Source organism: Thunnus maccoyii, chromosome 7 (assembly GCF_910596095.1).
Source record: "Thunnus maccoyii chromosome 7, fThuMac1.1, whole genome shotgun sequence".
Classification (NCBI taxonomy): Eukaryota; Metazoa; Chordata; class Actinopteri; order Scombriformes; family Scombridae; genus Thunnus; species Thunnus maccoyii.
Window position 1 is genome coordinate 7,126,890 of NC_056539.1, and position 116,690 is coordinate 7,243,579.

Sequence of the window (116,690 nt, forward strand, 5' to 3'; positions counted from 1 at the left end):
GAGCCTTCCCGATTGACTGGGGGAAATGCATGACCCTCCCTCCACCATAAATAACCATATCTTATTATATTCACAACAAAGGTAGGTAGTATTGGAGGAAATAAAAAGTAAAGGCTGACCTTTTCCAACCATTACGTTTAATAGTGAACCGTGACTCTTAAACCTTGGCAAACTACCAGGGCTGGTAGTTTGCCAGTCCAACTTTAAGTTAGCTCCCGGGAGGGTCAAGATAAAAACAAAAAACAAAGTCACAGTCAAGGTGCTGTTGTAGCCCGTCTTTGGTTGGAGACAGGAGCACCAGATCATTTGCAAACAGTAGGCATTTGACCTCTCTGTCTGCAAGGCTGATGCCAGGCGCTGCAGACTGTTCTAGTGCCCTCGCCAGTTCATTAAAGTATATGTTGAAGAGGGTCAGACTCAAGATGCATCCTTGTCTGACTCCCCGGCTTTGGGGAAAGAAGTCTGTGTGTTTTTTGCTAATCTTGACAGCGCACTTGTTGTTTGTGTACATTGAATTTATGTCATAGTTTTTTCCCCCAACACCACTTTCTAACAGTTTATACAGCAGACCCTTGTGCCAAATTGAATCAAAGACTTTTTTGAAAACAACTAAGCAGGAGAGTAATTTGCTTTTGTTTTTGTTTATTTGGTTGTCATTTAGGGTGCTGAGGGTGAAGATATGGTCTGTTGTACGATAATTTGGTAAAAAGGCAATTTGGGATTTGCTTAGGACATTATTTTTAGTAAGGAGTTGTAGGAGTCTGTGGTTTATGATCATACAAAGGATTTTCCTGAGGTTGCTGTTGAAACAGATCCCACGGTAGTTGTTGGGGTCGAATTTTGGGTCTCTATGTTTTTGGTTTGATAAGTTTCTTAATTGCTTTCTGGTCTAAGAGTGATTGGACTTGTTGCCTAATAGCGTTTTGGTAGGTTTCCACAATCTTCCTTCCTTCGATTTGTATGTAGTTTGGTTGGCTTTGATACCTCATGATTGGGTGTTGATCTGTTCAGGTGGACTGTGGTTTTGCTGTGGTCTGACAGGGGTAGTGGCCTTACAGTGAATGCTCTGAGAGACACCAGGCTAAGGTCAGTGATGATGTAATCTACTGTACTGTTACCCAGAGGTGAGCTGTAGTTGTACCTACTGTAGGAGTCCCCTCAAAGTCTACAAACAGGAGGATGTTTTTCTTGGTTGAGGTAAGATCCTTATTTATTTCTAACCAGTAATAAAAAGCTCCTGTTTTGATTAGCTTAATGGAATGGATTAGTTCTGATTTGTACCATATTATCATGCCTCCCGAGTCTCTTCCTTGTTTGATCCCTGTTAGCTTAGTGAAGTTAACAGGGCAGCCAGTGGGACCATCTCCTCTGTATCATGTCTCCTATAGGACAATGATGTCGGCAGGTAGGGCAATTTCATTTGTGAAGTCTGGGTTTCTGCTCTTAATATCAAAGGCAATCAACCTCAGACCTTGTATATTCCAGGATGAAATACTGAAAGATTTGTTTTCCATGGTTTATGGTATTATTATTCCAGTAGTTTTAGGCCTGGACCATGATTGCAGGGAGCTCACTGAGCATTTGTTGTATGCTCAGGTCACAGAGTGGGGCTCTACCAGGTGTAAGGTTGGGGCTTGCTCTGCTCACAGCCTGTGAATAAGTGTTGTATGGGGATGGTAGGAGTGGGGTGGGACTTGACTGGAGCACAGCAGAGTGTCCTCTGTGTATAGCAGGAGGGTGTCCTCTGGGTATTGCTTGCAGCGTGATGCCCTCTAGGCATTGCAGAGTGTCCTCTGTGTGTAGCAGCAGAGTGTCCTCTGGTTGCAACGGGGTGCCCTCTGGGTGTTGCAGGGTTCCCTCTGGGGGTGGCAGCAGGGTTCCCTCTGATTGCAGCAGGGTGTCTTCTGGGTGCAGGCTCTCTGGGTGTTGGGCTGGGTGGGGTGCTCATCTCTCTGTAGCTCCTGTAGGATGTGCTTGATCTGCAGTTGTGTTTGATATCCTTCAGAGTCTTTGCAAAAGTTGGGACGGTTGCCTTCAGGATGTGCACTTGATCGAACAGGCTGTGCTGGCCCAGAGTGGGGTGGGGCGCCAAGTAAACATTTGGCTTTATTGCAAACTCTCTGGAGGTTTGTGCATTTACCCTTTAGATGAAGGCAGGGTAGAAGTCCCATCTAGGTAGCACAGTAGAGATGACTACCTTTGTGTAAGGGAATGTGGATGAAGCTTTTTCTGTCACTCCCTTGACAGATTTTTTCACCTCTTCTCCCTGCATTCTTATGTTGTTTGTGCTGGTGTGGATGATGATGTGGATAGGGGACCCCAGGTGGTCCTCCATCAGCAGCTTCATAGCATGACTGGTATTCTGGCACTTGAGTTAAGCAACTCTGTGGTTTGGGAAAAGTTTATTCTCTTCCACATGCCAATTTGTGGATTTTGTGTTGGGTTGCTTTCTGGAGGTCTGATAGTGGGGTTTGGTGGAGGAGGGGTTTCTTGGGTTTGTGGCTCTTGACTTGGTGGTACTGTTGATTGGTTGGGTCTTTTGTCTGGACTCTGTTTTGTTCAGCTGTATCCTGTGGTGGGGTAGACAGCGCTCTCATAGGTTGTTCACTGGTCAGCGTCCTGGAGCTTTAGCACCTCTTCCCTGAGCTGCCTCTTCTCCTGCTGTAAAGCATCCTCATTATCTTGGAGTCTTTTCACTGCAGTCCAGGGAGCTGACAGGTCTATCATCCCCTCTGTGTTACTGAGTCTGAGTGAGGGATTGTGTTTATTCTGGACTGTTGTCTGTCCAGATTGGAGTGTGTTGATTGTGTGTTTAAATCTGGGTGCATTTGTACTTATAGCTGCCATGTTATCTGTAAATGCCTTTATGTCCTCTCTCCCTTTTCATTAGCCACTTAAATGCCCTCATCATTGACTTCATTGTGAGTGAGAAAGGTGAGATTGTACTATAATAAACTTCCATAATAGAGGTTTAAATGCTCTCTTACCACGATGGTCCATTCTAACTAGAAAGGCTTGGCAAAAGAGGAATAACTATTATCACTATCAGTTGCTTCATGATTTCATCAAAGACACACTGGAAATGTTGTAACAAAGATGTATTTTCATGCATTCTTTTTAACATCTGTACACCTTACATGACCCACAGACATATGTCAAACGAAATGGTTCACACTAATGCTCTGCTGATTCTCTAACCTTGAAATGAGAGAGAGTAAACATGGCCTCTGGCACTGTGGAGCAGAGAAATAGTACTGATCAGAGCCCCTATCACCCGCATGGTGGGCCATTTGGTGTTTGGTTGTATATTTGCTGTTGAATCTTTTTCCATTCTCAGTTTAAGCAAGCCAGTATTGACTGTACACTTCTGTTTTGACCTTGATATAAAATGATCAGAATCTCCCATGTACTGTGAAGTTGACATCAACTTTACTTGAATAAAAGCTATAAAATAGGATTGTAATATTTTATTAGGAATTTACATGCTCTGGCTGTTGTTGTTGAGGGTTTCAATCAAATCACCAAATAGTCATGATAGGTGTCCCACAAGGATCAATATATGTTCCCTTGGTATTTACTCTATAATATCACATGTACATAATACATAATATTTATTTTCCAACTGAACATTGCAATGTCCATTTTGATGCTGATGATACTGTGTTGTGTATTACCTACTGCAAATCAGACCTTCTTCAGGTTATTGTTGCTGACCTATTGATGACCTCCAGACCTCTTTTATTCATTTAAAGCTTGTTCTATGTTAGAGCACCAATTAGTCAATTCATTAATTACGTAGTCTATCGACAGAAAATTAATCTGCAATTATTTTGATAATCAAATAATCGTTTGTCTTTTTTCAAGCAAAAATGCCAAATATTATCTGGTTTCAGCTTCTCAATTATGAAAATCTGCTGCTTTTTTCATATTTGACAGTGAATTAAAAATCTTAAGGTTTTGGACTGTTGTTCAGACAAAGCAAGACATCACCATGAACATCTCACTCAAAGACTAAAAAATCAAATTGGATTTTTAAACCGGAGCAGAGCTTTTTTCTCCCTACAAAGCAGAAAACCATTATACAAACCACTATACTATCTACACTGGATTATGGAAATACTCTGCATTCTCAAATTAATTTGACTTGCTGATATTTTCAATAATATGAGTAACTATTTTAATTAACTGTCTTGTTGTGAACTGTCATTTGTCCTCAGGTCTCTATTGTAAAATAGCTCTCCCTTTTTGCTTATGAACTGTAAATGTAAACCTCTGCCCAACCCAATAACACATGATGCATATGGAAAAGTTGAGGAGCACATATAAAGGATATTATTGGTCTGAGGTCTAGATTTGTAATCTAGATTTGAGATCTTCTATGTGTCCTGTTACACTAATCGCTCTGTACTCAAGCTTAAATGCAGCCAGAAAGATAAAGGTGTCTGTCTGTCTAAGGACAAACACAGCTGGGGAACTGGGCGAGCAGAGACTGCCTTATCTTTCATTGTCTTGCTCTCGCTGTGCCCAAGGCTAGACGTAGTGATAGAAAGCTTACTACAGCTCTTCAGGCAGTGGAGTACTTTTCCATTACACACTGCCTGAGGAGGATCTCTGTGCCAGCAGTACATATGCCAGAGGGGAAGATGTGGACACACCTATAGATGAAAATTTAGCCTCAGGTTTTATCCATAAACAAATAAAAGTGAGAGAAACTTTTGTATCACTAATCTTTTCACATGTGGTGTGATTCCAGTGCTGCTGAACACAGAGGAGGGGAGCAAAGTCTGACGTGGAGGACATTGGCAATCAGAACAATTTGTCAAGGAAACTGAGCTTTGCAGCACAGAGGTCATGAATGGATGATGATGATGTAAGAGCTCACAATCATGCCTCTGCTTATGTCACCACTTTCGCTTATCCTTCAGTGCTTTGTTGTCTGGCTGGCTGAGAACAACTGACATTTGACGGGCATTTACAGCAAACTGACGGTAATGCAGCAAGTGAGCTGGTTTCTTTACAAGCCTTACAATATCCTGTACTCTTTGAGTGTTAGAAGAACACAACAAATCGTGATTGTTTGAGAAAGTCTGTGATGAGAAAATACTTGTTTGTTTATTGAAACGTCAGTTTGGGAGTCATGAAACCTTGAAGGGTATACACTAATTTTATTTGTTCAAAATTCATGATTGGTGTAAGACAACTGACATTTAATACAACTAGTGCAGTGCCCATTCAAAACATGCCTGTTCGCAACAAGCCAATTGCTTGTTATTTCTTGAGAACCACATATGTATGTATCAACTGACAAATGTATCAATTAAAACGATAATGAATTGATAAATAAAATGGTTTAAATCCAGACAGAAACTTCACCAGTGAGACTAGACAGAGGTTTAATTGTAGAAGCAGTTTACAGCCTTCCATTGGTTGATTCTGCTGCCAATCAAATGTGTCTGTGCTCCTATTGGCTAGTTTTACTGCCTCCACCTGTGTTTGCGCTCTTTCTTCTCTCTCAGGCAGTTTATCTGAGCAGTGCACGTGCCTTTGTCCCGCTCAGCAAATCAGAGCCCAGAAGCCCCGCCCTGCAGTGATGTGACGGTGTTTGTATCAAACGCAAAGTTAATTAAATGTATTGTGTGTCCGAATAACTTCACGCTCGACACTGCACTTCCTTGGGTCCTCAGCAGTACACCTGCCAAGTGTGAAGTCAGGTGAGAGCCCAAAAGCCCCACCCCGTTGTAATGTGACGGTGTTTATATCAAATAGTCCCTGCTGCACTCAGACACAGCGCTGAGTGGCTCGCTGTTCACTTGTTTATTCAAAGCTTACTAATATTAAATGTGTCGCGTGTCCAAATTGCACCAAAGTCGACCCTGTATGTCCTTGGGTCCCCAGCAATACAGCTGCCAAGCGTGAAGTCGATCGGATGAATGATTCTCGAGATATACAAAGGACACACACATACATACAGACAGACAGACATTTCTTGCTTTTTACTTAGATGAACTGCAGCACCCGTTCAAAACATGTCTGAGACATCTTGCAGTAAGTCTTGAACGTACATGCCAAGTTTTGTTCAAAATACACAATTCAATAGTAGAACTTAAGTCTCTTAAACTTTTTCAAGTCATTATCACTATGGATGTCATCCCACCTCCAACCACAATATGGGTTGCAATGGCAGAGTGGTGCTGTCCGTACTTCCACATTTTGACGCCACGGGCAGAAGAAACAGATGCAACATTGTTTATGAGGTATTTTTATATATTTTTCGAGAACTGCTCATCCAAACAACTTCACACTCGACACTGCACTTCCTTGGGTCCCCAGCAATGCATCCACCAGGTATGAAGTATATCAGATGAATAGTTTTCGAGATATGCGAAGGACAAACATACACACAGACAGACAGACAGAAAAAGATTCCTTGCTTTATATAGAGATATAGAGAGACTACATGTCCAAGTCCACTTGGTCATCAAACAAATAAGAAATGGTATAAGTGTAGGTACTTTAGGAAGACTGGTGAAAACTCATGAACTCAAGTCTATGCAACTTTTGCTGAATGGTACACCTGCATTAATTGATTTTTTTTGGCCACTTGGGCACTTTGTTGTTGGTGCTGGGCAGGAAACAAACAGTCAATTGTTTGAGATTTTTCACTGAAAACAACTGCCCGGCGCGGCACAAAATTACTCTGAGAGCAGTGAAAGTGAACCAAAAAAGTAAAGTTCAATTACCTCTAAACTGTACTCAAGCACAATACTTGAGTCATTGTACTTAGTCACTTTCCACCATGGAATAAATTGATATTGCACGTTTTGGTACTGCAAGTTGTGTCACTTGCAAGAAACAAATCTGAAAAATAATCGATGCAGCAGAGGAGATTTTTTTTTTTTTTTTTTAAACTTTTTTGTCATTTTTGCCTTTATTAAATTGTGGGCAGTGAGGAGACAGACAAGGGGAGAGAGAGATGGGTATGACATGCAACATACATCCCTGGCTGGAATCAAACCAGGGACATTGCGGTTATGTGGCATGCACAGTAACCATTCGGCTACTGGGGCACTCCATATGGAGATATTCTTAATCTTAGTCCCCATATAGATCCCACAATTCCCATAATACAAATAGCATATCCCTTTGTCCATGACTAGTAAATGATCTGACATGTAAAATCTGTGTAGTAAAAGTTTCATCAGCCATCAAGCCAATTCAAAAGCCTGGTTCCCATGCCCATTTACAGTTGTGACTCTATTAGCTCACATTTATATACAGTATAAATATGCTCTGTTTATGGGAAAAAGACATACAAAAAGTTGTCATGACAAGAATGTAATATTGCATCCTGTGAGCTCTGTCCTGTACCTTCTGATGTATTTTCTATATTCTGAGTAAATCCGGGAGTGTATCTACACTCTGGGTCACGGTTGGGCTCCACACAACTAAGACACGAGTATGTGCTCTATGGTGTGAGAAGTGCCTGTTTTGTGTAACACAATACTGTTAGAGTCTTGCTCTTCTCTCTGCCTGGGCCTCCAGCCAACAGACAGATTAACACGCTGACAAGCCTCAGTACATTTTTTACACTCACAGCCTTGACCTTTCACCTGGAGGGACATCCAGTAAAAACGCAGAATAAGGTCTGACACATCTTTTAAAAACAAAGACTTTGCGCTGTGTGGCACCATTTGTTTAGTTCCAGGAAATGCAGCCACAAGCTCATCATAGCTAATGAGGGAGACAAAACTGGTATTGGAAATATTGTGGTGTAACGGAATGACTGGAAACACCAGATGCAGGGTCCAGTCAACTCTTTTCATCACAGCCCATAAACTGCCTAATTTATTATGTGCTGTTTCACTAAAAAGAATTCATCAGTGAAGAATCCAAGAGTAATAACAACGCTTTTGTCTAGAGGTGCGCTGCAAGCAGAGAAAGTGAGAAAGCCAAAGGAAAGGCTGGGAACCAGTAGGTCACTGAGCTCACCTTACACCTCTTGTTCCCACAATGTATTGGCTGCCTCCCAACTCATAAACTTATTCCTTCACGGACCCAGAGGGGAAAAAGTGAGTAAGCTGTTATTCTTAACTTTAAATCTCAACTAGCTTCTATTATCTGACACCATAATTTTGTGATCACAGGACGAGCATGAGTTGACTGTGTAAACACAAGTGCAGAGCTCCCTCCTGAGTCCTCAATGCAAAGAATCTTTCCCAAGAGCCAGCGACTGGGAACAGCAACACTTGGGAAGTAAAAGATTCCCATCAGCTTATTGTTCATGTTTATTTCCAAAAAAACATTGTTTATAGATTGACAGTGAAGAGTCAATGAATACATTCTGACTGAATAATCTGTCTGCTGTTGTTCACATTATATCGGCTGAATACTTTTCTTCTGAATGGTTTGCAGAGTGAGACTAAATATGATTGAACTCTTTGAACTCTTACTGGAAATGCCAAGGAGACTCTTCCGTCAAAAGCCTTCATGAATGGGAGGATCTCAGATGAACACTCAACACCATGTCCTCATTAGTGTCTAGAAATCACTTTATCTGCAGGAGTAGAGAGAATCACAGCAGAGGACACACCCTACACTATTAATCTGTGCCGTGCCCTGTGTCAAAGGCTGACACAGACTGTTACTTTGTCCCTCCCATGGACAACAACCCCCATATTTGCTGAGCTCACACCATCAAATATGACTGATCTATAGTGTGCAGATTATACTGTACATGCTGCCACATGTAGGCCAGGTCAGACTGAGGTAGACTGTCAAGATTTTCATGTAGTGATGTCTTAAATTAAATCCCTTGTTGGTGGTCTTATGACAGCCATTTATGTGAACAAAACCAATTAAATTTTCAGAAAAGCCCTAATCCAGTCATTAAGGGGCTTGGTTAACCCAAGATACAAAGGGCATATGTGCTTACTTACCCATAGAGGTATTTAGCCATGCATATACTGTAGTTGTGGTCAAAAGTTTTCAATGGAACTACTTTCTACCAAACAATTAGTCCCTATTAAAATTCCTGACATTGAGGTCTGTGGATTATCCAAAGTACTGAGGGCACTGTTTCTGGGAAGAAATGTTGCTGTTAAATTTTCAAATGTCATTTTGTGATTCTGTAAGCACTACAAGCTAAATTCCTTTCACCTCACTTGTACTGGGGTGAAGACAGAAATCTCAGACACTCAGATATTCTGGGTAAAGTGACCCTTTAAATTGCTTCCTCCCATTTGATATTCTCTATTGGGATGAATTCACATCATTATAATTTGTTAGAAAAGTGGTACAATTCAGTTTGGCAAATAAGGAGTTGGTCAAACTGAGTTTTGGTGAGTGTACCCTGCACTGCAACCCTTGTTGTCAGACATGAAAAGAGGCAGCTGTTTTTGTCCTCAAGTGAGAGCAGTGAGAGCGAGCAGAGGCTCCCTAAAATAAACAGGCTATCTGTGCAGCCCCAGGGCTGGGTCAGGGTCACACTCCATGGTGCACACTCACTTGGGCTCTCCCTGCCCACATCCAAACACAGCCCCTCACTTCTTCACTAGCTGTGAGCAGAGCACTTGACTCAAATTAAGTAGGAAGCAGAACGTTAGGATTACACAATTTAAAAAGAAGGAAAAACATTCTCATTACATTGTTAGTTGACTGATTTGGGAGATAAATTATTTAGTATGAGAATGACAGAACACACATCAGTCATGCACAATTACAAAACTTATACAGTGTAATATTAAGTGCTAATAGTGCTGTTTTTCCATTCTGTTGTTGGTAATGTTTCAATTTTATGTGTCACCCAGCGTTGCCAGATGGGAAATGTTATAGTATTGTACCAGAGGCTTAAAATTATCTTATTTTGAGGAAAATTACCATACGCGAGTCATATCCCATAGAACAATTAGGCATAAATGTGTAATTTCAGGAAACACAAATTTATTGAGACAAATGACTTTTTGACACCACCTACAAATCTAGCCACATAGTTTTTAAAAAATTGCTGACGTAGTTATATGATGCGTGGAAGACTTTCGGGACTCACTCAAATAAAAAGGTCCCAACATTGAAAACAAAAGCATCTATTCAATAAACTAAAGGCTATAATAGTAAACGATAAACACACAAGTTGTAGCCAGCATCTACATGGAAATTAAATCAATAACATGCTTACCTTATCAGCTCAAGCTCTCTTCAAATGAGCAAGCCATCCAATCATTCTTGTTGTGATGATGAACGTCACATTCATCATCATAACAAGCATGATTGGCTGGAAAGATGTCATGTGAGAGGAAATGCATAAACACAGATGTAAGATCCATATTTTACTATCCTGATCGTGTCAGGAAATGAATTAAAATGATGATGATGAAAAAAATGATAGCCTAGAATTATTTCAACTACTAATATTAAGTGTCACAAAATGATCAAATTATTGTACATTATGGGACTTTTGGCATTATTGATTGTACATCGTACAGAGGGCAAAATTATCGTATAAATACGATAATCATTGTACATCTGGCAATGCTGGCACAACCCTTTGTGTAAAATGAACTTCAACAAAGATCACAATATTCAATCATGATGTACTGTATGTACAGTCCATTAAAAAACAATGTAGTGCATTTTTAAACAAGACTAGAGTCAACAGCAATGCTATAGTTGGGCAACATTAGCATGCTAACATGCTCACAATGGCAATCCTAACATGTTGATGTTTAGTTGGTGATGTTTACAATGCTTACCAACTTAATGTAGAATGTTAGCATGCTTACATTTGCTAATTACTGCTAAGCACAAGGTACAGCTGAAGCTGATGGGAACGTTAGTAGTTTGAACGTTAGTAGCATGAACATGAAACTGTGCACTAAATTTCATGGTAATTCATCCAATAGTTGTTGAGATATTTCAATCTGGACCACAGTGGTGGACCAACTGAAAGCTTGACATACAGATCGACAAACTGACACTGCCATTCCCAAGGCTATGCCACTAGCATGGCTAATAAATATATATTTTTAAAAATGTATGTATTATAAGAACTGGATACCAGACTCAAAGATGGCACCTACTCATTCGAATGAAAATTGCTTGCCTGGAACATAAGCCAAAAAAGCCCACTGAATATGTGCAATAGTGTTTTTCCCACTGGCCCTGCTCGTGCGTTGACATTGGGATGATATCACAAACTTTACAACAGCTTTTCTATGCTCTCGGAAAGGTTTACAAATATAAAACCTTCAAATCTTACTCAAAGTTGAAGTCAAAACTTATGATATATGAACTTACCAAAAGAAAAGTGAAAAGTGAACTTCCATGGCCACTGCTTTCAGAAAATTTCCACTTCCGAAGTCATGAATACCACGAGAGGGGGGACTCTTCTTGTGAACATGGTAAACACGACCCCATTTGAAGGCAGCATCTTTTCAGCTGGTAATTAATTTAATTAATTACAGCTGTGCTTTTCCTTCTATGACATGTCACAATGTCTGTAGCTTTATGCGCTGGGTATAAAGTATCATTTTGGAATTGTTAGAGAAACTCAGGTTTAGTTTTTTTCTCCAGTTCTGAGCACTGAACAAACTTGATTTGGAGTGCTAAATTAATTTTAGAAAGGATTTTCTGTATGAATGCTACAGCCTCTTATTGTGAGAAGCTGTATTTGTCTTATTCTCAGCTCTGGCTGCACGTAAGCCTCACTTGATCACAACTAATGAACTCAGGCATTTACTGCTCCAGCTGGCTTCAGCTTCTGAGTGGAGAGTAAGACATACTCATGGATTGGCTGTGAGTAGAGAAACATCCCATGCTCTCTTTTCTATTCAGACTTGAATGATTTTTGTTTGCAGAGGCATAATGGTTAGGTGCTCTTGTGGTTGATTATTTTATTGTTCTATAATTGATAATATAAGTGCTTTTTAAATCTCACTGGTTATTGTGGGTGTTCTGTACGTAGTGTAGTGTATTCTGACAATCAAAATATACCAAATAATGGCTTACTTAACGTCATTACCATATTATCATTGGGGGCTTCTTTTAACATGTATAACATATGAAGCTAGTTTATTTATTTCTATGTAATTTAAATTGAATGTTATATCATTTTCATCATTATTCAGTAGTTGAAGTTTAGTCAAAAGGTATTTGTCTCTTAGTAAGTTGTCCAACAGGTGATTTTATTTCCCAAAGTGCTTGTGAAATCCCGGAGGATGGGGACCTTTAAGGAATACACTGTAACATCCATACATGTAATCCCCACGCCTACTGTGAATGTATATTCAAAACTACAAGTATTTAAATAAATGTGAAAAAAATATGCATTAGATCTACATATTTAAATGTTAGAGAGGACATATTATGCCACTCTTTTGTGTGTGTGTGTGATATTAGATAGCATGCCGGTGTTCCAGAATCAGAGGCATAACGTGTAACTCAACAGCGTTTGGGCTAGTGTGTGTAGTCACGTGACGTGGTTTAAAAGAATGGTTGCATAGGGAAGGGCTGTGCCCAGCCCTGCACATTGCTGCAGGGCTGGGCACAATCCTGCAATTAGCTTTGAAACCTGACAAAGAGCCCAGTCTTCTTTGACTTATCTGGAAAAAAGTTGGCAGTACAGTGCAACAATGCCAAACAGTACTAGAAGTTCCATGAATCCCTCAAGAACTGGCTCCGGTGGAGTGGCTAACGCTAGCCTAGCTAACCAGAGGAAATCACTGCCTCGTGAAGCACCATATACCGATGCACCTGTTGCCAGCTCCATCTCCGGCAAAGTAGCCAAAAAGTTTGCTAAAATCACTGCACTAATCTAGACCCACGACTAGAAGCTAGAGGCTATCTGGGTGACAACAAGTGCTACAAATAGAAAATTGGCTTAAATTTCTAACCACATTTCTCAAGCCAAGAGCTGTCTATACTTCCTGGAGGAGGCTAACGAGAGGCAGCAGGCTAACCACCCAGCAACAACCACAGAAGTGGAAGCCCTCCAACAAAAGCTGGATGACATTGAGAACTAGGAACGAAGAATTTACGTAATTTACGTTTCATCAGGTTTCCAGAGGGCAGCAAGGAAGGCGAGGCCCTGTCATTCCTGGGAAAAATTTTACCGGAGAACATTTGAAGTCTGAACATCAACTTCCCAAGGGGACTGGAAATTGACAGAGCACACAGGATTGGGGTATTGGCGCAAAAGCCCACATCCTGAACAACCCTCACCACTGAGACCCATCATCACCAGATTCTTGAGATTCCAGGATCGGAACCGCATTGCAGATGCTGTGCGATGGGTAAAGTTATCTGGAAGGAGCATCGCGTCATGGTCTTCGCCAAGTACTCGAAGATGGGCATTGAGAAGCACATGAAGTTTAACAAGTGCAAGAATATGCTCCTTGAAAAACACATGAGATTCTCTCTTGACTATCCAGCAGTGCTCACCATGAGATCAACGCAGGGCCCCTGCCAATTTGATGGCCATAAAAAGGCCCTGACATACACTCATTCCCTGGGATAACTTGGTGTTCCTTTGCTTTGGGTTGCCATCATTTTTGCGCCTTAGTATCACCACCCTTCAGTGATGAGGCGTTAACCCCCTTCCCAAATATGATCCTGTTGGCCTACCACTCACCCCTGAGCCCACACATGTATGGAGGTACACACACACACTTTCCCTGTATTCCTGTTTAACGGATGATTTTGCAGAGCCTCCCTAGGCCGGATGTATGATAGTGTTTCCCCTATAATAGTACAGGCCTGGCGGGCCACCAGGCCAATGAGAACCCCCACCAGGCCAAAAAATATTTTTATATGCCAAATATCTATTCATTCGGAAATCAATAGAGTTTTGGAGCTTCTGAGCTGTGCTGTTTCGAAACGCGAGTCAACATCTCTGTTGGTGCCTGGGAAACTGCAGGTAGCGTAACTCCTTTTAAGGAATAGGGCAGTACCAGCAAGTTAGTGGTTAAGTGAGAGAGCGAGCATCAGAAAAGTGACAGTGAATGTGAGCAGAGCAGAAGAAAAAGTTAGTTGTAAGGCCGTATTCAGACCAAATCAGGCGGTGCGGCGTTCAGCCGCAGGATCGAGCGGAGGTGTGTGGGGGTGTGGGCGTGTTTATTTGTCCAAGTTCAAAATGTTTTGCTCGTTGTTATTACAATTTATTATTATTTATTAATGGTTACGCTTGTGTCAGGCAGAGAGGAGGATGTATTGCCCTTGCTCTCCGGTGTTGGGCACAAGCTCAGAAGCAACTCTCTAACTTCAAGTTTGAGAGAGTTAGTTTTGGGCTATGCAGACGGATTTTCATAGCCTTTATTATATGTATGTTTTACTTTGTTTTTTGTCTGTTATTTGGTGATGTCAGCTCATTATGGAAGTTATAGCAAAACACTCACTATACATTATCTCAGTCAGTAGCAAAAAAGGTTTGAAGCTTATGAGCTGGAACGTCAGAGGTCTCTATAACATAGTTAAGAGAAGAAAGTATTAACTTTCATCAAATCCAAGAAGTGTGACATAGTATTTATGCAGGAGACCCACCTAGTAGCACAAGAATCCCAGAAGCATCATCTTGACTGGGTGGGCTTTGTGGGGGGCTATTTGTGGCAGTAGTAAGAGCAGAGAGGTGGCAACATTAATCAATAAGCAATTACAATTTAAATGACTAAGAGCGAGTGCAGATGAGGCAGGGAGAATCCTGTTGATGCTTCGTGAGATCCATGGTAACAGTGTCATACTAGCAAATATGCTCCAAATATAGATGAACCTGCATTTTTTGGACTACTTGAGAAGAAACTGAATGATATTGGAGACTACCTGATCATCATGGGTGGCGATTTTAATTACGTAATGGACCCAGTATTAGATCGTAGCTCTCCATCAGCCCACACCTCTAGAGCAAATATGGTGCTCAAAGATATGTCCAAAGTGTCTGGTTCGGTAGATGTCTGGCAGTTGCAAAACCCATCATCAAGGGATTATAAATTCTTCTCTTCATCCAATAGCTCATTTTCTTGAATAGATTTCTTTCTGGTATCTCAGTCATTGATATCCACTATAGTGTCAAGTGACATTGGTGATATACTTCTTTCAGATCATAGCCCAATATTTCTCCGTATACTGTCCTTTAATAGGCCAGATAGATCCACTAGATAGAGATTAAACTCTAGCCTTTGATTAGATGAGACCTTTAAGGAATCACTAAGGTCACAAATTAATCTCTACTTAGGAACTAATTTAACAACAGCTCCATCAACAGAAGTAGCTTTGGAGGCTTTGATAGCTTTTTTGAGAGGTCACATAATTCAATACTCTTCATTTAAGAAGAGTCCAGGAGCTTAAAAACCATCACAATTGCAGAGTCAAACTTGAACAAAAACCCTGTCCTCGGTAAATCTTACCAGGTTGACTAGACTGAAGCACAAGTTCCATTCAATTTTGATCCAAACGACAGAATTCTCTCTCTTTTGTATTAGACAGAAATATTTTGAGGACGGAGGTAAGGCTAGTAGATTACTTGCCAGTTACATTAAACAAAGAAAAGAAATGAGCACTATCCCAGCCATCAGGAGGGATGATGGGCACCCTCTGTCTGATCCAAGGAGATAAATGGGGCTTTTAGAGATTTTTATGTAAAACTTTACACCTCTGAGCCAAAGGTGGACAAAAAAGACATTACATCCTTTCTGTCAGCTCTCAATCTTCCATTGTTGTCAGAAGACCAGCTCGAACGTCTTGACTCATCCATTGCTATTGAGGAGATAACGGACGTTATCAAGCACTTACCTTCAAGTTAAGTGCCAGGTTTAGACAGCATCATGGCCAAATTTTTTGTTTCAGACCCTGAACGCTCTCTTTTCTCTCTATTTAAAATTATTGACAAGTTGTCATCAGTTTCGGGTTACAAAGTGAACTGGACAAGTTTGAGGCTCTTCCTCTTACACCACATTGTCCCAAATTCCTTTTTCAATCAGGCAGTCTCGCTTGACTTAAGAAAGGCATTAAATATCTTGGTATATCTTGGTGTGCCTAACTTGTTATTTTACAATTACGCTTTCACTCTCAGGCATATGGCACAGTGGTCTTTGCCCTCGGAGAGAGCCCCCCCACCCTGTGGTTCAATCTGGAAAGCACCATTTGCATCCCTCTGACGTCCTTGAACTATATCACAGCCAAACTAGCTGCACAGAATAAGTCACATCCTATTTTGTCCCATATTCATTGGGTTTGGAAGAGAATAGCTCAGATCTTCAAATTCGACCCCTATCTTCACCGGTCTGATGGGTTTTGGCTAAATCCCAAGCTCTGTATAGATAAATCATCCTTCCTCTGGAAGTCCTGGTTGCAAAAAGGTATCACAGTTCTAGGGGTCTTGTATCAGGATGAAACAATAAAATCTTTTGAGGCACTTAGAAATTCGACTTACAGCACAATTAATTTTGTAAGTATTTGCAGTTAAGACACCTACTAGTACAAACTTTTGGCTCCCCCTCAATAGCCCCATCTGGCGTTGGCACTCTAGAGAAGGTCCTAAACATTTTTGGACTTGGTCATGAAGCCTCTGCCTACTATTCTATGATCCTTATGACCTCAGATTCCAATATATTGTCCCTTAAATTGACATGGGAAACTGATTTAAAGGTAACGTTTACAGAGACAGAATGGGAAAGAATTCTTAGGAATGGGAAAAAAATGTCAAGGGAATTGTGAACAAGACTGATCCAATTCAAAATTATTAATAGAGTCTACTGGACGCCATCCAGGCTGCATAAAGTGGGTTTTGTTGACAGCTCAGAGTGCTGGAGGTGTCTTGACACAGATGGTACTTTAGTACACATGCTTTGGAGTTGCCAAAAAATTCAGGAGTTCTGATGTGCTATACATATCATTGTGGAAAATATTGCCAGCCCAGATATTCCTTTCTCCCCCAGTCTGTTCATTTTGGGTGACCCCTCTGCATTAAGTGACTTGGCTCCACCACTTGCTGACTGGATCCAGACTGCCCTTATGTTAGGATTGAAATTTCTGGTCAAAGAATGGAAAGCCTCCTCTGCACCAGCACCATCTTTGTGGCACCCTTCTCTTGGTCAGCTGGCTGCCCTAGAACAATTATCATATAGGCTACTTGATAAGGTGGAGGAGTATCACTCGAAATGAGGGCAGTACCACTCTTATACACTCACTGGCCACTTTATTAGGTACACCTGTTCAACTGCTCACACAAATATCTAATCAGCCAATCATGTGGCAGCAATTCAATGCATTTAGACATGGTCAAGACGATCAGCTTAAGTTTAAGCCAAGCATCAGAATGGGGAAGAAAGGTGATTTAAGTGACTTTGAACATGGCATGGTTGTTGATGCCAGACAAATACCACTTGTTACAACCAAGGTATGCAGAAAAGCATCTCTGAATGCACACATCTAACACATCTAACCTTGAAGCAGATGGGCTACAGCAGCACAATTCTACACTGGGTCCCACTCCTGTCAGCTAAGAACAGGAAACTGAGGCTACAATTTGCACGGGCTCACCAAATTTGGACAATAGAAGACTGGAAAAACATTGCCTGGTTTGATGAGTCTTGACCATTCAGATATTAGGGTCAAAATTTGGCATAAACCACATGAAAGCATGGATCCATCCTGCCTTGTACCAACGATTCAGGCTGGTGGTGATGGTGTAATGGTGTGGATGATATTTTTTCGGCACACTTTGGGCCCCTTGGTGCCAACTGAGCATTGTTTAAACACCACAACCTACCTGACTATTGTTGCTTAGCATGTCCATCCTTTTATGACCACAGTGTACCCATCTTCTAATGGCTATTTCTGACAGGATTCAGTTCATTGTATTAAAACGGCCTCCACAGTCACCAGATCTCAATCCAGTAGAGCACCTTTAGGATATGGTGGAATGGGAGATTCACATCACGGATGTGCAGCCAACAAATCTGCAGCAACTGCATGATGATATCATGTCAATATGGACCAAAATCTCTGAGGAATGTTTCCAGCATCTTGTGAATCTATGCCATGAAGAATTAAGGCAGTTCTGAAGGCAAAAGGGTGTCCAACCCAGTATTAGCAAGGTGTACCGAATAAAGTAGGCGGTGAGTGTATATTGGGCATTTAACGGTGTTTCCAGCTCATAAAAATATCAGTAAACTATCATATAAAATGTGAATAACTGGTATATTTTGTTAGAATACTGGTTAACAAGCAGTTAACAAGGTTTTCTATATGTATATATATATGTCTGGGTATCTGTGGTCAAGTTTCTGTTTATTATAGTTTCCGATTTATTTTGTTTTGGTGTTGATCTGGCAATGTGACTCCACTGCTGGTTTAATGGCAGAACAGCAATGCCCCCCTATTCCTTGTTCATACCAAAACGGCAAGGCGGAATAACGGTGCAACATTCCCGCCTTGAACGGGCTGTGTAAAAAGGGGCTTATGTTAAACATGGTCAAAGTTCCAGAGCTTGAGGTTAATGTATGTAAAAAATGTTCCCTGCAAATCAAAAGCCAGGCCTTCCACTTGCTCTGCATGCTTTGTTTGTGATGTTTTTTTCTAGCTTGCTCACAAGCTGATGTTTGCTCGTCACGCATGCCCATAAACAGCCATTCGTTCCATAGCCTTTGTTGTTGTTTGTCCATGTGTTATTTGCTTTGTCCGTTTTCATGTTTTGGATCTGATTTCGGCTTGAACATGTACGGATGTATTTGAGAGGTTGACTGTTGAGAAAGAATGAGAAAAAGTAGTAAAATCCTACTACTATAGTTTATTTCATGATTTGTTGACGTAGCTTCCGGAGTGGCCGAAGTCTCCCAAGGGGCAGCTTCTGAGAGCTGGCCAATCAGAACAGAGTGGGCTCCTCGGGAAGGGTGCCTTAAAGAGTCAGGAGCGACTACTATATTGCCTGTTTCACACATAAACTGAGGGGAACTGAGGGGCTGCATAAAGGGTCATATGAGTTAAATAAGGAGGTTTTTTTTTAACTGTAAATCATGCAAAGTTATTCCAATAGAGCCCAAGATTTAAAATATAGACCTGTTGATGTGCATGGCATGTCCCCTTTAATAGTCAGGTCATATCTCATGCATTCTGTTCAAAACAGAAGCATGTTTTCATCTGAAGTTAAATCTATTTTTTTTAGGCTTTGTTGCCATAAATGTATACTTAGCTCTTAATTATAAGGTGGCTAACTGCAGATTCTAAAGTGATTGCAGCGAGGAGACTTTAATAGCTTTGTGGCTCCTCCTATAAACTTTAATTACAGCCAGTGTGAATATTGTTTTGAAAGGATAGTTTTTCATCCAGCTGTAATGAAAACGTGTTGGAGGGAGAAGAGAATGTAGCAGGAGAATATATCCCCCTGTTGTTTCCAGCGCAGGAAGGAGGCTTCCACCACAGGGACTGTGGGTCTCTGAGGGCAGGAGGCCTCTGAAGGCGTGTGGCTTGCCATCGGCCACTGGCTCAGGGGACAACTGTGTCAAGCCGCGGTGTTTGGCCCTGTGCCCTGACACAGCAGTTGCCATAAACAAACAGTGCTGAAAGCTACTGGCCCAGTCCCCAGCTCTTTTCAAGACGGTGCAGTGAGCCTGCTGACCTTCACTCAGCTCACTCCATTAACTTTGAATAGATTTTAACAGCACATTGGAGAGTTGAGCTGCTTGCACTGTTCACAACAAGTGGAATGAGAGTGAGAACAAAGTGGTTGCACTTTATTTTTCCATATTTGCTTGGTTACCACTCAACTTGAATTCAGATGTTAATGGATGTATTGGAAAAAACATTTTAATCTTGGCGAGTTCACAGGAACATCATTCAGCCATTTATTGAGGTGGTTGATGGAGTTGGAAAGTTGGAGTAAACTTTGCTACCTGAGCTCTCAACTATCCAGAATGAAAGTTTTATGTCAGTCAATGGTAACAAAACAGCATTTGTACACATGTTTGACAAAACAATCCAAACTCAATGTCCACATACTAGCTGTCTCTGGGCTGTCAACTGTAACACGTGGTCCTCAACAACAAAGTTTTCCCTCGTCTTAAAATTACAGCATGAAAGTTCAAACTCATCATCAAAATCATGTGATATGGTTAAAAAATCTAGAAAAAATAAGCAGAGTTGGAATTGTTTTTTCAAACTACTGTTTCCAAAGTTAAAAATGAAAAATGAAATGTCATGTCTCAATGTAAACATGCTTTTCTTAACATTAGTAATTGGCTTCACTGATTGATCAATCATAACTATAACTTTCTTAAAGGAGTAGTTCCACATTTTGGGAAGTACATTTACTCGCTTTCTTGCTAAACATAAGATGAGAAGATCGATACCACTCTCATATCTGTTGAATATGAACCTTCAGCCAGTAGACGGTGAGATCTTTTGAGCATGACGACTAAAAGCAGCCAGCCTGGTTCTGTCTAAAGGTTAAAAAAAAAGTCCACCTCAACCAAAACAACCGTTAAACCACAATTGTCATTTCTACTTTTTATACTTCAGGCTATGTACGAATTAAATAAACAAGATACAACTTGTTATTAGTGAGCTTTAGAGGAGCTGAAAATCACATGAGATACATTTGTTTATGATTTGTCCTCCACTTTCGATATTTTACAAAATATCACATCAATACAAAATTGATTAGCTGTCGATATGGTAATCCCTGAAGTCAAACCCCTCCAGCAGCTTGTCAGCACACAAACACGCTCCGTCTTGAAGCTTTGTTTTATGGCAATATAAAGAAGTGTTGAGTTTACTTTCAGCCAAGTTAAGTCCAAAGGAGCTGTTGATATGGTCACGGCTGAGTTCATCCTCTTTATGGTTTTGGAAGGTTTATACTCTCACATAGCTAGATTACCCTTTGTCCTACAACCATTTCCCAGGACAGTATTATTGTATTCAGTTACGTTAATAGTCAAAAGCTTTCAATGAATATTCTTTTCTTTTTATATTTATTTTCAAATGTTATATCTTCTGTTCATATTTTTGGAATCATGCCTAAAATTGAGCACAGCACAGTTGTACACTAAATAAATGACCTTACAAAGCAATCAAAAGAAGGAAATAGTTACATGAGTTCCAGTATATAGCTATAATTGCCAAACTGGGCAAGACAGTTTAATAAAGGAGGGAACTAAAGTCAACTGAAAGCGTGTGGGACATATTTCATTGCATGCAAAGCGTTGCCAGTGATTCTGAAAGAGCTTCTCAAAACTTCCAACATACACACGATTGTTCCGAGTGTTGCTTCCAAGACAATATCCCAATCTGTCACGCCCCACAGCTCACTGAATGCTTTTACGATGCATGAAAATGTTCATGTCACGTGATCCAAACAAAGAGAGCAGTACCTGACGCAATGTTTTCCACCACCATGAACACAGCATCAAATGATTAAGTTTGTTTTGGAAAACCACTTTCACATGCTGCCAATAGTCTTCCAGTTCCTCCCTAAACTGAATGAAAACACTTAAGCTGTCTAGAGTGCCGGGTGTTGTCCATATCCCCTGTAGACCCTCTGTGTTGATGTTTATTTTAACAGCTACCTTTATATGAGCAGTTATTTTGCATGCTAGACTGGTTCCATAAAAGGTAATTATATAGGCATATGCCACATGCCTGTGGTGCATTTAGTAAAAGTAAATACATAAATGAAAACATGAACCATATCAGTTTTGCATAAATTCAGTATTGTGTTATTGTCTAAATGTAAGAGTAACTGTTTATGGAAAGGATAAAAAAAAATGCTGCTCACAAATCTATAAATTTTCAAATCGACAATCAAAGTCGGTCATTCTGCACAGGATGTACTTCCACTGTCGATCTCTAAAAACAAAGTACAAGATAAAATTCTGTCAGTTCAACAATCATAAATCATAATATGTTTTAGTTCTGCTTAGGTCTGCCAATAAATTCTGGTCCCACAGGCCTCACTACAGAGATCTTTCCTTCCAGTCAGTCATTTGAAGATTTTAACAATTTTTGGATAGATTCTAGATCCAAACTGCTGCACTGTGGGATCAGAAGTTATTAGGAGGAAAAAAACTGCTGTTGTGAACAAACCTCAGCACACCACTGAATGTGGTCTGGGCACCTCGGATAAAGTAGCCATAAGTGGGGATAACCAGCTCTGCCTCTTCTCCGTGGTATTCAGGAATGTCGGAAGTCTTCCTGTGGAGAGCAACCAAAGTTTGTTTAATGTTTTGACGAGTGAAGTGTTATAAACCTTCAAACAGATAGTTTAGGAAATGCACTTAATCACATTCTTGGCAAGAGTTAGATGATTAATACCACTCCCACGTCCGTTAAATATGTGTGTAATATACAGTACCAGTCAAAAGTTTGGACACACCTTCCCATTCACTTGAATGAGAAAATGTGTCCAAACTGTTGACTGGTACTGTGTCTTAGCTTAGCATATGGAACCAGCTGTCCTTACTCTGTCCAAGCAAAGAAACACTCTGGCACTTAACCAACCATAAAACTGGAACTTGTCATTTTTACTCTCTGGTTTTTGTACAGATTGTTTGTTTCCCTTGGACAGAGCCAGACCAGCTGGTTCCCCTGGCTTCCAGTCTTATGCTAAGCTCTCCACAACAAAGCAAATAAGCGGATTTCCCGAAATATCAAACTATTCCTTAAACATGATCTTGGCCTTGTGAGAACGTACATGCAGGAGTAGGGACAGCGGCGTTTGTAATAGCAGCAGTAGAATTGCCATTCCCGGTCAAGAACACTTTCAAAGTACTTGCTCTGTATGCCTGCAACCAGACCGTTGCGGGTGCATGTAGAAGTCCTGCAAAGACACATGAGAGTCATTAAGTTTTTAAAAAAAACAAAAACAAATCAGCAATACAGAATGTGGCATGCCAGCCCACCAGCACAGAACATATAGCGTTATATCTTCTACCAGCTGATTAAACATGGGTTTAGTGGCAATACACACACTGCAGCATCTTAAAATATATATATATATATTTTATGTGTCAGTAGATTGCCTTTGCCTTTTCTGAATACTGGTCAGATTAATGTGGCTGGTAAACTCCAAACATCCTTCCCAGCTGATCTTGTCAACAGTCCAGACTGTTAATCCAGAACAGAACTTTGAACAGGCAATCGCGATGCTCTTTAAGTGTAGGAGCCATGGAGGAAGATTGGACATTTTTATCTGTCTCAACAAGGTCATGTTTCTGCAATGCAACGGCCATCCCCCGAATCATTTGGGATTTTGCAGATCTTTGCTTTATTTCATCCGTTACTGACTGCTAGCTTGCCAGCCTAATACTAATGCATTGGCTTTACTCTACTTATCTTCCTGCTTCCCAGTGGACAATCCGTATCAACTTTCAACACATGACACGCATCGATGCAGACGACGCTTTATGCATAATAAACATGAACCCAATGGGTTACGACAACAGGTCATGTGTTGGGTTGGGTTCAGATCAGGATGCTGAACTCTATATCCCATACGCTCCAGATACTTGCAATCCATTAATTTTTCTGCTTTCCAAGCATTCAAACATAAAATTGGAGAGATCTTTTGATAAGTAGAGCTCTGATAAACATTTTAGACAAAGAGAAGATGTGTCCAAATCTTTTAATTTAAATACCTGTGTTGTTTGTGCAGTTTGTTTATTGCCCAAACACTTCCCTGTCACCACAACACATCCAAGAATACCAGGTCCAAGAAGCAGGAGCTGAAGCATGTGTAGACGTTTGTCATGGCAACACGGGCAAAGCCTCCAGCTATTGAGCTGATGGGGGTAGTTTCCCTGCAGGGTAATGTCTCAGCCAGTGCAATTCAAACGGACAGCTATGTTAAAGGGAAGTAGATGTGGCAGTGACAGAGAGCATTCAGTGTTTGTCTTTGAATCAATGGGCTGGATGCAGTCAAGCTTAACTTGAAATAAATCTGAAGAGCACAAATGTGCTCTGCTCTTCAACCCAGCAAAGTAATCTGAAGCAGCTATAGCTGAGTCAGTGATCTGTTTAGTTTTATGATTCAAGTTGCTGTTTACAAAAGCTGCCAGGCTACGATTCTCCATCCAATCAGGTTTTCTAAAGGCTGATCCAAGTCCTTTAATTAGATTAACTTTCAGCATAGTTGATGTTTATACAAACATGTTAGGTGAGGTTTTGGCATTTGGAACAAGGTAAAATTAAAGAAGACCTGACTTTGTGTAAAGGAAGACAACCATATGAAGGAAATTAAAGGCTAGCACAAGATTTTTCTTCTTCTTCAGTGGCTAAAATAGATTCATGTAGCTACTGGCTGACTATTGCCAATTTTTATTCCATAAGCTGTTACTTACTTACTTACTATCTGCTTTATCAATGGCATGTTGCAAAATTTCTGGAGATTGCTGCAACATGTGGCTTATAAAATACAGTGGTATATCTCTGAGGGGCTATTGACAGTCTGTTGGATGAATCTTCCAAAAATTCACTGGAAATAGTCATGTTCCCTGGAACTGTCAGTTGGATACACATATGGCTGCTCTGGAGTGAGATTCCGATTCATAGAGGCCCAGGATGACCTGGCTTTGTTCCTCTGAATGAGAAAACAGTGGACAGAATTCTTTTTTTTTTTTAAAGTAACAGAAAAGATACACATATTAAAAGTTCGAGGTGAAATCTTGGTGTTGAAGGTGTGTTTTAGCAGAGACCAATTCAAAGTTTTGCAAGCTAGGAGTTGCACCAGCTATATGTAAAGTAATTGATCCATTAGTTTGTATGTGGGGTCCTTTGTAAGTTCTTAGTAACAATTAGCTAGTTTGAACTAGTGAATAAAAATGTTTGCACTATTAAAACTTCAGACTTTGGTAAATGTGTAAATCAGCCCTTATGCATACATTTACATTTCATGCCCTTTTTCTGTGGTTGTCAATATATATCTATATCTATATCTATCTATCTATATATGTGTATGTATATGTATATGTATATATATATATATAAAGAGAGAGAGAGAGAGAAATAGGTTTGGAGGAAAGCACATCTTGAATAAAAATGAGGAAAACTCCTGCATGCTCGCTTACAGCTGGAATATTTATTATTTTACAACATTTCGCTCTGTCCAATCTTTATCAGGTTGTTTTCTCATTCAGAGTTAAAAGAATCCAGTTTACATGGGAAATATTTGATTATGCTCACCTGGCTGATGCTATTAGGTGATATAGTCTAACATTATTGATGTAACATTTTGTTATTTGAGGTAATATGTTTTTTAAAAAAATATAATTCAAAGTCTTTCCAGTTTACATCATCAACAGCATTTTATCAAGTGTCAGGTCAAAGTGTAGACAATATCCCATATTGCCTCTTTTTCGCCTCACTTAACAGGTCATATATTAGCAAGCTAACGTTACTTTTGTCAGTTAGGCTAACCAGTTCAGTTAGCTACAAAACAGTTACACAGTACCAGCTGCTGGGTGTAAATATTTAGTAACAAGTAATCTCTACATGAGAACTAGTTTGTGTGGTGCAGCTGGTTTTAATTTAGTGATGTGTAAATCTCAACTTAGTAAACACTTACGTTATAACTAGGCTGAATTTGAATTTACAAATAGCTGGTGCAACTGGCTCCCTGCTGGTGTTTAAATGACCAAAGACATCCTCTGGTTGCAGCTGTATCTCCAGACCTCATTTTATGCTCCAAATAAGGTCTGGAGGTCTTCCATTGGTGTGTTTGTCACCCACCCACAAGACGGGTGGTTTAACAGGGGTGGTTTTGTTCATACAACAGTTTCAGCAGCAAACTCCACACAGGCTTCGTATAGGCTTTTGTTGTCTGCTAATAGTGACCTTTAAACCTCTGTTGTTGGTCAAAGTATGTCCTAGAGTGAAGGAGCATAATATAGCAATTAGACAAAGGCATTGCTTTCTTTGATTGGTTCTTCCTCCTGTTAATTGTAACAATAACCCACAAACGTGTCAAAGACGTGCAATCTCACATGGCTTTCATATTTTTTTGCAATAAATTTCCCTTTCAGATGCTAATCTGGACTTTTCTTGCATATTTTGATATATTACATGAGAGGAAAGATATTTTACTTTCACATTTACTGGGTAATCTGACTCAGATGTTCCTACATGACTAATTTGGCCAAGACTGCTGAATGTTGTTAACATTGCTATTATAAACTGGAAAAAAATACAGTTACATTTGATTAATGAGTGTGAATTCTGAATATCTGTGCACCACATCCACTACCAAGAAAACTACTGAAATTAAACTTTAAAAATCTTATTAATCCAACACTCTAAATTCTATAAATACATGCAACATATTCCCTGATTTAACCTCTGTCTTTCAGCATGACTTAGCTCACAGCTACTTTCTCTAAAAGTCAGAGCAAGTAGATTACGGGTGGTCTACAAGTGAGTAAAACACATGTGACAGAGAACCTACCACTCCATCCCAGCACGGTTGATGTCATCCCACCAGCAGTCACTGGGCTCCCCCAGTCCTTCAGGTGCCGGCTGGCATTCAAACGACCACAAGCGGTCTGAGCCATCCTCTCTACTGAAGTAGCTCCTGATGGCCACGAGGACCTCTCCGTGGGGACACTGGAAGTTGAAGCCCTGTCGGTAGCCGTTGACCCATCCCATGTCATAATGGTCGTGAGACTGACCTGCCACTGCGGCAAGCAAGGACGACACAAGCACAACCAGAACAGGATTCATGTTGAAGAGATCAGTCCGTCTGCTGCACTCCCAACAGCTGCCTCACTTTAAACTCCTCCAAGTCTCCTGTTGTCCAGATGTTTCATATCCAGGAGTGATGTGTAATTTGCTGCTCAAGGGACAAATCCAAAAGTGGATCTTACTGAACATTTTAAGGTGGACTCTGAGATAGAGCATTAACAAAGTCTCAATGTAGATAAAGGTGCACCTTAAAAGACAGGATTTTTAGATTACATGCAATTCAAATATTTATGCGAAGCTTTATTAGACTCTGGCGAACCCCTTTACGTGTTAAAAATGTAATTGCTCAGGTTGTTAACTTTATACTGTGATCATCTTTATAGCTTTTTCAATATAAATGGCAATTTTGTGCCATTAAACAGTTTTATTTTATCATGAATGATCACAATTGATATCAATAATGTGAAGGTATTTGGGGGATGAATGTTTGTTTAAGGCAGTATCTACCAACATGACAATTAAGTAACAATCAGTAATGTGAATAACCTATAGCCAAGAAGAAAAAGGCATTTATCATAAATGTATTAAGCATATAAAAGAGTGTCTTTCTATATTTTTTTTAATTGTAAACAATTCCTATAAAAAGACCAATACCAACAATGACTGTTCTTTGTTACCCTTCCTAAACCCAAAATACAAGAGCACAAGTGTAATGAATGGATTAAATAGTGTGTTTATCTGCACTAACATAAGCTACAAACATTAGCCTGTCTGGCTAACAAGCTTACTACCCACAGTAGTAACCCAGTGTTAGCTTGAGGAGGGGGGCTTTTCATGACTAACACGATCACTGTGTGGAAGCCGGTCCTGGATGCTACTGTTGGTTTAGGCTAATGTTGCTGGTCTTTTGGATTTGGGGAGGTTTGGCAACCCCAGCCAAACTCATTACCAAGATAGCATTATATTTGCTTAACACATTAGTTAGTTCTCATCCTAAAAGCCTCTTCTTTTGTTAAAAGAGAAAACATACTGTTTGAGAATATGAATAGTGTAAATCTAACCTCTGTCTTGCCTATCCAAGTATGTAAGCTAAGCAGCTGAATGAGGTTGTTGAAATAAATTAACTGTCTGATTTTACATTTTTGGCTGGAACAACCACAGACCAGTCCAATAATCACAGTTGTCTGTGAGTGAGTGAGTGAGTGAGTGATGATGTTACACCATTGGTCATCCGGCCCAGTGTTGGAGTTTCCCCAGTGGCTGTTGCTCTTTCAAAATTAATCGGAGCAAGGTGATGGAAGCGGAGGACAGCAGTGTGATGCAGGGTGACTGTGTTTCTTGCTCAGAGCTCTGACGTTCTCAGTTCCGGTGCTAAATGCAGTGAAGTCGGCTGAATTCCTGTTTAAACAGACACATAACAGCATCTCTGTGTCTCTTCCTCTACCGTCCAGTGCGATTGACTTGATCGATTTTATAACTGATTTTATAACACAAATGATGAACAACAGCATTAAAACACAAGTCTTGCAGGTAAACATGTGACTCATGTAGATCTTATATCAGTTTAGTGCAGGGTGGCTGCTCTGTGGGTGACTGTAACTGCAGAAACCAGGCGGGGATAAGTCTCCTGAATTTGCACCCAAAATGCTGTCAGACTTTTCATTTACAATTTCCACCGCAGCCTCCATGATCATCGACTGGGAAAGAGGCAGAAAAAAGGTGCATGCACAGTTAAAGCACTCCAAATAACCATCACTCTGATGAAACACTCTCAAAAATCGAGAGACATCCTCAGAGTGAAACAGATGAAAGAGCAGGGGGAGTTAATAATAGTTAGAATTGTTATAATTAAAGTAAGTTCTCTTTCAAATCAAACATCCCAAGATATGAGTGGAAAGTATTGTTCTTGCAACTGCATTTATACTCTTTTCTTTGAATCAAACGTAGCTTAACCATGTCATGTAATATGCTACTTCAGTACACTTTACCAGCAAATATTACTGGGACCACTACAGAAAATTGCAGATGAACATTTAATATCCAGGACTTCACATTATAGACACTACCACTGATTATCCCTGTAACACATTGGCCACAATTTCACACACTGACCGTACACAGCCCAGTCAAATACTATGCTTTGACCTAGTCTTGTTCCTTATCACACTGATAACACTAGGACTAACTAGCTATATACTGCAATATAAGAACAATGCTTTAATTCTTTACTTCTATGTCTTCTATATACATCATCAACTGATGGGACATGCAGCTTTAGCCTCAGTCGTTTAGCCTGTTATTATGTATGCTTAATAGCTATCAAGTGACTTTTTAAGATCCCGTTATAGGGTTCTCATTTTAAATCAAGTCAGCCGGAAACATTACAGAAAGTCAGCTGGTTACAGCGTTTTCAACAAACTTATGAAACTACAAATAAAAAAAAAAATTAAAATCGTAGGCATCATCAACAAAATTGATGGTCGCAAGCTAGAAATGAGAAGCCTTCATTTGTCTACCTCTGTCTGAAATAAAGGACACATTGTTTCAAAAAAATGTACAGCCAAAACCATAGAGCTGTTGTCCAAAAACTTTCAAACCACATCAGGGAGCCACACTGTTGCACTGGGTGACATGTTCCTTCGTTACAATAAAGGGGTTTTGTATATTTTGAATCCCTCCCACATATGTCGTCCTGTAAATACTCACTAGCACAGAAAATGTGTATTAATCCACAACTGAAAATATTCCCCACCAACAGCATTATTTCAGTGCTATATCAATACATTGCGTATAACTCTACATTGCGGTAATTGAATAAAATGGTCAGAAAAGTCACGCTACTTGGCTTTTACCAATGGCAACAGAACCATCCATTACAATAATTCACATGGCTGGTAAACAGACCACTAAGTGCTAACATGACCCTCATATACAGTAGAAACCACTCACAAATGGATGCGTGCAAAATCACACATCCATTTTCTTCTCTGTATTACAGGATAACAGTTTCCACAGCTTCTCCTGTTCCTGTGAAACAATGTTCCTGTAAAAGCTGACTGGCAGACAAATTAGGCTTTGTGAGAAAATGAGCTTATATTATTTATGGGGTGTAGTGTTAGAATCATTTGCGCAGGTGTTGCTTTTGGTCATGCTTACATAATTTATGTCCTAATGAAAGATCTGATATTGTGTTTTACGACATTATGTCTCAGTTCAAGATGTTAAATGGGTTCAGTGGAACATTTTGATCGTGGGATTTTAATTTGTTCAGAAAGTGTCCCACATTACACTAAGACACATTTTACTACATTAACAGCAGTGATGACATGTCATTTTTGCATGTTTTTGTGGAAACAGACAAAAATCCACTTTGCTAATGGATTCCAAAACTTGTGGCTTTTTCTTTTTTTTCGATGTAAGTTAAATTATTGAAATATGTACAGAAGCTGAGAACGGCTGTGCTTGCAATCATTTTTTTTAATGTCGTTATCTTGAGATCATGAGTTAATTGATCTCGTTATCTCAAGAAAACAAATGGCCGATTTCTCGAGATAATGAGATAATTTATCACGAGATTTATCACGGATGGAGCTCATTCTCATTTGTTCATTCCTGTCTTCTCCTCTCCATGTCTCCTTCACATGGTTAGCTCAGCTATTTAGATCAAGCACAGGAAGCCTTCAGGGGGCTCTTAAGGACATGGGTTCAAATCTGTCATATGTTGATTCTTATTCCCCCCCTCCAGCCCACTTTCCTTTCTCTCATTACTGCTTACAGTCTAATAAAATGAAAATGCTTGAAAAGTAGTGTTTCTCCTACATGAAACATCCCATCACATTATGACCAGGAGATCAACCTGCCATTTGGCTGTGACACAGATGTCATTAATAAAGGTGCTGTTAATAATAATGAGTACTTCTTGATCTGACATTTTCAGCTTAAATCAGTTGCTACAGTTGTCAAGACGCCATCTATACATGCTAGCATGTCACTCCTCATCTCTGATAAACATTATAAGTAATAAGAGGAAACAACCTTTTGTTTTCTCAGGGTAACGTGTTGATTATCTTGTCATCTCAAGATAATACAGCTTGTTTTCAAGATAATGGCAAAAAAAAAAAAATCATTGCAATTTCTCGCCTTCATGATTCAAGATTTGAAGGTTTTATTCATCACATGCTTATTCAATATGGTGGCTGTGCTTAAGTCTAGTGTGAAATAAAGAAATAAACTAGGCTATAGATGCTGCGGTCTGTGGCACTAGTTCATGCTATGTACTTGTCCCTGTACAAATAAACATCAAATATATAATTAGATAGGAGTAAAAATAAAATTTAGGTCATGAAATATAAAGGATACATTTTAAAAAAAAAGTTAGATAAATATATGTTATATAAGTATTAGAATACTAAAGCGTGTGAAGGTGGGTATGAAATTTTTCAATATATAAAAAATGTTATAGGTACATATTTTAAGACAATGTGATATTACAATGTGCAATGTGATAGAATATGCTCTTACGTCACGTAAATGTGTTCTATTAGAGCATCGCTATTTATAGATGTTTTAAAAATAGATTTTCCACATAAAAGATACTGTTTATATCTGTTTACATCTACATCAGAATAATATTTACATTAAAATAATGCTAAATATTCTAGAACACAACATGTGCATAATCACTCCAGGAAGGCTTGTTTTTGTCTTTTCTGACCCATGTCGATAAAACTATCAGTGAATTCAGGGTAAAGATCGAAAAAAGGACAAAACTTTTCTGCTATATCTGCCTAGATTCTTGGAATATGATTCTAACTATTTAACATAAACTTACTAAGTATGATAAAAGCAAAAAAAACATGAACATCTATTAAAACTGTAGTTGCTGTGGTATTCTACAGTATATTTCACAGAACTTCAGTAAGACTTTGGGAAAGGCTCTCTTTTTACTTAGTGTGGTTAAACAAAACAAACATATATACAGTAACACAGCAACCCTACATTAACATACCATACCTTGATTGTTCTCTAATGTTCTCTGGCCTGTAAGACAACCTAATAGGTTCATTTTGTTGCTTTAATTCCTGAGGAGAGAAATCTATTTGTTAACCACGTGCTTGATAATTTGATCCCATGCGAGAGATCATCTTCAAACATCTAAAAATAAATAACGGCACATGTTAGGAATAGGGTGTGAGTCACTGCTTAAGGAGTTCCACAAAAGTCAAAATGGAGCAGAACTGGGAGGTATTTATAGACACTATTTTCTATTTAAAAATCTCTATTTAGAGCAGTGCTTTTGGCACTTTGAGAATGTAGGGCTTCATTCACAATACTTTGATCTGACTGTGACATACAGACTGCACTGTACCAAAGATCACACAGTGGAAGCAGCGGGGCCTCTGATTGAAGGCCAGTTCACACAATGTCTGTTCAATTCACCAACCATGATCCAGACTGCTTATAAATCACCTGCATTCACAAGTTGCTGATTTTGCATAACAAACACTATTTGAAAAGATGACCAGTGCCCATTTTGTAATTCTTCAAATAATAAATAATTTAGTTAGCATAGTGAACAAGTATCTCAAGTGTCTGAAAATATCACAGCAACATTTCTGAGAAAGATGTGCACACATTAAAGCCAGTCCTTTCTAAGGTAAATATTTGGAAGCTACAGAGCACATCTGCTTTTCATTGTATCAACAGCAGCTTTCATACAGTCTTGGCCCCACACTAAGGCTGGCAGGACAACACTCAGTCGCTTTTTAAAGGTCACACTGTGTGTGCTGTTTTGCAGCAGACTGAGCATTTGCAATGATGTAGTTGTATCATTTGGGCACTATGTGAGACAACAGTTGGACCCAGTTTCTTTAAATGCAGTGGAAAAAATAAACCACACCAGAGAGTCAGAATTGAAAAAAATGTTTATGAAAGTCTTCCTGTTATCTTGTTTTTCATACTTTGATACAGCTCCCTCCATAAAAGGATAAGAGTGCAGCAAACAAGCTACTTGCCAGAACATGGACTATTCTGTAAAACCAAGAAAATGGTGTTGAAAAATTTGGAGCCAACATTTTCAGTGAAAGGGTCAATCCAGCAATTTAATATTTCACTTCTACAAAGTCTGGGGATTGGAAAGTCTGGGATTTGTCAAAAAAAAACCCCAAAACATCAAAATCAAACAGTTTAAAGTTGACATATCTTTTTTGTTCATTTTTAGTTCCTAGTATGGGTAAAGTTCCAGAAACATTAGGTCCTACATTTCCCATAAGGCAACTTGATATTGTCTTACATTAGACCATCACTGCCGTCTAAATGGCCACTTCTCTCAAACCCCACGCTTCCAATTTTAAGACCAGCTGTCTTATAATTATTTAAAGTCTCCAAGCCGAAACTGAGATTACCCTAATGACATCACCAGGGTTATTTCCTTTTCAGACTTTTAAAATCTTTCAGACTTTATATATAAACTGAACCTTATGTCTAAAATCACTTTTTCTCACTACATCTACTTGTTTTAAGGTTAGGGGAAGATATTGGTCATGGTTTCAATAAACAAACATGCTAAGGACACTAGTTCCTGGATTGGCATTGAACATTAGCATTGGACTTAATTTACTGCATGTCCTGCAGAAACATTTAATATAAATGCAAATCATTTAATTCCAAAAGCCACCTATAAGAATGAAAAGTCATCTCAGTCTAGTATTTATGATGACAAAGAAAATCTACTGTGGCATTGCACACTGACCTTCACATCCTTTGCTTCCAAAGGAGTAATGTCCTACTGTATTTATTTTGATGGGAAATATAAAGACTCAGTCTAAGCATCAAATTATTACACAGCAGCAAACACAGACACACTGATAATCACTCATCTCCTTCCCACAGAGCTAGTCAGAGCAGCTCTGGTCTCTCTGTACCAAGACAGACTGTTATTGTCCTGCTGGCCAGAATGAGGTTTGTATTCAAATCAGGACAGAAGCAGCTGCCAAGAAGATAGTGTCCCATTCATAAATGTTTCTACAAACCTGACATGTTGACACTGTCTGTACGGGAGCAGAACAACCTGTGATCTCTCCTACTGAGCTTGACTGCACTGAAGAAACACGTTATAAATTAATACTTTTATAGATAAAACTCTCTCTGGCACTCATTTTCAGCTTGGTGTGCGTCATTATTCAGCCTTAAACTGTCATCTCTTGTCAATTATCATTAACATAGAAGGCATTGTTTGAAATGGAGTGAAAGGTTTGCCTGTAACAAACAGAGAAGTGTGAGAATCACCAGAGGACCGTGAGAGGGCAGAGCTCTTGTCAATAAAGACGTGTCATGTATAAATCAGTTCATCAACACCTGCTAGACAAACTCAGCATACACAGACAGCCTCATGTTGTCAGCAGACTTTACAGCAATATTTCTTAGTAAAGAAAAAATGTACAGCACAATACATGCTCTTATTAATCATTTGTAGAGGAATAGCTGATATAAATGATATTTTTGTCCATGTAATATGTCTGAAATTTCTGTCAAAAGCATGTTGAATATCATCATGCATGATGATATCATATCTAAACATGATAGGCAGTGTGCTGTATTGTACTTATGGAATAACATGCAAAAGAGTGTTGACAGCAAGACCTGGGGCCTCAATTATCAATTTTATGCTTAAACCCTGCGTGTACTCATTTCTACACATCAAATACAATTTGTCAATCTCTTCTCGTGCTATGCGCACAAATAGAACCACTTTTGACCAGGCATACAAACAAAGCCTCAGTGGTACACAGGTATAATCGTGGGATTATTTCCTAAATTACAGATACACAAACCAACTCTACTGTCAGTCATATAATAACAGATCAACAGGCTACCATTAATGCCTCTATTTCATCCTGTTTTTCTCACACTGCATCACAAAACACATGTGGCTCCACACAAGAGATGCTGAGGATATGTTAATGACATTTCAGTCTGCATATTAATAAACTGTTAAGTTTTGATACCATTCTTTTTAATTAGTTTAACTAAGCCATGCATATTTTCTGTCATGCTGAAACTTAAAAAGTGCAACAATTAAAAATTCATAATCTACAATTTACACTGAAGTGGTACTTTACCAAATGTCTTTTTTGTATATGACAATTCTTTATTTGATCATTACTTAAAGTGAACCATCAATCATCACTTGTCCCCATACTGTATCTTTTTTATTTATCTTTGGCCAAGACACTTAACAGTTTAGTTTGCCAGAGTTTTATTTATTATTGTTGTGATCTCATCAATTTTGCATTATAATTATAGGGCAACAATAGGGGCATCTTCCTTACACGAGAACTTATGATTGAATATGACACAGAGATCTTAAAGAATACCACATCACTTGTGGTTAAACTGTATTAGAACTACTCAAATGGCAACAAATGATGTGTTGAAATAGTATAAACATACAGAACACATTGCTAAATACAATGACACCGGTAATAATGCAGGAACACAAATAAAACTTATGTTCACAAGTCCATTACCCCAGTGCATGCTGGGAAGCTTTCCTTCACGCTTGCTCCCAGGACATTATAGGATCTTAACCTCATTGTCTGTGTCTGTGGTCTACTTTAGTCCACAACAAGTAACTCCACATTAAGACTACTGGAACTTTCACAGGGACGTGGTTGACTGTATTTAGCATTCTGCAGGTGTTTCTTTGTGTAAATGAGCCACTATGCACACAAGAAGATGCGTGCTGTTCTATTTCCATTTCAACTTCAATTACGTTAAGTTGCGCGTGTGCATATCTGTTAAATACCAATTTTCTTTTTCGTATTGACAGTTCATATACACCCATTTAGAACTTGTTAGATACATACTCTGATAAATGAGGCCCTTGGTCTTGTATAAGGGGCACTACACAGATTTTACACATGAAGGTCAGTTTCTACTCATCCTGCAAAAAACACTTGTATGTTGTCTTCTATGGCTCTGGAGGAGCTTTTCAAAGTCTGAGAAAATAACCCAGATGACGTCTATCTTCGTACAAACAGTAATAGATTAAGTTGTTTCAGAGAATGCCCTAAAATTACATATGTTTATGTTCAAGTCACAAAGACCTCTAGCATTATGACTTTCGTCCATTGGGAGCAAATAAGGAAATAACAGTTCACAGAGGGAGGTCAGAGTGGATGGATGGGTCAGCAAAATGACTTTGACTCCCTTCCCTTATTTCCTGTCATCTTCCTACTGTTGATTTCTGATTGAGTCATAAAATACCAATTGTTGTATTATGGGAAAGAATTTGAGTTGAGAGAGTTAGAGCCACACCAGGGACTACAAATCAGGATATCTCAGCCTCTGCTGCTGGGTTTGACTATTCTTTTCCTTAATGTGTCTCTTGTGTAATACTAAATTGCTGGTGGTCCCCTTTAAAGTTTAATCCAAACAAAGATACCACAAAGTCCAACATGTTGAATGTCAGTAATGAAGATGAGTATGAAAAGGTTATGCTAATATCAACCAGGTAGCTCTAATCACTATGATCATGGATCAGATGATATTTAGAGTGGTAATTAATTGGCTTTGTCACCATGACAATTTAATATTAACTATTCAAAGTCAACATTTACTAATCCTTCCAACCCAAACAAGATAACATATCACTGGAATTTTAATCTGTGTAAATTCTCTTCAAAGCGCAAATTATCATCTACATAATAATCTTTGAAAATATGAATGAAGAGTGCCTTTTTATCAAAACAAACCATCAAAATGAATTAAATCAATCAGTTCAACATCTTTTGCTATAATTATGAATGAATAGCGTGATACTTCACTACTAAAAACACAACTATCTCTGGTATGTAGGGTTACGCAACTACCACTGTGAGGATGTCAAAAGGTCCCTCAGCATGGTCCATTTTCCCATAAGACCTTTGCTGTTTAATAGTGCTTCACTGATGAAATTAAGGGGCCAGCCAAAAGGCCACCATAATAACGTCTACAAAACAAATCACTTTGCTTTAGGCTGTAACCTCATTAGAACAATGCGTCGTGGTTGCTTGGAGGATGTGTCTGAGCCATGGCCGGTGAGCGAGGCAGGCAGAGATAAGCCTCACTGACAGTAGTGATAATGGGAGAGCAGGAATGATTGCCTGGAAAATAATCACGCCCCAAGTATTTTAGGCGCACGATACCCTGTTCTCATTTATTTGGTTATATCGATGCCACAACTTCCCCCTCGAGCTTCAAGGTTATCTGTTAGATGATATGCATGGGTCCTGGTGTCTGACTGAATGTAAAATTGTCAAGAGCTTGGTGCTTCTCTATATTACACTTTCATTTCACTTTAAATGAGCAGAAATGAACAAACAAATTGCAGGGATATCACACAGTGACCTTGCCTTGCTATCATTTTGTCATAATGTGTATTTGCACAGATCTGTGTCTCATGTTTTGACATTGTCACTCACAAATGAGTCAATTAGTTCTGCTTGGAAAACCAGTACAGTTCAATAACTCTTTCTCATCTCCTCTGACAGATCCTAGAAAGTCAGGCTACCAGACTGAGAACAAACTAATTTCCAGTGGTTCAACACTACTACAGTGTTTACAGTAATTATTATTATAAAACTGAAATGTGTCCTCAATTTTTGTGTAAGGAAATAAAGTATAATCATACTGCAGCTAGTGTGCATTTTTTTCCATTTTTAAACAGAGGATAACAAAGGTTTTGGACTTATTTGTGGAAACAGCATCTACGTTTAAAGCCTCTGGGTGGGTGTTTCCCTCCCCACATCTGAGAGCCAACAGTGTTAGGAGAAGTCATGGATGTATTGTAAGAGCTCTTATACTATATATACTATTATATACTATAATGCTTCCATGGGGGAGGTGCTGTCAACTTCTGTGGTGCGCTACTGACTGGAGCACATCATCCTGCACGCCCTACGAATGTGACGCAAGATGGTTTTTTCCCCTTTTTCAACATGCCCACAGTAACAGGTTATGTAGCAATTCAAGACAAGAATTGTCTCTTTATAGCATTCAACATTGGAAGGACCCATTGTGCTATTAACAAAGGCAGGGAAGAAGAAGACATCAAGCTAGTGAATATGGATGTAAACAATGTAGGATTTAAAATACTTTTTAAGAAATCGACTTTGCAAATGTTTTATTTGGAAGGAAATGCATTTAACATTTTTGTTAGACCTCAAGGAAACACATGATGTGTTTTGTTGAGTAACGCTCAATGAAAACATAACTTCTGTTTGTTTAGAAGAAAACTTCACGTGGTACCTTTAAGCTAGGGGCGACAGCATCTGTCCCCTGCTGGTTAACTGCCTGTGTTGGACCTGAAGTGATATTATGAACTATTTTTAGTGCCCGTCCCCACAGATATTGCACCAATCAAATTACCGCTCAGTTCAAATTACAGTTTAGTTCAATTACAGTTCAGTTCAAATGACAGTTCAGTTCAAATAAAGTTCAGTACAAATTGTCAGTTGGTACCAACAATTCTCACCCTTTGGAGAACATTAATGTAGGGGGCGCTATCACTGCAGAAAATTAAATCACACTTAAACGTCTCCTTTTTGAGCAAATAATTTTGAGCAAATAAGTACACAAGTCAAGACAAACACCAAAAACCCCCCCCAAAAAACCAGTATATATATACTGATTTTTTTTTTTTGTTGCAAAAATGCATTTTAATTTCACTCAGACTTTAATTTTTATTTACACTGTGCAGTAAGATGGTTTCAATATGTTCTGAAAGAAATTATTTTAATGATGTTTGTAAGTATTCTGTTTCCTATGTGGGACAATCAAGTCTTGTCTCAATATCAGTTAATGGACTATCTGACCAAACAGGCATGGCATCTGTAATCCAATCCGCAGCAGAGAGGAGTGAGTTCGTAGTGATCATAAATCATACAGTGGAGTGGAAAATGTAGAACGTGACACTAACTCTGCTAATACTGTATTGTTTTCCAGCAGCTGATGTTCTTCAAATGATTCTGAGGAAACTAGAAGACAGAAGCTATTTCACTAATCAGTGTATATATTTCCTCCCAAGGCTCAGTTCTAGTTTTGTAGCATATTTGAAATTCAAATCAAATCTCTGTGATGTTGGCTTCAAATGTCCAAGGTCATTTTCCATGCATGTTAGTTTTCTGCTGATAACACTTAATTTGAGCTCTAGCATGCCAGTGTGGGTGATATAAACTGGTGTACCAGTTTATGCCACCATTTAAATCTGAGTATTTTTGCCCCAAGTTCACCACTTGCATGAAATGTAAACATCATCAAATTCTGCTGATTCTCGTCATTATAAATTGGGTTGATTCATGCACCTTTTCCCATTTCCAAATTACACACCTGCACTGCACCTCAATTTCCTCACTGGATGTCAAGAACTGGGTCATGAATGCTGAAGGAGACTGGGCTATGGAGCTGTATGCCAACACACTCCTACTGCTGAGGGTGACTTTTAGAAAAACCACAATCATCACACGATTATCAGTATTTGTGGATGGAATAACTGAGTTGTATTATATATTCTGTCCAGATACATTATGTTGATCAGTTACTCTTGGTTGATTTCAGTGTTATCTGCCATGTGGATTATTGGTTACTGTGCTTTTTTTAGACCGAACTGTGAACCTCATTATAGGAGAGATGAAGGCAGTCAGACAACAGTTTTAAATCAATAAAATCTATGAAGAATCAATAAGAATCAGATTCTGGCTTATTGGTCAAAATCTTGCCTACAATGTGCATGACAAAACTGAGTATGGTAACTATTGTTTTTACAATTCCCCAAACTACATACCATTTACTGTAAGTAAACATATGGTTACTTGTGGGTGAAGATTTATATGCTCGTCTGACACAGCTCGGTTTTGGTCTGTTACGGTAAACAGAAGCCACTGTTACAGTAGTAGTTACTGTATGGGTGGCCGAATAAGGAAACTAAAGTCAAGGGTTTGTTTAACAACACATAACATTACATCCATTATGTTGATTCTCATCAACATTTCAATGACCACATTCAATGTCGCTCAAACAGTACAACCCTGTTTAGTGTCAAGTAGTGCCACATTGCTACTGTACACGATCCATCTTTACCAGTTATATATTTTTAGTTTTTATTAATGACAGCAGAGAAATACAAGCTGATGTATTCAGTAACGATGATCAAACTGGACTTAAAATCGAAAGAATTGTTTCATCTAATAATGCCACTAAGTTCTGATCAAATTATGAATGATAAAGTTTTCCATTAAAATTATCTAGTTAGACATGCACATTTTAAGGTTCAATGTTGAAACCACACAGAAATCACCAGCAAAGTCTATGACTTGAATAGAAATATCGCTCTTGCTCCACAATAAACATTAATAGGTTTATAAGTTACGTGGAGGTGGACTGTGTAGGGAAGCAGACCTCAAATCCAGTTGGTATTACCTCGGATAAAAACAGAACTGAAAAAAAGAGATTAGAGAGATTATTTTTTAAGAGGACCAACTCTTGCATTGGTGACTGTGTGGACAGTTTTGTGACGTGCAGTTTATTGATTTTGTCATGTAACTCAGACAACTGCTCCCCATTCTCCCTGCAGGGCATACTCTCCATTAGCATGCTCTACAACAAACATCCACTACTTCCTACCCTGCCTCAGTCTCTCTGTAATTAAATAGTGGAAGTTTCTGGAGAAAATGCACAAAGCACTACTGAACAAATGGTAACTTAGTCTTTTGTCTTTTCTATTGTAAATAATTTTGTATAAAAGGAATTATACTTTTTTAAAATTTATCCTGCAAAATGCATAGAGTATGCCACATCAGACTGTTGATACTGTATCTCTCTGTCTGGTGTTTTTTTTTACTGATGATGTGTCCTCAATGTCAGACTGACTCAGTCCCTATCACTGTTTGAGCACAATAGCAAGTTTCATTAGTTTAGTGTGGAGGGCCTTCTACAGGCACAAGGGATCATAACATCACTTCCTATGTATTCAAAGGATTCAAATTCATGCCCTATGATATACTGAATTGAGTTGTATCAGCTGTTTGTAAATCCATTGCTATGTTTCTGTGTTCCTTGTGACTACTAGCTAGTTTCAAACCAGCAATCATAAGCTTTCAACAAAGTGAGCAACACTGTAGCATCACAAGCTGGAACTGCCTAAAATAACAGTTTTAGGCGACAAAACAATATATTAAACTATACTGTTGATCCTTCTAAAAGTAAGTATGACTTTGTTTTATTTATATATGCATACATGGAAGTGTCCATTCAGTTTTAAATGAGTGGGAAATATCTGATTATGCTAATGTAACCAACACTATTTGGTCATTTAGTCGTTTCTGGTATAGTGTTTTAGTTACTTAAAGTTATATTATTTTTGTGAAATGTATTTTCCTTCTTTACATCATCATTAAACAGCCTTTTTGTCAAAAGTTGGGTCAAATAATTATTCCATACTACCTATTTTACTCTTCAGTTTAAGTGGGCCATGTTAGTTAGTTAGTTGGTTCCGTTAGCTGCACAAGTTTCACCTGGCAGTTACTGCCTATAAATATTTCGTAGTAAATAATCTCTACATAAGAACTAGTTTAGTGTAGTTTGTTAGTTCTCTACTTTGTGTTGTGCCACCTGTTTTAGTTTAGGGATATATAAATATCCATACTTGCGTTATAACTAGGCTACGTTTGAACTCAGAAACAGCTGATGCAACCGGCTTCTGGTGTGCTGCAATCTAAAGCTAAATTAATGACAGAGATGTAAGCAGTCAAAAACAATGAATGAAATGAAAAAAAGCCAAATCAAACATCATACTTTATGAATGTCACATGTGTCACATTTTTTAAAACTAGCTTAACACACGTGTTTTCAGTTTGAAATCTGGCAACTGCTAGCGTTGTAGTGTGTTGAACAGTGGCACCACCTATTCAGTACACTTTGTATTTTTTACTTTGTCACTGACTTAACATTATTAGTCAGGCAGTCTGAAGTGCTGAGGAAGTCTCTGACATTATGTAGTGGTATGCTGTGATCTTGTGTGGCATCAAAATATTGAATAAATATCTGATAGTCATAAAATGTTCAGCTGTGATCAGTTGTGTTATTATAGGGATCTCCAGTGTCTTGTTGATCATTTTGCACACAGTGTGATTGCGTGGTAAGGCCTGCTTATTCACCTGTGACACGGCATAACGGGCAGGGCAGAACACAGGGAGGGAGCTGCCCCATAAATGTAAAGGTCAAACAATGTGACCTCAGAGGAGCCATATGTTGTTTGGGAAGTTAAGGAGGAAAGGATGTGCAGGCCTCTCCTTGAATAATCCTTAAAATGAGAAGTCCACATTAACTTTTCCTGGCTATAACCACAAGGTATTTAATTTGAAGGCTCAAAACAAAGATGACTTTGTATGTGAATACAGCAAAGGAAAACTACAGTATGCAGTCACAAAATGACGTTTCTTCCACTAGATGCTGGTAGAGGACATTCATTCAAAGCCACAGTATACCCACCTATCGAGGAAACACATGTGCAGCTGCCACAGTGGAATGTGCAGTCGGTGAAAGGCTGACACTCCTACACACGCCACCAACTCACCACACTCACTCTGAATCTTTCTACAGTCATCATGTATACCTGCCCTACCGCTTTTAACAGGTTTCAGTCAGGTTTCTTTCAGAGTGTGGTGAATGTAGTGAATAGGACTGTTACCTCACACTCTAGGTAACTGCATTTCTGTCTTTCTTCAAAGTAATGTAACAAGCTCAAGAAATTGTGGAGGAGTGCATGATGTAAATCTGCTTGAAAGTGGCTGATGGATTTACATTCTTGATGTGTAAATGTGAATTACGCAAGTAGTGCTACTGCTTATGTACATTTTGTGACAACTTTTTTCACTTTCTAACAAAATGAAAAAAACAGAGATAATTATTGATCATCATGAATCCATCCCATAATGTTTGCCACCATTTTAGCACAAGGGGAAACAGTTAATAGAATAGTTATAAAGCATAAAGCCGGTGATATTCTGTATTTGAGTTATTGTCAACAAACCTGGTGAAAACACCAAAACCAACAATGCATTAGTCCGTCTCTCAGCCCTAATCCAGTTTCACACTACTGGAGATATAAATCTTTAAAAACAGGTCACAAATACATAGTTTCCTTTTTAAAAAGGCTCAATAATATACTAAAACAGCTGGGCACTGTAGTTTTTAGCAAATGCTACTCAAACAGGAGTAAATTGTGCATTTGTCAGCCATGAATTTGGTGCTCTAGTGAGTATTTACGGCAGCAGGACAGTTTATATGAATATAGATTCAAAATAAACTACATTGATCATGTTCATTGTAAAGGAGGAACATGTCAGCCGGTGCAACAGTGTGGCTAACTGGCTAACTTTTAATAGTTTTTGGACAGTGGAGCTCTAGAGGAGCAGAGGAATAAACTATAACAGTTGTGGGTCATATTGAGTCTATCTGGTCTTTTAATGGGATTTGTTGGCAATAAGAAGAATATAGAATATCATCAGACTTGTCATTTAAGTAGATGCAAAACATGGGGTCACATACCATGTAAGAACATCCCCAGTTTCATTCAAGTCATTCGTTTGTTTCCCATGTGTCTTGTGCTTCACAGCTACAAGTATCTACAACAGGAAAAAAATAACTTAAAAGTGCAAATCATGTAGAGCGGAGCCCAAATCTTTGTAGCACAACACAGTCTGCACAATGGGTGTTAACTTTTGGGTAAATCTGGCCTGCTGTGGTTTCCATCTCCAAAAAGTAGTCACTGCTGCCTGGGTAAGGGATAAGGGTACCTGGGATTTTTGCAAGAATCACCTGAATTCTCAACTGTGCGGAGAAGAGATCAGTATTTATATTCCAATTCTCTGTCTTTCTCTCCCTTCCTTGCCATATCTCGTCTGACCATGTAAGATTTGTTTTGAACTGAGGTGCTTCGCTCTGTGTCGGTATGAATCCACTGCGCTGTCAAAGAGCCAGTCCAGGAGGCCATCGTCCCTTTGGCCCGCCGCATAGACACGCTATTGTTGATGAGCTCAAGTCCAGCTCACACGCTGCATACCAGATTCCATCCACAAGCTATCTCAGAATGCTGCACCTCCTGGTAATCTTGGCAAACCCTTGATCTATGCAAACAGTGGGCTGCTATGTTATCACTGCAGATTCAATAGTCTTACAAAGGAGTGTATTACATTGTTTACTTTTAATGGTGTGAAAACAGACCAGCACATAAGACTGGCTGCTTTACTCAGAACCAAACAGAATTACTGGACTAGTCAGATCAAGGGAACAAGTTCTGGTTTTGACATTTGAAAATAAAGGAGGAATTTAGACTGGAGATGATCCTTTTTTTTAGAACAGAAGCAAATCTGGTTTATGGAATTTTATATTAACTAACACTTAATATCTGTCTTTTCTTGTCATTTCCTAAACATATATTTATCAAACTTTTTGTCTTTTGTCAAACACACACACTGTTTTTAACAGGCTATGAGAGTTATTCCTTTATACTTTGATTCACAGAGAAAACTTGACAATTTAACAGAATCATCAGTTCTGTCACACCTTTTTAATGACTTTCCACTTCTGGAATTGATATTATTGTAAGTGTTGTTTTTGTCTCATTGCAGCTCCATGGACTATTGCTGCTCATGGTGACAGCTTGTTTTTCCATGTTCTCTAGTGAGTGAACTACTAACTAATGCTGTTATTTCTGTAGTTCCCGGTAATGTAAAGCATTTCCAGTGTGCCAAAGGGTGTGAAATACCTAATAATTATGTTTACGCACAACAGGAGATGTAAAACCTTATGCCAGATATGTTCAGTTGCTACTATGTTTTAGCAACTAGCACTAGACAGTAAAAACAATGATGGTAAGGCAAGTTGAGTTTTGTGATCTTCCATGAAAGCCATGACAACTTCTGGCAAAGCATTGTTGATGTATTTTTTCAGTTTCAGCTTCATAACTTTGAAACTATGTGAGCATTCACTATGACTTAGTGGGCATTGATTTAACTGACCATATAACAATTGAATAAGAAACAAACGGGAAACAGTGACATGATAGACTTGCTGTGCACTGTCATTACCAATGACGCATAGGTTTGTTTATTATCATGAATATGGAAATACTGTAGCTAGAATGTTTAATATTCTACATGAAATATTCACTGATAAACATAATCAGTGGTGAGCACCCCTCCTTGCACAATCACGCAGTCAAACTCTGACTTCTGAGCACAGTGTCACCATTTTGTGACTCATGACCATGTGACACTGAGAAATCTTTTCAGAACAGATAAATGTTGATGATTAAGAGGACTTACTGTTTATAATTCAGGTTGAATTCTCCACACTTCATAGAATTGGTCAACACTGAATTTCCAACACCCTTCCTGTTTAGCTTGGTCCCACCAAACTTTCGGTTCTCCTTGTATTTGTCAGTATGAGAGTTTGTTTCCTCAGCCTTCCCGAAAAGCTGGAACATGTTTTCTGTCTATATTGTTAACTAAATGGGAGTGTGCCAGACAGTAGAAAAAACTGAGAGAATGTAACAGACAGTAAAACACTAATTTTAACCAGAATAAACAATTATTTTGTTAGCATTGCTCCCATTGCCTATGTTGTTTTATTTGGTTAAAATATTGAGGTGCTACTAGCTAGTACTGTAGCAGATACCAAGTATGGACAGAGAATCTGTTTATCATGTTTTTGTCTCTATCTGGACATCTACAGTCTTTTCAGCATCAAATTCTCTCTTTATATTTCCTCTGACAGTATTTCCCTGTTGACCTGCAGTGGAAGTATAGTAACAAAAAGAGACTTTAGCACTAAAAAGACTAATGTTGAAAGATATCTACCTGATTTGACTCATTTGGATGGCTGAAGCTTCATATTAGCGTCAGATAAACTTTTAAATACATTTTTGCACAGAAGGAGGACTGTGGATTAGTGAACTATGAAAGGATCTTCTAATGGCCAGTACGAACAGGAGGAATGATTACAGCACATAGACTGTAAAAAATAATGGACATAGACACTGTGATGTCACCCATTGGTTTGTGGACTCCCTTTTTGAAGCCTCAAGTTTGAATTTTGACCGTTACCATATTGGATTTTTGGAACCAGAACTGACCTTGACGAGAGGGTGGAGCTAGCAGCTAGCTGCTAACTTGCTTAGCACGGCACATTTACAGTCTATGGTTAACTGGGATAATGCTAATGCTAATTTTAAAACAAAATGTACTTACTGGAAAAAAACTGCATATCTGACTCCTTAGAGGGTCTTTTAGTACAACCAAACACTGAACAAGACTTTTTACGTGACCAAAATGTTACAATTAACTTTCATGATCTGAAAACACACTGAAATAGCAATAGCTATGGCTACGCATATACTCTGTGAATCTGGGGTTACAACATGGTTACGTTACCTAACCAACGTTGTCGCCGTAGTAGCACATGTCACTCAAAGTGGCACACCCTTAATTTTGCATAACTTTAAGCTTTAATAAAATTAAATAGGTGAGTTATATAAAAATCCAGGCTGTAAACATGTTAATATCTGCTGTAAAGTTGGGCATTTTAACATGGAGTTCTAAAGGGATTAACTTGCTTTTGGAGCCAGCCTCAAGTGGCCATTCAAGGAACTGCAGTTTTTGGCACTTCCTTGTTGGCTTCATTTTTCAGTTGCTTGTTACAGCAAGAAAAACGTGTCAGTGGCTATTAGAGCACCTAACTGTTGTTTTAAGACAGACTTGAACATTTGTGAAGCTGTCCATATGTACGTACAGGTGGGTCTGAAAAAGCAATAAAGAACTGTTGGATTACTAAAATAAGGCTTATTTAGTTGACTATACTTTTAGAGTATGTTATTATCAACACTTATGTGCAAGTATAACTTTTGCTTATTACTGACAGCACATGTTTAGCTTCGTCACCACATTTTTAATTACACTTTAGACAATGGAGAGACGTGAACCATACCGCCTAGTTGCCATGACACTGGCATCATTTAAAACGTCTGAGGTAACGGTTGGACGTTTTTTCTATTGGGACCCACAGTCTCTGTAACGTTACGTCTATGTGTGCTCGCCTGTTGGTTACAAGCCCCCATTTCATTTGCAGCTTACGCAAAAAGCAGAGGAAGCTTGTGATTTGCTGGCCTCAGCCCTCCCTCCTCTGGGGGTAACTTATTACAGGAGTTTGCGGGCGGAGCCGGTTTCCCTGACAGATAAATTGTGTGTGGTACAATTTGAGGAGTCGGGTACGAAACTGTCCTTTCGTGTTTCCTGTGAGGCACAGTTCACAGTCGAGCTAAAGCTACCCTAACCACACCGTTAAAACCAGATAAACCGAGAAAAAGGGGGATATTACCGGAGAGTTAATATGTCGGGAAATAAAGACAGCGACGGCGGATGGAGGAAATTTGTGTGGAATTCAGAGAAGAAGGAGTTTCTAGGACGAACAGGGGGCAGTTGGTGTAAGTACTGCCCTTTTCCTGTATTTTACTGAACTAACAAGCTAACTAGCTACTGCTTGTGGAAGACGTTACAGTGTAAAATAAACAGCGGGGAGAGAGAGAAGAAACTGTCGGCGCTCTGTGGGTTTTTTTCTTTCATTTTTCTCTCCATTTCCTGACTGAACAGACAGCACCTGTTAGAGCCATGTTAGTCTCTGACACGCTGCGTCGTGACTCCGTGTTTTCAATGGAGGCTTGTGTGTTGAAGTTGGCTGTGTTAAATCAGAATCAACTCGTCTGTGAAACACGAAACTGGTCCAAATCTCACAGAGTGTAGCCCACCAGACATGCCACAGGTCGACTGTAATCAAAAACCAGGCTAATTATATATCAAAGAATCAATTAAGTCGCGCTGTGAATGGGTGATTTGTTCCCCTTGCTTTTATTATTCAGACAAATTTAAACTAACGTCAGACTGCTGGTTTTATTGTAAATACATTGTAATAGGAAATGATTACTTAAGGCGTAGCCCGTGTTGGGGCAATTATTAAAGATACGTCCTTTATGAAAAGGTCATCTTGAAGGACAGTGTGGTGGGCCAGGACTTTTCACTAAACCCAACGGTGAAAGTTGGGTAGGGTTTCTGCGTGCCTCACTGGTTCACCTCTTGTATTTTGGCATGCCAAGAAGGGTAGAAGAGAAGCAGAGGACATTTTATTCCTCTCATTAATAAGCTGGATAGCTGGTGTCTGGCTCCCGTGTGCAGGCCCGGTTATACTGCCCCCCCCTCTTCCCTCCCCTCCCCACCCCCCTTCACTCCACTCAAAGCTAAGATTAATGGATCCAGCTTTAATCGTTTTACCACTGTTTTCACTACTTTAAGACGATGAGATGCTCGCCTAAGACGCTCAGAAGTGTGGTTGTCGATTTGATAGGATAACTACACACCATCATACAGTTACCAGTAAACTCACTAAACCGTTTTACACATTATAAGTGGCGTTTTTTTTCTAGTGTGTGAAACATCGCCGGGTGCCGTGAACAGATCACGACTCACATGTCTCCAGGGCCGCCTCTCTCTCTCTCTCTCTCTGTCTGTCTGTCTCTCTCTCTCCATCTCAGAGGGTTTCTGTTTTTTTCCTCTTTGAAAGGGGACATTAGCCGGTATACCCGTGCCAGTTTTAAAGCGCTCATCCCTCAATGATTAATGAAAGCTCAAATAAACGGTTGATTTCCAAGAAAAGGCTAATTCTCTGACGAAAAATCGGTGTTTTTTTTTTTTTTTTTGCCGTAGTGTCGCCCTCATAGCCGGGCTGGTGGTGGTCAATGGCGAGTTTATAACGAACTTAAGGCTAATTTCAGGTGATATTTTTTTAACCACCACACGTTTTTAGTGTAGTATTGTTAATAGTCTTGTACTTGTATTGGTAGTATACATCTATTACAGGCTTACTGGTGTGTTTTGTCGTGAGAAAGAGTGATGTCGCACTAACTAAAAGTGAGCGGGGTCGCACTAAAAGCAACAGGTATGTCTGCGCCCCCGTGTTGCTCAAACCATGGCGGTCTATCAGGGCTGCTCGTTTAAAACTATGTTTATTAACGAGGCTAGAAGTGAGCTAATTCAATTTCTGTAGTTTTCCAAAAAGAGAAAATGTTTGGGAAATGAAGAGTGTCAGTATCAGGCGGGGTCTGCGTTTATGTGTGTTCATTTCGACATGTTAGACAGCCGAATGAGTCAGAAAATGCACTGCAGAGGTAGCAGAGCGGTAACCACAACTAAACGTCTGTTAGGGGAAAAAAAAAAAAAAGTGGAGAGGCATCCGTGTGGCGTGAATGTGGCGAAGGTCCCCTCTCCACACGCTGCAGTAGTCTGGTGGGGGAGGTGCTCTCCATTCAAACTCTGCCTTTCACCACCACTAGGCCAATTTCTGTGCTATTTACATGTCTGTTGACTTCTGGCTACAGAAGGGTGTTGAGCTCCCATCACACAAAACTGATCTCCTGTCTTTCCCTATAAATCTCTGGTAATTGGCTATGAATATAATCATAATCCATCAGATGCACACAATGTACAGAAATGTTACCGAAACTAAAATGAATAATCTTAGGGCTGACAAAAGGAATCATTGCGTTGCTTATCCCTAATTGCCCTGGCTACACTTCACATGGTCTGACACTCCTGTTTGCCTGAATTTCAGCTGCATCCGTAAGATTTGCTTTGCAAATAGTGGTCGCCCATACAAGAGGAGCCGATCGGGACATTTTTATTTGTAAGGTGGTCTATTCCAAAGAAATCACTGCTTACAACTGTGATCTTGCGCAACTCATCAGCACGAGTGCCGCAGCCTGACACGGCAGTCATTCTATAGTTTCTGTCTCAACAGGTGCATCACTGAGCTATCCTGCTACGGTTGCAGACATGCTCATTAGAAAATAGCTCACCACACATGTACATTGGTAGCAGGTGTTATGACAACCTGTAGCCAGACTGGAGCACAAAATCAAGGCTGCTGCCTGTTAGAGGAGGTTAACATGAGGTTTTTTCTAGTTGTGGTACAAGCCAAACTGCTTCATACGCACTCTGCACAGCATCTGCGCATGTGCTGCTCCTGATCGAGTGCTGGAAACACTGTTCACGTGTTCCAAGTGTGCCTTAAGTGCAAAAACTTGCTGTATCAGAGTGACACAGGGAAGAGCAAGGGCAGGCTCAGTTAGCCAGGCGAATCTCCTGCAGACTTTTCAGTCAACGGTCTGTGGCGGGAGATAAGGCTGTAGGGTTGAACCTGTGATGGACCTGCTAAACTGGTTTTACAGAGGCTGATTTTAACCGGTTAGCAGCAGTGGAAAGACATTTGGGAAGGTGCCATAACAACAGCAAACACATCAGGAATGAGAACGTTGACGAAAATCTGGAAGAATGCTCATCTAGTCGGTGTTCAGGCACCCAAAATTAATAAAAATATGTCGTGGCTCATCTTCAGTGCATAAAATATGTTGATATATTCACTATTCATGTTAGTCCAAGGTGTTTTCAAAGTCAGAATCACTATTATAAGAGGGAATTAAAGTTATTTGTGGGCTGCTTTTAAGGGATGTGACAGGATGGGACTGCAAACTGTAGATTTTGAGTTTCAGTTGAGCTTCAGAAGTTCAAACGAGGTCTTTTTTTAACCCGAGCCACATGTCTTTTCTGAAGACATGTTGATCTCTGAGATCACCACAAAAACATTTTCACACCAATCAAATCTGCAGTGTTACATTTCAGATTTGTAATACAGATACTGATCTGTCTTTTTCCCTACTGAACTCGACTGAAAGCAGGCAAACAAGAAATGCTAATCACAACCGTCTGTCTACAACCACATGAATAAAGCCAGAGAAAGACAAAGTGAGGCCTTGTTGTTCAGTTAAGCGAGGACAGTGTTTTTATGTTGAACCTGTTGTAAGTGACGACGGAGCAGGGGAAGGGTCTGCGTGAGAGGTGGCACTGACAGGAATGACCAGTGAGTCATCCTGTTGTACTGGAAACGAGGCCCTCCTGTTGTTTCATAATTTGAGAAAATTTTAAATTAGGTAAAAGGAAAAAAAACAAAACCCATATGTTCTAAAATGGCTTCCATAATGAGAAGAGAAAGGGTTTATACTTTGTGGTAGCAGTTGATCTATTATAATGCAATTCTCAAGGTTATTCTTGCTTGTTGTTTTTTTTTTTTTTGTCTACATCTCTTGAATGCTAACAGCTGTTTAGAGATGTCGCTTTTTGAGAAAATAAAAGAGTCACTCATTAATTCTCACATTATCTGGCATATTCATTTCTTTCCATGTGATGAACTAAACTTATTTAATCAAAAGAAGCTTGTCTCTCTACTGCCACATATATATAAAAAAAGTTAATCATTTTACATCATGAATGACATTTACTTTTCCCTCCCTACAGTTAAAATCTTCTTGTTCTACGTGATTTTCTATGGATGCTTGGCTGGAATTTTCATCGGGACCATTCAGGCAATGCTGCTTACATTAAGCAACTACAAACCCACCTATCAGGACCGAGTCGCTCCCCCAGGTAAATATACTCTTCAGTTTTTTACTTACACTGATTTGCAGAGCAGATATCACAGTAGCAAAACTCAAACAAAAAAAAGTGAAAGCAAACAGTTATCCAGATAGTAGTTTTGTTTTGGGCACTACTGATGTTGCTATGTGGCTGTTTGAAAATGACTGTAGGGGTGTGCCTTTAAGCAGCTACTCTATCAGAAGTCTTTCTGACCTTAGATAGGTTCAGCCATTTTGTCCTTCACTCCTCTCAGCCAGCCAATGTTTCCCCCCTCAGGCTACAGGGGAACTGTTGTAGCTTTACACTCATTGTGACTAAAACGATTCATGTGTGCTGTGATTATGAGTCACAGCCGACATCTTTACATGAAACACACATGGCAGGCAGAGTTTGGAGCTTGTGCTTTGAAAAATATTTGTAGTTTTGTCACAGCTAAGAGAGGCCTCTAAGCTTGTTTTGTCAGGAGAAAATTCTCTCTGTAATCTGTAATCTTATGAGAACAACGCCATCGAAAGACTGCTACAGTCACACTAGGGGCGTTTCGAAATTTCCCTGCAAGCTTGGGAGACGGTGCAGATTAAAGTGCCAAGCCTTGTCTTGTTGTGCCAGTACTTGTTTGCACAGCACATGCTGTAGCCTTGGCGGTATTTTTAGCAGCCATTGTAAATGACTGGCTTCATACACACGGGTTAGTTTTCCTGCCGTTTCGTCTGTCATCCTTCCACGTCTGTTGACAATCAAAGACCAGGCCAGCAAAGCAGCAAAGTGAATGTGGAGCGCTTTGAGCTGAAGTGAGTTTCCAGAAGTGGCATGATAAAGGAAGCAGAGAGTAGTTAGATTTTTTTTTTTTTTTTCTCGGAGCTCAAGCCCGCCTCTCACTCTGGGGCTAAAAGTTTCCATTGTGAGAGAGTCACACGTGAGACTGGAAGGGTGGGGGCAGGGGATTGGTGAACTCTCACAAGCCTCAACTAAATGACTAAATGTTAGTTCTCTGTCACAAATGTTACACAAATAACTTGAATGCTGCTCACATATAAAGCAAGAAATAAACAAATGCAGTAGAGATGCTGGAAAAGGGTCAATAAATGTCATGTTTCCTTTCACTCATCTTACCCATCTCATTCTCTTCATGCCACGCCTCACCGAGGCCTTGTGCACAAGGTCTGTGGAAAATTACTGCTATAAAGAGCTGACAGAGACCATCTGAGGAAATCCCCAAGACCCTACATTGTGTGTTGTCCTAAGATAATAGGCCAGACACACTCTCTCTCTGCAAATAACAACTTGCATCAAATACAGTGTAGACTCTGTCAGGAATTTAGCTGACTTTCCATAAACCAAAAAAAAAAAAAGTTTTATATTTAACTCTGTTATGACCATATCAATACTTTCCCCTTTCTTATCAAAACAATTTTCTGTTTTTCAGGTCTGTCACACACCCCGCGCTCAGACAAATCTGAAATTGCTTTCACTAAGGGCAAGGAAGAGACATATAAGAACTATGTCGAGAGCATGGACAGTTTCCTTAAATTATACAATGAGGATCGTCAGATGGAGACACATAACTTTGAAGATTGTGGAGGCAAGTATAAGCCAATCATACAGGGACTGTCATACTCTGGCTGATCCCTGATGGGTATGTAACTATCGTCAATCAATATTTGTCACTTGTATTTATGTAGATCTTATACACACTGCTAACATTAATTTGTCTTGTAAGAAACATTGAAGCCTAAAGTAACATTTCTGAAACCTTGTATGTTCTCTTAATTTAATTAAATATTAGTCGGACTGACATTTGCAGGTGTAATGTGTCTTTTTTTGTTACTTTTTTGTAGATGCTCCTCAGTCATATAGGGACCGTGGAAGTCTGGAGAGTGAGGTAGGCCAGAGGAAAGCTTGCCGCTTCCGCAGGACTTGGCTTGGTAGCTGCTCAGGGGATGATCCCTCTTTTGGCTTTGCGGAAGGAAAGCCTTGCATTATTGTCAAACTCAACAGGATTGTCAACTTCAGACCAAGGGTAGGTTTACTGCACATTTACAAATTACAAAATTATGGTACAGTAATAAAACCAATGTTGTGTCATAAATTATAAGAGTAAAGAAGAAAAAGAGAATTTAATATTTGGCCAGCCATGTGGCACACAGTGTAACTCTGTTTTAGCTAATGTTACTCACCAATCTGATGATAAATCAGTCTGGATGAATAAAAGGAACTACTTTGTTGAGTGAGAAGATTGAGCTGCTAGCACTCCTTGTAAAAAATGAGCAGTACAAAAAAATGACTGGGAATGTAAATCAGGCTCATCCTATAGCAGTAAATCAGGTATTTTGCTCACAAATGCAGCAAACACGTTGGTTAAAAAATAGTGCACATTGGACTAAATTTGTTTTTCAGTACTGTGCTGTCATACAGCGTTTACATAAAGTCAAATGAATGCAGCAAGACACAGTACTGTATATTCAGAATTTCTTGGATTATTATGCACAATAATGTAGTTGTCAGCGGATATAAAAACATCGTTAATTATTCATGAATGTACAGTATTATATCTTCTCCTTTAAAGACATATTCTATACTGTGGATTGTCATTCGTTGTCTGTTTACATATCAATATCCACTTATGGGTGCCCACAAGAGTTACAGTTGTTAGCTAATACGTTACTAAACACTTATATCTGCTAACAACTACATTATAGTGTGTTATAAAGCATTTACACATAATATAAATGCTTAGAAGGGGTGGTTAGGTAAAGTGTTATCATTATGTTGTAATGGTAACACTTTACAACACTGATATTGGCATTTTTATACACTATACATTCAATATTGTCACAAATAGCCTCATGTCCTCAATTCCTGATTGAAATTTGCTATCACATAGAATTAACTGTGCAGTTAAACTGTTGAAGGTGGCAGCTGGCTCCAATATTGTTACATTAAACTCAAATAAAACTGTTTCGCAGTGAGTCACATGCAAGTAAAATCACATTTTTTAACAACCAAGGAGAATCAAATACAACATAACCACCGGCTCAGGATGTTGGTCATCAACCAGCCTCTCTCTCTCTTTTTTTAGGCTCCCTCTAACAATCAGTCACTCCCAGAGCCCCTGCAGATCAAAGCACAGCCCAACCTGATCCCCATTTTCTGCAAAAATAAGGTAAGTTTAATATGTTTGATATCTGTCAGTGGTGTATTAGTAAAATATACTATATATATTTGTGGTAGTATCAGTGCTGTAAAAAGGTTAGACTTTAAGTCGAATTCAACCATTATTTTTGCAGAGAGAGGAGGATGAAGGCAAGATCGGAGAGATCAAGTACTTTGGCTTCGGCGGCGGCTTTCCCCTTCAGTACTATCCATACTACGGCAAACTGCTGCAGCCCCAGTACCTGCAGCCTTTGGTTGCCATTCAGTTTACCAACCTCACCATGAATGAGGAGCTGCGCATCGAGTGCAAAGCATATGGAGCAAACATTGATTACAGTGAGAAAGATCGCTATCAAGGACGTTTTGATGTTAAAATCACAGTCAACTCGTGACCTCAGCCATGACGAGCACTCTCATTTTGAAAACAAATCAAATGTAGAGAGAATAAAAGAGTTCAGATAAAACACCACTAGTCTTTGAACATTCATAATATACAGGACCTACACTTAATCCGTGTGCTTTACACTAGCTTTTCTGTGTGTCTGTCGAGGGTTAGAATGTAAAATACAAGAGTAGCAATAGCAAATATTTATTCTACTGTAAATGAAACTATTCCTTGAGCCATGGGATGTGTTCATCTATTACTGTAAAACTGCTATTCCACTACTGATGTGTAGCGAGCTGTGTTTCTGTCCCCAAAGTATTTCATCCTAATGTGGTTTCTATATATTTTTGGAGTGTCCAGTGCTGTAGTCTAGTCTCGTAATCTCTTCTGTCTTATGTCAGCTTTAGTGGTCCAAGGTGTGTGAGCGTGCGCTCGTGTCTGTGTGCAGGTGTATTAGTTTATGTGAGTGTGTGGAGTGTGTGTCAATGTGCTCTGACTAACTGAAATACTAGCATGGTACTCTGAACCTTTAAGGCCCATGTATGAGTAAATGACTGCGCTCCATGGAATCTTTTTTTTTGTGTTTCTTTACCGAGATGTTCAAGTTGACTGTGGAAGGATACATTTGTACACTTTTCTTTGTTGTTCACCTTAGCTGTAGGATATGGTTTGATGACTTTCTGTTTGATACTCTTACATCTGTTCATTCTTAATTCATAGTGTAGAGCTTTGTGGGTCCAGCCTAGAAGACTGTCACCTCCATGGAAACAGTGGCAACTCAGTGCTTTGAAATCTGTTTTGCTGGAGACATCACATGATGTGATGCAACTTACTATTGAATGTTTTAGCCATTTTCATGGTGGAAGAATTTTATATTTATGCAGTTGTACATTTTTTTCAAAGTGTAATGTATGAATCCAATACCAAAGTCGCTGGTCAAAAGTTAGAAAATCAGAGGCAATGCAGTATCCCGTGTAATAAGATGTTTAGTTGGTGTGAAAATACTTAATTCAATGTTGAAGATCAAAACACTTGTCAGGAGTCTGCTCTTGTCACTTTATTTAATCTGCATAAGGCTGAAACAATAAACAGAAAAATGGAACAACTGTGAAGTCTTTGAATAGAGTTAAATGTGTTTTCTCGTTTGCATTCACCCGTCCAAAATCTTGAAGAAATACTGCACCTGTGAAAAGAAGTGAAAAGTAATTACCTATACCTAAAAATGGACTTCTGCAGTATGTACAAAATATCCTGAATTCAAATATTACATCAAAGTGTCAGCCACAGTTCACAGAGCAAATGCTCCTCTGCACAAGCCTTTTCTAGGCTACTACTCTCCCAGTCTTGGGAAAATGGCAGCTCAGTCAGTCACCGGCTAATGGTTAACAAGGAGGCATTTGTCCAGGCCGCAGATCAGGAGTTTTCCTGAACAATGACGCTCGATGGGTCAGACCCACTCCCTACAAAACAATGGTTTTGTTTCAAATTCCGCTGCCAGTCTTGTTCTCCTCAAAACCAGTGTGATCTAAGGTTGCCCCAGCCCACAGAGCAGAGTCATGAGACTCGTCTAAAGACACAGCTTCACAGAGTCGGGGGTTTTGTTCTTGGCTAAATGCAAGGTGGTTATTTACGCAAGTGCTGGGAGAAGACAATGAGTAAACCTATTTGTGAGATCAGAGAAACTACACAGATGAATAATGTGGGTGTATTCGACAGCACAGTATATGCAGAGTACAATGTGCGTGTGCCAGTGAAGTACCACCCACCTCCAGTACACCATCTTCAGGGAGATCTGTACAGTGAACTGCGTTTTTCACTTTGTCTTTGCCATACAGAGCACGCAATGTGGTGGGACGGAGATGCCGCGCAATTTCCTGTTGAAAGAAAACATCTGGTTTTAACTGAATGAACGCAGAAAACCTCTGATTGTGATTCACTCATGGATAAAACAGACAAATCATCTTATTAGTATTCAACTCAGTATCAGAAAGGCAAGCATTAAACGACATGGAGCTTGAAACAGCAACATAACACACTTTCTGTCCAACTATCGAGTGTTGTGTGGATGATAAGGTGGAGTTTTGAAACAGAACATCCTGTACTGTCGTATGTTACTGAGACAGAGTGGTTAGTCAGCAATCAGACATGTGATCCTGAAGAGGAAGTGACAAAACACAGTCAGCAAACTTTTCACACACTGCATGGTGGGAGAGAGATTAGCATTGTTTATTGCTTGTTTCATAATGTAGAAAAATGTTGACCATAGCCATTTTTTTCAATAATAATATGCTTCATCACTTTACACTACGAATAAGGCAAGGGTAAGTTTTATTTTTCTAGTGTTCTCCTTTTCCATTGCTCAAAAAACAGTTTTGCAGCAGCTTTATCTTGAGTCTTTGTCTCCATTATTTCAACATCAGACACTCCCAAGGTCAGAGCTGGTTCACTTGCCCTTTGCTACTTTGTGCCTCAAGGAAATGCAACCCTCCCACAGGGTCCCCTATCAGGGGAGGGATAATATGTGAATAATTAATTCACCATGATTAACTCTAAAGAAGAGAATGGAAAGCAAACATTATATAACATATAGTTCTCATGTAGAATCTGATACATTGGGAAAAGCAAATCATGTATATTTTATATAATGTTAAGAGGTCTCATTTATAAAAAAAGCTCTACACAGGTTTGTTTGATCTTTAATGAGCAGTAAGGCCAACAAAAAGCAAATCTAACCATTGTTGCTTCAATGTGCTCTATTCATCCCAGATTAAACTAAATAACCAGATACAAATATGTTCACGTGACACCACCTGAGACTTGTTTTATCTCAGATTTTGTGGAGAAAAGAATTGGATTGTCTTATGACAGAGAAACATTTCCTATGACAGGTTCTTTACCCTCCAGTGGTTTATGAAAGGGCGCTCCAAAGGCAGGAAACAAGTTTCAAGGTCGTAAATCAACCTAGCCTTCTTCTCAAAGCTGTTCATTGTCTTTTTAAACAAAAACCTTGAGGAAAACAAGTCCCCTGGTTAAAATGATTGCACACTGCTACAAATCGTTGAAGTGGATTCGACAGGAAGAAACTGTTGGAAGCAACAACTAGAAATGTTCAAGGACCTTGGGAACTGTACATCACTTGGGAATGATGGGCAGAACTGAGATCTATTTTAGTTCTGTGTACTGAACATGAAGTGTTTCACATTTTGAAATTACACAGTTACGTAGGATTTAATCTTCCAGAAAATGATTGAATGAGGTTTTGTGGGCTTCAGGTTAACAGTTAAATTTGTCAAATACAGTATTAGTCATTCTGCAACTGACGAGCCAACAGCACTTAAATGTAGAAAACTAAACATTTCTGACAGTAAGACCATGCAGGAAGGAAATTTGTAATAGTAACACAATGGTTCAATAGCATAAATAGTTATTGGCCTAAATCTAAAATATATGTGTTTTAGCATTTAGCAGATTGTCTGACTTTACATTGACAAGTTATGGCTCATTGTATTGAAGTATTATCTACATTCTAAAACTGTCTTTCCTATGTTGGCCAAACCATTAGGAATACCAAATGTCATCATTTTTCCTGCCAAATCTGCCGGATAATTGAGAATTAGCTGGCTATTGGATAACTGTAGTTCCATCATCTGTCTAATTGGTGTAATTCTAAGTGGTTGGTGTCTGTGGGTATCACTTTCTGAAATCCTACTTTTCAGAAAGAAGATGAACAAGAATACTGTAATAAAGAACAACAGGACTCCTAATATGGCTCTTCAGTTGTGTAATAAACTTTCTAGGTATAATGATACAAGTCTGTATGATGTAGGTTTGTGTCTAAAGCAACTAAATACAGTTTATCCTGTGTATGACTGCCCTGTTGTTTATGTGTCTCATGCCACATGACCCTGAACCCAAAGACGACAAAGGGGGGGTAAGATTTATTCAGTGATAAAATAATTCTTTGCAAAAGGACTGCTCTCTGTAATTGCGTTAGTTACCCATGAGTGACCTGCTGTCTGAGTTTAATTTGATTTTAATGAGTCCCATAGTGTGCTAGATTGATGTTCACGTAATGACTGCTGGCCTTTGTGGACCGTAATGGCCGGGGCAGAGTGACCCGATAGTTACATGAGTGTCCAGAAATCGAAAAGTCTCACGTCGTATCCTTCACGCACCGCTGACTGTCCGACCCGGCTGAAGTGAGTTAGAGAGACACTGGACACGATTCTGTCACACTACACAACGCTGCAACAGTGGTCGATTCTACTGTGAAACATAATAATATAATAATAATATGTAAAACTGCATTTCTTTTCAAACTCTCTCACTACTTGACAGCAGCTGGGGACATTTAAAATAGAACCATACACTAACTATAGCTTAGTTAAAACAATTGGTTGACTTTCCAATGTGATCAAATTCCCACAATTCACAACAGAAGACATCACAATGGTTAATGTACCTCATTTGAACAATTAAACAGCAGAATAAGCCTCTGACAGATGTCTCATTTTGAAATACTGTATTAGATGACTTTCAAACTTTTTGGAATTTAATTTCAGAATTATAGCCTGTGATTAATCACAGTTTCCCATTACATTTAAAATTTAAAAGTATAAGTGAGACTCAAGGTTACCCTCTTAGTGGACACACTTTATATGTTCATAGAGCATAATTTTTGATGGCACAACAGAGCAAACCTAAACCACTTGTAGCTTATGGCTTGTGTATTTGATCTTATCATTAACGTTACTTTGTTGGAATCTTACTACCTGTGTTTTTAAAACCCCATTCTCCTTTTTTTTCCTTTGTTATTTTAACTACAACTACCACCACTATTATCACTTTGCCTTGTTTATTTTTATTACACACGATTGACAAGATAAAGAAAAAATCCTGAGCCTGTTGCCAAAATGTTAAGTGCCAAGCTGCCCTTGCTCCGAATACAAGAGCCTCTCGATGGTGCAAAAAATTTCAGCTCTGTGGAAACTATCCACATGTCAAAATAACTATAAAAGTCTGTCATAGTTTATCTCCTCTGCCATCTCTCCTGGCGTTAGCTTGGAGAGAGCAATTACAATATCTAGTTACAATTTTCACCCTTTAATCAACAACATACTATTTGTTAAAAACAGAACAGAGTAAAATTGAATCATTGCCCATTTCCGTTTCATTTTTATGCCACTATGCGGTACTAAATCCGCGATAGCTGCCACCAGGGACAGCTAATATCATTTTCACTACCGCATTACATAAATGGGTCAAAAATCAACAGGCAAAGCATTTTTTACCAAACATAATGCAGGGATAGTCTTTTAGCCTCATGCAACAGGACATTTAGGCCTATTTGATCATCTTTTACACTCATCATCTACTGTGAGACATAGCCTCGCCCTCCACCACGCATTACTAATGTGTGGTGGAGGATACAAATCTTTCATGAAGTTGCTGATTTAAAAAGGGGAAGTGTATATTTAGAGACTCCAAGAAAATGCAACACGACGGCAGAGGGCAGAGAGTACAGGCTGGGTCAGGACTGGCTAACAGAGGACCGTTGTGTCTGTCCACTCTGATAACAGGACACATCACAAGACAGAGCACAATCTCATGACTGAGTGAGTGCAATGCAAGGCAGTTAAGGGTGTGGAGGTGTGAAACACATGAGGATCCTTTTGGGTAAGACAGATGACACCTAGTGAAAGCCCTCACAAGTCTTGCATCATATATTTCAGTGCATGTTTTGCTCTGTTCTGTAAGGAAATGCTGCAATTAAATTGATCTACCATCAACTGTGTATTAGCTCTAGTGTGATAACGTGTGTTTGAGGTCAATTAATTCAGCTGTACAGTCACGTGTTTATTCACACAAGACCTGTGTTGTTGATTAGTCGACTGGAATGAATCAATAGCCTTTTCTTACCACAAGCAACTGACCCTTAACTATTACTAGACATTCTGACCTCTTCATACAGTCTGGAGTGTCAGTGTTTGTCCAGGCAAATCTGTCGGCCTGATAATAATATCTGGAATGTCTTCATAGACTGTATTTGACAAGAAAACGTACCGTACTTTGGTACTTAGTGGAATAATGTTACAGGAAGCCACACATGCCCTGTTGGTGACCCAATCAGCCTCTAACAGACTGATCCAGTCTACAATGTTTCTTCTCCCAGATCTCTGCGCTGCAGTGACTTTCCGCTATCAGATGACTGAACTCCACTGAGGAGTAGGAGTGGTGATGTTTAGGTTATTTGTCAGATAATACTGAGGTTAGTCTGAGGTCGTGGAGTGATGAAACTGGTTGACCTCCCTATTAGTCGGAAAGTCTAAAGCAATCAAAGAAGTTACAGAGTCCTTAGTGAGGAACAGCAGCTGAAAACAAATGATAGCAGCCAAAAGAGCATCAGTTATATCTAGTATATTTGAGAATCTAACAGTAGATATTGTAGAGAATGACCCTGCCACTTTGTCACTCTTGATACGATTGCTGAACTAGCTGTAAATTACAACCCGGTGCCCATTTAAATAATCTTAGTTCAGTTCCTTATACTTAGAGATCCCCTTCCAGAAATGTTTTAAGATAAAATACTCTACTGTGAATAATAATTTGTGTCTGATTTGGTTTTTCCATAAAAAAGTTCAACTATCTTGTTAAAGTCCTTAAAATTACATCTACTCCTTCTCCCTTATTAAAAATGTATAAATATGCAAATATTTTTTATCTCAAAAGTTTAACTGCTGGACACAAGATGTCTCCTGCCTTACTGTAAAGTCCATCCTCAGTGTTTGTACACTGGAGGATTCAAGTTTCCACATCACACTTGTGTAAATTAAATATTGGACCAGAATTGGGCTTTGTGATGTCCCAAATCCTGCTCACAGGTCAACACTTTATAACTGGATTTTCATTGAGCACAGAGAAACTTTCCACTTTCAGCAGATGAATGTGAAAACAGCCTTCTAGTCTCAAAACATCATTCTGCACAGTGAAGCTCAAACATTTAGCTGTGGGAACAAGAAAAACATATTTTGTGGGCACTTTATGGCCACAAAATATGTGGACTTTTGTGAGCTAAAAATGAAAAAATCCTGCTCTTCTGAATAATAAATGTCTCACAGCTTTCAAAATGCATAAATTAACCTGACAACTAATGTTGTTAAAGTCACTACAGTATGTGCAGAATTTGCCCCCAGCGTATTAAAAAAGACACTGCAAAGCATGCTGCTGCCCCACCTCCCTCTCATGGATTAACTGGGCTGAAAACAACACATACACTGCATCAATATGGTTTGACCGTTTCATATTTCTACAGCAAATATGTATGCTATCCGGGTCATTTGACAGATGACATATGGCTTTTAAGTGTTACAAATATCAAACCAAACCAGAGCCAGATCACATCTGTAGATGATAACTAATAAAATAACAAAGGACTGTTGAAAAGACTTAATTATTTTGGCATCACTGAGCAGGGGTGTAGCGTCATGTGACCTGGAAATCATTAGCCAATTAACTAACCCTATTCCTGCTCTGTGGCTGTAATGTCACTAACACGACTGTGGCCTGGAGGACTGAATATGAAACAGACAAGTAAATTCATTCATTTTAAATAAAAATGAAGCAGATGAAAATGACATAAAGAAGCTGAACTGAAGATTCACATCTGAGTCATGGACCGCTGTTGGACTTGTGGTGAAATCATGCGGGTGTGTAGTTGCTCATTTTTCTGGTAAGCAAGCAGAGCGTCTTATCATTAGATTTCACATCACGCACCGGCACAGCCCTGCAGCACTGATTCCACCATATCCAGGAACACACACATGCATGCAGGTGTTCAAACACACACACACAAGTTTATTTCACGGGCCAATTCTTTTATCTAATCACATAAGCCACAAATTCTTTACAATGTACACTAAACAAAGGCTAAAAAAACCATTCTGGTGTTCATCAGTTTACTTTGTCAGATTTAAGACTCTTCAAAGCCAGCAGGGTTATGTGACTTTTCGGGTGATGTGCTCAATTTAAATTTAAAGTATTGGGCTCCTCATTCACATATAGGTCCAGCTTCTAGCTGTCAAGGTTAACAACTTCCCAGCAGTTGTGTCCCAGACTAACGTCACATAGTAATGTGAACACGTTTTCTGCTGCCTGTCTTTGACAACAAGGGCATTTGAAAAACTCTAGAGGAGGAGGAGGATGATGGATGGATAATCATTTGCAGATGATATATTGACTGTCATCACATTTAACCCAACTTTTGACATTTTACTTTGCTGAATAATCTTCTATTTGTGATGTCTCAGGAGTTTTTCTCCTGGAGATTTTGAGGAGTGGGTGTAGGAGATGAAGACAGCGAGGTGTTGTTTTCCAACTTAAATTCAGTATATTCAGTCTTCCCATAACTAGTCAACTTAATTCTTACATAAAAGATAAACAAAACCCAAACAGGTATTTAAATCAAAATTCGAATTCACCATCATATTTGCAACATAATGAAAGTCCTGTCCTCTCTGTTCAACCTCAGTCTTTTCATCCACTTTCCCTCCACTCTCTCTTCCCTCACTAGGGCAATCAGATTATCTGGTTCAGCTGGGCAGCAACCATTGTCCTGACTGCCCTGCTGACTATGGGTTTTGTAGTCTTTTAATGGATTCCATGCGATGGGTGGTAGTCCTTGTTGGGGGAGGAAATGTATCTCCCCTCTATGACATTACCTCTCATAACATCATATATTATAGAATATTATGACAAAATAAATCATTTTTAATATGCTTTGACTCACCGGATCAGCAGGTCCACAGAAGTCCCTGAATGACTTTGGTGCGTCTGTGCCATGGATCTCTAGGACCATGCAGGGTCCAGAACACAGCTCAGTCACCATACTCTGTAGGGAGTGAGTGAAATACAGTTAAAACTGTGATCATGCCTTTAGCAAACACATATGTGTATCAGCAGTGAACAACAACTAAGAGAGGCACTACCTTAAACCTCTCTCAATTAAATACTCAAACCTCCTTATTATCCTTATTTCTCACTCAAATGAAGAAATATACTGATAATGTTAATACACAACAACTCCTCACTGTTACTGCACATGATCAATTTCTTTCAAACATTTGGTTGAGAGATCTTTTTCTCATTGTTCCAGATCCTTTCAAAAGATCAGACAATCTTTGTACTTTGATAAACAAAAGTAACAATTTAGTGATACAACTATAGTGCAGGTATGATGGCACAAGAATGCAGTGTACATACTCACAGGATATTCTGTAACAACACCTTTGTAAACTTCATAGAATTCTTCTGCATTTGCCCGATCCACATTGAACTGTGAAAAGAAAATATTACTCATGAAAACAAGCACAAAAATGAATATTTCACAACAAAAAATGGCATATGGAAACAGCAATCCAGGAAATGAAATATGAAAAATCAAAAAGAAACATCCTAGCTTAGTGTATGTGCTTTGATTTGTGACAACGGCTCCATTATCATCGTCATTCCCATAAAAGTATGTTAACTAATGTACTAAGAACATCAAAGATATGAAATATGTTTAGAAGAAAGGCCCTGCATGAATTGCTGATATTTTATTCCCATTCATGCACAACATGCTCAGCATGTGGTTACAGTGATAAAATCCTGATTGATTTATTTTTGTCCTACAGCAGAATGTGCATCACATTTGATGCGGCAAAACGAATGGACTGTGAGAGGTCAGTGTTTGCAGTGACGCAAAGTTCAATCAAGAGGTCAGGTTGGATCAGACAGAGTCAATACTGCACTCATATTGGCTCCATGAGTACAGCTAAGATATATGGGCATATGAGCAAACATGTTTACTTGTAAAACTAAATTACAAAAGAAGACAGGGGCTGTTTTCATTTTTACCACAGCAGTCCATTACTTAAAATGTATGACATACTCTACAACACCAAAGCACAAGGACAGGAGCATTATTTGTTAAAGTTTTACCATCTGAAGTGCTGAGATTTCAAATCCAGCTGCAGATATGGAGTTCAGGATCTTCCCAGTCAGGCCTGTGAACACATCAAAGCTGTTCATATCTGTGAGCCTTCATGCACTTTTACAGAAGTTTACACATATTAACAAGTAAGGTGTTCGGTGCTAAAATAAACTCTTAAATGTGATCCGAACCAAATAATCTCTGCTGCAGCAGTGAAACCGGTTAGATCACATCATTCTTATTCTTATCATATAGCTTAAGTTACTATTATTGAATGTGCTATGAAGCTATCATAATGCTCCTGTTCAGACATGTTATCTTATGTTGCAATGACCTCCGATTGTGGTGTCTCCTTTGGACAAAGTACAGTGAGATTGTCTTACAGATGTCCTGTCTATGCAAGGAGAGGAGATATTATTTTTGTACAGACAGTCAACACTTTGGAAAGGAAGATAAAGAGCTGGACCTTTTGTCACTGTGGCAGTACATTATTGTAAAAATGGTACAGCCAGTGATAAAGGTGCAACAGTGACAGTGAAGGTCAGACTGCTGCAGACACACATAATTGAAAGAGGGCGCCAGCCTCGTAATCTCACTCTAACATCCTGATAAAAAGTAGCCTGTGTACCCGTCAGGCAGGGTAGTAGTTGTCTAAATTTTCCATGAATTCTAAATACTGCTGAGTGTAATCATGACTCTCAGTTTGGGCCAGGTGCTACACCGAGTGATGATGAATTTCTCTCTTGTTCGGGAAATCGCTCAGTCACAGTCCAGTTACGTGGGTATTAGGTAAGTAACCACCTCCTGAGTCCTCTGTGCCCTCCACAGGCAGCAGCCAACAGCTTGCCTAGGATCGCTGCTCCCAAAAGCAGCTGGTGCTGTTGCTAGGAGATCTTATTCTGGGTGCCTGGCAACAGAAGCTTCTCTATTCCAGTCATGTCTGAGTGCATTTTCAGTCACAACTTCCTTTGTCAACACTGTGATTGGCTGTGCCCTGTACACGTAGCCATAGCGTAAATTAGCCTCTTAAGCAATCCTCAGGGGAAATCAAAGCAAGCTTTTGTTACAATCTGTCTTTGAACTGATTGACAATCCTAGTTTAAGCTCAGCTGGTCAAGCCCTTCAGACTGAGTTACTATTCTTGGCTGAGACCAAAGGTGCGACCTCACGTCTGAAGGTAAACAACAATTTAAGGTCCTCTGACAATGCAACTCTAAACCCTTGTAATCAGGCACAAGATGCGAATCATAAACTCTTGCCTCACAAAGCCAGAATTATTCCCATGAGCTTAGTTTTTGCTTTTTACTACAATAACTGTAGAGTTTCTACAAGTTTGTTTATTTGCCATTCATCCACATACAAAGAATACAGAAACGGCCCAATGTGCTACCACAAAAATGCGACATAGTCATGAAACATCATACAACACAGGACAAAGTACAATTACAAAACAAAAAACAGAACTATGTAGGCTGGCCGTTTAAAGTGCAGTGTGCACACCTGTATGTAAACGTAGTGAACAGTGTAGCCATGACTGACAGGATAAAATAGATAATGAAGCAGAATAAAAACAGTGAGATTACCTCACTGTATAGAAGTATTAGCAGTCAACACTATGAGCAGTGTAACTGTTATTGTGAATATTGTGAAAATATAAATATAAATAATACAGTACAACTGAAATATAAAAATTATAAGAATATCAATAATATAAATAATGCCTAACCAGTGACCTCTATGTGCACAATGCCTCTGAAAGATGATCCTGGATGGAGGAGAGAGAGATCAATATGATCTTCTCGGCTGTCCTCACTATGTGTTGCAGGGTCTTGCGTTCAGATGCTTTGCAATTCCCAAACCACACAGTGATGCAGCCTGCCAGGATGCTCTCCACAGTGCCTCTGTAGAAGGTGGTAACGATGGGCAGTGGTAGACTGGCTCTTTTCAGTCTCCGCAGGAAGTGGAGGTGTTGCTGTGGCTTCTTCGCTGCCGAATTGATGTTGAGAGACCAGGGTCCAGACGCATAAAACTCTGTGTAGATTCATGACTAAAACTGTGTGTATGCAAAAAGCCAGAAATATGCATACGCATTCTTTTCGTCAGATCTATAAAGCTGTGCGTACGCATGGTTGTTTTTAGAAATCTTAGCCATTGAGGAACTGGGTGCACGAGCCTCATTTCCACTTTCAAAATTAGACATAAATGGGTGAAGACACGTGCTGAACCAGCTGTTTTCACATCAGTTTGCCGCCTGCTCCACCAGTCTGTGCACTTGTCAATATAACAAACATGAAAGAGGAAGTACCGTTTCACTCATTGTGTTGCACCGGCGAGGTTCTCCAACAACAGAACAGCTGTCATTACATGCAACCGTTATGCACAGCTGAGCGGCTCTTTATAACCGTCCATATCATTAATTCATCACATGGACTGTAAACCATCATCAGCAGTGATATGTCAGAAATGTAATCAATGGTTAGTTTGTAGCTCTCATATCTAAACAAGTGCAAGAGCAGGGTGTAAGAAATAGTGTGATATGCAAACTGGAGTGGGTCCAGTGAGGTGGGAAGGGCGGATTTGATGTGTCTCAGGACTAGCCTCTCAAAGCACTTCATCATGATGGGAGTCAGTGCCACAGAGCAGTCGTCATTGAGAAATGTCACAGTCGACTTCTTTGGCACTAGGATGACGGTGGTCTTTTTGAAGCCTGCGAGGATGACAGCCTGGCTCAGGCAGATGATGAAGATGTCCATGAGGATGTCTGCCAGCTGGTTAGCACAGTCCCTGAGCACTCACCCAGGTATGTTGTCTGGGCCTGCAGCTTTGCGTGGGTTGACTCTGGATAGGGTCCTCCTCACGTCAGCTGAGTCCAGACAGTACAGTGACAGACAGTACCTGCTCCTCAGGGGGATCTCACATGCTGCCGTGTCATTTAGAGCTTCGAACTGTGCATGGAAGACTGTTCTCATAAAAATTGACTGAAAATTAACTGAGAAGCCATACCAATCAACAAATTTTAAGGAGTGGCAACATTTGCTGCCTTTTGAAAGTCCTGCACCTTGTAAATAACTGTTCAGACGAGGTATTGTAGATATAAATTACAGCAAGTTTCCTGCCTCAAATGTAGTCTGAAAATGACTTTGTTGGGTAGTTTAGGATGACATTGGCAACATATTTGATTAGTGGCCATGTGTTTACAGTTTGTCAGTCCAGTAAGTTCTGTGTTTATGTCTCAATGACAGAACTGTCAATAAACAGCACAGCCCACTTTAAATGATGTGTGTCCCAAGCAAATACCTATTATGCTGCCAGACCAGTCCTCTAAAACAGATGTGCAGTAGAAATGTTTACATAAATTTACTTTGCCACAGAAGATTTATCATTAATAGCTCTATACGTCAAAAAATAAATTGCTGAAGATTTATGGCTATTTCTTTGAATTAATAGCTGCATGAATAGGTAACTGCAATCATTTGAATTATGTCTGTCTGTCGGTCAGTTCAGCACTTCGGTCCAGACTGAAATATTCCAACAACTGGACGGATGGATTCATGTTCCTCAGAGGATGAAACCTACTGACTTGATCCCCTGACTTCTCTCTGGCACTACCATCAGGTTGATGTTTATGGGTCAGACTGAAATCTCTTCACAACTATTGGATGGATTACCGCACAATATGGTGCAGACATTCATGGTCTTTGTGAATTTTGGTGATTCTCTGACTTTTCATTTAGCACCATCATCAGGTGAAAATTTGAATTAATAAAATACTTTGGTTTATCTGTCTGACAGTTTGTTTTTCATTACCAAGAGCCTCTCAGAGCTGCTGACGTGGCTGTAGATTATTAGTCTTGTTAAGAGACAAGGGAGGTAGAATATTAAGGGCTCTAAGCACACAAAGACAATTAATGATATCAATTCTGCAGAGCCTGTTTAATTATATGACTTCCTATCTGCTGTTTCTGATGAATACATATTTCATGCTAGGTTGTGCATCTTCTAATCAAAATGTCATCTCAGCACACAGCGTTCCCAAGTTTGTCTCTGCTGATATTTGTCTTTGAAAAAAATGAGAGGGCATAGTGTTTTTAAAAAATAGAAAAGACTGTTCAATCATAAACCAAACAAATTACCACTGAGGACAAGCAGTAAAGATTAAATCATATCAAACACATTTCTATGGGACCATGATGAACTTGGTTATTCTATAGAACGATGTTTGGGCTTATATGGCTGGAACAACCAGTCTAGGTCTCTCATCGGTCAACAACTGGTTGTGTGCATACTTCAGCTCTGTCCAGAGACTTTCACATTTCACAGGTCAGAGCTCTAGTGGCATGCTCCATGAACAGGGATCAGGGCAGGGATTTGGAAAAATCCAAAGCCAAATGTGGTAACCATGTAGTGCCTTTGTGTGACACAAACACGTTTACAGCCAAGGGTGGAAGGACGGCGAGAGTTATACAGGTTGGTGGCATTGTTTTTATGACAATTGCTACTGCACCTATATCATTTATATTTGTACAATTTAGAGAGGTGTTATATAAATATTAGAAACACTACAATTCAACAGCACTTCAAACTACAGCTTCCAATGTGACCATAAATTTGTATCAACACCTCTATAAAACTGTCTCTACAAAAACTAAACACTATAACCTTCAAGAAAGTTACTGCCGATTCACTTACTTACTGCACTGAACTATAACTATAAAATCATAAACTGGCAACTGAGTGTAAATGGATTTTAGATATTTCACAAACAAAATGTTTAATAAAAAACCTATAGATTAATTGATAATGAAAGTAATTGTTTGCTGCAGCTAAACATTAAGTTGATACATGTTTCTTACCTTCTGATATGGCATGAGGTTTGATGATGCAACATGTGCAGTCTGTATAAATTGCTGTATTAGAGGGACCGTGGCCAATTGTAGATGGGAAAAAAAATTCTAGCTCCTAATAAAGCAAACAAACAGAAAACAACACTGTGGATAATCATTTCTGGGTATGTGGAACATGTGGCACAAGGGTACATATGAACATGCATCAAGCTATCCTTACTCTTGCTGCTGCAGCAAGTGAGTCAGAGCCATGTCCAACATTTTTGATGCCATCTGTTCCAAACTGGGCGCGCGCACACTGCGGTGCCTCCCTCCGCGCCACAGCAGAGTCTGTGGGTCCCAGGAGTCTCCTCCAGATAGACATGGCCTCATCACCCATCAGCTCCATGGCAACCACAGGGCCCGAGGACACAAACTGCACCAGGTTACTGCAAAATGGAACAACTCTCGATTAACACATTCATCTAAATGGAATAGCTTCTAGCAGTGGGTCAACTGCGTTAAATGTGTTTCAGATGTCACCACAATGTCATCAGGATCATCGTCACAGGATTTGTTAATGACAGCTGCTGACAACCAGAAAGCTTCTCTGCTGGAAAATCTCTCAGCAAATCATTTACACAGGCTCTCACCTGAAGAAAGGCTTTGACTGGTGTTCTGCATAAAAGTCCGCCGCTTGGCTCCTGTAATGTAAGAAAAACATAAACTATACAGTTAATGAGTGGCCAGATTATCTCAGGTATTCAGTGTGAACTCTGTGTACAAATGTGTGAGACATTTACAGAAGTCAATGATTTTTCAGTCGTTTCTTCCCAGAGTCAATGGCAACTGTGTGGAATCGGTACTTTTTGGCGTATGATACAATTTTAGCTTCTTTGATGTTTTGGGGGAAAAAAACAATGGGTCTGAGTTGAAAGCATTTAAAATATAAATAACAACGTCTTACAAAAAGCAGTGTGTAGTCGGGGTCATATTTCAGATGTCTATGAGTTGTTAACAGCTCCACCAAATAGTGATTTTTCCCTGATTTTTGACTTTTCACATGATTTCATTTCAATAAATGTTTATGGAGTATTTTCACATTGCTGTATTGGTACTTTTACTTAAGTAAAAGATCTGAGTACTTCTTCCACCACTGACTACTGTTTATCCCTTAACTCTCTCCAGTGGTGTTTCTATTCAGGGCCACAGATGCCACAGAGGACACTGAGGTCATGACCGCAAGATTTGGGGGGAAATTTTGCTGTTTTAGAAATCTGGAGGGAGTTTACATTCCAAAGTTAAAAACGTGCACAATTTTAGGCAGATTCTTGTATTTTTAGACCCAGTATTTTTCCACCAGCGGGGGATGTGGCAGTGTGGAAAGGGCTTTAAAATAGCAGTTACACATCCATCTTGGGAACTTTATTTTGCGGGTCCTTAATTTCCTTAATAATAATTTCCAATTTTCCTAATAATAGTTTCTGGAAAGATCTTTGTCAACTGGTACTAAATATAGAGAAAGTAAAATTTCACGTAGAATTGTGTTAGTTGTGTTAAGTTGATAAGACGTTGATTTTCAGAGGAATTTCCTTGATAGAATTGCTTCATTTAGTTAGTAGAAAAAGTAAAATATGAAAAATCCACTTTCTTTTTTAGGGGGGTTGAGGTTGGGGGATCTGGACAAATTCATGTCCTCTTCTTTTTTTCTCAATACATGTAACAGTGTGTGACTCATAATGTTTAAATTTGACTCTTTTTAAGTCAGCAAAATAATAATAATAGAAATCACAGAAAGTATAACTGAATAGTTACCCGAATAAATGAAATATGAAAAATCCAAGGAATTAATAAATAACAGAAGAGACTAGGTTTTTGGTGTCTGGTCAACTTGTGGTGAGGGTACATTGGGGGGATCTGGTATTTCTGAATCCTGGCTACAGCCCAGAATCATATCCTTTGTATGCTTTCAAATATTTTTGCTGTATCTGAGACTGAGATTGGTTTGATAATTTAACTGCACAATGACTGAGCACCTGATAAAACTGTTGTGTAGTTAATTAAATGCCATCCTTCTCTGCCTCTTGGCATGCCATATGCTCCTGATATGTGTGAGAGAGCAGAGCCATCCATCTGTTTATGTGAGGATACTGGCACCAAACAGCCTGTGTCTGTCTCCCTGACCAGAGTTTGTCTGATACATTTCCACAGTATGACTGGTGTTGTTATTAGACACTTGTCTGTGATGCTTTGACCTTACCATGTAAGCTTTGTCATTTTGGCTTTGGTCACAATCAGGTTGGAGGTGTATATCAATTCAAGGACATCTCCAATCTTTGTAACTGCATCTGGCTTTATCAGAGCAAGAGTTCTGGAAAAATGAAGATAGAAAATTAAACATAAATAACAGTAAACAAAAACTAAATGTGATTTATCAAGTTGCTTATTATCCAGTAAGTCAAAGCTTTCTTTGCAGTTGATCACAATAGACACAGCTATCTTATAGCAAATGCTGCTTGATAAGAGTGCAGTCACTGAAAATACATTAGATTCTAACTGAATCTTCCTTCAAATTATGATAAAAGTAAATATAGATATCTTAGCAGTTTCCAAAACATGCTAAAGTAAATCATGAAATAACACCATTAATTACACAACGTTTACCATTCTGAGGACAGAGTACAATGTGCACTTTATATTGTTTGTGAGCAATTCTGCACAAAAAAGATTTCACTCGTCTAAAAATAATCTTAAAAAAACAACAAGCTACAATTACAGGGTTTAGTTACAAGGTGCTGTAAAGCCATGATGCATGTAACTGGAGAGGATAATGTGGGTTTATTGCACAACCTACACAATCATACCTTTCTTTTTTGCTCCCAAGCTTGTTTGCTGTGAACTGATCTCCATATTCGATCAGATTAAGCTGTCGTGAGAACACATTCACTCGATTACCAACAAACAGGTCCTCTTGATGGAGGTCATCATATTTGGTCCTTCTCAAAAATATCCGCTGGTTCTTTACATCAAACTGCAAATAAAAAGAAATACTTGTATCAAAATTAACTAGTGGTAGTTTGCAGATTTCAGTGAGACATATCACAGATAATATTATAACCTATGTTGCAAATGTAATCTTATCTTTCCATAGAAGGGTCTATTTTTCCAAATGCTCTTACTATAGTACTTATAATCATGACAAGTACTTAAAATGCCAGCAGCAGGCTGTGCCTTTATGAGTGGATTAAGAAAGTTGAAGCAGCCAAATTTAAAGAATAATAACTGCAGCATTGCTCACCATTTCCACTGAGCCATCTTTGGGGTAGTAGAACAGTTGGTAGCGCCGTTGGAGAGCTGCAGTGGGGTCATACCACTCAGTAAGAAAGGCGTAGCGATCCTCCTGATAAAGTAAAGAAGGAGATCAAATCAGAGTAATGAAGGGGACAGAATAACTAGAAATACAAGCTTTTATAAAATCATGGGGAATATTATAATGTTGCTTGAAACCAGGAGAGTATAATACTGTAACAAACAATTTTAGATTTTATGTCAAATATATTTGTAGAGGCCTTAGCTATAGATCCAAATAGTTTCACAAAAATTCTAAATGAGAACAAGGAATTACTGATTAGTATGAGTCCTAATAATTGAAGGTTAAGTAATATTTTTGTCCATGTCTACAGCTCCATATTTGTTGCAGTACACGTCTCAGTCCTTTAAGTTTGTAAAAGAACAATATCAGCAGTTTTGCATGTTGTAGCCCATTTACTACAGCTCACATGTGCTTTATATTACTGTTAACATTTTTCAATGCATGCTTTAGTGTGTCAGATTTTTAAATGGGTTTTTCAACGTTCTTCTGCATCATTGTTTTGGCAAAAAATCAGCTTGCAGAGACTTAAACCATGCTTGAGTTAGGTAATGAAATACAGTGAATGAAAAGTCATTTATTTTGCAAAGTAATGCAATGCAGACACTTCATATCTTTCACTTGCACAACCATGCAATAATAATGTAATTTATATAAGTTAAAGTTTCACATCCCTGGAAATTGTTTTAATTCATCACAAACCACTAGTATAGTCTTTGAAATAGCTGTGATTAGGTACATACAGACTGGTAGGTAGGGAGCAAGAGTAAAGTAAGCATACTTTATCATCTTACATCAAAACATGAGTGATGATGAGACCTGATTCTATGCATCTTGTCAACCAAAAAAGGATTAAAGCCACCAGGGTTTAAAAAGTAGTGAAAACTAAAACAAAATTCAAATGAATGACATAAATTAATTTGTCAATTTAGTTCAGACTTAAGCTGAGTTTGCTGAAGAGGCAGCTCATTTATTTGCACTCATAGCAACAGGGGCCTGTGTTTGGCTCCAAGCACTTTCTGTGCAGACGGTCACCATGGGAGCGCTCATCTCCTCCACACAGACCAAAGTCATTCATGCCAGGTGAATGGAAGACTTTATCTTGACCCTAGTGAGTGTGTGTATGCTTTCTTGTCTTCTGTCCGCTGTTAACTTGAAGAAGCTCCAGCATCTGTGACTGACTGAGTAACGTTAGGCACAAAATATAAACAACCTCTCTCTTTTGCTTTACACTGAAATTATGTTACCAAACAAATTATCAGGGACTGAGCTGTTTTGCATTTAGCAATCTATTTTACTACAGCAACCTACTGCTACTTTTTATTAACAAGCTTTTAAAGTTATTTAACAAGCTGGTAAACGTGGTTTCCTTCACACTAAGTTACAACTCAAGATGTATTGACTATCTAACCCAGACTGTAACTCTCATGATGCTAATACATGTGAGGTACAAACTGAGGCTATTTACCACCCAACTTAGCTTAACATACGACGCAAAACAAGGACATAAATGTTACAACAGTGTTAATAAAACTCATTGTACTGGTGAATGTCGTCACCGGAAAGCTAGCATGTGAACATAGAAACTACAGACACTGCAACGATAAATGATCAGGTACTAACGTTATGTTAGCAGTAGCTTTAGCTAGTCAATGCCTACCCACTGGACAATAACTAGGAAGTTAAAATACCGCCAAAAATTTTTAAAGCTATCTTGAAATAGTTACTACTTTATTTTGGCTTCTCCAAAATGCCAACATTATTAAAATCATTTAATTCAGCCTGACGTTGTTGGTTAACGTTAACGGTAACAGCATGTCTGTAACGTTAACTGTTATGCTAGTGTTTGCTATGCTTACGTTAGCAAACAGTTATCCGTTTGGTCCGTTAAACTTACTAATATTGTGTTCGTATCATTGTTATTACACAGGGAAATTTTTAACTTACCATTTTTGACATATTAACAAAGTCTACATGTCCCAAAGCTGTTTTCAGTTAGCAAACGTTAGCTCTCCCGGGCTATGCTTCGTTTCTATAGTAACTGTGGTGACAAGCCGAGATGCGTTCAAAGAACAATGTACGTGGAAATTGTTGTTTTTGCTATAGAAAGAAAATGAACCGTAACCACTTCAGCCTTTACCAGTGAAGCAAAATGTAACTAGAAATATACAACATAAAGTACAATAGGCAACCTATACACGTCAGACGCACCACGCAATTAGTTTAACTTACATAAGTGAATATGAATATGGTTTGTGAGTAGGGAAAATGACATACATAACATGATGCTGTTGGCTTTGTTCAAGTGGTAATTTTACATCAGGACAGAAAATCACAAGAACAGACTGATTCATGAGTTGGGCTTCATTTATTTATAACTCAACACATCCACTGACTCTACCTCATTGCACCGTTATTGTGTCATGCGCCATCTAGTGGTGTTGCAGAGGTCTGAATCATCCCAATTTTTACAGTTTCGAGCGGCAGTGAACACAACGTTTGAACCTTCTCTTTTACCCGGAACAACAACAAACAACAGTCTGAAAAGTAACATGAAGTATTGCAATAGCGTGTTTAATGTAAACACCCGTATCTCCAAGACTGTAGGGGTTTAATGCAGATAGTAGTGGCTTCTGTTGTTTCTCAATGTGTTCCTCTGCTCGTCTACGACATTACATGAATGATAATGGACCTTTGATATTGGATGGTGGACTCGCAACTGAACTGGAGGCGCAAGGAGCCAAATTACAGGTAAAAAAATTAATGAAGTTTACATGGCATAGCTTCGACATTACCTCCAACTGTTAATTACGTGTATTCTTTCCGTTAAGACAGGGATAACTGCAACTTTTGTGAGTCAAATGTAGCACTTACTCAACCTGGACTTCAGCTGGTGTTCCCATTACAGTCTAGTATATGATTGAAGTCTTTACTCTTATTTCATTTTATTCTATTTTAATTTTTGGTGGGAAGTGCTTCTATGAAAAACACTGAAGCTGCTGCTTTAGACTTATTGACCATTTGATTGTTCTCATCTTACCTTGGGTTACAAGATATCACATTGGTAATTAAACAGTTGCACACAAGAAAAACGGAGTCATTTTAATCCTGAAGGGTTTGACACTCTGCAGGGCTAAGAGCTGTGTTTCCATGGTAACATTGACAACTGTTAACAACTGACAAACAAGGAAACCTAAATTTGTGGTTTGATAATAACATTGTGGAGTGAGCAATGATAAGGGAAGAAGGAGATTCATGCTTTTGCAGTTGAAAGTTGATGTAATTGTTAAAAGATTGAAGCCTGCCTCAATAAATCCACTAGGTGGAGCCATTGGTCCTGTGCTCACAATCCATCTAACTAGCTTCCTTTTATTCTTGTCAGGGCCTCCTTATGTAACAACTATATACCAGTTTAATTTTATGTTAATATTTTTGGACATAAGTGCACAAAAACATAAAATAAATACTGATGTCTGAGTTTGTGTGTCTCACATACAAAGGGAGATCCTTTGTGGAGCGCCAGGCTTTTGCACACTAATCCCCAGTTCATAAGAGATGCTCATTACAGGTATGTCCATGCAATATATTGAATGTGAAAGCAAATAAATGATTAACAACTGTATTTATTTTTTTTCAGCATAGTTCATAGATGTGATCTATCAACAGGTTTCTCCTTAGTGGTGCTGATGTTATCACAACAGCCACATACCAGGCAAGCATTACAGGATTCATCAATTACCTGGACGTGAGCTCAGAATGCGCCAGAGAGCTGCTGATGTCTGGAGTTCATTTGGCCAAAGAGACGGTGGAGAGATTTGTCTCTGACAATAATTCAACAGGTAGAGTAACAATCCAATGTGCATACAGAACTATAAGGGATTTTTTTTAAGCTGAGTAGTCACTGTGTCTCTGTAAACTATGATGCAGTTCTATTGTGTTGTTTGTTAATCTCTTAAGGGCAAAGATATCCCCTGGTGGCAGGCTCTGTTGGACCATATGGGGCCTTTCTGCACAATGGCTCAGAGTACACTGGGGCTTATCCAGAGGAGATGAGTATTGAGGTGAGTGGCTCTCAGCATGCTCAAACTGGTTACATAAAAAGTTATTTTGTATGCCGTGTGATGATAACAACATGGTTTTTCTCCTGCTACTCATCAGACTGTTGACCTAGGTCTTGACTTATTTGTTAGAGTCAATTGATAATCAATGTCTTTTCTTTTTGTCTGCTCCAAGGAGCTTAAAATTTGGCATCGGCCACAGGTCGACTGCTTAGCAGCAGCCGGAGCTGATCTCATTGCTTTTGAGACAGTCCCAAATATCAAAGAGGCGGAGGCTCTGGTGGAGCTGCTCAGAGAATTCCCAAACTCTAAAGCCTGGCTCTCCTTCTCTTGCAAGGTAACCACTGCTAATGAACAGAAAAAATAGTGTCAAAAAATAGCAGTAAGTGTCAATCCATTAGCGTATGAAAATAACTCACTTTTTGTACAAAAACACTATCAGGATGGGAAGTGTATATCAGACGGCAGCTTGTTCACAGATGCAGTCCAGATTGCTAATAGATCCAAGCAGCTGGTGGCTGTAGGAGTCAACTGCTGTCCTCCAGCGCTGGTGGAGCCGCTGCTGGACTCTGCCAGGTCACTGCTGAGCCCAGACATGTGCTGGGTGGTCTACCCCAACAGTGGAGAGGAGTGGGACACTGAGCGGGGGTGAGTCTATAGTCAGGGAGTTTTAATAAGAAGGTCACAGCTTCAAGAGCCACTGTTTTCATCAGCAGATGTGACATGTCAAACACAGGAACAACATACTTTCACCATGCAAACCACAGCCAAAAAACCTGATTCAACTTACCTGCTGTTGTTCAGAGGTGTTGCTGTTAAGAGAAGTAAAATTTTTAATTACTGTATTTTAATGCACATGGACAGATTGTGAGAAAATTTTGCTTTTACAGACACTTTGGTTCCTGAATTTAAGTATTTTCTTCCTCTTGGAGATGAAGAGAGTATAAATCTTTCTAAAAGGTTTCTGCCACAACAGATCTACACTTACAGAACTCTCCACAGATGTCACATGAAATACTGTCGCATATTATACCATGTGTATTAAACCATCAAAAGAAACCTGTGATGCATGATATGTTTTCTTACAACAGAGCTATTCTGCTGTCAGACGTCTTTTGATTACTTTTTAACTTACTCAAGTACTCACTGTGCAGCTGTATTATGGGGGAAAAGTATATTAGAAATAAATATCAGATCAGACTCATTATCAAAAGATACTTAAAGGATCAGGAGCAAAACATGATTCCGACATTCCTGCTTTTTGACATTCAGTAATTCATCCATGGATGTACAAACAACTTTTAAAATATGTAAACTTGAATGTAGTCTTTTCTGATTAGCATATACGTATCTGACTCTCAGTGATGGAAAGTACATTTGATCAAATCCTCCACTTAAGTACAATTTGAGGCACTTTTTGTGTTTTTCTATTTCATATTACTTTTTACTCCTAGTCACTACAGTTATTCAACAACTTTAGTTCCAAGTTATTTTGTGGATTAAGGTTTTAAAACCGAAACAAATGAGCTGCAGCCCATTAAAAAGCTGCTTCCAAATGAATGCATTAATAATAATGATAAAATGAAATCAAATCTCTAACACTACTTTTACCTTTCATACTTTAAGTACATTTACTGATAGTAGTGTTGTTTTGCTTTTGAATGCAGGACTTAAACTCGTCATGGAATATTTTTACATTGTGGTATTACTACTGAAAAAGGATCTGAGTGCTTTTTCCAACTCTGCTGACTCTTTCATGTTCTCCTTTCTTACAAAGGTGGCAAACATCAGAGATAACATCAGTATCAATACCTGAACTGAGTCATACATGGATGAAGCAAGGCGCTGCTTTGATAGGTAAACTGTTTTCTAATCTGTTCATATTTTCTGTATCTTCTGTATTTTCTCTGATGAGTCTCTCTTTGTCCATTAGGGGGTTGCTGCCGTGTTGGTCCCGCTCAAATAGCAGAGTTAAAACATCAGTTAAAAGGAAGCTGCACATCTCCAGCCTCTGCAGTGTGACTGAACTGAAGATGAGAATTAAAGCTGTCTGGATAAAAGCAAAACTAGAAAAGAAATGATCATTGCTGTAAAGAAAATAATGTCTGTTCCAGGAGTTTATAAAAATCTTAATTTATTGGAAAATAAATAAATAACTAACTAACTACATCAAATCCACGTGAGTACACAATGACGTTGTTGTTGTGTCAAAGACGAACGGCACCACAGGGGTGCAAAACAAAAGTGTAAGAACAAATTATGGCTCTACATAAACATGAAAATAAAACATGCAGTCTTCACTGTCTGTGGTTCACATTTTGAATGATTTTCATCAGTTTGAGGGATTCCACTATCACTTCTGTACAGCTCCTGTCTTTTAAAAACTGGGATCGTCTACGAGACAGTCTTAGGTTTCACAAAGCACAACAAAATGTCAGCTGCTTTCACAACACTTTCACTGGACACCATTTCCACTGAACTAACCACTGTATGTCAGGCGCAAAACAAGCCCACTCACCTGTACAATGAATTATGGAAGTGTGTGAACTTCAAACAGAATTTACAGCAAATGTGTCGATATCATGTGTTTGCTAGTCATCACTAGTTGAGTGTAATGTACACTCCTACAGTATCACTGCGGTGTGTTTGAGAAGATGAGATATAACCAGAATTAAATCCAGAGAAATGTGCAAGTGATTAACACTAGAATGAAAGAAAAAATAATCCTGTAGTGTGACTGTAACATGTAAGAACACCTACTCTCCTTCTTTTGGTTTAAATACAGGGATGGACAAAATAACAGAAACACCTTACAGTGCATTAAAGTTAATACCGCCTGGCCTAATAAAGCTCATGTTTCAGTTCAGTTTTTTACAACTGTAAGAGGTCAGAAGGAGCTTTAACTTATTGTTCATTTTTGAGGCCATAGTTCAATGTGCTGTTGAGGAAATACCCTGTCAAGACACTGTTCCTCTTTTTCAGTGTATTATTTTTTTGCCTTACTGTTTGTCGTCATGACTTTTGAGACTTTTCCCCTTTCTTTTACATGACCTTTACACTCAGACATCAACAATCTGTGTGCCAGTTAAGTTTTCCGCCTTAATATGCTGCATCAAAAGCCCTTTTATAAAAGCAGTGATAGACCACTATTAAAGCTAACGCACACAGCTTAATGATAACTTAATGTGGTTCACTTGTGTAGCAGCTGATGTAATTGTTATTAAGTAGTTGGTGTGTCATTTGCAGGCACTGCGAAATGACAAAAGTGGCTAAAGACAATGTTTCAAAAATCACCGTTATTTCGATTAAAAAGACTACAAACTACAATACAGCCTCAAAAATGATAGGTGCATTGAATTAACATCTTGGTGACATTCTATATTTTTCTTTTTGTCTACAAATCTCATAAAAAAGACCAAAACCAACTATGAATTGATCCTTCTAACAAAGATTGTGTGTCGCCAAAACCTAACATGGCTTATTCCTCTGTGCCATAGAGCTCATATAATGCTCAAAAATGATTAAAAACACATCAGTGAGCTACAGTGTCACACTGGGTGACATGTTCCTTCATTATCATGAACACTCACACTAGGTTATTTTAGTCAATATCACACACACTGTCCTGCTGCTGTAAATACTCACTAGAGCACCAAATGTGTATTTATCCACCACTGAAAATAGTCCCCTACAAATGCACTATTTACTTCTGTTTGAGTAATATTTGCTAAAAATTACAGAGCCCAGATGTTTTAGGAAATTAACTGAGCTTTCAATTGGACTTTTTAAGTATTGAGAGATGAACTAACACATTGTTGGTCTTTTCATGGGATTTGTTAACAATAAGACAAATACACAATAACACCAGACTTATCCTGTAAAATGTATCTTAAGACTATTGTTCTGTGTTGTAATTTCTGTTATTTAGTCCTCCCCCTGTATGTCCCAATGAACCTTGTCAGTCTGTGATGTCTTCTTCGAGATCACTGTCGGGGGAGCTCCTCTGTCTGTACTCTGCTGTATTGGACAGATGTTTCCAGCTGGTGTCTTTCTGACTTCCCATACTGTGTGAGCGTCCCAGGTGGGCCAGGCGCTTGGCTGACGTCCTCTCCCCTATTTCCTCTGCGGTGCTTCCGTGGGCCCGCTCCGTGCCGGAGTGGTGGAAGTCATGGCGCAGGTTCTCCAAATTCAGAGCCCAGGGGCCGAGCTTCTGCCAGTTCACCCTCTGGAAGGCCATGATGCAGTGCAGGTTTCCACCCACCTGTGAGCCGGGGAATGTTCTTTTAGTTCAGCTCTGACTCAGAAATGTTTATAGAAGGAGACAAATTTTGAAAGAAAAGATTATGAGAAGGGGAACCTTTTTGGTTTTGCGCCGCTGAATCCCCCTCTCTGTGTGACGAATGTCCAGGTACTCTGGATTTTGTGTGTTGAGGTCAGTCACAATGTCCAGCCATCTGAAAAGAGTTTTTCATGTTAAACAGCTCAACAACAGCGCCTGGTAAAATGTAGCAGAAACTGAGCTTACTTTTTACAGTGAATAGCTGGATGTTTCCTGCTGGGTTCACCGATTAAGATCCAGTATTCCATTTCATTTGTGGGTAGAGGGCCCCTTTCCACAAAAGTGAAAAATACTTCAGTCAGTTCATAATCTCTTTCAAGCGCCTGGAGACTTATCCTGCAGAGATGTGACCTACCTATATGCCTTTGCTGCTTTGAGTGGCGTCGCTTCAAAGCCCACTGGGCAGAAGTAGTGGTTCTGGCAGTGGTAAATGTAGGCCATTGACTCATCCTTCAGCCCCTGTGTCAGCTTCATTAAGGCTCCTTCAGCTAAATGAGACCAGAGTGGTTACCGCTTTGCTTTATGTCTTTATGAGAAGACATGCGGTTGAGTTTAATGGGTGGGAGACTCACCTGTTTCTCCTGCCGTCTTGTGTTTTCCGTGTGGTTTGTACAGAATGTAGGAGCAACCTCGCACTCTGAAATTGTCATTAATTTGTCTGAACCATCTGTAAGAAAAAATATTGAAACTTATTACTGAGCTGAATAAATATTCTGAAGTGATTATTAAGAAAATTATAAGAGCAGTTCTGTGTACCGCATCAGTGTAGCGTTGCCAGTGAAAGGACCAAACTTGATTTCTTCGAAAGGCGGCTGAAACCCCAGAATATGCAGCGCCTCCTCCTGAGAGATGGGCGGCAGACTAGCAATGCAAATAAATACACATTTATTAAGAACAATTGCACCTTTAGTGAGCTGTATTTTTACATGACGTGTGATAGCAGACATTACGTCCTGCTCACCTCCCTGCACCCAGAGTGCTGTACAAGAAGTTCCAGCAGGACACCAAAGAAGAGATTCCACAAGAAGTCTTGTACTGTGGCCGACTGATACAGTACCTGAATCAGAATATACAAAATCCAGAGAATAAATTATTATATATTGAAAATGTTTTGGAACTAAGTGTACTACTATGGCCTGATGTGAAGCTTCACTGTGTTTTTATTTAAATATAAATATAACTTTACCATCGTCTGAGGTCTAGCACTTTTCTCTGTTTGATCTCCTCCAGTGAGGCATGAGGTGAGACATCTTGCAGGTTTCGGCTTGGCCTGTCTGATGATTTCATCTTCTTGGTGCTGCATTTCTTCACATTGCCTGAAATACAATGTTAGTCACTGAAGACCATACCAGGATTCAAATCTTTCACTAATTATAGAGCAGATAAATGATCAAATCTTTTCATGACATAAATAATAATAAAGACAAATGTCATACAAACTGATGTAATTGGTCAGAATTGCATGAGTGAATCAAAGACCGAAAGAATAACAATTTTTCTTACTCGTTCTTGTTTTTCTTGTGAGCACGGCATTGAAGTCTGTCGTATCAATCTCCCAGGCCAAAATAGGCTTAGTGTTGCCAGAGGACACTTCTTCCATGTCACAGTCGCCATCTGATCCCACATGGGCCCCTCCAGCTGCAGATTTGGGCTTCACAAGTGGAGGCCCATCATCCTGCTTGTTCGGGGGACGGTACACAGAAGCAGCCTGGTTGAGCAGAGCATAATCGGAGCAGACGGTGTAGAACTTCTCCCGGGAGTGTGTGACCGGGCAGGTCCATGGCAGGTGCAGCTCGGCACTGGAAGCCCGCCTTACCCTTGCAGCGTCCCGGGCAAGGGAGCTGAGCAGACCGTGGTTCTCCTCCCCATCGGTGGGCCTTTGCACACCTGATGGTCCTGCTGGCCCAGAGAGGTTCGGTCCTTGACCTTCTGATGTGTTAGGCATTGAACAGCCACTTATAGAGGCTGATTGTGATGTTGACGTGATGAGACGTCCCTTCTGGGGAGGAAAGGACATGCTTTTTTTTAGAAACACTGGAGATATAAAAGGAAGAGGCAGTGATAGAGACACAACACTGTAAACTCTGAGACAATCAGATAACATGAACAATCTTAATAACAAACTCAATAACTACAGTTCATAACCTTGAATGCAATCGTTTTAACTTACATACATAAGGCAACGTCATACACTACCTCTGACCTGATATGAGACACCTATTATTCAGAAGCAGCTCTTAGTCCTGCCTGTAGTTAGCTGTGGGGTTATTGAACATTAACTGACATTTTACATGTGGAGCTGCATCTGCACTAACATCTGTACTAACACAGCTGTATCTGCACTAAAAGTACTAACACAGCTGCATCTGTACTAGCAGATGTAGTAACCTCTGTACTAACTAACACAGGTGCATCTGTACTAACCTCTATACTAACTAACACAGAAGCGTCTGTACTGGATTGTAACTGGCAGACGTAAACACGCCCAGCGGTGACGTTATTCTTATTTATTTTACCTTGTGAAATATCTTGGGATCAAACGCAGGCGGCTGGGAGTTGGCAGAACGTCAAACTAGCGACATATTACCAAACCTAGGTGCACGTTAACTCTGAACATGTCAAAAATTAACTGTAGTGACTCCGAAACGTCGTCCTCCTGACCCGTATCCTCTTCCTGTGCAGGTTATAACGGACTGTACCATTACGAGGAGCAACCGGGGTGTCCAAACAGAAGAAAATTAATTAAAGCTGGATAATAACATTGAAACACTCACCTGAATGATACGGTTTTAGATAAAAATGTAATGTAATTTATTCAAACCTTATTTTATTGCATTATTTGGAATTTACCCTAAATATACATGTAATTGCCTTACAGCGTACAACCCGTATTAGTAAACCGTGAATTGGTCCTGAAATTCAAACCAATCACAGGAGTGACTGCGGCAGCTGCCCTCTGAACACAAACTGAAGGTAAGTGGTCATTTTAACTGACCAGCTCACTCTAATGCTGTAAAAATCAAAACTACACACGTGACCGCTTTTTAATAACTTCTAAATAAACAAAAATACTAAAAGTTGTGCCCTAGACATTGCTACAGTGACGTGGTCGAGTGACATCACTTCTTAGCAGTGAATGCAAACTGTAACTTTTGAGAGCAAACTTGATAATGAAAAATAACGTTATGTCATAGAAGAGCAAATTATGCAACATACAATAGACCCTTTGAACAGCAGATATCTTGACTTGTCAAAGCAGGAAAAGCACAGGTGGAATTAATAACATCATTGATGGCTGCAGGCTCTGGTATTGTGCATGTTCACTCACTGACATTTACTGGGATAACTGATGGAGTGGAGCTATCGTTAGTATTATTGTTTACACCTGTGCATTCCTTGCTTTGACAAGTCAAAAAGCGCTCACCAGCAGCACTGACAAATTGTATAGATTTTTTTTTTAATCAACTGTGTGTAAATGGTCTTTAAATTTGATAGACGCCTGCGCTGAAAAACACGCTGGAAAGAATTCAATAAATTCTCAATTAATTAAAAGTGAAGGAATGAAAAAATGCATTAATCAGGTTGTATGGAAGTTCATTGTAACATAGCGTGAAACATAAAAAAACATACAGTATCAGTCAAAAGTTTGGACACACGTTCCTGTTCCCTTGAATAGAAAGTATTCAAACTTTTGACTGGCACTGTATTTTTTACACTTTAAGAAAAAACTTTGCTAACTGTACAGAAATGTACGAAGACATTTAAAAATACTCTGCTTGGATAATAATTATGTTTGTCTAACATGGTTTTCCAACAAAAAACGTATAATTACCACTATAAAATCCTTAAAATTACATCCACTCCTTTCTCATTAGAGTCTATGAATATGAAAATATATTTCATTTCAAAAGTTTTAAGTGCTGGACACAAGATGTCTCCTACTTCACTGTAAAGTCTGTTCTCAGTGTTTGTGCACTGGAGACTTCAAGGTTCCACATCACACTTGTGTAAATTGAGTATTGGACCAGGATTGGCTTCCAAACTAGTTTTGATGTCACAAATCCTGCTCATAGGCCCCGTCCCTAAAAATCTGATTCTCAATGAGCACAGAGAAACGTGACACTAGAAGATCCTTCTAGTGTCAAACTCTGCACATACATGATTCTGCACAGTGAAGCTCAACAATCCAAATGTAGGAACAAGAAGAAAAAAAAGTTGAGTGGAGGGAGACATGGATGTATTATTTTGAATGTGATTTTTTGATATTTGAATTTGACAGGAGACTATGGCAAAGAAGCTGGTGATCATCGACACAGACTGCGGCATAGATGATGCTCAGGCTATAATGATGGCCCTGGCAGCGCCTAACATTGAGATCCTGGGCGTCACCTGTGTGTTTGGGAATGCAGCAGTTGAGAATGTGTGTCAGAATGTTTTGAGGGTGCTCTCCATCTGTGAGCGTGAGCAGGTAAGTTCACTGAAGCTGAGTTTAAATGACCATATAGACAATATTATACCTGAACAGATTCATTGCAAAAGCATATAGTGTCATACATGCTACTACACTGTTTTTGAGTTGGGCTTAAATGATTTTTTTATGCTTTATTTTTTCACATTAGTAGTTTAGATTTTGTAGGATTGACTTTCCAACATTTTCTCCTCCCTAAATGATAAAATAGGTTGTTTGTTATTGTTAAAAGAACCAACCAACTTCGACTGTCCTACTTTACTTCCACCTTTGCTTCTGAGAGAGAACAAAATCATATTTGCATGAACACTTGTCAGGAAAATCTAAACATACTGTACAGTAGGTCATTTTCAGCATTTTAACAAATGACCAATGCAAATTTTTCTGGTGAGGACAGTCTCTCTTTGTTCAACAACCAGCAGGTAACAGGATAGTTTTCTCATTTTCCCATTTGTCATCATGGTGGATGAACTGACTTCATTTTGGCGTCATGTTTGCTCAGCAGCCTGAGATTAGATTGTAACGTCATTATGAGAGTTTGGAGTGGGGTTGTGTTGTCTGTCTGTAGTCTTAAGCAGCAGGTCATGTTAATCACAGTGTGATTTCCATCCACTACATCACTTTCTGGTCCATGAAAACCAAAGATTGAGAATTGAGAATTGAGAAGAAATTGAGTGAATTGAGAATTAAGTCAGTCTAAATGAACAGAGGAAAATTGTGCACAGGAAAACTAAAATGTGTAACCAACAAACTATTTCTTTATGCTACAAGCAACATGGACATTGTACTTATAAACTCTTAGAAAGTAAATGTATAACCTGAAAAGTAGAAAAGTTTTTATTGTTCACTATTGTGAGTGTCGGTAATTAAAACATTGAATTTAACATTTAAGATTAAAAATGACATTTTGTAGTAAGGAAACATGACCATTAGGCGTCATACTTAAGTATTCTGTAAACAAACCGCACCTAATAATTATCTCATGCTTGGCTGCATGTCTGTCAACAAATCCTGCTGAAAACTGCACTAAGAAGAACTTACCTCTGCAGATCCCAGTGTTTCGAGGTTCTGGTGGTCCTCTGGTTGGAGCCAGTAACGCGGTCAGTGACCACTTTGGAACCGATGGACTTGGGGATGTGATTGAGGACAGAGATCCACGGTGGGAGGATAAAATCCAGAGAGAACATGCAGTCAATGCAATGATTAGACTGGTGTCTGAAAACCAGAAGCAGGTGAGAAACCTCCCTGTGGTCTGTCTGTTGTGTGTGTGTGTGTGTGTGTGGCTGCTTTCTGGTACTGAAATGTGCTTTATGCAGGTCTCCCTGGTGGCTCTCGGCCCGCTCACTAATCTGGCACTGGCTCTCAGGCTGGATCCGTGTTTCCCCCAAAAGCTCAAAGATCTGTACATTATGGGTGGCAACATGGAAGGTAATACCACAACAGGATTACAGTTTGTATTTGAAACATGTGGCCTGTATAATGTTCTCTTGTCTTTGCAGGGAAAGGAAATGTGACACTATGTGCAGAGTTTAACTTTGCAATGGATCCAGAGTCCGCCTATATCGTGCTAGAAGAATTCCTCTGCCCTACACACCTGGCATCGTGGGAATATTCATGCAGAAATGCACTGAAATGGGTAGGATGTGTACTTGCGGAGAACTACATAACCCTGCAATAACGACTGTTCCACTTAAAACTGTTAAATATTTCTATACAGGAGTTTTTTGAAGAGTTGATCAATCAGGACGCACCCGCTGCACGCTTTATGAAGACGATAACCTCTAAATGCTGGGCCTTCTCCAAAGAGGCCATGGTGAATAAGAGGGACGTGTACTTTGGGCCCGGATTTGTCTCTTATGATGCTTACGCAATGGCGGCCTGCATCGATGGCAGCATTGTGACAGAGAGCATTGAGTGCCCCGTCCGCGTGGAGCTGCAGGGTTCGATCTGTCGCGGCATGATGGCACTAGATCGCACAAATCAGCTGAAAAAGAGCCACAGAGTATTTGTTATGACTAAATGTGATGTCGCCAAGTTCAGTCAGTTACTCATGGAGTCCCTCAGACAACCCTGTAAAAAGTCATCTTTAGTGCCTTGATGGACATGCTGAGTTGATATCATGTATGCACATCTGAGTAAGGAGAAAAAAGATAATGTGCCACCCAGAATCAAATAGTTTTTGATTATATTGAATGAAATCATAATCCTGTACTTAAATTTGCTGACAAATAGAGGTGATGTACAAAAGACCAGTTTACTCTGATGTACTGCAAGGCTTTGATATACTGTATGCCTGTTGTCTTTCCTGGATTGCTCAGAGTGGCTGTAAACAACTTATTTGAATTGAGACCGACTGATGCCAGTACCTGAGGCTGCAAAAAGTCTCATAATGAGTAAAATGTAGCATATTTTCTGTTTTTTAACAAGAAAGATTAATAACAACAAAATTTCACATGTGAAAAAAAAACTACCTCTGATTTAGGACAGCAGTTTATTCTGCAGAGGAGAATCAAAGTATAGTATTAAAATATTCTCTTCGGTTGCAAAAAAATGTAGTCTTTAAGTGCGACCGTGTTCAAATTCTAAGAAAGATATTTAGTCTTGACTCCCAAATTATTTCAGAGAGCTGTACAGGTCTGTTCAGTCCGGTAGGAGTCACCAGCAGAGGCAGCAGCTACACGCTTTCCATGTTTGGGAAATATGTGATGATAAGTTGATAGAACACAGAAAGTCTTTGTCAGTGCCAACACTACCTGTACATGATGGATTCAGCATGAATATGATCAAATGTTTGCACATTACTGTGATCCTTCCTAATGTTCACATTAAACACATCTTTGTTAATTATAATGTGTAAAATTATTCTAAATATATAAACCTGTTAGTACACTTTTAACAGGAACCATTAAACATGTTCTTGAATCACAAACAGAAACACTTTATTAGACCTCTACAGATGAGTATCACTTGAAGGCCTCTTATATCCTTTAACTAATTATAACCTCTTTAAACTCAGCTTTTATGAATAATACGGTAATATTCACTCTAGCATATATTGATACTGTCAACATAACTGTAGTGGACATAACTTATATAAGCTTGTCCCTTACATGCTACAATGTATTGAAGCATATGCAATCTTAGATACAATGAATGCTGGGTAGTCTTAATCATGACAAGATGAGCATTAAGCTGTGATGCAGCCATAACATATAAACTTTGGAGGTCTCAAAGATTCAATACATGGAGTCACATTTAACTTTTCTAAAAGTTACTTTGTTTCTTCATACAAATCTTCTAAGTCATACATCAAATTCAATTCAAGTCATTTAAAAGAAGCTATAAACTACCATAAACACCTTGGTTAAATGTCTCTTAGATCCTGATGATGTGTCAGAAGACTCACATGATCAAGTTATCAGTGTAGAAGGAGCACATGCATCTTTTTTTCCCCCCTTTAACCTTTAATTATTCAGGGAAATTTCACAGAGAGGAAGACTCTCTCTCTCGGGAACACCCTGATCACATTCACACAGTTACACATTCACACCTTGAAGCTGCCCAGTACAACCAGTCTGACCTGCTGGCCACTGAGCGAGTTAAGAGTCTTGCTCGAGGGCACCTAAGTGGTGTTAATGTAGGAGGTACAAACATTGCTTTTCACTTTCCCCACCCAGAATTATCCTGCCGGTCCTGGGATTGAACTGACAACCCACTGGTCACAAGTTCACTTCCCTGACCTTTAGGCCACCACTTCCTCCAAATTCATCATCATTCAGAACCCACCAATCATAAACTGCCCTAAACAAAACAAAACAATTGTATTAAAGTTGACTGAAAGTTAAACGAAAACATGATAAATGATAAATAAGTAATTCTAGAGCGCATTATTCAAATCATTAAGTTGAAGCCTTTCACAGACACAAACACATGCACGTGTGTTTTAAGGATGGAGACAACGGACAAAAAACAAAAAGGCAGGAACAAGTTTAAAACCAACATCCTCCAGCAGGACATAGAGCCAGCATGCAGTTTCTGGAAAAGAGCCGCTGCGATCCGAGATGCATCGTTTGTAAGCTTGAACTGTTACACAGCAGCAGAGGAGAGGAAGCTGGATGTGAGTGAGAGAGAGCAGCCAATAAAGCCAGGTGACATGTTTTGGTGGCTTACTGAGGAAGAGGCAGAAATGTTCCTTAATTTGGAAAGTCACAATCAACATCCGGTACGGTTTCCCCTAACTGTAGGGACAACTGAAGAACCACAGCACACAGTGGCCCCTAAAGAAAGCACAGAAAGCAAGGTCAGAAAGCTGGAGGAAGATCGTGAAAAAGATTGTCAGGAGGATGTGGAGACTTCCCTGGCATGTCTGCGGAAAGAGAAGTCCAGACTGGTCCAGGAGAACAACCTAGAGAAGATATCTCATCTTGAGCAGCAGATGTCAGAGATCATCAAGAAACCTGAACAGCAGTCTCTGTGGAAAAGACTCCTGCAGCTCTTCAAATGAGCTGGATGAATCTCACCATCCCCGTTAACAGCCTAATATTCCCCTACAGTCCAAAGACATGCAGTTAACATGTATGTTAACTGGCCACTCACTGTAAATTATACCCTTGGTGTGACAAAGTGACTTAAAATATAAACCCCAAATAAAAAATATCAACTGTATTTAAATGGTCTTTATATTTTTCCCACCATATTTCTGTTTTACTACACTGATCTTATCCACAACATTAAACACAATCTACAGTGTTGGAGAAAAAGGTATGAAAGTTGTCTTTGTGGTTCAGTTTCTCTGAATACATCACATATATTTGACTTGAACATCACTTGCAAGCAAGAACAATTTTTTCTGATATACCTCTCACTGTGTGACCATGTAATACAGTAACAGTATGCATTAGAGTTTATAGCAAGGTAAAGTTAAACATGAAGAAATTCTCATGCCCACTTGATGACTGTCTCATTCACATCTGTGAACAAATGCAACATTTCAACCTGAAATCACTTCTTCATGTTTAGATGGAATAAAATCACATGCGACACAAATGTTTTGCTGAAATCCTTTATTTTAATTTGCTGACAAATAGAGGCGATGTATAATACAAACCTCAGACTTAAGTGTTGTTTGATCACTCAACCAATTGATTCTCACAAAAGGCTTTGATATTTTTTAGGGCAGAGCCCACTTTTAAAATGGGGAACATGAATGTTCATGAAGATTTCTGAGCAACTGTGAAAAATCCCATTTCAGATGATGATAGATCCCTGCTGCCAAATAAAAAGCCTTGAGCAATGATTCTCAAACGAGCTGCGGTATGTAAATCTGACGTTTCAAACCAATTTCTATAATAAAACAATTAGAACCAAAATTATTATGAAAACAAGACACATGGCTTAAAATAAGACATCTGTTCCAACATTAATACTGAACTTTAGAGATTCTGTGCCATGTATCAAACTTTCAGAAGGAATGCCAGCCTTTCTATAACAGCAAAATGTCTGCATTGGCATTAGCACGGCTTGCTAATGCCAACATTTCTTTATTTAGGGGCACCTGTTAAAACAATTCCAAATAAAAGTTAGCATTTCTGCCCCCATGAATAAAAAGCTGCAGAGAACTAAATGGCGGGGTTGGTAACCTCCAGCATGGGGCTACCAAATGCGTTACACTTCATGTAACATTGCTTTCTGTTGGGATTTAAAAATAAATGATTTAGCGTACAGAGTACATCAAATCCGTAACGTACTTCTGTTAAGTGCCATCATCTGCTGATTAATTGCCATTTTCAGGTGAGCTAGGCCAGGGCTCGGAGCTCCGCCTGCTCAGGGTGGGGCGCCACATGCTCCATGGGTTGTAGGTCCGACTCATCTCATTGGAGGCTGGTGGCGACGGGGTGGGACTGCTGACCAGATCCGTCAGAGTTGTTGAGTTGGTCGGTGGAGCAAAAGGGTGTAAGGCTGAATCTGCGCTCGTTGACCAAATGGAGCTGCCGAAGGGTGTGGTTGCAGACCAGGGATTGCGGGTGTTTCCCAGGAGTGACTAGAACAAAAGACCAGAAATCTCCACAATAGTAGCAAGAACAGGAGGAGTATCTGTGAGCTACATTAGCACAAAAATAATGGATCTTACTGCGGTTGGGGCAGTCGGTGAGCTGGAGCTGCTGGGCCAGGAGTGCAGAGAGTCACTGCTTGGTATGTCCCATATGGAGGAGGAAACATTGGTGAACTCAGGCCAGCTCTGCTGAGGCTCAGAAGACTTTGGGAGATTCATTCCACTGAAAACTAAAAACAACACACACATGATTCAGTTTGACTCCAGCAAGTCATGTATAAACTGCTCCACCAGTTACTCTACATTCTTCTCTTTGTTATCAGCCACACAGGTTACCTCCTGTCAGGTTAAAGGAATTGTTGGGTCCGAAAGCAGAGAATGAGTTGGCAGGGTGGAAGTTTGGACTATTGGCCGTGTCAATGGGACTCCATAATCCAGAGCTGTAGCAGGAAAAAAATTACATATTCAGTATATGTATATGTATTACATGTATTCAGTATTCAGGATTGTATCTTGATGTGAATTTTAATTCTCACATTACCTGTCAGAGCTGTCACTTTCCACTGAGGTCATGTGTGCCAGAGGCTTTCCCTGGTTGTCACTTTTACCTGGGCCAGAACCACCTGACGGGAAGATAAAACATTTGCGTCCTCTTGTAAACAAACTATCACAAGACACACACTTTGACCAGGTGTTAGTTCGTTGCTACATTTTTACCTGGGCTTTTGTCATAACCTGCAGCCACAGCAGCAAAGGTGGGGTTGCCATTTTTGCCTGGGAGCGGAGCGGCTGTAGATACTTTATTTCCTGGGGCCTTCTTCTGGTTTCCCTCACTGCAAAGATGTCAGAAAATCAGCGAGGATCTGGATTGGTTGAGCGCACTGAAATGCTTCATGAGTGAAGTTTAGTGATACCTGTTACTGTTGAGGACGCTGCTGTAGGTGCCTCTGGACAGTAAGCTGGGAGAGGTGGGTGGAGGGGAGCAGGTCCCGGCTGTTACTGATCTCTTCAGGAAAGGGTCTGCATTTATTGTCTGGAGGGAGATCTGCTGAAGACTATCTGCTTCTGCATGTGGAGAACAACACAAAAAGCGCTTTATAAAACAGATTATTGGGCATTTTAGACAGGCATGAGGAGGTCGGGCACTGGATATGACAGGTTGGTTTCAGGTCTGGACTTACGGACGCTGTTTTTGGAAAGAGGAACATCCCACTCTGGAGACGCAAACTCCTTCTCGCCCTCAGAGCTGCTGCTGTGGCCAAGCTCTGGCACTGAGCCGCTAGACAACAGTTTGGCTAACAGAGAGGGGCGCCCGTCTTCCAGCTTCCCGTCTACTGCCGAAAACAAACATGTCACAAACACATCTGGTGCTGCGGCAAAAAGGGAACGTGACAACATTTAAGTAAAGCAACTCACATCTCTGTTTCTGCAGGGGTCTGGTCTTTGGGATGTTGGTGAGAGGGTGGAGAGCTTTGGATGTGAAGCTCTTGCGTTGTTTGTTCTCCAGTGGGGTTACATATGGCAGCTCCAGAGAACTGAGAACAATAAAGATTTGTCAAAAAGAGGATAAAAAAAAAGGAACAAAAAGCGATCGCTGTCATCTGCAGTTAAACAAACCTGGATTTTTCTGCTTGGTTCTCCTTCTTTATGGTTCCTTGTTTCTTGGTTTTGGGTTTAATAAGGAAATTTGTTTCCTCTTTCACTTTTCCTGTGGTTACTGTCCTTCCTTTCTTTTTCACTGGTTCCTGGCAGAAATGAAAAGAAAATGTGTTATATTGACATCTCTGCAGAGTTTATACTTCCACAATGATTATTTTTGTCATTTCCATAGTAGTAGATGCAATGGAAAGAGATGTGAGACTCCAACGCTGTTATTTAATGTATGTCTGCTTCTTAAGTCTCCTCTCTGTACCTCTTTGATGTTTGTCTCCACATCTGGATTGGAGGTCTCTGTAGTAGTTGAGGAGCTGTCATCGTTGTCAGCCAGGTTATCTTTAAGCTCGTCTCCCTTTACTGTTGATTTTTTCTCTTTCTCTTCCTTCTTCCTCTGGGCTTTTGTTTTACCCCGCAGCTTCCCTTTGGATTCCAACACTGAAAACAATATGAACACACACTTTCAAAACCTGTTAATGATGTCAAAGACCTGTTGTCCTTCTCTCTCCTGGTAGAAATGAAAGTGTGTACCTTTGTTTTGTATCGACTGTGAGCTCTGCTCCTGCAGAGGCTCGGCATTAAGTGTCTCTGGACGGTCAAGGTCGTTGTCCATGGCTCCGAGCAGGTTGGCATATTCTGCATCCTCAGGGCAGAGGCCTCTGTGAGACAGCGATGACCCGGCTAAACTTTGACTCTGGAGGTCCAGTTTGGTGCTCCGAGCCTTCCGGTTGGTTAGTTGGCAGGCAGCTGGAGGGCCATCTTGGCCTGAGGTTGTACTTCCTTTGGTCAGCTGGGAGGAAGTAGCTTGCATAGATGGGCGGCTGAAGCCGATCCTGGACCTCTTATCTTGGCTATCTGAGTCTGATAAGGTACGGCTGTTGCCCTGACGGCCTCCAACCCGTGCTGCTCCGTTGCTGGACGTGTATAATACTCTGGAGTTCTGGGGTGAATCACTGTAATCGTTCAACCTGAACAGAGACAGAAAAGTGTTCAGTTATACTGAACATGCTGCATCTTCTGACACTTAAACCAACTTTCTGTGGATCCTTTCACTACTTTGTTATGTGTTGATGCCGTGAAGATAACTGCTCAGTTCTTTTTGTCTCTTACATTTTTACTAAATCTGAGTTTATTGTGACATTAGCGAAGTTAAACAATTGTAACAACTTCTGAAAGTGCATTTAAACACAAATTAGACTTGTGGCTTCAGGTTAGATCACAGCATGAAGTCTAATTGAAAATTAATCTGAACCTACTTTGAGAGTTGATTAATGGTTTAAGTCAAACGTTTGGCAACAATGCTACCATTTGATTTACCAGCTTCTCAAATGTGAGGATCTTCCACTTTTCCTTGTCATTACATTAACAGTCAACTCAATCTTTGGGTTTTGAACTGTCGGTCACAAAAAGACATCTGAATACGTCACCTTTGGTCTCTCAGCACTTGCAATATGCAATTTTCATTGTTTTCTGACGTTTTATAGACCGCAGGATTTATCAATTAATCGACCCGACAAGTTGATAATGAAAATAATTGTTAGTTATAGGAAAACAGAATATGTCTGTTAAAGGTTTAAACTGGTGCCACAAAGATGATTTAAGCGCTGCGGTCACAGCATTTGGGCTTTTGCATCTGGAAAAAGTGCAAATGTGCGGTGAAATCTCACAGACTGTCTCTGACTGAACATGCAAAGTTGTCCGAATGGCCAGTGATAACTGTTAAATACTGGCAACAGTGCCAGACACTGGAAAACCTGTGGGCAGTGGTTAACCTCAGCCCAGTGGTGATCAACAGTCTTCTCTCAGTGTCAGAGCCCCAAATGTAAAATGATGATCTTTGTCCTTTGTCACACTTTTCCGTGTTAAACTTACTTTGAATCACTGTGAAGTTGCACAATGTCCCTGAGATTAAATGGTCTCCCAGTCTCCAAGGTGGAGTTGGATTCCACAGACACACGTTTCTTAAAAGGCTCCCATATGCTCTGAGCCTCCAGGTAGGCTGTGGCAATCACCAACAGAAACATGGAACTGAAAGGACATTAACAAAACTCATCATTTTTTGTGCTGAAATTAAGTTTTAGAAAATACAGCAGCAGCAGCAGCATGGTGGTCTAGTGCATTTCGATACCGTGACTTCACTCTTTCTACCGGTCCTAATGTTACACTCACCTCATAATGAGAGACACAATGATGTAGAGCTCCAGCTCCCAGCTCGGTCTGGGCAGGGTCTCTGCACATGCAGCTAACACGTGGTAGGGCAAGGAGGCGTTCAGGACAAACACAAACTCAGAGCCCCCACACGTCACCAATTTCAGCTCCCGGATCACTCGAGATGAAGTGAAGTCGGGTGTAAACCTGTAAGGAAACGAGGGAAATGTCAAAGTTTAAAAGACTGCTCATTAATCTGCACCGTGTGACCACAAATTAGTAATAAAATGTATCGCCAGAGGTCAGAGGACTTAAGTGATGGTTAGTTGGAAGAACTGGGGATCTATGTGCCACTTGTATGCATCAAGATATATTCATTTTAAAAAATGTCCAACCTGACCAGTGACCGTGTGTGTGGGTGTCTGTGGGTGGATTTCAAACATCCTTTGTCTCAACAAAAACTGGAAATGTTCTAACATAACTGACTGGTTACACATTGCTATTTGTTACAATGAACATGCCTGAGATGAGGCATGTAGCAAACCTGTTTGAGGGAGGCGGCCACATTTTTTCATTTTCTTCTTGTGTGGTCATTTTCAAAATATGTATTAGACACAAACTGACGGAGCATGTACTCCCTTTCTGTCTGCTAAAGTTCTGGACTGATTGCAGCATTAAGACAATTACAAATCAGAAAACATACACTGTAAACAACAGTCAGACCAACATGATTGTAAAAAAAAAAAAAAAACCTGATTCAAAAAAGTTAGCTGTCAAATGAGTTAGCTACACTGTTCATGCCAGGAAGGAAGAAAGTATCATCAGTTAGAATCATCATTGAGTCTCCACAGGAAGTACGGTACTGTAAAACTCTAGTAAACATACACAGAGTGCAAAGAGGAAAAGTAAGCTACTAAAGTGGCTAGCTTGGTTAGCAGTAAGCTGATCAACTAAATTCTACTAAAATTGCATATATAACTGTAATAAAAAGGAATACCTACAGATAATTCTTCAACAAGTTCATTTGGGGAGTAGACTACAGATGTTTGTCAATATTAGCTCAGTCACAGATCTGACAAAAAGCTGGATGTAGCTAACAGTTTCAGCTAACTGTGTAGCAGCAGTTAGCAACAGAGTGTTCGACTGAAAACAAACTGCTGTTAAAACAGTACAAACGTAACCGTCATGGAAGCAAATGACTCATATCCAAGCAAACACAAATGAGCTCATTGTGAGCACAACAAACTGTTAACATGTATTAGTAGAGAAATCCCCTGCATTAAAATATGACAACATAAACTCATGTGATAATATGCACAGTGTGAAAAAATGATTTAGTGTGTATTTACTCTCTAAAGAGAGACATCAAAGCTATTTACATTATTAGTTTCACTTGTGCTTTTCAAGCTATGACAAGTCAAAAGTTGATGATGAAACATGCTAGTAAGGTGAGTTGATTTTTCCTTTTTTGTCATTTTTACTACATTATTTTCTACTGCCATGTGGCCCTTGAAGCTTAATGACAAGCTTAATCAGCAAGTTTACGGTATGTAAACAAATCATAATCAGAAAAACTATTATTGTAGGTGGGTGTGGCTTCACGTTTGACATAGTTCACATATTAAAAGGCATTACATCGGCTGATTAGACCTCTGCTTAGTCGGGACTTTTCCACAACCAACATTTTGACATGACGGCAGAAAAGGAACAGGTGTAACTGATAAGATTAACGACGGCTGCATTTGGATTTCGGTGCACCGGTTCCCTGGCCTTGGTGTTGTGCAAGGTCGCCAAATTTCATGTACTATAGAGACACCCATACACAGTTCTGAGAAGAGGTCTAACCAGGTAAAACAAGTGGAAATACTGTGGGTTTGTGTCATGAGAGCGTAGGAGTTTTAAAACACAACACTTTCAAACTAGAGAGAAGAAATGTCAGTTCAATTACACTTTTATTAACTTTGTTTTGTAAAGTGTAATTTTCGTGAGTTGACAGCAGCTTAATGTCTCAGAATCACAGCAAAACTTCACAAAACCATTTAATGACAACTGTAAAGAAGCATTCAAAAGGAAAATATCAATGCAGTGTTTTTCTTTTCTCTGTCTTTCTTATTAAATGACACTGTTGCTTTCATGAAATCTGACTCAGGAAACCAGCAGGTGACTATTTTAACGAGGAACTATGAAACTATGAAAGAGAATTCAGAGACTGAAACAACAATTAAAAGTGTGGAGTTCTCCCGCTCTGGTGTAAAAATCTTTCTATTATTATTTTAGTGCTTTGCAAATGGACGAAAATGTATTTTGAGGATGACTGAAACTTAAAGTGATGAAGAAAAATGAGACCTGAGGGGAGCAAGCAGAAGCTGCAGGGAGCAAGAGAACCAATCCTCTTACTGAAGGCTTACTCAGCCACAGAGGTTGAAGACAAGTATTAATAGAGCGCACGCACACACACACACACACACACACACACACACACACACACACACACACACACACACACACACACACTAGAGCAAATTAGACTGGGCAAACTACTGGAGAAAGAAAAACAACACGTGTAGCGCACTGTTCACTTACAGTATGATGAGGTCTTTTGAAGCATTTGGTTTAAGTGCAAATTCTTGACAATTGAGAACTTTGAATCCATATCCTTCACAAGCTTGCCCGTTGATTTCTGCCGATCTGATGGTGATTGGGAGCAAGCCTGTGTTCTCCACTCTGAATGTTCTTTTGAGAGTGAAGTTTGGCTCCTTGACTTTTGTCTCTGAAATAAACAGGGAGACAGGAATTTATGCTCTTTGAGTCGGTTGCAAATAAGACAGAATGTTTTTATTATCCATCTTTAAAAAAGGGAATTTGCAATTTTGTGGGGAACGAAGTATTATCATTGAGATTCCTGGGATAAACTGAATGTTATTATTTTGTCACTATGTGTCCGATGTGAGAATACACCAGCACATACTCTTGGAAAATTGTTAACGTAGAAGTTTATCAGTGCATCTACAGAAGGCACAGATTTCAATTCCCTTCTAGTTTTGAAAAAAAATGATCCACCTTATTAAATATACTGATGTTAGTAGTTGATAAATGTACAGAATGTGTTTTACTATCTGTTAAAATGATCAGAAAAAGTGATAAAGTATAATATAGTAAATGCAGACTTGGTAGTAGTGGACATCTGAAGTAAATCAGCCTCTATGTTGACACTGAGCTGAACCTCTGCAACACACACACACACTCACTCTCTGTGCAGTCTTTCAGCAGGGCCTCGGTCATCTTAAACCTCAGTGAGCTGCCTTGTCCCGGAGGCTTCCCTGCAACCTTCAGGCTCTCTGTTGTACCTCGTCCGTGAAGTATGATCGTATCGATCACGGTCAGATTATTCCTAAATAGATAAGAACACAATTTCAGAAGAGGAAAACAAAACATTTACTGATCGTACGGTTCTGTTTGATACTTTTAAAGCTGACGTTACCTGACTATGAGGAGGGAGGAGACACTGTGGTTGCTGATGGGAGTGAATCTCACACTGAATGACTTGACTTCTCCGGGCAGCAGGAGGAGGTTGTACACAAAGGGTCTGGTTGATCCCTCTACAAACCCTGTACTGCTCTTCATTAGGGATGTCTGACAAAAAAACAAAGAGCCTGTTAGAGCCAAACAGCTTCCACATGCTTCCTCGACCGTAGACAAGAGGACTGTGATTAGCAGTGCAGCTACTTGCCAACCAGCTGATTCTCTGAATGCCTGAATAAGGGTGAAATCAATCATCCCTTTTGTAGTACTCACGTGATTTCTGTGAACCTGGAACTCTAAAGTGTTTGTGTTGATGTTGATGTTGGACAAATTCCCTAACGGCAACCTGGAAAATGAAATCAGAGAGAATCACTGTATTTTTCCAGAGAAGAGGAGGGGATGAAGAGTAATAAACATGCTGGAGTTGTTAAGACTTCCCACCTGTCAGCCAGCTTTCCAGAAAACACCGAGGGGTTGGGCAACAGCGCCAAGGGGAGAACTTGGACAAAGACGGGGACGTCGGCAGGATTCTGCAGAACCACCTCCTCGTCCTGCAGACACACAGAAAGACATCCGGCCCTCAAGTCCAAACACAGAACTTTTAACAACACCTTAAAACATTCCTGCATGTGGTTTGTGCACATGTGCATGCGTGTGCCAACAAGAGGCGGATTGTTTCTACTCACAGAGGAGCTGTTTGTGTTGGTCAGAGGGAATGTAATGCGTTGTGACGAGTTGACCAAAGAGGGCCAGGTCAGCTGTGCTGTTATTTTCGCTTGCACGTTTTTCTGAAGATCTGTGTTGACTTCAAAGACTGCTTCGATCCTTCAGTGAGAAAACAAAAAAATCTTGTGACATGCTGTATATAACCCACAGGTGAAACCTGATAACCACAAAGCCTGAAGCCTAATAAAGTACCCTGATATGCTTACTTGTGGCCTGAGTGCTCTTTCAGCTCTTTCCATCGTCTGAGAAGTTTCTGGTGAAGATCCACATCAGCATCCCAGATATCCTCCTGTAACGCCAGTCCATGAGGCTTTGACTCAGCTGTGAAAGAAAGATTATATTTTTATTTTTTTAAAATGATCTCTTATTTGTGTTACACAGACTCAAAAAGCTACAATATCAGCAACACTTACATTTAAGCACAAATGGAAGCCCCACATAACAGTGATCACCACACTGCAAGCTGGCGTCAAAATAAATATTTGCCACCTGAAAGAAATGGAGGAAAGAAAATGTTTATGTTTGGAAGTACGGATACAGCTACGCTAGTTTTGCGCCACAGGATGAGGGCATACCTTAGATTTACGTCTGGGCTCCAGCTCGTCTTTGTTGTTGCGGAGCTGTTTGTAATAGAAACGTATATCTTCTGTCAGGGAACGGATCTGCTGTAGTCTCACTTTCTGTGTGAAAGAGCTTTGTATGCTGAAACTTTGATGGACAACTTTCCCCTGTAGAAAAACAAATGACACAACATATACAGACATGTCAAGAGCCATAACACCTCAGGCATTTAACAGGAAGGTACATCCTGCTTTTAACACTTTCATGTCATGTGCTTGCTTCAAGTGTGAAATCTCACTCTCATATCTAAAGTTAGAAAATAAGTACAGTGACTATATTTTAAGTCCTGTAATTCTCATGAATAGATCTTTTAAGTTACTTACGGGAAATGAAGGTGGCAAAATGATGTGTTTAGGAGAGCTGTTTAATGTGCCCACTGCAATAAGAGCTTTCACTGGGATGGTTAATATCTGAAGGAAAAGAACAATTCATGTCAACATTAGACTGAATGTTGGTTGCACCTTCCTTTGTATGAAAAACATATCTGAGCAATGACTCACCTCATAGTCTGTGGTTATGTGTATGGCTCCATCGTACGTGCCCTCCAGTGCCTTGGCCACTAGTGTCACTCTGAACGCTGCGTAATAGCCAGATGCTAATATCACCTTTGTAGAGACAACAATATATCTATTAGTTTTTCTTTTTCATGCAAAGCACATCTTGTTAACAATAAGTAGCCTGTAGATTCTCCACACCAAGCAGCTGTGAAGGATCATGGGGTTTTTTTGTTTTTTTTTGCATTCATCAGTATTTCGTGACTTTGGAACTGAAAGGCTCTATCTGCTATCTCAGTGGTTTTGAGATATTGTGGTTCAAAGTTTTCACATCCTACAGAAGATAACAAATATGGTACGCAGTACAGTTCTCTTATCAGTTCAACTCACAGGTACGTTTAATGTACTTTAAATATACGTTATAATATAAAAACTACATTTTTGAATGTGTTTTTACAACAGGTGTTTTGCAGATAGAAACTTGTGCTCTAAACTCATTTTCACTTTGAATAGTAAAACATAACAAAAAGCAAGACATTTAAAAAAAAAAAAAAAAAAAAAGTCAGTTGCGGATGCAAGTTATGATATGAGACATCTGGCCACAAACAAACATGTTTTAATCTAACTTTCACTGATAGATTTGAACTGAAAGTAACTCATCACGTTTTACTAATAATGCAACAAAACATTTTTTTTCTTTATTAATTTCTGCTGATGCTGTCTCTCCTTGTTCTACATGTTATGTGTTTGTTACTTCCCCTCTATATGGTGTTCTTCTGTTCTGTGCAAGAGTCACCACTGTCAGTGTCTGAGCTTGTGTTTATCTGCTGCATTACATATTACGTTATCCTTATGTATTATTACATGTTATTATGTATATTGCATTATGTTGTAAACAGACACAAACCACAAAGATATGAGCATGGTCAAATCAACGTCTTCTCTAAGTTGCTGTCATCTCTAAAAGTCGCCATAGTAACTGTAAATTACTAATAATAAATATAAAGCTGACTATTAACTTAGTTAGCATTGTTACAGTATCATTTATAATGTTTTCATAATCATCAATTTTGAGGTTTCAAAACTTGCTGTTATGATTGGTTCTCCTGTGTTCATAATGAGCAGTGATTGGCTTTAGCAGGTTTACCAGGCTTTAGCAATTAGGGAATGACTTTGGGGACAGAACCTTTACTTTTTTCAAATTATTGGGCCATTAATGCATAAAAGTAAAAAATAAACTGACACAAAATGTTAATGACTTGTCAAAGAATAGTGGCAGGTTAATAACTATATGATTCTAAGGTCACAATTTAAAGTATACGAAAGTAAACATTTGTGTGTTTGCAGTGTAATTTCATCCAAAACAGCAACACTACAACATCTAAAATGACCATGATGTTAAACTGAGACCTGTGGAAGAAATATGTTGTTTTTATATCTGCTTTGTCTTGCTATGATATCTTGCTGTAAAATATTATGTGCTCACTGCTTTGTTCATGTTCCCACTCCTTTGTACTATAATATACTGCTCTAAGATGTACTCCCAGGTTCTCTCTGATGTGCCTTGACCTTCCCTTCAACCCATGCCTCGCCCTTCATTTGAACTTGTGCTAAAAGCCTCTCGTCATGTTGATGAAACCCAGGACTCTAATTAAACTGATGTATTGTGGTGAAATCCTCTGCATTGTACTACGAGTGGTTTACTCCTGCTGCAGTGTAATTAACACGATTCTTTGCCTCAGACTCTGATTTACTTTTCTGCAACAATACCCATGTGACACAGTCTTAAAGTCTTAATCTCTGTCTTTATAACTGTTACCAAGCATATAATTCAAGGTACCCACTGGACATGTCTCAACGTAAGAATAGTTCCCTAACATCTTGGTGGATTTATACCAAACTACATGTTGCTTTGGATAATGATGTAATCTCATTCTTCTGCTCTATTACAAAAATCATTCAGAAAAAAAAACCCTTTTTGTTCTTTCCATGAAATTTAGTGTCATCATGATCTCAACATAAAACCAAAAGCATCGTTGGAGTGACACTGTGAAGGTCTTACTGTTTTGTGATGGGAGGCTGAAGTGTTCTGCAGCTCTCTCAGGCGACTCAGGGCCACTGTTGTGTTTCCTTTCTCTGTCTTCAGCAGCTCCATGGACAGACTGTCTCCTGTCACCAGCCAGGACTTGATCTCCAGCTGGAGGACAGAAAGTGGTTTAACAAGACAACAGTGTATCATTCCCTTTGCACTGGGATTGTTATGCTTTTGTTAAAACAGTGTGTGACTGTGCTTTAAACTACTCAACCTAAAACACTTTATCCACTTTATTTATTAAGATAAAGGCTTATGTTGCAGCATGATAAAGTTTGGACTGAACTGTATTCAAACAGGACAGACAATAACATAATTGTGGCCTATGCCAAGGAAGTTCCTCATATTATAATTAGCTTTCTTCCAGGAAAACCCCACATACATTTCATAGTCACTTCCTGTATGTTCTCACCTCTATAGGGTTACTGTTCACCACCACAAATGTGATGCTGCTGGTGTCTGTTGCACTGCGAACACCAAAGTCCAGGATGTTCTCCTTCAGACTGGGAGGCAGGACCAGCGGCTGTTCATGCAAGGCCACAAAAAACAAAACACCACAGACACATATAAATGTATCTAATACAAACTGGATGAGAACATGCTCTGATAAGATGAATTAGCTCTCAGTTCAGTATCACTTTGATGATAAGTAGGGGACTCTGAGACACAGCAGGTTACTTTAACAGACATCTTTTGTGTCCGTTGTTTACCTCCAAAAAGCCTGTGTAGGCCCGGACAGGCAAGTGAAACTTTGATGCATTTGTGATGAGCAGGATATTGCTGTCTATGTGAATGGAAGGTCGGACTGGCCGGAAGAGGAGGGAGAAGATGTAACGTGACTCATGTGGGGGAATAAGGATGGGTGCGCTGAAGTTCTGCACCTAAAATAGAAAGGAAAAAGGTGAGGTCATTTTGTTCTCCAGAAATGCAGTAAATATATACACATACACACACACACACACACACACACACACACAACACCAACCAGAATAACTTCTGTACACCCATTCTGGCAAGACTCACATTAAACATGGTTTTGGCCTCTTCAGGCAGGGACACATTGTGTAGTCGGATCGCAAAGTTGAAGGCATTTGTGAGAAATATGGGTCTGTCCACTGGGTCGACGGGGCTGTCCCTGATATGGAACAAGGTTGCTGTGTGGTCAAAGCCCAGATAGCTGAAAGAGGAGATGATAGGGCAGAGAAACTTTTAAAAAAAAAGCTGTAATTCTTGTACGGAAAAAAAATTCTCTTGTATAGTACATGCAAGCAACCTACTCTCTATATTATCATTAGTGGATGTATAGCCACAAAATAACTCACCCTTCTAAAACTTCTGCCTGGTATGGGATTTCAAGCTTGGAGTAGCTCTTTTCTTTTGCTTTAACAGTTATTTTACCAGCGAACTGATATGGTCTTCTCGCTTTTGAGGCTGTAATGAAAAACAAGATCGAAAGAACGGATAAGAGCAATGAAAAAGGATACAAGGCCCCGCAAGAGGAAGTTGTGCAACGCTAAACCCAAGAGTGTAAGAAGTTGCTAGAATAAGGACATGATGTAAAAACATTTAAAGCAAACACTAGAGTGATACTTAAGTTATTCCCTTTTTAAAATGTTCCCCAGGATGTATGAATAACCTTACAATTAAATTACAAATTCAAGAATTTTAAAAGGAAGTTTATACAAAATATTGTAAATAGCATATTGAGTTTTTATTGAGATGATTTTATATATAACTGTGTGCCAGTGAAAGGGGGGAGGGGAGGAAACTGCCATCTTGCATTTTTTGCAGTCAGGTGCAGTGGTGCATTTAACTGCATTTCCTCAATCACTTTTGATTTATGTATGCCTGTATCATGTTCCATTATGGGGGTTGTGGAGCATGCATAGGGTAGTTCCGGATGGGTATATTTTTATTTTTAACTGTTAATATCTAAACTCAAAAACAGGAACCTTTTTATTTACTTTCAAACTGAGATTTTGCCTGGTTTAAGTCACAAGCTTTGCTGTTTGTTTGATCAATTATGACTGTGTATGGTTCAAGGTATTTAGTTTAAAAGTTCAAACATGTAACATTTCAGAAGATAAAACTTACCATCAAAACTAATACTTGCAACTTTGGTATATCTGCTCTCTCCAGCTTTCAGTGTGACAGCTTTGAAATCTATGGCGACTGCTTCATTGGAAGGTGTTGTGCGTACACTCTGTAAAGCAGAAATGATGGTGTTACATAAGGGTTAAGACGACAGTTAACAGTACATAGGTTTAAAATGCAAAAGGATACCTACTGTGATTGGAACATCTTTTGCTCCTGAATTTAAAAGGTGAAGATTCAGCAGTTTTGGGCGATCTGTCACACAAAGAAGTTGGGAAAGAGAACGGAAGGAGAGTGAGCCAAGACGATCTGCAAAAAGATTACCACAGAAAAAAATGCAAGATGTAGCCTCTTTTGTAACTGACTCCATACCTTGTGACCGCAGCGTACCAAAATCAAGCATCTCTGTGGAGGAGTAAATACCAGGGGCTGCACAGAAACGACAAAACAATTTTTTCAGAAGCTGAACATGACAAATGCTGACCTGACAGATGGAAAGACAACCTGTAGCTTATGAACAAAAAGGTTGGATAGCACACCTGATGTGACCTCCACCTCAACAGGCAGGATGATGAACTGGTCCTCGTTGGGGGCGTTGGTTTTGATTCTGATGAAAGCCGTGTGGTTGTCTACATCTCTGGATGAGAAGCTGGCTCTCATTACCCCCTTTGTCTCGAATGGAGGAATCTCCTGCAGGGAAAAAACTCAGCATGAGTAAACTGTGGCTCCACTCCGAGCACCATTATCTTTCATCTTTAAAGTTCCATCAAAGATAAGATACAACACTGGAACAAAAAAAAAAAAAAAACACTAACCCATAATTTTCCAGTGCCTCCTTGTTGACCTGTAGGAAGCTCGAGATGTAGATCTCCGCCACTGGAGTACATCTCAACAACCTGGAGTAAGCCAGGAAAAGACAACACGTCCCATACATGTTAAATCAATACACCAACATGAACCATGCAAAAACAAAGCAAATATGCTAATTTAACCATTCTAATTGCTCTAAATTACCTGCAGTGGTTCACTGTATGGGTTGTGGATGTTTATTAGAGGCGAGAAGCTGCTGTTTACTGGGACTCGAGCCCCTATGAAGGGACGGAGTCTGTAGGGGTTTGGGATGCCAACCCCAAAAACCTTCAGGACAGAGATGGAGAGGGGATATTAGTCTCTCACATACACACACACACACTTACTTCTGCTGACACTAGATATGCAAGTCATGTAAAAGAAGTGTTCATATGTTGGTCTATACCTGGTATGTAAACACTCCATGATGTGATGTATTAATAAATAAAGTGTTTTCTACATTCCCAACTACTCGAGCGAGAAACACAACATCAAATGACGTGTTTCCTCCTGGTGGAATTATCTGTTGATGAGACAGATGAAAGGTTAAGGCTTCTGAGAGTTATGAACAATCATTGACCAACAAATAACTGGGTAATAATCTCTAAGATCTTAACACCTACTTCAACACCTGACCTTAAAAAGGTCCATTACTATGAAAACTTTACAGCTACACTCTAACTTTAGCATTTTGGTGCAGACTGTGGTTGCAAGAGGTGACTGTTCAGTGGCTTTTGCCTCAGATTCCCCTAAATCATTTCCTGTCAGTTTAAAGTGAAACTAACAACCTACAGAAACAGCTACAAAAAAAGAATATCTTGTTGATTTCTCACAACAGGACATCGTGAGATGTTGCGCACTAATACATTTTACAGTCTGCAATTCAATTTTTGAATTGAAGACTAAAATTTGTGAAATAAAGGAGAAGATTTTGAGAGAGAGATTTTGTCTATTCTAGATGTAGAAAGCCTTTATAGAAACATGTCTCATGACAGAGGACTAAAGGCCTTAGGTTGTTATCTTCAAAACCACAATGACTTCGCTCCTACCCCATGTCTTTGTGATCTAGATTCTCATGTCCTGAAGTTGGTATTTTTTTTATACATTTTACATGGAAAAGCACATGGCCTTGCTTTTGCTTTGGTGATCTCTTTGCTATGATTAAACAAGATCAAACAGTTCCTTCAAAATTATGGCTTTCGTGCAAATGCAGAAGACAACGATCTAGTCATCCTCCTCAAGGCAACCTAACATATATAATAAATGTCTCCTTGCCTCACTAGTAAATTGTATGTGCAGCAATTGTGCCTAAAACGGTATTATCTGTAAAGGGGATCTTTACATGCTGTACAGAGAACATGATGTATTTGCAAAAAAATTGTGAAAAAAATAAAATGCTTTGGAGAAACATTGTGCTCTCAGGCAAACAACAAATCCGTCCTCATCCTATAGGCCTTCACTTCAGTGACTGTTATCATAGTTTTGAGTATGTCTGAGAGTTATTTTGGACCCATCCTCTTGGGACAATGCATCCTGTGAGTTTAAATGATGCTTTAAACTCACAGTGTACAGTACAGGATGCTTACTTTGCTTGGTGTGGTTTTACTGTGTGTTTATGTGTCTTTATACACTTTATCTAAATAGATAAAGACTAGATGGAGACAAGGGATCACATGTTCCGGTGGCACATGTGATTTGCATCGGGACTTCCAGTGTATGCTGCTGTTTGCTTGCTTGTTGTTGATGCCTGAAGAAAGTCTCAGACTGAAAATATCTATTTGAGTAAAGCAAAAAAAAAAAGGAGCAAATGGCACCTAAGAGAAAGGATGGGATGTGTTTCTTGATAACAGCCTCTTTTGTGTACAATAATTATACTAAAGCACTGATATTGTTTATAAATGCCTCACTGTTCAAAGTAACTGGAGGGACCAGTGATAATGAAATAAGATGGTAGAATCAACTCACGGCCATGTGACTTAAGATCAACAAGACAGTTTATTTTTTCTGTATTAACATGGCAATTCACATTTTCAAAAGTTCCTTATTAGACAAAGATCAAACTTGTTGTGACAAATGGGTTGATGACAAAAAGAAATTAGTGTTTACATTAGAGTGACATTAAGGTGATAATAACTACTTACCCTATTCTGGAAAAAGGATGCGTGAAAATGTGCTGTTGTTGCTGATATTGATATCAAACTAATTTCCTCTGAGCTAGGATTATGTAAATAAACTTTCTCCATTTTTGGCATTCCAACAGGCCTGTGAATGAAGACAAGAAACACTTATGAACAAGTGGATACATTGGTCAAAGCAACAACATACAAATTAACATATTTCCTAATTGTATAAATCTCTTTACACATCACATTAATGTGAAGTCCTATGTGTTCTAGAAATATTTGCTTTTCCTTCAGGCTTGTGTCATTTCAAAAAATTGAAACTATAATTATAGAAGTTCCCTAACAGATGTAGCACGTGAACAGAAACTCTAATAAAGCTAACAATAGAATGACACTTCACACAACATGACACTAAAATCACAACCAGAACCTTCCTGTTTATCCACACCACAAGATGACTAATGATGGACTTGACGTTCCTCAAAGTAACCAGGAGGAGAAAAGGAGTACGCCAGTGGTTTTGCACGTTACGACCCATTATACTGCTCTTTTTTTATATACTGCTAATAAACATCCAAGGCATACCATAAACTCTTTGATTTCCTACCTTCCGGGCAGCCTGTGGCTTCTATCATTTCAATGTGGTATGAAAATCAACTCGCAGAGACTTGAAAGTTGGGGAGTTTTTATGATACTCCCTGATCGCAAATGCATAATTACGCAATCATAAACTTTGGCTACAGAATAAAGTCCATTAAATATTTACAGTGAAGTGTTCTTTTAACTGTCAACTGATTTGCACTTGCTGGGTTAAAATCTGAAAAACACCTGTCTGTGTGTTTTAAACAAAGTGAACAAAGAAGCGTGTGTTATGCCTCCGACACAAATGAGGTAGAGATAAACTACACTGCTTCTAAGTTTGAGTTTTTATGAGCTGATTTATTGAGTCTTATCCAACCCTGACTTCATTTCCAGCGTGGTATACACAGGTTGAGAATTTCAAGGTCTCTCTCTCATGCTCTCAAAACATTCACAACTGATAAGTGGATTCTTTATTGAGGAAGCAGGACAGGGGAGGACAGGCGGAGACAGCTGGGTTTCTCACTGTGAGCTAGTGTAGAGGTACCAGCCTCTCTGACGGCTACTGAATCATGTGCACTGTACCCTAGTAGGTTACACTTGAGTCTGGGTCGTAGTGCATGGGTGTACACTCGCTGTCAGAGAGGAATGTGGTGCAATAAGCCTGGCCTAGGTGAAATAAGGTGCTGGCTGAGGTTAGGAATATGTGGTTTTGTTAAGTGCATTCCACAAATTGCTATAATGCTTCTTCAGCAATCCATTTATTGTTGACAAGCTCAGGTCTGAATGAAATTTTAACTTGTGTTAGAGAGTAATAGCACATACTGACTGAGCAGCTGTCTGTTAATTATCCACTGGACATGGGATATGTTGTTTAATCACATATTAGACTAAGCTTTTGATCATATGTAAGAAAAATAAAAGTTCTAGTAATTTAGTTTTAAGGGCAATATATTTCTTCATTGATAACAGAAAAAAAAAGAACTGAAAATTATAAATAGTGTCTCTAACAATGTGAAATGGTGCAGATCAAACAACACAAAATGGTCAATTTGTGTAATAATACATATGAGACACTCACTGTTCGTGAAAGTCCAACATTGGAGGCTCAAAGCGTATAGGTCGGCAGTTCCCACGGTGAGGGGAAGTGCTGTGAGAGACAGGAAGATGTGACAGGAGGAACAGCAGGCTTGGAAAAATAGTATCCATGTTTGTGTGCATTTCAAACAAATGAGAAGCTAAACACACGAAGCAAGACACCACATTGTGCGCCCAGCCTTTTTTAACAATGCATTAAGATAGCCATGAGGCCACTCCCATCTGCAGCGGACTATTTCCATCTGGAAAATCTTCATGAAAATCCATAGACTGGAGCCGCGTTAAGAAACAAAATCAACCAGAGGAGATAAAAGCGTGTCTCTTCTTGACACCTTCAGAGTGTGCTGTTTCTATTCCACGAAGGCGACGCTTTTGAACATCGGTTGGACGCGCCTGGTTGGAGAACACACACATTGACTCACCAAACCTGTTTAACAACAGGTGTATCTTGACAATAGACAAGGCCGTCCCCAAAGAGAAGCAACTCTTCTTTGGCGGAGGTAATATACAACAGAACAGTGTAATGAGAGACTTCATTTCAATCTGAAATCAGAAGTTCATCAGCGATGCCTGTGTGGCAAATTACTGATCTTCAAGTCATTTGATGTTTGAAAAGCAAACACCTGAATGACACATGAACATTGTTTTACAAAGAATGTACAGAACTATTCTTGGAAAAATTAAGATGGCCACCAAGATATAACAAACATGGAAAAACTCCATCTTTGTACTTGTTTATCCACCCTTCTTTTGCACCGCTATTGATGTGATAGCACCTAACACCGTCCCCTAATACACCACTCAAATGTAATTACTCCAACATCACCCTGGAGTCAGACAATTTACCAGAGATCAATTTCACCTATTTACTACCAAGTCGACATGTACGGGAGCAGACAATGGCCATAGCAGTGCGCTCCAATAGCTGAGCTCACTGGAGACGGGATGGATTTCCATCCCCTGAGGCGCACAGAAATCCAAACAGAGACCCCGGACCATTCAGTGTTCCTCCTGGATAATCTGTGATCTACAGCCTGTCCTCACTTCTCTCATTAATATAACAACTACTGACAAAATTCTTGTGGGATTAAGGATTTAAATGTATCCTGGCTGTGAATTCAGTGTGGCCTTTTGCTTAGTGCTTCACAGCTAATGTGTTGAATGTCAGTGTGTAATTGGAGTAGCCAGGGGAGGGGTGGGGGGGGGGCTCTACGTCTTGGCCTCAGATCTGCATATGTCAGGCTAACCTTAGGACGAGTGCATTAAGAAAAAACAAACAAAAAAAAAACTGTGATAGTGAAAAGCATTTTCATTCCTGTGCAAGTGACTAGCATGTTGACAACTTTCTTTACAAAAGAAGAGTACACTGAGTAACAGGGAGGAGATAATAATTAACAACAGAAATAGGAGCATTTCCAAGCGCTGCGCACAGACGACTAACCCTGGATGATCGAGGAAAAAAAGGGGAAGTTCAACATTTTAGAAACCCTCTGAAACAACACAGTCGAACAGCAAAGTACCCCGTCCTCCCCCCCCACCCTCCTCCCCCACAACTCTGTTGAGGGAGTGGTCATGCTATGCCCGTGCAAGATAACCCTTTTATGGATTAGAACACACTGTACAAACAGTAAAGGCTCGCTGTATGCTGCACTCAGACAAAACACACATGAGAAAAGTTAGGAAAGAGTAGCTGTGTTATGTGGAGGCTGTCAAACAAAAACATGACCTGTCTTTTACATGTTTCCTGCCTTGTTGTACTGAGGTGGAAACAATGTATACGCGTTTGAGCCGTTCTACCTGTTGGACAAATAGCCGCATTTACTGTACAGCCAGTCACACAGTAAAAGATAGTTCCCTTGTTTTTATTGGTAAAGATCAATCTGTGTATTAGCATTATAGATGACTCATTACACAGTTCTTAGAAAGTTTTTATAGTCTTCAAAGCACGAGGACTTAAGACTGTAATGTCAGTCTGTGATTGACAGGAGAAAGCAAACAGTAACTTCCCCAAAGCACTCTTTTGTCAGCCATGATTGCATCTGCATTCACTGACTGTGAGGCAATGTGGCCTAACCGGGGACACTTGGCAGCACCAGAGTTGAGGCTCCATGGTGGTCTTGGTTGAAGTAATCAAAAAAACACAACCATCTGCCAGTCTGCTCCTCTTAGCCTCATCGGTGTGGGTACAAACTCACATGTCCACGGCCTGCCTCTCTAAACTCTTCCAAGTATGTAGGTGTGGCGAGAGAGGAGAGAGGCACGCTGCGGTCTGGTCGAACAACAGAGGCGCTCTCGGTGACACAGACTGAGCAGTTTCCCTGACAACTAATGTCACTAACGGCATATGATTGACAGAGCTGACGGGGGGACTCGGTGCATACGTGTGTGTGTGATCTCAGGATGAAATTTGTTGCGTCTCTCTTTCTCTAATGGATTTCATGCTACTTAACCAACCTTGTAACAGCAGTTAGTATGGTTTCAAGTTCTTGCCTCGTAGGCTCTGGCAGCTTGTGATTATGATGCTCAGGCTATTTATTTTTGGTTGATACTTTGTAGCCTGCCAGATGTAATAAAATGCCTGCCTAGGTTCATTATCCCTGACAAATAACCTTTTTGTACTTGCTTGCTCACATGACCACAGTGGCTGATGATGCATTTGCAAATTTGTTACAGTGCAATTTCAGCAGCATATTTGTTGTTAACTGCTTTGTTTGTGAATGTTTAAAGCTAGAGGCACAATGGAGTGTGCTGTAGAAGATTGGTATTGTTTTGCCCTGTCATTTCAGTTCAAGAAGTCCTTAGGCTATGCTTACACTCTCCACTTTACGTTTACGTTGTAGTAACAGTTAACAAAAGAATGCGATCCAGTAGAGCAGCACACATTACAGCCTCAAAATTCACCAGCTGAATCAGCTGTTATAGTCTCAACTAAATTTGAGCATAATAACTTATACAATATTAGAATCTACTGTACAGGTGTTTTTATTAGATTGTGCTATATTATGCCCACCCAGGTGTACATTATACTGTATATGCTCAATGTATATAATATACAACAGCAGCACTCTCCTTCCTGACTACACCCACACTTGGATAGTGGCATTTAAATACATAAACATCTATTTGATGAGGGTTCTGCTGGAAAAGAGGGGAGGACATTTCTGAAATGACTTACCTTTGTTGATGATATAAACTAAAATCAATGTCGGAGTCAGCCTACAAAAAGAACAGAGACATACATGATCATTTAAATATGATTTAACTAGGCATTACATTATTACATTCAGAGGTAGTTTGATTTGTAAACTAAGTAAATGACTTTATTTTAACTTCTTGCTCTATAATGGTGTAAATGTTAGTGGTTAGTAGCAGTACAGTTTTCAAGATGAACAAAAAAGAGGAAAGAAAAGCAAAGGCACTTACCTGTAAAAGGCCTCCCTCACCAAAATGTAGAACTTCTAGTATTGTGTCTGACTGAATGAATGCTGTGAAGAAAACGATAGGAAGACTACATAAGTATCAGCAACATCAAAAAGGAAAAAACACTCTGCTTCTAATTTCAGCAGAATTTTGGACATTTTACAAGTATGAATACTGAAAGAGAGAATGACAAACTAAATACACTGACATTTTTAACTGTTTGCCTGTCACTGAGCAAGCTACCAAGATGTGATATATTTAAATTGATTTACATAGCAAAGCAGAGGGTGCACTGTCAAGATTCAGGTTGGACGGCAGCAGCCAAATGTGTCATAAATGAGCTGAAGTGTGGTGGCGAAAAACTGTTGCAGAATCAAAAATAATTTAAAACAGCTTTCTGCTATTAACTACTGCACCCAAATATCCAAAGTAAAAGGTGCCTGTTATCAGTGATTACATCTTCCTGAACAACAAAGTAATATTAATAAAGATAACTCCCCACTTGAACTTTAATCTCTTGTACTTTCAGAGCAGACAAGAGACAGGAGAAATATTCATCTTGAGATCTGAGTTCACTCGCTGCTCTGCTCTATGTATAAGTCTGATGTCTTATCTATGTTATACCGAGGACGACTACTTTATGTACTGTCAATACAGGACACGCTCATGTGTTTCTGCATGTTATAATCAACTTGAACAGCCTGCTATAAAAAGGATGAACCTAAGGCAGTACACCCTAATATTCTTGAGTTGTGTGTGAAAAGGGGAGTAAATCCTTAGTAATCACACAATTATCAACAGGATTTTCAAGACTGGTTCAACAGATATGCAGGATGTTTCTTGCATGAACTCTCATGTTACTCACTCCTGATGAGTCTACAACCGAAAATTCAACTCACATTTATTACTGCTTTCACTCTAATGAGAAGCTTTTCACCTGACACCACCGCTGAAATCCCACAGCTTGTGCTGCAAGATCAACCTTCACAGATCGTGTTCACAGCCCACTTTAAGCAGGGAAGCCTGTTATTATGTTAGGCATGTATTGACAAATGAATATACTCCTGCTGGCTGTGAACCTTGTTTTACATTAAACTAACTCAGCAGATCCAGATCATCTTATCACTTAATGCAACGTATCACAGATCCATTATCTTTACAGATTTCACTACAGGTACATCACACGGCTCACATTACAGCTCTTCTTCCTTGGGTCAGCATTTGTTCACTTTTTTTTCAGTAAATTTGTAGAGTTTTTCCAAACTCAATTCACCCTTTGTGTTAGTATATAGTGGAATGAAAGTAGTTTCCTTACTGTATCACAGTGGATTGATACGACTGCATATTGTGAAAGTTAAAAAGGACTAGAGCATGAATGCAAGATTGCGCAGTTAAAAGTATTTTCCGTTTGGATCATTACTTCTTCTTGTTAACCAGCACATAATTTAGAATTTGCTCAATACTCACATTATTTTTAATACAACAATGAGAGTAAGTAGAAACAGATGTGATCATTGCAAAAGATAGCCAGGAAGGTAGCCATGTTAACAGACCAGTGTGTAGACGGAAAACATTGTATTTCGGAAACACAGTTAACTAAAAAACGTGTAAGAGTAAGAAAAATAGTGTAAAGTCACTATTCAAAACAAACAGGTTAAAGCTCTAAATGTCTGATCTATTAGTGCTCAATCTGTCGAGAACATGCATTAACAGTGTAGCTGTTGGTCGACTGTAGATTTATTTCGGGTTGCCAACTAAAAGGAAGCAGAAGTTGTATCCTTATTCTCCATTAAATCACATGCCACTTCTCCTAACGTGTGCCTGTGTAAATCTGTACAGACAGTTTCAACAGTGAAGCATAAAAACAGCAGCTATCTCTGTCAAAGTTAACCGTGACTCTCTTTGCTAAGTTTGCAGTGTTGACGCTGGTAGAAGCGTGACAGTTTCTTTTTCACGGCTTTAACTAAATACTCCTTTATAAAACTCAAGTGTATTTCTTTTAAGATAAAGGCTTGGGGTTGTGTTGCAACCGTTTGGTACCAATGTAAACAATTAATAGGCACCAGACACGTTTTTCGAAGTTGGCACAGCCTATCTTGTACGTGGACGAGGAGACTTGTCACTGTGACCCGACACGATCAGCAGACCTGACTGCTGGATGAATAACATGCGGACTGATCATTTGGACTGATCAGTGCCAAGCTGGAAACAACCCAGGGTCAAAATCAAAACGCTCGGCCACGTTTACAGATAACAGTCATCTGACTGTGCCCAGGCACTGACTTCAACTGAGTCCAGTATGAGGAAGGCAGACAGTGTTGTCGTTAATGTTAACTATATACACAGTATGCAGTCACACAGTAGCTGGTGTAAGATAACATAAATAGTAGCCATGATGCTAACAAGCAGCCCTTTCCGTCCCTGACTGGTATTATTTGGTATGTTTGCCTAACTTAGCCATATATGGAGGGGTGACAACATGACAACAAGCTACAAACGGAGCTAACGTTTACTGTAACGTTAAAAGGCCACATACAGCTAACCTAACTGACGGCGACACTTTCATTTTCAGCTAATGTTATGAAACAATTTCTTAAAAATGCAGCCCTCTCCAGCTTTAAGTGGAAATTCGTTAATGTCACCAAGAGATAAGTACATTTAACAGTGTTAACGAGGAGTTAATGTTAGCTGTGATAAAGTTGGCCCGCAGAGGTAACCTCAGTGTCTGCGGAAGTTAGCGCTACAGCTAATGCGGACGTAGCCAGCTAAGTTACAAACCTTGTTTATTCGCCCGCGTCGTGTGAATAAAAGCAATAAATAACATCCTCAATAATCCGACACATGATGTTCTTGTTCTTGTGTGTGAGTGGCGATGACTCTGGGCTCTTTCGTGGCTCGCCATGCCGCAGCTCTTTCTGTTAGGATAACCAGCGAGCGAGTGTGCGGACATGCCAGTGTAAACCTCCGCTGACTCTGTCAATCATAGCCGTGAAGGAAAAAACTCCAACTCCAGCGAGCAGCTAACTACTGAGCAGGACGTTAGCCTCTGTTCTTCCTCTGCTGCTTCTCTTCCTCTTCCGTTTTGTTTGTGTGACACGCACACAGCGGTGTATACTGCAGCCTGCTGCAGCGGAGTGAGCGCGCCTCTTCAGCCGCTCTGCGGTCACTGCTCAACCTGCAGACCAGCGCTTACATCCGCAAAAAGATACACTTTGTCCTTTCTTGCTGTTTTGGTTTTTGCCTGCTTCATATTAGTGCAGGCTGTTTGGTCACCACGTCTCTGAGAAGTACTGGTGGCCTATTTACTGTCATGTACCGGGGGATCTAATTATATCCCACCATAAATTATAATGTAACGACCATTAAATAGGTCAAATGATTAATTTGTACTCTACATTTTTTAATACAATTATTATATCAATTTTTAACAATGACATTTCATCA

The 116,690-nt window shown here is 39.5% G+C and overlaps 7 protein-coding genes across 9 annotated transcripts; 3 read left to right on the forward strand and 4 right to left on the reverse strand.

Moving 5' to 3' along the window:
• Nucleotides 1-19,697: 19,697 nt before the first annotated feature.
• On the reverse strand, nt 19,698-27,015 carry dpt (dermatopontin). The gene is made up of 4 exons (XM_042417096.1): nt 26,417-27,015; nt 22,673-22,798; nt 22,066-22,173; nt 19,698-21,828 (listed from the first exon to the last, which is right to left on the reverse strand). The coding sequence occupies exons 1-4, from the start codon at nt 26,689-26,691 to the stop codon at nt 21,762-21,764; spliced, it is 576 nt and encodes a 191-aa protein (XP_042273030.1). The 5' UTR covers nt 26,692-27,015; the 3' UTR covers nt 19,698-21,761.
• A 19,729-nt stretch (nt 27,016-46,744) lies between these two features.
• On the forward strand, nt 46,745-55,859 carry atp1b1a (ATPase Na+/K+ transporting subunit beta 1a). The gene is made up of 6 exons (XM_042417544.1): nt 46,745-47,173; nt 51,090-51,218; nt 52,636-52,791; nt 53,048-53,229; nt 54,289-54,372; nt 54,497-55,859. The coding sequence occupies exons 1-6, from the start codon at nt 47,080-47,082 to the stop codon at nt 54,752-54,754; spliced, it is 903 nt and encodes a 300-aa protein (XP_042273478.1). The 5' UTR covers nt 46,745-47,079; the 3' UTR covers nt 54,755-55,859.
• On the reverse strand, nt 55,790-75,112 carry nme7 (NME/NM23 family member 7). The gene is made up of 12 exons (XM_042417541.1): nt 74,858-75,112; nt 72,839-72,940; nt 72,405-72,571; nt 71,801-71,911; nt 70,194-70,244; nt 69,782-69,989; nt 69,571-69,676; nt 64,726-64,790; nt 64,010-64,078; nt 63,533-63,634; nt 56,514-56,621; nt 55,790-55,930 (listed from the first exon to the last, which is right to left on the reverse strand). The coding sequence occupies exons 1-12, from the start codon at nt 74,867-74,869 to the stop codon at nt 55,898-55,900; spliced, it is 1,134 nt and encodes a 377-aa protein (XP_042273475.1). The 5' UTR covers nt 74,870-75,112; the 3' UTR covers nt 55,790-55,897.
• An 80-nt stretch (nt 75,113-75,192) lies between these two features.
• Nucleotides 75,193-79,284, forward strand: zgc:172121 (uncharacterized protein LOC337599 homolog). Its single transcript, XM_042417543.1, has 8 exons — nt 75,193-75,661; nt 76,411-76,478; nt 76,577-76,749; nt 76,868-76,971; nt 77,144-77,305; nt 77,411-77,616; nt 78,746-78,825; nt 78,902-79,284. Exons 1-8 carry the CDS (start codon nt 75,557-75,559, stop codon nt 78,988-78,990), a joined length of 987 nt encoding a protein of 328 aa, XP_042273477.1. The 5' UTR covers nt 75,193-75,556; the 3' UTR covers nt 78,991-79,284.
• Nucleotides 79,086-83,980, reverse strand: LOC121900947 (basic immunoglobulin-like variable motif-containing protein). 2 transcript variants are annotated; one of them, XM_042417540.1, is made up of 11 exons: nt 83,824-83,980; nt 83,124-83,306; nt 82,811-82,982; nt 82,494-82,623; nt 82,269-82,364; nt 82,064-82,168; nt 81,880-81,974; nt 81,663-81,795; nt 81,494-81,577; nt 81,326-81,422; nt 79,086-81,229 (listed from the first exon to the last, which is right to left on the reverse strand). In XM_042417540.1, exons 2-11 carry the CDS (start codon nt 83,250-83,252, stop codon nt 80,927-80,929), a joined length of 1,344 nt encoding a protein of 447 aa, XP_042273474.1. In that variant the 5' UTR covers nt 83,253-83,306; nt 83,824-83,980; the 3' UTR covers nt 79,086-80,926. The 2 variants fall into 2 exon arrangements, with proteins under 2 accessions (XP_042273474.1, XP_042273473.1); XM_042417539.1 differs by having other exon boundaries at nt 82,811-83,306.
• si:ch211-201h21.5 (uncharacterized protein LOC555526 homolog) lies at nt 83,854-88,622 on the forward strand. The gene is made up of 8 exons (XM_042417542.1): nt 83,854-83,903; nt 83,990-84,108; nt 84,186-84,280; nt 85,587-85,775; nt 86,825-87,007; nt 87,092-87,203; nt 87,275-87,411; nt 87,493-88,622. The coding sequence occupies exons 4-8, from the start codon at nt 85,593-85,595 to the stop codon at nt 87,871-87,873; spliced, it is 996 nt and encodes a 331-aa protein (XP_042273476.1). The 5' UTR covers nt 83,854-83,903; nt 83,990-84,108; nt 84,186-84,280; nt 85,587-85,592; the 3' UTR covers nt 87,874-88,622.
• Nucleotides 88,623-90,821: 2,199 nt separating this feature from the next.
• Nucleotides 90,822-116,413, reverse strand: tmem131 (transmembrane protein 131). 2 transcript variants are annotated; one of them, XM_042416440.1, is made up of 41 exons: nt 116,025-116,413; nt 113,250-113,311; nt 113,002-113,042; nt 109,810-109,878; nt 108,168-108,288; nt 106,433-106,549; nt 106,192-106,314; nt 105,993-106,073; nt 105,717-105,867; nt 105,550-105,606; nt 105,371-105,432; nt 105,178-105,286; nt 104,406-104,514; nt 104,107-104,260; nt 103,794-103,964; nt 103,496-103,606; nt 103,054-103,188; nt 100,998-101,102; nt 100,821-100,907; nt 100,452-100,604; nt 100,290-100,365; nt 100,083-100,197; nt 99,837-99,975; nt 99,592-99,701; nt 99,424-99,496; nt 99,110-99,261; nt 98,877-99,019; nt 98,212-98,398; nt 95,650-95,835; nt 95,353-95,508; nt 94,012-94,448; nt 93,740-93,918; nt 93,445-93,572; nt 93,244-93,362; nt 93,009-93,158; nt 92,742-92,892; nt 92,545-92,660; nt 92,369-92,450; nt 92,164-92,267; nt 91,906-92,057; nt 90,822-91,815 (listed from the first exon to the last, which is right to left on the reverse strand). In XM_042416440.1, exons 1-41 carry the CDS (start codon nt 116,194-116,196, stop codon nt 91,549-91,551), a joined length of 5,412 nt encoding a protein of 1,803 aa, XP_042272374.1. In that variant the 5' UTR covers nt 116,197-116,413; the 3' UTR covers nt 90,822-91,548. The 2 variants fall into 2 exon arrangements, with proteins under 2 accessions (XP_042272374.1, XP_042272373.1); XM_042416439.1 differs by having other exon boundaries at nt 93,009-93,161.
• Nucleotides 116,414-116,690: the final 277 nt, after the last annotated feature.

Excerpts from the sequence above, each read along its gene's own strand:
- dpt (XM_042417096.1), bottom strand. The coding sequence starts at position 26,691 with ATGAATCCTGTTCTGGTTGTGCTTGTGTCGTCCTTGCTTGCCGCAGTG. Across the intron at positions 22,799-26,416 it reads AACCGTGCTGGGATGGAGTG|GACTTCTACATGCACCCGCA; the intron begins GTAGGTTCTCTG and ends GTGTCTTTGCAG. Across the intron at positions 21,829-22,065 it reads ACATTCAGTGGTGTGCTGAG|AGATCGACAGTGGAAGTACA; the intron begins GTTTGTTCACAA and ends CTTTGTTTTTAG.
- atp1b1a (XM_042417544.1), top strand. The coding sequence starts at position 47,080 with ATGTCGGGAAATAAAGACAGCGACGGCGGATGGAGGAAATTTGTGTGG. Across the intron at positions 47,174-51,089 it reads ACGAACAGGGGGCAGTTGGT|TTAAAATCTTCTTGTTCTAC; the intron begins GTAAGTACTGCC and ends CCCTCCCTACAG. Across the intron at positions 52,792-53,047 it reads TAACTTTGAAGATTGTGGAG|ATGCTCCTCAGTCATATAGG; the intron begins GCAAGTATAAGC and ends ACTTTTTTGTAG.
- nme7 (XM_042417541.1), bottom strand. Across the intron at positions 71,912-72,404 it reads CTTGGGAGCAAAAAAGAAAG|AACTCTTGCTCTGATAAAGC; the intron begins GTATGATTGTGT and ends TCATTTTTCCAG. Across the intron at positions 69,990-70,193 it reads CAGTCAAAGCCTTTCTTCAG|TAACCTGGTGCAGTTTGTGT; the intron begins GTGAGAGCCTGT and ends TCCATTTTGCAG.
- zgc:172121 (XM_042417543.1), top strand. The coding sequence starts at position 75,557 with ATGTGTTCCTCTGCTCGTCTACGACATTACATGAATGATAATGGACCT. Across the intron at positions 76,479-76,576 it reads ATAAGAGATGCTCATTACAG|GTTTCTCCTTAGTGGTGCTG; the intron begins GTATGTCCATGC and ends ATCTATCAACAG. Across the intron at positions 76,750-76,867 it reads CTCTGACAATAATTCAACAG|GGCAAAGATATCCCCTGGTG; the intron begins GTAGAGTAACAA and ends TAATCTCTTAAG.
- LOC121900947 (XM_042417539.1), bottom strand. The coding sequence starts at position 83,252 with ATGCCTAACACATCAGAAGGTCAAGGACCGAACCTCTCTGGGCCAGCA. Across the intron at positions 81,578-81,662 it reads AAAGCAGCAAAGGCATATAG|GGGCCCTCTACCCACAAATG; the intron begins GTAGGTCACATC and ends TTTTGTGGAAAG. Across the intron at positions 81,230-81,325 it reads AGCGGCGCAAAACCAAAAAG|GTGGGTGGAAACCTGCACTG; the intron begins GTTCCCCTTCTC and ends CCCGGCTCACAG.
- si:ch211-201h21.5 (XM_042417542.1), top strand. The coding sequence starts at position 85,593 with ATGGCAAAGAAGCTGGTGATCATCGACACAGACTGCGGCATAGATGAT. Across the intron at positions 87,008-87,091 it reads TGTCTGAAAACCAGAAGCAG|GTCTCCCTGGTGGCTCTCGG; the intron begins GTGAGAAACCTC and ends TGCTTTATGCAG. Across the intron at positions 87,204-87,274 it reads TATGGGTGGCAACATGGAAG|GGAAAGGAAATGTGACACTA; the intron begins GTAATACCACAA and ends TTGTCTTTGCAG.
- tmem131 (XM_042416439.1), bottom strand. The coding sequence starts at position 116,196 with ATGTCCGCACACTCGCTCGCTGGTTATCCTAACAGAAAGAGCTGCGGC. Across the intron at positions 100,198-100,289 it reads GCTTCCATTTGTGCTTAAAT|CTGAGTCAAAGCCTCATGGA; the intron begins GTAAGTGTTGCT and ends TTTCTTTCACAG. Across the intron at positions 99,976-100,082 it reads AAAGAGCACTCAGGCCACAA|GATCGAAGCAGTCTTTGAAG; the intron begins GTAAGCATATCA and ends TTCTCACTGAAG.